The sequence below is a fragment of the Staurois parvus genome, unplaced genomic scaffold (genome assembly GCF_062004578.1).
Source record: "Staurois parvus isolate SC_StPar_1 unplaced genomic scaffold, SC_StPar_1.0 ptg000606l, whole genome shotgun sequence".
NCBI lineage: Eukaryota > Metazoa > Chordata > Amphibia > Anura > Ranidae > Staurois > Staurois parvus.
In genome coordinates this window covers 290377-414765 of record NW_028318402.1, presented here as the reverse complement: position 1 = coordinate 414765, position 124389 = coordinate 290377, and the positions used below count along the sequence as shown (strand labels likewise).

Here is a 124389-nt window from a genome sequence, read left to right as displayed (position 1 = left end):
GATTTGGGAGGGATGAAATCTCCAATCCTGGGCCCATATTTTGGTAGCAGCCAGCGTGCTGATTGCACAGGTGTGTGCAGGCCTTTTTGTGGAGGCCAGGACATGATTCTGGGCTCCACCCCGGCAGAGAGGAGTCAGGAGGATTCCACCCCGGCAGGCAGGAGGTCTCTGCCGTGGAGTCAGGTGGGCTACACCTAGGAGAGGTGGAAGCCAGACTAGCTGTGTGCTAGTGCCATACTTTGGGAAGAGTCTGCAGGAGGCAGACTTAAAACTGCGTACAAGCCAAGAGGCTGAATACTGTTCATTTGAATTCGTGTGATGGTGGATACCCCTGCGTGGGAAACCTTTATGTTATTGAACTGACATTTAAATAAAAGTGGGCAAACAGGCCCTTAAAAAATAAGCGAGTTGCTGTGTGCTTTGAAGAAGCTCTACCACTTGAAGCGAGTTCCCACAGTGTATTCTCACGTTATTGACCAGGCCAGAATATGACTGGGCTAGATGTATTTTACACAACAAAAGGATAGCCAAGAATTTTTGCTATGTTAAGTTTATGCAACATCACCTTGGCACTTGGGGGCCAACATGTTACATTTCAAAGGAGGTAATTTGCAAACTTGCAAGGGTGATAAAATGCAGATTGCTCAGTCAGACCTGAGAGGACTTGGCCAGCATCTACTATCTAATAACATGAAAAGGGGTATTAAGTATGGTAAACAGCATTCTTCAAAGGGTAACTTGTTTATCTAATTAATATTAAAAGAATGTAGTTTAGGAAATATCTGGACAACTTTGATTAGAGCCCAAAAGGCATGCTGGACAGTGTAGTATCTCCATGTTTGATATGAAGTATCTTAAATGGGACTCTGAGGGCTGTTGTTTGTTCGTTGTACAAGTATTCATTTGGATTTCTGTCACCTGTTGCAAATATTTTTATCCAAATAAATGCATCTCTCTGGAAAAGAACTGTTGGACTAGTTGCTGAGGGAAAATACATTTATAAATAAATCCCCCACATTAATATAAGACAACACTAACCATTTCACTGTGCATGCAGGTGTGAGCAGTAAGAAAGTAACAAACAAAACTGAAGAACATGAACAAACTAGGACTCTAATTTCTTAATTTTTAAAAAATTTGTAGTCTATCATTTTTGAAGGATAAAAATCCTAGATTGTGTGGCCATACTCACCTTCAATCAGGAGCTGTCTCCAGCACTACTTTTCCTTTGCGCACTACATGCCACCAGTCTTCCACATCATTCAGTGCACTTCCTGTGAGCCCATTCGGTTATGAGAAGGAGGAGGGCGAAGGAAGTGATTTGCCCCAAGTACAATACAACATATATTGGGGTGGTGGCCTTGTGTGGAGAGACTCCCTTATTCAGACCTCAATCAGAGCTGGACCCAGAGATCCTGACAGCTTCTGGACTTAATAAAACTATCTGTTCCCTGTGTTTTTCCTGTGATCTGAGTACCTGGCAGATGCATTAAGGGCCCTTTCACTCTGATCAGTTTTTTAAGCACTTTTGGGGTTTAAAAAGAGAAAGAAAAATGTATCCCTTTAAATCCTATAGATCTTTTAAAACAAGAGGCGCACTGCCCTTTGAATAGGCCTGCATGCTGCATCTTTGGTGCGGTATTTCTAAAGCACTTTGCATTATAAGTCAATGTGAAGGCATCAAAAGTGATTCAAAAACTGATTATTGTAAAAGGGTTCTAACTTCCTTTTCTGACTCAGATGTTTTGGAGAGAGATGCAAAGTAAGCAGTGATGTTATATATCATTTGTTACAATAAAAGGAAAACTGCATGATAATGACTAATTGTGGTAATGGCAGGGTTGCTAATAAGGGGTACAGCTGGCCCAGCTGTATTGGGCCCAGGACCATCAGTTCAACAGGGTGGTCCGGGTACTTGATGAGCAGGAGGGCTGGCTGTACTGCCTTACTGCTAAAACCAATCCCACTGTGGCTCCCCCTGCAGCACAATCAGCTTCTCCTCTTCTCCCCCCCATCAGCTTTCAGATGGTCCAGGGAGCCACAGGGGATCAGTTCTTGGAGCCAGAGGGGCAGCTACATACCCTAAGCAACCGTCCTTCGTATCCTACCTGATTTCAGAGGTGAGTGAACTGGGGCAGTGATGGCTGAGACAGATTTTACCTGGTGCCACCATCCCCCCCCCTCCTGAATCATTGAGCCTTGTGAGCCTGTACACCTTGCATGCCAGTTCACTGCCCTCTGCCCCGACCTGTTATTCTACCAGCTACCCCCTTCCTGTACTCTGCCACTGTATGCCTGCTACCCTACCAACAACCCTTTCCTTTACCACAGCATTGTGTTCCTGCTATCCTACCAACTACCCTTCCCTGTAACCTGCCACTGTATGCCTGCTGTCCTGCCAACTACCCCCTCTTGTACCCTGCAACTGTGTGCCTGCTATCCTACCACCTACCCCTTACCTGAACTCTTCGCTCTTCAGTAGGCATTTGATAGGCAGTGACCTTTAACCCCTTCATCTCACACTAGTGCACTTAAAACTGAACAATGCATGTCGTTGTGAGATGCTTGCAAAGCAGCACCAATCACTTGAATGGGTCGTGTTTGACCGGGGGTATAATACTTGCCACAGCCATGAAGCAAAGCAATCATGGCATGTGTACATCCCCAGTGAATGCCTCTGCAGCTAAAGGTGTAGTGGTTGTGGAGCAGTAAAAGTGCAGCTCAATTGTAAGGTTTTTCCACCCCACAACCTCACTTGTGAACAAGCCCTAAGCGCTCATTCACACAGGTACTCTGCCTGTTACTCTATGGGCATGCACACAGCCACAGGTCCTACGTTTAATAGGTATACAGGGGTGGGTGAGCGTCACCAAATGCACACTGTTCAAGGCTGTATACCTGCACCCACACGCCTGTCAGATTAGGAGCTGTGGCTGTGTTCATACATGTGCTGTGTCCCCATTGTGTAACATAGGCTGCCTGCACACAGCCCCTGCCCCATAAACTACTGACCCATACTGTACAGGCCACAGCACCTATGTGAATTATCCCCAACACCTCATTTACACTGAGCTTTATTTATTACCTCAATACAATGTTATCCTTTAGATTCAGCAGGATTTTTGTATTAGTTATATTGTATTTGTGTCCGCTAATAATGATTTTAGTGTATTTTTAGTGAAAATATTTGTTTTGATATTTTTGGGGGGATCCAGTCAGACAGGCTGTACAAGGTCCAGCTGCAGCCCTGGGGGATGAGATTGTATTTTATTTTGCATTTTATAAACAAATAGGCGAGTCAATAGAAGTCATCTTGTTTAACACACACTTCATGTAGTGAACTTTTAGCCCCCAAGAATCTGTGTCTGCCATGAAAGGGCCATGAAAGGGCCAATTGTGTTTGTTTGTTTTTCGCCTCCCAGACAAAATCACTTACCAAATGCCTGTTTCATCGATTCAGTTCGGTCGTGCAGATACTCCAATAGAAGTCTGTGAAATCTCTTCCCGGTTGGGTCTGGATCCTCTTCTTTCAGGAGACGGCTAATGTCTGGAAAGGAACACAATACCACAGCAGAAAGTGATGTTTAAAAACAATATTTAGTCACAAAGATGAACATATTATCATCCTAATATTGTTCTAATACTGAAGAAGGCCAATAAAATCTGCTCTGACTCAGCTTCCAATGTATTCTCACAGGGAGGAGGAGATCACTGGTCAATGGCAGCTATTTACTTACAGGAGCATTCACACTTGTAAATGAGCCCTGTCTGCAATCAGCTGCAAGAACCCCAGCGGGGAATAGCAGGGATGTGCAGTTCCTATCGCCTGACCCCCGGGACATGTAGTTCTGGGCGCCGTGCAGGTATCTTTTTTTGTCTTTAGCCGTGCTGCGTGCAAGCAGCAGGGCTCACCTGTCAGGTGGAAGCGCTGCCACCCGATTGCTTCCACACAGCCCACAGTGTCACCCTCCCCCCCCCCGCCAGCTATATGTCCCAGGCTTCGCTTGCCCATCTGCGGGCCCGGGACTGGCTCAATGTGTGCCGGCAGGATGTGGTATTGTAGTGGATTCTGATTGACAGTCCATGTTTTATTAGATGATCAGTAAAATGACAATTTTATAGTCTTGCTACTGTCTGTTTCTTGCTCTTTAAATTCCTTACTCTTAAGTAAACAATCAGATATAGGTTGACAGAACAATGATGATAATTAAGATGGCGCCTTCAGCTGGAGTCTCACCCTTGGTGACTCATTAGTAGAAAAGTATCTTTTAATGTAATCAACCCCCATAAAAGGGAATGAGTCTCTTTGGGGACAATGATTGGAAGATATCAACACGGATGGACGAACACGCAGAAACCCAGTGGACTTTTCACCCAATCAATGTATATGCTTTGCCTGCATCATATGCCCTATAAATGATACTGTTAGTTCCTCAATAAAACAGAATTTTAGGGAAGTTGGCAAACTGCAACAGTGTCAGTGACTTACTTCCACGTGCACGTATTCTCATATTAATTTGGCTCACTGGTAGATCACGGTAAATGGTCTTTAAGTGACCGAGTCCAAGACAGTATAGGGGAGGAAGGAGAGCAGACATATCTGCTCCCCTCCCCTTCTCCTGACCCGAAAGTGATGTGATGTCCCTTCTGGGTCCCTGTTTGACACATTCCTGGTCATTGACGCCCGGAAAGAATGTAATGTGCAATGCCTTACATTCAGTGGAATACAGGGGAGACATTTCAAAAAAGAGAACCTGTCACCAAAAAATCATCACATAGGGGGCTTTTTTTAAAAAAAAGTTAAGTAAAAAAATTGTTGCCATTTCACGAGTGCACGCAGATTTAAGGTTTGACATAGACAGGCTCCAGTGATGGCTACGAGGATATAGGAGGATTTAGAGCACAGCGGCATACCTACTACAGATATGAACTGAGTCACACTTTGTTGGAGGAACCCAGGTTGCCCCTTCTTTAGCTGCTCTCCTCTTTCATGGTGGAACTACACCTTGTGGATCTATACTCTATTATACTTTTTGGGATTTCTGTCATTAGCCGGATTCCATGTCCTGACACACCTACTGTCATCACCACTACCACAGAAGGGTCTTATCAGGGAGTGTGTCCATCTGCATGGGACAGGGGGACGTTAGGGATTTTGAATGGGGTGGAGGGTTAGTCCACGTTGACCTGGCTTCGGGGAGAAGGGGTGACCTGTAGGGTTGCTGGGGTTGCCCTGGAAGGGGGAGGGGAGGGTGGTACTGTGTGGGACATTGTTGGGGGGGGGAGGGGTTGGTTGATGGTAGGGGGCTGGGGGGAGGAGATGGATGGGGTACATGCATTGTTTTGAATATATGATCTGTTTTATTGTTACATCCATAATACATTTATGCTGCTTATTAGCCTTTGAGGTGCTCTATCCTTTTGTGGGGTTTTTTGTTTAGAGTCTGAGGTGGCATACCAGGAAAGGCTGGATAGCTCTCCAAGAAGAAAAAATCCCTCCTGAGCACTTGTACATAGTTCTAGGAAGTTACCATCAGCTCAACAATTTCTTGGGCATCTCAAGTATCCCTCATCCCCATACAAGTTTAAATCCCATATTAAAAACTAAAAAAAAAAAATAAGTTCAAGGTGTGTTTACTGTCTCTGGAGTGCAAGGACAGAAGGAAATGCGTGTTGCCTGGCTGTGCAGGACTATAGGGGGACCCAAATCTTCAGCAACTCCTAAGGGGGCAGTGCTACACTACCAACTACCACCTCCTTGTAACCCTCTACTGTGTGCCTGCTATCCTGCCAACTACACCCCTCTGTACCCTGCCATTGTGTGCCTGTTATCTTACCAACTACTGTTCCCTAAACCTGCCACTTTGTGCCTGCTATCCTCCCAATTACCCATTCCCTTTATCCTTCCACTGTGTGCCTGATATCCTTCCAACTACCCTTTCCTGTAGCCTTCCATTGTGTGCCTGGTGTTCCCCAACTACCCCTTACCATTCCCCTTTGCTCCTCAGAGAGTATTTGACAGGCAGAGAGGAGGCATTGTATTGCACTAGCGCGCTGCAACCATATGCAATGCATGCAGTTGTGGGGCACTTGCAAAGCAGCGCTATTCACTTGAATGGGTCGCATTCAACAAGGAGTATAATTACTGCCAAGGCCACGAAGCAAAGCATCACAGTCGTGTCATGTGACCATCCCCAGTAGATGCCTCTGCAGCTAAAGGGAGTAGTGGCTGGGTGTGGGTAAATGTGCAGCTCAACTGTGAGGTTTTACCACCCCAAACCTCATGTGTGAATAAGCTCTAAGAACTCCTAAGGTGCTCTGTCTGTGTAAATGAGTGGTTTGATTATGCGGCTGCAGTTGCCTGCCTCTATGGGGACACCTGCTATTCACCAACAGCCACAGGTGTGTGTTAGACAGATTTGCAGGTGTGGGTGAGGGGCCCCGAATGTACACTGTCAGTGTTTAGGGCCACACACCTGTACCCACACACCTGTCAGATTAGGACCTGAGGCATACCTCTCAACCTTTTGAGATGGGAAGGGGGAACACCTATTAGCTGAAGTTTGTAGGTATAGGAACCCCCCCCGCACGCCCCCTTAACCCCTTCATGCCTAAGGGTAAAACAAATCTAAATGCCTAAGCAGAATTTTGCAACATTGACATGTGTTAGTAAAACCGTACATATCATCACAACTACTTTGTACATCCAGGTGGATTATACGTTGTTGTTTTTTCAGGGCAAATTGGGCTTTCATTTGGTGGTAAATGGTAATGGATATCTCCCCATTTTTTTTTTTATCAAAGGCCCAAACTGGTCCAAAATAGTAAAAAAAAAAAATCATTTTTTTTAATATAGCTGTGTGTTTCTTGTTACAACCATAACCTACCACCAAAGAACAACCCAAATAAATTCTCCAGCTCTTGACGATCAGAGCGATACCATATAAGTGTATGTTTGTACCCGTAGTACAGCCCAGAAACAATAGTGTGCATTTAGAATAGAATAGCACTAAAAGTGAGCGCTCTTGTAGGTAAGCAGCTGAACACTCAAAGAAACCAAACAAAGCCTTGTGATAAACGTATAAAAATATGTGCAGCGCTAATCAGTAAATTATAATAAAATATATATAAGAAATGTCCCCAATGATAACATAAATTAGTGACAGTCTCTATATGATGAATATAGCGTGATCTTCATCTTTCAATCCAGTGGTGGTGCTCCCGGTGGTAAAGTAAGAATTGCGCACTCACCAGAAGCGTAATTTAATTACGCAGTATGTAAGTCAACACGGGTCCCTTTAAGGGATAGGTGGGTAAAGATGACTTTGCCTCCACCCCTGAAGAAGTGTGTGCACACGAAACGCATTAGAAGCAGCCTAGGACGTTGTGACGTCACGCCGCTGGCGCTACGTGGAGGCCCGGTGGCCATCTTAGATCCTGGATGGTCAGTTGTTTTACATACCTGATGCTGCTTAACTGATACACATGTTTTATGGAATCTTTTTGTTACTGAATAAATTTTTAACAATAATTATTATACTATGGGCACTCTCCTTGGTCTCCCTTGAGGAGTCTTATGATTTATAGAGCCCTGCTGTGAGCCAGTCTCCTGTCCACCATACCCAGAGAGGGAAGCACCTGTAAGCAGGCATCTTTACCCACCTATCCCTTAAAGGGACTTCTGGCCAGCTGGATCTACCTACATCCATTGAGGGCTCATACCCATATCATCTTGAAGGAGAACCTACCCTGAGTTCCAGTCCGAACCTGTATCAGTGAAGTGGATCCGTGGTGACTTACATACTGCGTAATTAAATTACGCTTCTGGTGAGTGCGTAATTCTTACCTTACCACCAGGAGCACCACCACTGGATTGAAAGCTGAAGATCACGCTATATTCATCATATAGAGACTGTCACTAATTTATGTTTTTATCATTGGGGACATTTCTTATATATATTTTATTATAATTTAATGATTAACGCTGCACATATTTTTAATAGTGCGCATTTGTCGTTTTTTTTTTTTTACCTAAAACACATTGACACTAACGTATTTATAATTTTTTTTTTTTTTACAAACATTTTTTCCCCTCTATGCCAGGAGTTAGAGAGATACAATGTATCTCTCTCCTCCATAGAGAGAGAAAACAAAAAGGGGGCCGGGCTGTACAGTGACTGATATCTGTGATAGCCAATCATAGGTTATCAAAGCGATCATGTGACCCAGAATTGGGAGTCCTGGGTCCCGATCGTTAGACAAATTAGGCCGTGGAGCCAGTAGAGAGAGAGAGGGTGGAGAAGGTTGCTGATGGTCTGGCCTACTGCGCTGCAAGCCGAACACCCTGACAGCAGGAAAGAGAGAAAGCGCAGCTTCAGGCCTGAACCGGACGGGCTGAGGACTGTTCCTGTTCTGCGGGTGAGATGGACCGCCGCACCCTGCTAATCCAAAGTAAATCGGGTGAGAGAAACCCAATGTACCTCACTGCCATAGTGAACATTGCTTGGCTGCCACTACAGCTACACCCTCATCCATAATAGTGAACACTGTCCACAAGTGCCGGCGGTGTTGCTGGAGAACATTTACACCACAGATACCATCCATCCCAATCTCAGGATACCGCGCTACACAATTAGTGTGACAAGTGCCCATTGACATAACAAGCAAGTGATTGATTTACTCAGCAGGCTACTTGTCATTATCCGCTTGTGCTTTGCCTAAGAAGAAGGTTCATGTACACTGCAGCTGATAAACTCACGTTCAGGAGCTTTTCTGCGTTTTTTTCAGCAGCCCCTGAACCCTCCCTAATGTTTTCCTATGTGTCCATGTACACTATGTCATTTACAGGCAGTTGAGTTTACAGTCGTTTTTTTGAACGCACCAAACTTGCATTCAGGAGTCGATTTTATCAACGTTTCAAACGCCAAATGCTTGTAAACGCGGCTAACTGCATATATAAGCGTTTGCGTTTAGAAGCGTTTTTAACTGTTCCATAACCAAATGCTGTCCAGAGCCTTTTTTCATCATCAAATGCATGCAAAGCTTTTTCCAGGTACTCAAATGGACCCGGTACACCAGCGCAGTCAGTTCCAGGTTTTGCGTGAAGGAAAAAATGGTAGAACGTGCCGCATTATGCTCATGATGGGATCCATAGTGAATACAACCAGAAAAGACAGGTCATCTCAACACATACTGCTCTCTCTGCTTCTGCTCTCTCTATTTCTCCTAAAATGTCTGAAATAGTTAATTTTTTTACTGTTTTTCAGTGCATTCTGGGCATTTTGGAAGGTCTCCTGATATCTTTAAAAAACGCTTCTAAACGCAAATGCGCATAAACTCGGTATGTAAACGCGGCTAAACAGACGTTTATAACCTACGTTTTCCAGCAGTCAGTTTCCATCGTTCAGAAGTGTTTTCCAAACGTCTCGTGTACATGGAGCCGAACACTATCCTCATCTCCAACATTTATACCACTGTTACTATCTGTCATTACAGGATCATTCTACTACTGAACTACTTTAAGGGAATCTTACACCAATCAGTGAGAGAAGTGCTAAATCTTTATTTTGTCTGTTAGCCCACTGGGAGCGATTACCCTAAGGAGCCTTCATTTACCCCTAGACACAGCCACACTTCTATCAGGCCCAACGAGAACGCTGAAGAGAATACAGAGCTCTTAGGACCCCAGTCACACTGGATGCCAATTGGCATGCAATTTGCATGCCATGCGACTTACGAATCGCATGCCAAATCGCAGCCTATTGTCCGCAATTAGATCGGTGATATCGGAGAGGTTCTGACTTGGTCGGAGGCACATCGATTTCTAAAGTAATACATGCACTACTTTTGGTGCAATTTGCATAGATATCTGTATCAGATGTGTTGCAAATTGTTCTTGAAATCAGCATGTCACCTGACTTTGAAATCCTGCAACTGTAAGTCACACAAATTCAAAGTAGGGTTTGATGTGACCGGGGTGTTAAGGAAACATTGTAAATGATATATCGTATTTTTCGCCGTATAAGACGCACTTTTTCTTCCCCAAAACTGGGGGGGAAATGTCAGTGAGTCTTATGGAGCGAATATGGAGCGGCCGGTCCGGTATTTCCACCGCGGCCGTGTCAGAATACTGGGCCGGCCGCTCAGCTCTGCAGCGGAACCTTACCTGTTCCTCTATCCAGCGGCGCGCTGTCTTCCCGGCTTCTGTAGTGTGGACACTGGGCATGACAGCTGGGTGCCAAGTGTGCATGCGCAAGAAGCGGTGCTTTTTGTGAATGGTAAGGCGGTACCTGAGACACATGACAGATCCCAGAAGCCGCCGGACCAATCACAAAGCGCAAGTGCTTCTCGCTCATGCGCACTGGGCACCCGGCTGTCATGCCGAGCGCCATTACAGAAGCCGGGAAGACAGCGCGCGGCTGGATCGAGGAACAGGTAAGATCAAACAAAAACTCTGCGGAAGTAAGAGCGGGTACCTGTCAAATTCAGGTACCCGCTCCCCACCTCCCCAAAGGTCAGCAGTCATCTGTACTGTCCGCAGTCTCTGGTCATCCCTGTGCTGTCCGCAGTCTCTGGTCATCTCCTGTACTGTGTCTGCCAGTCCATTAGTTCAGAATTTTTTTTTTCCTGTTTTCTGCCTCTAAAACCTAGGTGCGTCTTATGGTCAGCTGTGTCTTATACGGCGAAAAATACGTACTGAAGTGTTTCTCTTTCACACGTAACCCTTGCCATCGGGAATCTGAGGACCCTTTGTGAGCTTATTTGCAGCTTAGTATTAGTTTCTGCTCACTGGGGACCCATCAGACTCCTCGGAAAGGAGGTAGTGGGTTATTCCTGAAAGCAGGCCTGCCTTTAACCACTTGCCCTCCAGAGGACTGACCCCCCTTAATGACCGGGCCTCTTTTTGCTACTTGGCACTGCCAATCCTGTTACTCAATGTATCACTCTCACCAGTTCTGAGATAGAGACACAGGATCAGCAGTGCTCAGTACAGTGTGCTGAATGCATAGAATGGAGCAGGCTGAATCTGCCCCACCCCCATCCTATCCCTGCTGTGTCTGCCCACCCCCCATCCTATCCCTGTTGTGTCTGCCCCGCCCCCCCATCCTATCCCTGTTGTGTCTGCCCACCCCCCATCCTATCCCTGCTGTGTCTGCCCACCCCCCAACCTATCCCTGCTGTGTCTGCCCCACCCCCATCCTATCCCTGCTGTGTCTCCCCGCCCCCCATCCTATCCCTGCTGTGTCTGCCCCACCCCCCATCCTATCCCTGCTGTGTCTGCCCCACCCCCATCCTATCCCTGCTGTGTCTGCCCCTCCCCCATCCTATCCCTGCTGTGTCTGCCCCACCTATACTCAACCCCCCCCACACGCACTGACAGGGCTTGCTGTGTATGTACAGGCTCCAAGTTGGATTACATAAAGAGTGCAGGAAGTACTTTAGATCCCGGCTGCCTGAGGGAGTAGTTGGTAAGTGCAGACATACTGCCCCCCCCCGCCCCCCCCCCCCATGACATTTGCTGCCATTTTCAGATATCCCTCCCTTTGCTTTTCTGATTAAAAAAGACTGTTCCTTCTCTGAAAATCAATCCACTCACAGATTACTCTTCAGAGGGATTTGACATTTGTTTGAACCCCCTAAATGCTGCACCACCCCACCACAGAGCATCACGGCTGCAGCATCTGTCCGCTCCCAGCTGCAGCATCGCATCCATCCACTCCCCAGCTGCAGAATCCGTTCACTCCCAGCTGCAACATCCATCCGCTCCCAGCTGCAGAATCCGTCCCCTCCCAGCTGCAGCATCCATCCCCTCCCAGCTGCAACATCCATCCGCTCCCAGCTGCAGCATCCATCCGCTCCCAGCTGCAGCATCCATCCCCTCCCAGCTGCAGCATCTGTCCCCTCCCAGCTGCAGCGTCCGTCCGCTCCCAGCTGCAGCGTCCATCCCCTCCCAGCTGCAGCGTTCGTCCGCTCCCAGCTGCAGCGTCCGTCCGCTCCCAGCTGCAGCATCTGTCCGCTCCCAGCTGCAGCATCCGGCCACCCCAGGTGCAGAATCCGTCCGCTCCCAGCTGCAGCATCCGTCCGCTCCCAGCTGCTAGCTTGTCAGCCAAGCGTCCATTCACACCAAACACTGCATTACAACACAGCAGCTTTGCACTGCACTGAGCTAAAAAAACGACTGCATACACAACACTGAATTAGACATACCAGAGACAAGGTATTTTGCCTTGTCATGTGGTGGGACTGAGCTAGAATAGCCGCTCAACACAGTCCCACTGCATCTGGTGTGAATATACCCTAAAGGGGAGCAGTAAAACCATGGCTCAAATACATGCTTTTACCGACCCAACCACACATGCGAAAGAGTCCAGAATGGGGAAAAAAGCAAAACTGTGGAGTCCTATGAAAGGAGTAACCACTGCATAGATACCACCGGAAATGATCTCTGTACATCCCTCTGTGCTCATTCTCTCCCCCCCCCCCCACCTTTCTCTTCCCCCCTCTCTTTCATTTTTTCCCCATTGTCAATCCTTCCCCTTGCTCTGCCACCCTCTTTCCCTCCTCCCTCTAACCCCCTCTCTCTCCTTCCCCCTCTCTGCCCCCTCTTTTTTCCCCTCCCTGTCACCCCTTGCCCCATCTCTCTCTTACCTCTCCCCCCCATCTCTCTCTCCCTTCACCCATTTCTCCATATTTCTCCTCTCTCTCCCTCCACCCCCTCTCCCCCCCCCCTTTCTCTTTGCTCCCCTTTCTCGCAGAAGTTGGTCTAAGGATTGACTTTTGTTGAACGAGAATGTTGGAAAACTTTTCTTGATCATCTGCTGCAGCCACTGATCAGTGTATTGTGACAGCAGAGCTCTCAGGATACAATAGCACAGTGAGGAAGATTCCTCCATCCAAGTGAATCCACCCCTCCGGCTAACAGAAAAAAAGAAGACTCTATTGCCATCTTTACTCCTACTCCTGCCCTCTATGTACCATATTTTTTGCTCCATAAAACTCACATTTTCCCCCATAAAATGGAGGAAAATGTCTGTGTGTCTTATGGAGCAAATATGGAGCAGTCGGCCCGGTATTACCCCCGCTTGGCTCTATTGTGCAGAAGAACCTGTTACTCGGTCCAGCGGTGTCCTGCTTTCACCGTCAGTCTTCTCTCCCTGGCTCCGGCATCTTCAGTGTGGGCACCCGGCTGTGACAGCTTGCGGCTTCACAGCCGGGTGCCCACTGCGCATGCACGAATGGTCCGGCAGTCTTCTGGGACCTGTCACGTGTCCCACAAGACTACGGGCAGGGAGAGGGGGGAGGAAAACTCTGCGGAAGTGGGTATCAAATTCGGGTAACCGCCCCCCCCCCCCCTCCCCCCACTCCTCAAAGTTCTTCAGTCTCTGGTCATCTCCTGTGCTATGTCCTCAGTCTCTGGTCATCTCCTGTACTGTGCCCGCAGTCTCTGGTCATCTCCTGTACTGTGTCCGCAGTCTCTGGTCATCTCCTGTACTGTGTCCGCAGTCTCTGGTCATCTCCTGTACTGTGTCAGCAGTCTCTGGTCATCTCCTGTAGTATGTCCGCAGTCTCTGGTCATCTCCTGTAGTATGTCCGCAGTCTCTGATCATCTCCTGTAATATGTCTGCAGTCTCTGATTATCTCCTGTAATATGTCTGCAGTCTCTGATCATCTCCTGTAATTTGTCTGCAGTCTCTGATTTATCTCCTGTACCATGTCTGCAGTCTCTGGTCATCTCCTGTACTGTGTCCGCAGTCTCTGGTCATCTCCTGTAATATGTCTGCAGTCTCTGATTATCTCCTGTAATATGTCTGCAGTCTCTGATCATCTCCTGTAATTTGTCTGCAGTCTCTGATTATCTCCTGTACCATGTCTGCAGTCTCTGGTCATCTCCTGTACTGTGTCCGCAGTCTCTGGTCATCTCCTGTACTGTGTCTGCAGTCTCTGGTCATCTCCTGTACTATGTCCGCAGTCTCTGGTCATCTCCTGCAATATGTCTGCAGTCTCTGGTCATCTCCTGTACTGTGTCCGCAGTCTCTGGTCATCTCCTGTACTGTGTCCGCAGTCTCTGGTCATCTCCTGTACTGTGTCCGCAGTCTCTGGTCATCTCCTGTACTACGTCCGCAGTCTCTGGTCATCTCCTGTAGTATGTCTGCAGTCTCTGATCATCTCCTGTAATATGTCTGCAGTCTCTGGTCATCTCCTGTACTGTGTCTGCAGTCTCTGGTCATCTCCTGTACTATATCTAAAGTCTCTGGTCATCTCCTGTACTGTGTCTGAAGTCTCTGGTCATCTCCTGTACTGTGTCTGCAGTCTCTGGTCATCTCCTGTAGTATGTCCGCAGTCTCTGATCATCTCCTGTAATATGTCTGCAGTCTCTGATTATCTCCTGTAATATGTCTGCAGTCTCTGATTATCTCCTGTAATATGTCTGCAGTCTCTGATTATCTCATGTACCGTGTCTGCGGTCTCTGGTCATCTCCTGTACTGTGTCCGCAGTCTCTGGTCATCTCCTGTACTATATCTGCAGTCTCTGGTCATCTCCTGTACTATATCTGCAGTCTCTGGTCATCTCCTGTACTATGTCCGCAGTCTCTGGTCATCTCCTGTAGTATGTCCGCAGTCTCTGATCATCTCCTGTAATATGTCTGCAGTCTCTGATTATCTCATGTACCATGTCTGCAGTCTCTGGTCATCTCCTGTACTATATCTGCAGTCTCTGTTCAGGTTCAGGCAAAATGCAAACAAGCTAAATTCACTGCAAACTCAACTCAGGGATGAGTCCAAACCTCATTCCTAAATACTGGCCAATATAACTTAATAGAGTTGAGTTATAACTGATATTTTGTTACTGGATGTGCTTTAGACACTGTCACCTGCTCCACTGATGGTGAATCCAGAGCTAAGCAAAGTATTGAAGTGACTGGTAAAAAATATTACATGCATTTCCAATCAATCAAGCTAACGTTCCTCTACAAATGTGCTTGAGCAGTAAGAGAAGAGAGCAGAAACTGTGCTGATAATGTCCGATCAAGCTTACTAATCATTATATCCAGTTTAGAAGAACTGAAAGCACATTTTGGCTGGGTTCTAAGAGGCCACCTTTATAAGGACTAAAAACACGTACACATAAAAAACATAGTGATGGTAATAAGTCTTTGGGGTATGTGGGACGTCTTATGGTACATAGTCAAATAGAAATAAAAAATAATAATTATGTTGTTCTTATTTATAACTTATAAAAGGTTTCCAGTATGAAAACCGATGAATAATAAAATGTATGTATAAAAGCATAAGGACATTACATAAAGATAAATATAGCACAATCAACACAGTTTGAGCTTTCTTCTTTCCTATCCCGTCATTTAAAATCTGACAGACGATTTAAAGAGTGTTTGATTTTTTTACTCACTTATATAAAAAGGCCAATAGGATTTCATGATGACCATCCTAAAATGAAAACAAAAGCAAATTAACTTTCACAAAAAAAAATCATTTTTCTCATATTCTTATGGTAGATGTAAGCCAAATAGCTAGATTCTCACATAAGCGTTAACATGATAATATTGTTTGAAAAGTTATTTCAATATTTTTAAATCTGCAGCTTTAATAATGTTATATTAAGAAGGACCACCTGTGCTGCTATGTACAGCTATAACTAGAAGCCTCCAACATCCAACAACATCCCCTTCAGATGAATCTGATCAATACTAAATGATTTAATGATGCAGCGCTAAAGAATCTACACAAACAAATAAATAAGTGAACAGGATAAAATAAATCACTTAGTGCAATACATGCAAAAAAGAGAGGTTCAATGGAACCTAAATAGAGTGATTTCAGATCAATATTCCCTTCTGGGAATTAACCATTAGGTGTTTCCTTAAATAGGGACAATAATAATCATATATGTGACGTGTGCAAACAGATCTCAATAAATCATGGTTCCAGCAAAATGAATAAATAGTCCATCATTAATAATTTGCTGTAACATCACATCAGTCGTGCAATTTTCAAACGTGATCATGCGTTGGTGACAAGTGTAGTAATATCCAAAAATGGCAGGCATGCGTGCTCACCTTCACACTGCGACCCCAAAGGGGCCACAACACGTTTTGGATCCCCTGGATCCTACTAGTAATCACTAGGTGAGATCAGGCTCTGCAATCCTTGATAGTACCTCCTTCTATCTCCTTTATGCCTCCATCCACAGTAGATAATAGATCCGCTCAGGCCAGTACGTAGTATAAAACCACAAAACAAAATGCCTCCATAGTGTAAAGCCATACGTTTAATAAATAAATAATAAATGCCAAATGCTCACTTACATGGTATCCAAAATATACAGACTTCTCATCATTGAGATATGTGTGCTGCATACACCCTGGAGTTCAAAGACGGCGCCAAACAGGAAATACGTCACCACGCCGCCTCTACGCATTACGCCACGCCCACATGGCTTCCTCAGGATATTTAATAATGTAGCACCCTCCTAGATAGGCGCTATGATTAGTTACATTTAGTGCTGGCTCATTGTGTTCAGTGGAGCTGTGTTTATGTTGTGAGGTAAATTTAGCCTATCTTGCTGTAACCAGTGTAGCTGTAATTGTTTTGTTAGTTAAAACCGGTTGCCGACCAGCCACACTACATTCACTGCGGATGGCACCGTTACGCAAAATCACGTGTATATATATATATATATATATATATACACTGGTATATGTGTGTGTGTGTGTATATATATATATATATATATATACACACACATCTATACGTGATTTTACGTTTCGGGTTGGGGAGCCCGGCGATTACCAGCAAACACTGACAGAGAGGAAGGCTGCAGCTCTCCTCCCTGTCAGTTTTCAGCACACTGTTCAGGAGAGCAGAGTTCAGGCTTCCAGATCAGTTAACCCTTTGTTTGCCTCCAAAAATTAACCCCTTCCTCCCTAGTGCCATTAGTACAATGTCAGTGGTTTTTTTTTTTGCACTTATCACTATATTGGTATCACTGGGAATGTCAGTTACCCCAAGTCAGTTCCCCCCCAGTGTCAGAATATCCGCTACAGTCCTGCCATAAGTCGCTGATCGCCGCCATAAGTCACTGGTTGCCGTTATAAGTCCCTGATCACTGCCATTATTAGTATAAAAAAAAATAAAATTCCAGTATATATACCGCCATTTTTAAATGCTATAACTTTCGTGTATACAAATGAATTTACACGTATTGGCATTTTTTTTAGCAAAGACATGCCGCAGAATACATTTTGGCCGCAATTTATGACGAAATTTGATTTAAAATTTTTTTTACTAGACATGATTCTTAGCAAAAAGTCTAAAATATTGTTTTTTTTTCTCAAAATTGTCAGACTTTTTTTATAGCGTAAAAAATAAAAACGCACAGGTGATCAAATACCACTGAAAGACAGCTTAGTTCGTGTGAAAAATAGGACGTAAATTTCATTTTGGTGCAGTGTTGAATGACTGCGCAATTGTCAGTTAAAGTAACGCAGCTTCGTAACAGAAACCGCTTCCTGACTGCCCTACAGCAGAAATACTGCTACAGAGCAGCATGGGTGCGCAAAATCACATATGTATATGTGATTCGTGCTCCCGTGGTTTTCGTGCCCCTCCCAGATAGCGTCAGATTGCCCGTCAGTACACCAGTAATCACATTTAACCCTTAATTGCCAGGAAGACGAGTCCCTCATTAATTTTTCTGGCCGCCTTGCATTCAAACAATTTCTCCCCAGCAAGTGTGCCAGATATGGAGTCAAAATGTATAAGACCTGTGAGAGGGCAACAGGCTATACTTATAAGTTTCGGATTTATGAGGGAAAAGCTAGTCACGTGGAGCCCCCTGGATGCCCAGACTACATGGGGAGAAGTGGCAAGATAGTTTGGGACTTGGTGTCATCCTTTTTCCATATTTTTATTCAAGCGTGCCACTATTTAGACATTTGTACAATCTTGGAACTGGTGCATGTGGCACCGTGTGACCTAATGTGTGCCCACCATTAGAAGTGGGCGGTATATTCTAATGGTGGGCATACCACATACTTTTTCTGGCAGATATTTCTTCTCTTTTTTTCATTCAGTCCACAAGCTGCATACAAAAAAAAGAACATAGCATATATACCCAACAAGGATCAGCAATGTACTGGTACATCCCAGGACTTTGAATGGTTATACCAGGATGATGCCTACAGCTGCAGGCATCATCCTGGTATAATTGTTTGCAGCCAGCGATCAGCTTTCATGTAAAAGCAATCCTAGTGGCTAATTAGCTGCAGGATTGCTTTTACAATCAGTGGGAGATGATGCCCTCCCCCACTACCCTCCACGGCCTTCTTGGGCAGTCCCGTGCCATTGGGGGAACCTGAGAATGCAGCCGGTGTTTCTGCCAGCTGACCATAGAGCTGATTGGAGACCAGAATGGTGCCAATCATCTCTATAGTCTAAGAAATCGGAAACTATTAGCATTTAATCACTTCAGTTTCACAGGATATAAACAGTGCCATTTGTAAATTGGGAAAGCATCTGATCACACCGATCTTGGTTTGATTAGATATTGTAAGGGCAGAGGAGAGATCTAGAGTCTGATAGACCCCAGATTTCTCAAAAAAGAATATATGACAATGCCCATTGAAGTTATAGAGGATATTTGCATTCCCTGTGATAGCACTAAAAGTGATAAAAAAACATGAAAGGGACAGTGTAAAAATAATTAACAAAATCAAAATAACTTAAAAAAAAAACACCTTGCCCCTCTACGCACGCACACCTATGTGCGCGAGGGTTGACCCTGTGCCGGTATGTAAACAGCGGTTGCACCATGCATATGAGGTATCGCCGTGAACTTCAGATTAAGAGCAGTAATTCTAACACTAGACCTCCTCTGTAAATCTAAAATGGTAGCTTGTAAAGGCTTTTAAAACGTTTCCTATGGATATTAAAAACGTGTGCAGTTTGTCGTCATTGCACGGGGCATGCGCAATTTTAAATCATGTTATGTTTGATATATATTTACTCAGCATAGCATCATCTTTTATATTTTACCAAATAACTGGCCAATATATTGTGTTTTTGTGCATTAAAAGTAATTTTTTTTTATTTGCTTTTGAAAAATCGCTGCGCAAGTACTATGTGACATAAAAAATTGTAGCACCCACCATTTTATTCACTAGGGTGTCTGCTTTAAAAAATATATAATGTTTGGGGGTTTAAATTAATTCCCTAGCACAAAATACTGATTTATTTTTCATGTGAACAAAAATTGTCAGAAAAGGCTTGATCTTCAGGTAGTTAGAAGATAAATGATGTGTGGCATAAACTTCTAATGCTGGGCATGTTGAATCAATATAAGAATTTATTTTTGTAGTACATGTTTTTGGAAAATGACAAAAAAGAGGGTTTTTTTTACTCTTTTGTTACTTTTTTTTAAATTGTCATTTAAATGATTCACTGTTCACACATGCCATGGATATATGTGGAATTAAATTCTGATACTTCTCCTGAGTATGGGGGTACCACATGTGACAGACGTTTTGGCAGTCTAGCCAAGTACAGGACCCCAAAATCCAATAAGCACCTTCAGGCTTTTAAACGGTTATATTTCCTATCACAGTTTCGGAGGCCCTGAAATGCCAGGATAGCACCAAACCCCCAAATTACCTTTTTTTGGAAAGTAGACACCCCAAGGAATTTGATAAAAAGCATGGTGAGTATTTTTCAGATCTTGTTTGTTGCCACAAGTTTTTGGAAAATGAAGAAAAAAAACAAAAACATTTTTATTTTTATTTTTTTATATTTCAAAACCTTGTGACAAAAAAATGAGATCTGCAAAATATTCACCATGCTTCTGTTTAAATTCCTTGAGGTGTCTACTTTCCTAAAAGGGGTCATTTGGGGGGGGGGGGGGGGGGGTATGGTGCTATCTTGGCATTTCAGTGCCTCTGAAACTGTGATAGGTAGTGAGGAAGTGTAATGAGGAAGTTACGGACCTTCAGGCTTTCAAAGTGGTCATTGGATTTCAGGCTCCTGTATGTGGCTAGGCTCCCAAAAAGTCTCACACATGTGGTATCCCCATACTCAGTAGAAGTAGCAGAATGTATTTTGGGGTGTAATTCCACATATACCCATGGCTTGTGTGAGAAATAAATCATTTAAATGACAACTTTGCGTACACAAAAAAAATATGTTTTGCCAGAAACTTGTGGAAAAAAAAAAATCTTCCATGGACTCAATATGCCTCTCAGCAGATAGCGTAGGGTGTCTACTTTCCGAAAAGGAGTAATTTGGGGGTGTTTGTACTATCCTGGTATTTTAGCACCTCAAGAAATGTGATGGGCAGTCAGAACGTAAAAGCTGAGTAAATTTCATTATCTATACCATAGTTTGTAGACGCTATAACTTTCACACAAAGCTATCCATATACACTTATTGGGATTTTTTTAACCAAAAACATGTAGCAGAATACATTTTGGCCTAAATTTACGCCAAAATTTTAGTTTTTTTCGATATTTTTTTATGACTGAAATGAGAAAATATATTTTATTTAAAAAAAATGTTTTTCTTCAAAACGTTTTTGTTTATAGCGCCAAAAATAAAACGCGCACAGGTGATAAATGCCACCAAAAGAAAGCTCTATTTGTGTGAAAAAAGGACATAAATTTAATTTATGTACCATATTGCATGACAGCACAATTGTCCCTTAAACTAGGTCAGCTCTGTATAGCAAAAAAATGTTGTAAATTGCAGTATCTATACCATAGTTTGTAGACGCTATAACTTTCACACGAAGAAATCAATATACACTTATTAGGATTTTTTTTACCAAAAACATGTAGCGGAATACAGTTTGGCCTAAATTTATAACTAACTTTGAGTTTACTATATATTTTTTATAGCCGATGTGACGGGAGTGACTTTGGGTGGGGGCCCATGGAACACAGCTCACTTTGGAGAGGTGGGGAGACCCCCTGTCTCAATTCCCCATATCCCTCTTATGTTTAGGTCACCATGTGCCTGTTAGGGGTGCAGGGTGAGATGTTCTGATATTGTGTAGACATGTATAGGTGGTGTGGGGGGTTGTTGATTGTTTAGTGCCATGTGGCTGTATTCCATTGTTCTATTGTGTGTCTTGCTTGGGAGCAAACTATTATGGGATGTATGTGTTTGTGTATTGGCTTAGTGGGGGGTGTTTCTGGCAGCCCTTCCCCCTGATGGGACTGTCTGCTGATGTGTTTCTTGTTGCTGGATTTGGTTTGGGAGGGGGGAATTGTTCCCTTGAATGTTTATATCTTGTGTCTGTGTTAAAATAAAGCAGTCTATTTCCTGGTTTCGTTCAAGAGTGGTGTCTGTGGATCTGTGTTTGGACAGGGAAGTGGGAGTCTAACGAAAATACTCTAGTGCAGTTGGGGTCCGGTTCCGTTACAGCCGAAAGTAAAAAATATAATTTTTTTTGTTTAAAGCGCGAAAAATAAAAAGCGCACAGGTGGCCAAATACCACTGAAAGAAAGCTCTATTTGTGTGAAAAAAAGGATGTAAATTTCGTATGGGTACAGCATTTCATTTCAATTATCAGTTGAATTAGTACAGCGCCGAGTAGCAACAAGAGGCCTTGTCATTAAGGTGGGGGTAAATTCTCTGGAGGACAAGTGGTTAAATTTAGTTGTGGCCACTGTAATTCGTGCAGCTGCAAGTGATTAGTTAGGTCTGCACAGTGTTTCAGCTGCTGCTGATTTGCCTGCTTTCTCTGCTTCTCTGAATATACAGCTCTTGCCAATCCCAGGGAGGATGGCCTTGAATCCGTTGGCTGTCTGTACTATACATTTACAATGCTACCTACTGTAGTTCTTTTAACCGCTTTCCCTCCTGATGATTTACCCCCCCTTCCTGACCAGGCCATTTTTTGCGTTCCTTTAACTGACAATTGTGTGGTCGTACAATGCTGCACCCAAATTAAATTTCTGTCCTTTTTTCCCATGAATTGAGCTTTCTATTTGATCGCCTGTGCATTTTTATTTTTTTGCGCTATAAAAAAAAAAGACCGTCGATTTATGAGAAAAAAACTATATTTTTGACTTTTTGCTATTAAACAAGTTAAGTGAAAAAATGTAAAAATTCAAATTTCACCATAAATTTACGCCAAAATGTATTCTGATACATGTCTTTTACATGAAAGTTATAGCGTTTACAAATGGCGGTATAGAAACTGGGATTTTTTTTATTTTTTACTAGAAATGGCAGCAATCAGTGACTTATAGCGGGACTGCGGCAGACATTCTGACACTGGGGGGAACTGACTTGGTATCACTGACATCCCCAGTGACACCAATACAGTGATCAGTGCTAAAAAGAAAACACTGACACTGTACTAATGGGCAGAAAGGGGTTAACATGAGGGGCGATCAAATGGTTAACTGTGTGTAGGGAGTGTTTTACTAGGGGGCGGGGTGTGTGTTCTTCACTGTTGGTAAACAAAACAGTCCTGCTCCCCGTCGGTGATTGTCGGAAATCATGGGGCGCTGGCGAGTAATTACTGGCCAGGGCCCAGTGATTGACAACCGCAGGCGCTAATGGTGGTGTGGGTAGGGTGCGTGCACAGCTCATGCGAATGCCACCTACCCGGGAATACAAAATCACGTGTATATATACATGATTTTGCGCACCCGTGCTACCCTGTAGCAGTAATTTAGCTATAGGGCAGTCGGGAAGCAGTTAAATTAATTTAATACATTGTAATGATGATATAATGACACTGGGGGGGTGCTGTTCTATGGCTTAATTTGAAAATAAGGTATTTAAACAAGACGTCCACAATGATTGGTGGATGAAACGCGTCAACGTAATGACGTCATCACACCCAGAAAAAGCACTCCATGAGGTCTTTGCATTGGTCATGTGAGGACAGTCTTATGAAACCAGGGCAGCTCAATCAACCCTGGAAGAGTCTTCATTTAGCTGGGAACACGACTACACACTGTGTTTAGTGGAATGGGCAGTGCATAACTTTTGGAATGGATGAAATGCCGATTACACGACTTATGGAGCCATTGCACAAGGAAGGACCCAAGAGAGGCTGAATTGCTGGCAATCTCTGTCATACGGTAGTAGTAAGTGTGAGAAGCATCTACATACAATCTATATGTCATCTTATCCAAACTCTACCAATTCCTCTCCTATTACTAATATGGTCTCCCTATCTGCTAACATTGGCTCTTGACATCATATCCACTGCATGCGCGAATGGTCGGAGTGGAACTATAGCCTCACTATCATTTTAGGTAATTACCTGGATAATATCCAGTTCTGTCTACAGAACTTTGCCTTCATGCTATACTTTGATGAATTTTCATTATGCTCCATAACCAGCTAAGACTCAAAATCTCTACAGTTGCTACATTTATACTTTGAACCCTTATCTTGGTTCATCTATGATTGATGGATACTGTGCTTTGATTTATATAGATAACACAAACTACTGAGTATACTAATTATTAAATGCTGTTTACCACCTTTTGAGGGGATTATTGTTATTGCCTAAAGGTGTTCCTATTTAGGAACATTCAGCGTCAACCACTATACCACATTTATGTCTTAATAGACACCATTGGCGCTTTACAATCTGGATTGTTTTTGTTTTAATGGTGTTTTTAGGTGATTGTGTTAGGTCATTCACTGTTTGAAGAGATCACCTATTTTTATCAGGATATCAATAAAATTATGATTTTACATGTGAAGCTACTCTGCTTGGGTGTGTTATTACCTACTGTGGTAGTCTGCTATTAGCAGCTACTTTTTGTTTCTTTAGGATGGCCTTGAAGGCTGTTGGGAGTCTGTATAAATACTTGGAGACACAGAGCTTCTGGGTCTTTGCCTGCAGAGGGGAAGTCCAGTCTAGAAGGCGTGCTGCCCTCCAGGGCAGTGCTGTCATATTCTTGCTGTTCATGAGGCCTCAGGTGAGCTATCTGAGGGCCTGGATGCTGAAGCTACAGAGAATTGACTGAGGGACTGTCATCTGAAGATATAGTCTGGTATCACATAAGGTGTTGCATGGATGTTGGAAGGAGGCAACCAACTTTCTATGGACATTTGTGAGAACAGATGGCTGTGAGAAACTTTTGGGCTGCTGCCACCCTACCCCTCTTGTGCTAGAGAGTCAGTTGTGTGTTTAAAGGGAACATCAGCTGGTGTCCTTAAGAGCTCAGTCTAGTTCTTTGTGAAAGGACTCTTGTTGCTCTAAAGAAGTAGGTTTTACAGTTTTAACTGCTTCTACTACAAAGCCAAATCCACTGTTTGCTTGTGCAAGGACTTCTGCTTCAGCTTTACAGAAAGGAGTTCACTGTCCCCAACCTGTACATAGGTGGCTTAGGGAAACAAGTAGGCAGAAGACTGGAAGTTGGCAGCAATATAGAGAGGCCTTGTGGGATGACAGTGGTCGCTGCAGTACCACGCTCACTGCACAGAGAGCAAAGCACCTGCTCATTCTCTCCTTCTTACACTGCTGAATTCTGGAACCACCTATGTGATGATGTAAAAGAGCCCCTTTGCATTGCTGGAACTTTGCGGTTGTTTCGCAATGACTGGTGAGTGGGCAATTTGCCCACCTAATGAATACTGTTAAGCTAAGTCTAAGTTGCTGAGAGCAGCACATTACCCCTTTTTGTGCCCATACTGCAACAATACCACATCTGTACTGTGTCAATACCCTGACAACATCATTCAGATACAATGACCACGTTTCACATAAACTGCACCTGTACTGTATATAGAACCACCAACATTATCAAAGAGCCCCACCTATAGCTATAGAAGAACATCATAAAGGACTGACACATATTAAGCCACTCCACTAGCCCCCTTTATTAATCATCTATCTAAGGGATGCCTCCTCACAATAGGCCTAGTACTGTCACACTTAATGCTCTTTGGCAGTATAGTCACCTGAAAGTGGTAGATCTAACCTCATTACTATCCACTCAAGGTGACCTACTACAGTTTTTGCTGATTCTAGTACATAGTGTTGCCATACATTTGCCTATTATTTACTGATTTTATCAAATATTGATCTGTCCAACTATTATTGACTTGCTTAATTTATGCCATTGCCATTATCATTTATAATGTGTTTCAATATATTTAGATTTACCCCTATCAATCTGGTTGATGCTGTTTCTTGATGTAGTATCCTTATTGTGCTTCTGGTATAGCTTTCAGTGAATACAGCGCCATTTCCAACATTGATTAACCTTGTGTGTCAGAGGTGCTGAGGTATTTGTGAGGTCAAGGGGAAAGATCAAGGAACCCATTTTATCCAACAGCTCCTGTGAGGGTTGCGCTACATGTGGGGGCTTGTCCAGGATATCGCTGTCCTGAGTACCAGTTAATGAGCCAGAAGAAGTTGACATGGATCCCATTGCCACAGTCAAATGGTACCAATAGCAAAACAGCCACCAGAACTGTGTGTAGTAATTGATGTGCTGGGCAATGAATGGACTGAGGAACAGATTTACCAAGTAGGAAAGGCACTAAGCCCTGAACAGAGAGTGTTTGTGTTCGTTTTGAAGGCTGAATCCAGCTGCTGCTTGTACTTAAGTGCTATTAGAATGGAAAAAAAGGCTTCCATGTCCAGTTCCTGGGAAACCGTGTCCACTTGAAGAAAGAGGTTGAAGCTTGCCTAATCCAACTTCACATTTCAGACATCAACCATGATAGCCTCAACCAAATCCAGCAGGGACAGAGACACACACCATCACTCTGCTCAACCTCCTTTACTGATGTAGGGAAGTGGGTTGTTAACTTTGGCAAGAACCATCCCTCTAACCATGGGTATCAAACTACAGTTCTCAGAGAAGACTCCAGTTCTGTCCAAGGAAGAAGACTTTAAATCCTATGTAGCACCCTCCCAGGATATGTTCCTGGAGAGATTCAAATAAAGTTTATTCGCTCCTCTAAAGTATGTGATTACTTTTGGCTGCTCTAGGTCTAGTTGGCTGCAGGCTAAATTACTTTCCTCTGCTTTCTAGTGGATTCTTGAGTGTAGTGGGTTGGAAGAGGCAGACCCTGGTCCTGAATATTCATGTGGTCTCCCTGGGGGAGATAATACACAGAAGGTGGCCAATGAGTGCATAAATAGTCTGGGGCAAGAAACAGCAGGGTTCTTGTCCTGGAAGAGAAGACACAGCCTGAAGAGCTGCTGCCCTTCTGGGCAGATTAGCTGAAGCTTGAAAGAATCATTGTCCTAGCTCAGGGAGAGTTGGAGGGGGCCAATTTTCTGAAAGGAGGAGGTCAATTCAAAGAGGGCTCACTAAGGATCTGGCCTAGTGATGGTATGGTTCCTTATCAGGGTGTAATTCATTATTCTCAACTAGGCAGGTTGAGGTGCTCTAGTAAGCATGTTTAACTAGGAGGAAACTGTCTTTTCAGTCTTCTTGGTTGGTAAAATACAGTCTGGGATTTCAGTGATCTGAGTGGGAGTAAATCTCCAATCCTAGGATCAGGTTTTAGGAATTGCCAGGGAACTGATTGTGCAGGTGCATTCTGGGGTTTTTGCACAGGAGTCAAAAACCCCAGTGGTCTTTGCTCAGGAGTCAGGAGGGCTCCACCACATTGGTGCATGAAGAGAACTATGATTTAATTGGTATTGCTGAATCTTTGCTTTATTCTTCACATGATTGGGCCATTAATATTCCTGGCTATGTTCTCTTTCGGAGAGACAGGGTAAAAAGGAAAGGTGGTGGTGTATGTCTCGATGTGAGAAGTGATCTCAGAGTTAATGAGGAGGTGAAACTCAGCTCCTTGCACAGATCGAAAGGGCTGCAAGGGCTGGGACAGTGATAATAATGGGGGATTTTAACTACCCGGGAACTGACTACCCGGAAAAGTAATGGTACTGCAGGAACAGTTAAAGGGCAAAAAATTTTAAACCTACTACAGGATAATTTGTGGTACAGTTCATAGAAGCCCCTACTAGGAATGATGCTCTGCTGGACCTGGTAATCTCAAACCATGCAGAGCTTATTACGAATGTCCATATAAAAGAACATCTGGGTAGCAGTGACCATAACATGATTTCATTTATTGTTAGCTGTAAACAGCGAGCACATACGGAAATAATAAAAACGCTCAATTTCAAGAGAGCTCGTTTCCAAGGCTGAAAGCTGCTCTCCATGACTTAGACTGGGAGGGAATATTTGCATTGATGAACAAAACACAGAAATGGGAGTTCTTCAAAAAGACTGTATGTGAACACACTGCAAAATATATTTCCATAGGCAACAAGTTTAACAAGTTTAAAAGGCTAAAAATCAAACCTATGTGGCTTACGGCCAAATTAAAAAGGCTATAGGTAATAATAAAAGAGTTTTTATTAAATATAAAATTGAAGGAACATTATCATTCGTTTGAAAACGAATGACAGATTGCAAAAGATAGCAGGACCAACCCCAAAAAATTCTTCAAATATATTAATAGTAAAAGGTCAGGTCCGAGCATGTAGGCCCTTTACAGAATAATCTAGAGTGGGTGACTAGGGACAAAGAGAAGGCAAATTTATTTAATACCTTCTTCAGCTCTGTGTATACAAAGAGCATGGGGGAGCTCTTGTCCATAATGGGCATGGTATTGACACAGCTCCAGATGATCCACATTGGCTCACAATTGATATGATCCAAAAATATTTAGACAGTATAAAGGTGAATAATGCATCTGGACCGGATGGCATACACCCACAGGTCCTTAAAAATTGAGCTCTGTCATTTCAAAGCCATTGTTTCTCATTTTTAGGGACTCTTTAATGACTGGCATAGTACTAAATGGATTGGCGTAAGGCCAATGTGGTGCCAATATTTAAAAAGGGGTCAGAATCTTTTCCAAGTAGTTATAGACCTGTTAGTTTAAATTCTATAGTTGGGAAGATAATGGAGAGTTTAATAAAAGACCACATAGATGAGTTCTTGCTGTAAAAAAATATTTTAAGCAACAGACAGCATGGATTCATGAAAAACAGAAGTTGTCGAACAAATATGATTTCTTTTTATGAGGGGGTGAGCAAAACTTTGGATAGATGTGGTATACTTGGACAGAAGGGTGGCAGTGGAAGTGGTATATTTGAACAGAGGGGTGGCGGTGGACGTGGTATACTTGGATTTTGCAAAAGCATTTGACACAATTCCCCACACACAGTTAATGTGTAAGGTAAAGTCTACAGGCGTGGAAAAATCTGTATGTAACTGGGTAGAAAACTGACTAAAAGATCATATTCAAAGAGTAGTGGTTAATGATTCATACTCTGAATGGTCTGGGGTCATCAGTGGTGTACCCCAAGGTTCAGTGTTGGGACCCTTACTTTTTAATATATTTATAAACAATATATATATATTTCAGTCTTTGCAGATGACACCAAGCTGTGCCATGGAATAACTCCTTACAGGATGTCTTCAACTTACAAGCCGACCTCAATGCTCTGTGTAATTGGGCAACTATGTCGCAAATGAGGTTTAATGTTGATAAATGTAAAGTTATGCACTTAGGGGTTAAGAATATGCATGCATCATACATACAAGGGGGGTACAACTGGGGGAATCAATGGTGGAGAAGGATCTGGGAGTTCTGGTAGATCACAAGCTTAATAATGGCATGCAATGCCAAGCTGCAGTTTCTAAAGTGAGCAAAATCCTCTCTTGTATTAACAGAGGTATAGACTCCAGAGAGAAAAATATAATTTCCCTCGGTACAAATCATTAGTAACACCTCATCTGGAGTATGCAGTTCAGTTTTGGGCACCAATTCACAAAAAGAACATTGGGGAACTGGAGAAAGTACAGAGAAGGGCAACCAAACTGATATGAGACATGGAGGAGCTCAGCTATGAGGAAAGATTAGAGGAATTGAATGTATTCTCTCTTGAGAAGAGGAGATTAGGGGGGATATGATCAACATGTACTGTATAAATACATCAGTGGTTCATATAGTGAACTCGGTGTAGAGCATCGCACAGGACGAGGGGGCACTCTTTACGTCTGAAGGAAAAAAAATGTAATCAAGGAAAGGTTTCTTCACAGTGAGAGCTGTGAAAATGTGGAATAGACTCCCTCAAAAGTTGGTTGTGGCCAGCTCAATGGATTGCTTCAAAAAAGTCCTGGATTGTTTCTTAGATACACAGAATATAACTGGATACTAACATTTATAGGTAAAGTTGATCCAGGGAATATCTGATTGCCTCTCGGGGGATCAGGAAGGATTTTTTTCTCAGTAGGAGCAAATTGGATCATGCTTTGCTGGGTTTTTTTGCCTTCCTATGGATCAACTGAGGGTATAGGATTATACATTTTGTTTTTTGTTTTTTTATGGTTGAACTGGATGGACTCTCAGCCAGACTAACTTTGTAACTATGTAAACCCAGCAGACAGAGGAGGTCTCTTCCTAGGAGTACAAATTGGAGCCAGAATAGCAAGTGGCTGCAAAGTGTGTAGACCAAGCTGTTGAGAGAGGTCCTGAGTGGTATGTTATCACGGTCTGTAGGAGGCAGAGCAGGGCTTTAGGAGTAAAGCCGGAGCTATGGTGATGTACAGTTGAAATTCAAAAAAATTAGAATATTGTACAAACAGTTATTTATTTCAGTAATGCAACTTTCAGTAATCCATACCTCTGAAGATGTGCGTGCGCACGTAACGCGTAAGGAGGAGCCCGGACTTCGAGGCGCTACGCCGCCGGTGCCACGTGGAGGCCCGGAGACCACTATTCTAAGTGTCAGGGTTAGTGACCTCACTGGCACATTTTGATGATATCTGTCTAACTTTGAAACAAATATTGTTTTACCTTTCCAATAAAGCTGTTTTTTCATAACATACTACACTATGGGCATCCTTCCCTGACTCTCTTTGAGGAGCACTCTATTTGCAGAATCCTGGTTTTGGAGTCCAAATATCCAGCCAGAAGGAAGAAGACCTATTCTGCATTCCCAAAGGAGAGATCCACCTACTGATTCCAGACCTGTTCTGTTGCTTCCGGATTGATGACCCATGGGCTTTTGATATATACTGCCTATATATATCTTCTTTCTGGTGAGTGTGCATTTCTGCTAATCTCTCACGGATCACCAACATTGATTTTTACAAACAGTCACCTGGCATATTCCTATGAACTGGACTTACAGAGGACTTACCACTGAATTACTAATATTATTCCTAGCGCTGCACTGTTCTTTGTATTATTCTGGATAAGTACATATCGGTTGCTTAGAGTGCTTAGCGGCTATTAAGGATCAGCGCTCACTGTTTCTTTCTTCTTTTGATTTTGTATTTTACTGATTTTATAGTTAGAAGCTGCTTTCCTACTAAAAAAATGGGTGATATCTTTGATGTTAGAGCCTCAAGAGCCGCCATATCTATAGATTTCTTTACCCAAACGCATGAATCTAATGATCTCAGGGTCATTTTTTTACATCTTAACAACCTAACCACTACGGAAGTTAAGACCCTTTGAGATGTCTCCTTTTTGGAGAGATATGTGGAAGAACAAATGGTCCCAAGGGCACTCAGGTGGAATGTCACCCCTGACTCTGACGATTGGTGCCATTCGGCCACTCCAGCAGTGGCCGAATGGCACCAATTTTTCAATTTGGCTGGATTGGATTTGCTGAAATTCATCATTGCCAGAAAGAAAAAGAAGCTGGTTACTTTAGATAAAGAAATTAATTTGGTTAGGGAAAGATTAATCCCTTATAAAAATAAAGAAGAATATATTTTAGAGTCAAATAAACTGAAGAAACATTTAGAACACGTTGATCATGAACAAAAAATTAAAAAAAGAAAGAAATATCAACGTGATTTGAATGACTATTAATCTAAGCTTATCTTCAAATGGCAAGAGGATTCTGAGGAGGATATGCAGATATCCTCCACAGCACCTACACCTTTGACTTCTAAACCTTCTTCATTTAAACCACCTTTCTCAAAGACTATTAAATCTAAGGGAAAGAATAAGAATAGAAATAATAATAAAACTAAGAATGACCATCAGATTAAGACCCATAATAGGTTTGAACCACTAGCTAACCTACCTGATTCCAATATAGGTTTCAGAGATTCAAGATGGCATCCTAACAATAATTACACACCTAGAAGGCCTAATACACCTTTTTATCATGATAGAAACCCGCAATATAGCCCTGTGAGAACAGGACAACAAGGGGGATATTACAAAAAGGGACCCCACACACAATTTAATAACAGTGGGTATTACCCCTCCCCAAGAAACCAGAAAAATAATTATAAAAAACCATACAAAAAGTTTTTTAATCCCCCGAATAATTCTGCTCCTATTCACTACCCTCCATCAACTCCCAGAGCCCAAAATACTAATGACCACCATTATTACAATAACCATGAACAGCGTTTTTTAGGATCAGGCAGGATAAGAAAAAGGAGTATAGACGAAGAGGGAAGAGAGGAGGAAGAAGAATACACAGATGCATAAAAAAGAAGGAAGGTATAAGAGGTAAAGGCATCTTTAACCTAAGTAGTACCACAGTCTCTGATAATGAACTCAAGCTCCTTGATAAAGGTTTAAAATATGCACCTGCAAGATCCCTAAACAAGTTTGAGACATTCATAGATGTACACAAATTTGCTAGAAAACTGTCTATCAAAAGACATTTTCAGAATAACCCCATCATGAGAGAGCCAATACCGAACATTAATAAAAATTCCTCCAATCTCAGCAATGCACCCACATTCAATCCCCCACCACAAATTAACTTGGCAGTGTGTCTATTTAGAGATCAAACCCTAAAAGACCTACAGAAACTACAGATTAAAAAATTACATACTGATGCAACTTTAAAGAGTGCAACCAAAACGTTGTTAGATAAAAATGACCTTGTTATCCGCCCTGCAGATAAGGGTGGAGGGATAGTAATCATGAATAAACAAGATTACATGAATGAAGTATATACCATATTGGAAGACTCTTCTACATACCTCCCTCTTAGGAATAATCCCACAGGACCATTTAAGAAGGCTCTCAAAGCTATCATAAAGAGGGGCTTCGAGAATGGCATCATTAACAAAAAAAGGGATTTTCTTTGCCCTAAAGTACCCAGAATACCCATTCTCTACATCCTGCCAAAGATCCATAAGAACCCTTTGAAGCCTCCAGGTAGGCCAATAGTTAGCGGCATCAATTCCCTTTGTTCTAAGATTGGGGAATACGTGGATCACTACCTCCAACCGCTGGTGGTCCATACCCCATCATATTTAAAGGACACTAAACAAGTCCTTAATGCCATTAAAGATGTGGTTATTACTCCATCTACTTTACTGGTCACAGCAGATGTTGAATCTCTGTATAGCAACATCAACCACACTGATGGAATGAGTCAACAAAGTCCTCTTACCACAACCCATATCAGTTTCATTATGGAATTACTTGAATTTGCCATGATTAAGAACTACATGTGGTTTGATAGTAAATATTATCTGCAAATTAAGGGCATGGCTATGGGAGCAAAATTCGCCCCTAGCCTCGCCAATTTATTTATGTCCTATTGGGAGGAGGAAATCATATATTCTAGGGACTGGCCAGAACTGTTTTTTTTACAAAAGGTACATAGACGATGTCCTGCTGCTATGGAATGGGAATGCACAATCGCTTGAAAACTTCTTTATCACTTTGAACTATAATGATAACATTAAGCTCACTTACAATTTTAGTTTTGAAGAAGTAAATTTCCTAGATCTGACCTTGATGAAAGCAGACAATAAGATTGTTGCCAAATCATTTTTTAAGTCATCAGATCACAACAGCTACAACCCTCTGGATAGCTGCCACCACCCCAGTTGGCTTGCAAACATTCCTAAAGAGCAGCTACTAAGGATAAGAAGAAACTGTACACATACCTCAGACTTCCATACACAAGCTAATATCTTGAAAGAAAGATTCTTAGAAAAGGGCTATAATGAGGTAACCCTAGATAACACCATCGCAGAGATTACCCATATAAGTCAGAATGAGCTCCTAGATACCAACCCCAAGAAAACAAAGGATATGATCTGTCCTTTTATTACCACATTTTCTGTACAGCATAGGGCGGTCAAGCATATTATCAGAAAAAACTGGAACATACTGAAATCTGATCCAGTTCTGGGAAAAATGCTCCCTGATACACCTGAAGTAATCTTTCAGAGACCTGCCATCCTAAGAGACAAAATATCTCCCAATATTGTTAACCCTCTGACTAAATCACTCACTCTGTTTAATATGAAGGGATTCTACCCTTGTAATAGGTGCATTGCCTGCAAATGCAACGGTAGCAGAAAGAAAAAAATTAATACCTATTCCTCCAATCAAACACATAAAACATATGAAATAAACCAATTTATCTGCTGTGATAGCAAATTTGTAGTGTACTTGCTTGAATGCCCTTGCTCCAAGCAACACATTGGACGGACTACAAGGAGGCTGAGAGATCGCCTCTGAGAGCATATCTCTAACATTAAAAAAGGTTACAAGGACCATTCATTATCCCTACATTATAGGCGTTTTCACCAGAGAGATCCCTCATCGCTGAAGTTTGTGGGTATTGATTTAGTTACTCCGCATTGGAGAGGTACACATAAAGTGAGGGCGGTCTCACAACTGGAGACCAAACACATCTTTGAATTACGGACTTTTCATCCAGCAGGGCTTAATATAGATCTAGACCTTAACTGCTTCATTGCAAATGGCTGATATATGTGGCTTTTGATTTTATATTTTTAAACACCTAATTACATTTGATATTTAAAATTCTTTTAAATAATCTGAGATGTCTCACAAATATTTTTTTAACGAGCTGGACTACATGGTTTGTAAACGCTTGGTTTATAAACGCATGTATCTATTATAAACGCATGTATATAATATTAGTTTTTTGTATTTGAGATACTGTGTATTATTACTTTTACATAGGAAACTATTAGCTAGACAGGTCTCTTATTTTATCAGGATGAACCGAATACTGCATACAGAATAATGACGCATGCACGTGTACATATCCTTTTTTTCCAAAAAGGCCCAACATAAGGACGCAATTGCATTTTTATTTTCTATTTTTTATCCAACTTTTTATAATTTTATAAGCTTAAATTGTTATCCTATGAAGGGGTGCATTTGTACTACTATGAACCTGTGTTCTGATTTTTGCTTGTCTGTCGACACGGCGCACCAATATGCATGAACGTTTATGAACCTCACTAAAATGGCGGACGGAACACCGCACATGCGCCCTATAGATAGCGCAAGAGCGCAGATTTATCCGCGTATGCGTCATTATGCAGCACGGACTGTTTACCTTGTTTTAGTATGTTTTATTTTACCTTATTTTAAGAGATTTTCACGTATAGGGGGTTATTCCCTTATACACCATGTGTATTTTAATATCATTTACAGAGTATTATACTTGCCGTTTTTATTTGGCTTTGCACAAGGAAATATAGCAACTTTGTCACTTTTTTGAACTATGGCGAACTTAGTTTATATATGGGAAATAATGACGCATGCATTGATGCATACTAAAATATACAACATATAATTTGAGTAAGTTCAACGCATTAGCGCAACCACGCTTTTTTATATGCATTAGAACTGTAATATCCTATGGTTGTGTGTTGATCACACTATGTTGAGCTTCCTTCCCCTGACATCTAACTGTCAGTTTCTACGGCGTATCATCGCCTGTGTCATGCGTTTTCCTGAGCTACATCAAAATGGCGGATGGAATATCGCACATGCGCCCTAGGCTTTGCGCAATGGCGCATAGGAATCCGCGCATGCGTCATCATGCCTATATATATTCGCCTAATGCATCATTTCGACACTGGTTCCATACCTCTGAAGATGTGCGTGCGCACGTAACGCGTAAGGAGGAGCCCGGATGTTGAGACGCTACGCCGCCGGTGCCACGTGGAGGCCCGGCGGCCACTATTCTAAGTGTCAGGGTTAGTGACCTCACTGGCACATTTTGATGATATCTGTCTAACTTTGAAACAAATATTGCTTTACCTTTCCAATAAAGCTGTTTTTTCATAACATACTACACTATGGGCGTCCTTCCCTGACTCCCTTTGAGGAGCACTTTATTTGCAGAATCCTGGTTTTGGAGTCCAAATATCCAGCCTGAAGGAAGAAGACCTATTCTGCATTCCCATAGGAGAGATCCACCTACTGAGACCAGACCTGTTCTGTTTCTTCCGGATTGATGACCCATGGGCTTTTGATATATACTGCCTATATATATCTTCTTTCTGGTGAGTGTGCATTTCTGCTAATCTCTCACAGATCACCAACATTGATTTTTACAAACAGTCACCTGGCATATTCCTATGAACTGGACTTACAGAGGACTTACCACTGCATTACTAATATTATTCCTAGCGCTGCACTGTTCTTTGTATTATTCTGGATAAGTACATATCGGTTGCTTAGAGTGCTTAGCGGCTATTAAGGATCAGCGCTCACTGTTTCTTTCTTCTTTTGATAAAAAAACATACTTCTTAGTCCATGGAGTCCAGCGTTGTCTTGCTTGCAGGGAAAATTCTTCCTGTATTCTTCTCCCGCGCTACTATCTTGAATCGTGTTCTGGAGCATGAGACCTGGCATAGCCCCATGGCATGTCTTCACATGCCCATTGGATGAATGTAGATTGACAAGGGCTTAGCAAAGACCTCTTCATGCGCAGAAATGCACGTGGGTCTCTAGGAGAGACTCAGTGGCCTTGATTCACTATTGGGCGTGGGCGCATATTTATGGGCTTAAGCCCAATTTTCATGGGCGTCCGTCCATTTTTTACCCTGCAACCTAATTCACTATTGAGCAGAGCCCATAAGCAGACGCCCAATCTAATTCACAAAAAGACACACGCCCGGAATCAGACTCACAAAAGCAGACTTGCTAAGAAGCAAGTCTAACACCATGAAAAATCACTGTAGAGACATGTTCACTTAGAAATTTGCTTTGCCAAATATCAGGACTTCACTTTAAACAATATCTGCTATTTCCAAAAAAATTAAGAATGTGTTAAAAATGGTTTTTTTCAAGGAAATCGACACAGTAAAAATCTAGATGCCCGTGCAGTGTCTTTGGCAGATAGAACTGAGCATGTGCAGAACACCTTTTAGACCTCTGCCATGGGCGTTTGCTTTTTAGCCACTGACTAATAGTGAATCTGATTGTGGATTCCTCTGACAGCCGGCACTCGCTCGCGACTACTGTGTTTAATAAACAGCACTCGGCATATCTTCATGTTATCTAACTAGATCTCCTTAGTTCTAGTGATTCTATTTTTGTTTCTTATCCTTTATAATTATTTCTGTTATGATTTTACTTATTTTGAAGGTCTAGATAATATTTATTTTGAAAGCTGAATGTAAAAATAAAGGTCCGCAATAAAAAAAAAAAAAAAAACCAGCGTGGGTCCCCCCTCTCATCCATACCAAGCCCTTCAGGTCTGGTATGGATATTAAGGGGGAACTCCACGCTGAAATTTAAAAAAAAAAACAACGTGGGTCCCCCTCAATATCCATACCAGACCTTTATCCGAGCATGCAGCCCGGCAGGTCAGGAAAGGGGGGGGGACGAGCGAGCGCCCCCCCCCTCCTGAACCATACCAGGCCACATGCCCTCAACATGGGGGGGGTGCTTTGGGGCAGGGGGGGCTCCCCCCCCCAAAGCACCTTGTCCCCATGTTGATGAGGACAAGGGCCTCTTCCCCACAACCCTGGCCGGTGGTTGTGGGGGTCTGCGGGCGGGGGGCTTATCAGAATCTGGAAGCCCCCTTTAACAAGGGGGCCCCCAGATCCCGGTCCCCCCCCCCCTACGTGAATGATTCTGCGGTACACGGTCCGCAGACTCATTCACAAACAAAAACTAAGTGTGGTGTAAAAAAAACACAGTACAGGGTCTTTGACAAGTCCTTTATTAAAACAATGTCCCCCGAAGTAGATCCAACGTCAATCGCGGCGGCGGCGACCCGAAAAAAGGCTTTTCTTCACTAGGCTGGAAGCCTCGGACGGGAGTGGAACCTTTTTTTTTTTTTTCCTTTTTTCGGGTCGCCGCCGCCGCGATTGACGTTGGATCTACTTCGGGGGACATTGTTTTAATAAAGGACTTGTCAAAGACCTTGTACTGTGTTTTTTTTACACCACACTTAGTTTTTTTGTGAATGAGTCTGCGGACCGTGTACCGCAGACTCATTCACGTAGGGGGGGGGGGGGGACCGGGATCTGGGGGCCCCCTTGTTAAAGGGGGCTTCCAGATTCTGATAAGCCCCCCGCCCGCAGACCCCCACAACCACCGGCCAGGGTTGTGGGGAAGAGGCCCTTGTCCTCATCAACATGGGGACAAGGTGCTTTGGGGGGGGGAGCCCCCCTGCCCCAAAGCACCCCCCCCCATGTTGAGGGCATGTGGCCTGGTATGGTTCAGGAGGGTGGGGGCGCTCGCTCGTCCCCCCCCTTTCCTGACCTGGGGGCTGCATGCTCGGATAAGGGTCTGGTATGGATATTGAGGGGGACCCACGCTGGTTTTTTTTTTAATTCCAGCGTGGAGTTCCCCCTTAATATCCATACCAGATCCGAAGGGCTTGGTACAGATGGGAGGGGGGACCCCCGAAGGGCTTGGTACAGATGGGAGGGGGGACCCCACGCTTTTTTTTTTATTATTTATGCAATAAAGGGAATTATTTTACATTCAGCTGTCAGTGGGGAACCCCGCTGACAGCTGAAACATTAACTCATGGCTGTCGCTCCTACAATCCCGCATGAGTTATGTTATCAACTCATGCGGCGTTTTAGTAATGAAAACCAATGCAGCGCTCATGTTTCAGCTGTCGGCGGAGTTCCCCACTGACAGTTGAATGTCAAAGTATTGCAGTGATTTATAAACAGTTCTTTAAATAACTGGCGTGGGGTCCCCCCTCCCATCCATACTAAGCCCTTCGGGTCTCGTATGGATGTTAAGGGGTAACTCCACGCTGAAATTAAATAAAAAACAGCATGGGGTACCCCCCTAAATCCATAACACATACTTATCCGAGCATGCAGCCCGGCAGGTCAGGAAAGGGGGGACGACGACGAGCGAGCGCCTCCCCCCCTCCTGCACCATACCAGGCCACATGCCCATACCAAATTATTCAAACATTTGTAAACAGACCAATTAACTGAAATGGTTTGACATTTGTACCCCAAATATGACGTTCCCTGAGGCATTGGTAAACCGAGGTACGCCTGTATTAGTATTGCAATCCTTTGTATTGGGATACATAGAACCAACATACATCTGAATTGGCAACATAGCACAACATTTGTGTCACATTGGAGATATCTGGTAGTTATACTGACCATGCCCAGGGACCTAGGATTGATTCACAGCACAGAAATACAGGCTGGATTAGCAATGTAGCTCCGTGGGTTAGTGGTTAGCACTACTGCCTCATAACTCTAGGGTTGTCGGTTTGAATCCCAACCCCGGCGAGGTAGTAGCATGATCTCCGTGTGTGGCTGTCTTCACATACATATTCTGGCAACATCTTTGCTTTCTGTCTAAATGATCCCTAAAATGTGAATTAGAATGAGGCCTTGTCTGTTGAAACACCTTCAAAGCTGCACCTTATGTGAATGTCATACAATGGGATAAGATAAGGGCCTGAATCACTAATAGATTTGATAATGATGGTTTACACTCCACCCACTTTTGTGAAGGATTTGGCAAGCAAAGAGCTGACAGAGAGAGAGAAGAGTGAGACGAAGAAGAGTGAGCAAGAGATACATACTGAAGAGTGATAAAGAGAGACATTCAGAAGAGTGAGCGAGAGAGAAAAGACTTGGTTGGTGAATCCACACATCAAACTTGTCACAAATCCTGGCGTGCATTTTTCCCCCAAATGCATAGCAGACCCTTATCCCAGCAGGCAGGTACCGCACGCCTTCAAAGATTTATTTCCTTTGTTGATTTTCCTGCTTCGCTCACACTATATGCAATTGAAAATTACTCTTTAAGTTGCCAATTTTACTGTGTTTTCTAGAGAATTACTAACTAGTTGTGTTTTCAATTGTGTGTAGCATTGCGATTTCTATTTGAGTCTAGATGTTAAATTGCTAATAAATGGCCACAATTCTCAAATACCTTTGAACTCTCACTGCAACAAATGGTGTATGTTAATACACTCACATTCATTATATCCAATATCAGGTACGATGTCAATGCACAAATCGCACCTGAAATTGCACACCCTGGATGTGACTTGTCATGTGATTGGCATGGCCAGCAGCTTGCTCTTTGCATGGCAAATTGCACCCAATGTTACTGGGGGCCAACACCACTGTCACATCTAATCCGATGCGGCAATTGTCCAACTTACAGTGAAGTTCCACGAGTTCACAATCCAATTGGATGTGAACAGAGCCTACAGTGGCCAATAGGGTGCGACTTGGTCTACGATTTGCAAGTCGCCTGTCATGCCAATTGCATGGCAATCGCAAACAATGTTACTGGGGGCTACCCGGTCACATTAAAGCAGATTTCTAAGTGGTGTTATTGACACCACAGTCACATCATGTGACTTGCATAGAAGTTGCATGATTTCAAAGTCGGGGTACATGGTGATTTCAAGTGCAATTTGCAAGACATTCGACATCGATCTCTCAGCAAATTGCATGAAAAGTAGTTTATTCATTACTCTATTATCACTTGCGGCTCCTACCAAGTTTGAACCACAACAATATGAACGCTCCAATAGCGTGCACATTGAGTGGGACTTGGCATGTGATTTGCACAACATGCAAGCTGTAAATCATCTGCAAAGTCGCACCCTATTGTCTGCTATTAGAGTGACCACATGGGTGCGTTTCAAACACTGATTTCTATAGTAGTACATGTTCTACTTTAGTGGCAATTTGCATAGAGATCTGTGTCAGATGTCTTGAAAATTGCATTGAAATGGTCAACTTTACTGTAAGTTGCAGGATTTGTAAATCAGCTTTGCCCAGAGTGTAATGTTTGGTGATGTTTGATTTCTGGAGTGTTTTACCAATTGATGGGAAATTCACCATACTAGTCAAATCGATTTGTCATTTTCAGTATTGCATACAAGATGTGGTCATGTGACTGTCTTAACTCATGCGAGAATCTGGAGGGAATTGTGACCATAGTAGCAATAAAGGTTCCAATTGGGGTTCCCTTTCACATCCCTGCTCAATGTTCTGTTGTATGCTGCACACGTACATTTCACTGTATATTTCTTTCTGATTTGTGGGGCCTGTATACCTAGGGTTAATGCAGGTAGGAAGAGGATTGATCAGGTGAAAACACTTTCACTGACCAAACTAAGGTCAGTGGTGGGTGTGGCTTCATTGGGTGTGGGGCCTTGTTTGGCGCTCCAAATACAACCTAGCTTATATAAAGATGTGCAGTAGGGAGTGATTTGGCCTGTTACTAGGCCGGGTGGTTTGTGACTAAGTCCTTGCATGGTGTGGTTTGGGGGAGGAAGAGATTTTGTGCTGAATTGCCCCAGACACCACCCAGGCTGTGTTTGGAAGTGGGCTGGAAATGTTTGCATATTTTTGGCCTTGTAAAGTGTGTTTGTGTGTTATTGCACAATGATTGTGTTTTTTCTCTTTGCATTGAAAGCCTCACACATGTCAATCGTTTTGTTTAAAATCTGCTCTTGTTTTAATTTTGCTTGCTTATTTAGACTCCAATGCATTTTTCTTACAAACCTGCTGACAAATGTATGTGTAGGGGATTTGTAGAGGTGGGAGGGGATTTGTAGAGGTGGGAGGGTTTTTCACATATGTCTTGTTTTCTTGATATTTTGATGTGTAGACTTTTTTTGTGAATGGATCTTCATACTAAGTGATTGTTTAAGTAAACCTTATGTGCACGAAAATGTTACTTGATTCATCTTCCCCTTTGTTTCCTGCTATAACCTGAGCACACACAGTTCATTAGAAGTATCTTTAGATTGTAAGCTCTTATGAGCAGGAGTGTTTTTTTTTCCACATCAATCCTATTTTTGTGACTCACCAAGATATTGACTGTACCTACTTGTTCCTGCTGACCAAATAAATGAAGATATATTTGATCAATAAATGTTTCACCGATGTTTTTGTGTTTATTTTATGTTCAATATATGAACAACCTTAATAGTTACTTTGTATACGCTCAAATGTAGCTTGTAAGAGCGTGAATATGCAAGTGTGTGCAAACTGGCTTTTTCAAAACCAAAAAAAAAAAAATAAAAAACCTGCTTGCACCACAATATTGTTATGTACTAATGAATGTCACATTCGCTGTGCAGCCAGCTACAGGTTTTCTACAATTTGATTTACAGTAATAAAATAGTCCCCACTGTATGTTGATTTTTGGCCTTTGGCAACAAATATATATTAGCCAAGGTTTAAAAAAAAAAAAAATCACTAAGAAACACACATTCGCGAAAGCTATCATAGCCGTGCATAGAAATGAGCGATCGTGCATAGATATGCGCGATCGTGCACAAATAAACGCCAAACAGGTGTCCCCCATGGCGCACAAGCAGCTATCCTCCCGGAAGTCCGTCATCTGGTGCGTGCGCACCCGGAAGTGGTTGTGGGGAGTGTAAGTGGATGAGAAGTGGTTGGAGGTTTTGTGTTGGTTGAAAATTTTGATAACTTTATTGGCATTTGGACATGGCGAGAGCACAGTTCTCAGTTGAGGAGATGATCCTTATATGTATAGTAAGTGTGGCCATTGCAAATATGTTTATAACATGTGAGGGACAGGTAATTGCAATTTTGTGGGTGGGGCCTAGCAGAATCTCACTTGGTGCACATGCTACTTATCTGTACATTAGCTCCTGGGTATTGATGGGTCAATGATATTAACCACTTGCCTACTGGGTACTCCTACCCCCTTCCTGTCCTGGCCAATTTTCATCTTTCTGCACTGTTACACTTTGAATGACAATTGTGCGGTCATGCCACATTGTACCCATCTTAAATTTGTATCAGTTTTTTCAGACAAATAGAGCTTTCTTTGGGTGGTATTGACTTGCTGCTGTGAGTTTTACTTTTTGCTCGATAAACCACAAAATAGCTCATAATGAATAAAAGTCTGTTTATATTATAACATTTGGTAAACTGGTAATTTAGCAACACTGATGTGCGTTGATGAGGCAGCACTGGTGGGTGGCACTGCTGGCCACAGGTGGGCGGAACTGTTGGGTGGCACTGGTGGGCACTGATCATCGGGGCCGACCCCTGCTTTGATAACTGCTGGTTCTCGGCAGTACTTTCCACACATTCTGACAGCGTGATGAAAGTGCAGCCAAGACCCGGCAAATGCATTTCCCGGTGATCAGCGTGTCATTGGACATGGCTGATCACATGGTAAAAAGCCGCTGTGATTGGTCTTTACCACATCACGTGATCAGCTGTGTCCTTAAGACACAGCAATCACGGAGAGCGCGTTCTGCCAGGATGTCATATGGCACCCTCCCAGAGCTGCCTGGATGCAGTGTAGCGTTATTCGGCTATCTGCGGTCGCCAAATAGGTAACCAGCTAGGCCTTCATGGCTAATCTTTGAATATCTGGACATGTATACTGCGTATAATGCATTACATTCTACAATGTGTTGGTGTACATGGTATTACAGTGTGCAATGCGTTGCTGGATTCTGCATGACAGTGGACAGCGTATCACAGTGTGCAATGCGTAGCTCCAGCCTGCATGACAGTGTACAGTGCATTACAGTCTACAATGTGTGGGTGTACACGGTATTACATTGTACAGTGTATTATAGTGTGCAATGCGTTGTACACTGCAGTGTGCACTAAAGCATTTTACACTCATGCACTGTACACACTAACGCATTTGACATTTCTAGTGTGCAATGCGTTAGTGTGCAATGCCTTGGACAGTACAATGCATTTGCAGTATTGGTGTATGTTTATGAAGCACAGATAATTCATCTGATTTTAGTTATCAAGGAGAAGTCTTCTCTGTCCCCCTGTTTATGAGGTGGAGGACAATTGTTTTCCGAAGAAGAGAGGAGACTTTTTTCAAGGAGATCTGTATAGATTTCCAGAGATATGTGTAGATGGTTGAGGGGCTGCATGTGATCTCCGGAGATAATTGTGATTAACGATCACCTGAGTTAAACCAGTGAATGAAAAGTGTAAAAAAACATGGATTGAAAATAATCTGCACTGACCACTGTGCTTTGTCAAGCCACATATTGGCACATTCTGGTTTCACACAGATGCGATGTGAAATTTGCAGTGTTTTCTGTGCAAGCGCTGCACCGCATCACAACCGCAACCCCTTCATGCCACCTGCTGCGGCTTTCTAGGTGAAGTTACCAACACACCAATATTGGTACACAAAGCGTATTGCGATTTGCCAAATTGGATGGCATGCCTATTCACACCCATGTGCAAACCCTGAAAAAGGGTCCTGCACATTTTTGGCCCGGATGCGGTGCAATTTGAGGTGTGCAAAATGTTTGTCTCTAATTGCAACGCACACAAATTGCATGTGATTTGCCCAGGAGTGCGGTGTTAGACCACAATGCATGTATGTGAAGCCAGAATAAAAGGATGTGGATTTTGTCTATTTTTACTTGCGCATGTTAACATTATGGAAGTGCGTTATTCTTCTGTTTAACATGCTATAGAAATGCAACATGCATTTGGATGTAGTGTTTTTGTATGTGCATTTTGGAAGTATTCTAAACACACATTGACCCTAGGGCCACCCCATATCTTATGCAGACCATAGATGGGTCGAAAATCGGCCGATTTTTTACTGCTAAAAAATCTGCACATGAGCAGTGACCTGCAAGAGGAAGACAAAAAGAAGAAAAAGAAGAAGAGGATGATGATGATGAAGAAGAAGATGATGAAGAAGAAGAAGATGATGAAGAGGAAGAAGAGGATGATGATGAAGAAGAAGAAGAAGATGATGAAGAAGAAGATGAGGATGATGAAGAAGAGGATGATGATGATGAAAAAGGGGATGATGATGAAGAAGAAGAAGAGGATGATGATGATGAAGAAGAAGAGGATGATGATGAAGAAGAAGAAGAGGATGATGATGAAGAAGAGGATGATGATGAAGATGATGAAGAAGAAGATGAAGATGATGAAGAAGAAGATGAGGATGATGAAGAAGAGGATGATGATGAAGAAGAAGAAGAAGAAGAGGATGATGATGATGAAGAAGAAGAAGAGGATGATGATGAAGAAGAAGAAGAAGAGGATGATGATGAAGAAGAGGATGATGATGCAGAGGATGATGATGATGAGGAAGAAGAAGATGAAGAAGAGGATGATGATGAAGAGGAAGAAGAGGATGATGATGAAGAAGAAGATGAAGAAGAGGATGATGATGAAGAAGAAGAAGAGGATGATGATGAAGATGATGAAGAAGAAGAGGATGAGGATGATGATGAAGAAGAAGAAGAGGATGATGATGAAGAAGAAGAAGAGGAAGAAGAAGGATGAAAAATGAGAGGAATTCCAGTATGGCAAAAAGTGTCCCTGCAGAGAGCTCTGCTATTTCTTTGACAGTTCCTTGACATTTACAGCGGTTGCAACATTGTATCTATTTGTTTCCGAATAAAAACATCTGTATCCGAAATGGATACAAATACAATGTTGCAACCGCTATAAATGTCAAAGAACTGTCAAAGAAATAGCTGAGCTCTCTGCAGGGACACTTTTTGCCGGCTGTAGACGGGATGAAAATCGGCCGATTTTTTTTTTTACCATTGCTGGTAACGTCGGCCGCTTGAACAACCGATTTTTCATTTTTTAAAAGAAAAATCGGCTGTTTTTCTCCCCGTCTATGGCCTGCATAAGCATTAGTGTGCCTGGGGGAAGGGGGGACCTTTGGCCTTTCCAAACACAGTAGATGCTCCAAGAATGTTTCCTTGAACTCTTGAAATGGTTAAAAAGGAAAGACACTCTAGATAGCCTGCACTGAGAATTGACTGTCATGATGACGTGTCAATGATTATTTGCTCTCATTTTTCAGGAGTGGTACTGCTTGCGGTTGAAGCTGGTAGAAATCCACCTTCACGTCCTCCACTCACCTTCACTTGTGGCCAGTGGATATTTTGTGGCCGCAGGCAAGAACTGGCATCGAGGACCTGCATAATGACCCTGGCATGCCAGAGGTGGTTTGGAAGCAGCACAGCAATTTGACCATCCCTTTCCTCTATGTTGGTTTTAGGGTGCAGAAATGCTTCTCGTTCGTGAACGGACTGTCGCCGGATATCAGAGTCCCCATATTTTCAAGATATGTTTTAGCCATGTTGGCTTATTTTTATGTTATTTTCCAAGTGTGTCGCACCTAACCGCACAGTAGTGTGGTGCCATGCGTATTTGTGGCTGTGAATGGGGCTGTTTTTAATAGACGTGTGTAGGTGCAACAACGTTTTCATCATGGTACCTGCGCACATCTACATAGGGCATTGCATTTCTTTGCTGTGCTGGAAAATGTGTGTTCTTGCATGCGTTTCTGCACCACCAATGGTGTGAACAAGTCCTAAGGGCTGGTTCACACTATAGAAACAGTCTAGATGTGTTCCTGATGGGTTTTTTTCATGCCCTTTTGGCATGCATGTTTAGTGTGTTCCAGTACATTTTGGATGCGTTTTGGACATGTTTACATTGCATTTTTGTATCCCTTCCACTTATTTTTTCTATTTTCTTTGTATTCAATGTAGTTAGGGACATGTGAGTTTTAGTACATTCAAGGACGTTTCAATGTGTTCCAGTACAGTTCTGTGCAGAAACAATGCAGCGTGGTCAACTTTGTTTACAGCACCCGCAATGCATTGAAAATGCAAGCGCTGATGTGAACTATGACATTGACAACCATATAACCTTCTTTCTGTGCGTTTGTGATGTTGAAAAAGCAACTGAAACACATGTAGTGTGAACTGGCCCTAAAGGTTATTAGAGGTCAGGGAACAGGACTGACCAGGAATTGTGAATTCAATCAGACTAGTGGTGAGATACAATCAGCAATTGTATAATAATGTGAGATCTGAGCTGTAGCTGATAGAAAATGAGACACATTCACTTGATCAGTAAATAGATAGTTAAAGAGTGGGGCGGTGATCCATAGATTTGCATATGGGACAGGTGATGATGGGGTGGGGGAGGGGGTCAAGTTGTATAAGGAGACAGATTTAAAAGAGAAAAAAGTTACAATGAAATATATGAAAGGATCTAGATAACTTCCATTTTGTATTATGTTCGCCATTTTAAGTATTAAGTATTAAGTTAGCTTTTTGTAGAGATATTAGAAGTTTAATGAAACTGTTTTTGGTTGTTCAAGGATGTATCAACAGAAGCTAACATGACCCTGACAATATCTTTGTCTGTCTGTTTTCCCTAAAAGTTAGACAAAATAATTTGTACCAAGAAATGTATATGTCATGTTTCATGTAGTTAGCTCATGAAGGAAAGTTACAAGTTACAGTTTTGAAACTCGCTCCCCCCTCCCTTATGATTATCTGTAGTCTATATAATCTTATTAATGTCTAATAAACTTTGAACATCTCTGAACATAAGCTGTCGTGATTTCCGTGTTCAAGGGGTGTTCCCAGAATTCTGCTGATAAACCAGGAATCTCTCCACAGACCGGGGGTCTCTGAGGGGAAAAGAAAATCATTCCTTTCAGCTGGGGGCTCAGCCCGGGATGACCACCCACCTCACTTGGTAAGTAAACCTTTTGTCTTTTTATGACTAAAAGCTCTTTCTTGCCCTGTGTTGAGGGAAGGTCTTGAATCATTCTGTATTGTCTATATAGACCCGTGATAACCTGTAGCTGCTTTTGGTAAAGCAGACTTAACTCTTTGGTAGAGTTACAAAATAGTGCACTATAATATAAAAAAGGTGTTTTGGTAAACACAGTTCTCTGGTAGAACACACTGTTTTTGGTAAAACAGTGAAGAGATAACTTTTGGGAAGTTATCAAGAGGTTAATAAGTCTGTGGAGCAGATTCTGGTTTATCTGTCTTTTGCTTTTTCTTTCTGTTGCGTAGAAGTATAAGATAATTTGTTGTGTGGAACAAAATAAGATTTTAAGCTAAAATTGTCTTATCCACTGTCTAAATATGGGTCAAGGAGGTAGTTACCCACCAGGTCCCCCAGAAAAGGGAGAAAATTGTAAGGATTATGTTGCTAGAGTTTGTGGAACGGACTATTATTTAATAAATCCCTGGGTGGATTGTATGGCAGGCTGGACAGAAGCTATGGGGAGTACAGACCCATTCCAAAGAAAGGGGGAGAAAACTGGTTAAAATGGTCACCGTATTGGGTTGATAATAGCAAGGGAAAGTTCAATTTGATTTTCTCTTTAAAACAAAAGAGGAAGTTGAAATTGGATACATTAAAAATATGTCAGGAAAAGCATCAATCTGAAAAGACATGCAGACCCAAGATTGGACTGAAAACAGTTCAGACACCAACCCCACCCCCTCCGTATAATATATATCCTTCATTAAGTGGTTTTAAAAATGCTGCTGATGATGATTTTTTGATTAGTTTGGGGATGATTACACCCCAGCCCTGCCCCTCCAGCCCCTGCTCCTGTCTCTGCAGCTCCAGCTCCAGTCCCTGCCCCTGTCCCTGCGCCACTTCCCGTCCCGGATCTACAACCAATACAGCCAGGCCCCTCCACTAGACCCAAACAGATTATTAGTATAAAATCACCAGAGGAGGGTAGCCAAGTTCAAGGCATCCTTACAGAGAATAATGACAACGAAGGAGAGTTGGAATACGAAGAACAGGGACAGGTAAATATAATAAAATTACAGAAAAAGGATGGTCAATGGAGAAGAAGTGACACCAGTCATAGAAAGGGCAGAGAGAGGTGGAGGAATTTAGAATGCAGCTTAGATCCATGGATAAGAAACTAGAGGGAAAAAGAGAAGATGAGGGGGCCGTAGGAGGAAAGGAGTTGGCTATAATGACACTACCTTTTCTCACAGCAGGAGAACTAATTCTAAAAAAAACCCATAGAATTAGAAGATATTAAAAAGATTGTTAAACATTGTCCCAAGCCTACAGTATCTCCTGGAGGTACACTTGCTTATTTAAAAAAGGCATGTTTAGGAAGAAATTACACGCAGGAAGATATGAGATTGATCATTGATGGTATTCTGGGAAATAATCCAGCTTGGGATTGGATAAATGTAAAAAGCATTAGTCACATAGAACCAAGTAATACACAGGCTACTGCCTATAACCTGAATACCACAGAAGGGAGAGAAACTATGTGGGAGGAGCTTGACACAGAATTAAAAAGGGTTTTCAAGAATAAGGCTTCCCTCCCTATTGCTACAGCATGTAAACAGAAGGTAGAAGAAACTGTTTCTCCTTACAACACACCTATCAATCCTGTTAAGAAGCCGGATGGCTCTTACAGGTTTGTACAAGATTTGAGGGCCATAAATAATTTGGTGGTTCCATTAGCCCCAATAGTGCCTGATGTGCCATCACTCCTTACCTCCATTCCGTCCGATGCAGAATACTTTACAGTGATTGATTTAACAAATGCATTTTTTTCGGTTCCTGTGGACCACCAGACGAGGGCGCTATTTGTATTTATATTCTGAAAATCACCAGATGAGCTGGTGTAGAATGCCTAGGGCTATGTAGATTTGTTTGCAGTCTACTCACTTGCCCTCCAGACCACACTGAGGTCCTGGACCCCTCCCAATGGTTCGGTCCTCATTATATATGTGGATGACCTATTGATTTGTAGTTCAAGTCAGGAGGCCAGTCAGGAGGATAGTTGATCTCTGTTAGAATGGTTGTCAGGGAATGGTCACAAAGCATCTAAAAAGAAATTGCAATGGTGCCAAAAACAGGTTGAATACCTTGGTTTTATTCTAAGTCATGGTGAGAGGAATGTCAGTCACAAAAGAGCTGCGGCTCTCGTGGGTCTGCCCCACCCACAAACAAAAAAGGACATGCTAACTTTTCTTGTTATGATTGGTTACTACCGCCAATGGATACCTGATTGTTCATTCTATGATCACACTCTGAGGTCTGCCACACTTTCAGAATCACCTGACATTCTCACATGGTCAAATGAAATGGTTGATGCCTTTGTGTACCTGAAGAATGCTATGGTAACGGCCCCTGGTCTTGGACTACCTGATTATAAGAAAATGTTTCATCTGTATGCTAGGGAAAATTGTACAACCATGGGGGGGGGTCCTGGCTCAGGAACATGGAGGCAAGCTCCGCCCTGTAGCTTTTTTTTCCAAAGTAGTGCCAACTCAGGTTCAGGGCATGCCTGCTTGTCTGAGAGCTGTTGCATCGTGCGCAATTCTGGTAGAAATGGTTATTTCTTTCACATTGGGACAAGAAACTACCCTACACACCACACATCAAGTGTCCTTACTACTGAAAAACATACACACTCAACACATGTCAGCACAAAGGTTGAGCGGATATGAAGTGATTCTTCTATCTGATCCCAACTTGATTATTAAATATTCTTCAGCAAATTCAGGCCCTGCTCCAATTTTGAATGCCCTACTGGGGCTAAAGGGGGAACAGGATGAAGTGGCACCAGAACACAATTGTATAACCCACATACAGCAAGACACTTCCCCTAGGTCCGACATGTCAGCTGTGGCTCTTTATGGGGCCCCAGATGTGTTTGTAGATGGCTCATGTTCTAGGCCAAATGATAGTACTTACCATACAGGATACGGCATTGTGCAACTTCTTGACAAAATACTCGAGGCAAAGCCAATTCCATATCAGTCAGCCCAAGCAGCCGAACTGATTGCCCTTACAAGAGCATGTCAATTATTTGCAGGACAGGATGTCAACATTTACACAGACTCCAAGTACGCCCATGGTGCTGTACATGATTTTGGGGTCATTTGGGAGAGAAGAGGATTCATTGCTGCTGATGGCAAAACCATATCTCACTCTTCTTTGATATCTGATCTACTCAAAGCCATACAGTTACCAAAAACATTAGCCATTCTTCATTGCAGGACACATACAAATCGCAGAGATCATATTGCCAAAGGAAATGCATTAGCAGATAAGGTAGCAAAGGAAGCCGCATTACAACAGGTGGCCAGTGAGCAGATGCCTTTGCTCACTTCAGGCGTCACAACCACCCCACATGACCAGATGTATGCAGATTTACAGAAATTTGCTACAAAAATCGATTTAGCAGACTGGGATGGTTCTGGAGCACAACTAGATCCAGCTTCTGGTCTAGTGTGCTTAGAGGGGAAACCATGCATTCCCATGTCAAGTGCCCCATTGTTCATTGCACAGTACCACGGTCTAGGACATAGAGGATGGAAAACAACATGTGAAACATTATTGTAGGATTTTTACATTACAGGTTTATCTAGGTTGGTGAAAGAATATGTTTCTAGGTGCATTACATGTATAAGGAACAATCCACAGAACCCAAAGAAATCACAACACCAGCATCTAGTGTACCCAACTACACCTTTCACCCATTTACAAATAGATTTTACCCACATGCCAAAAACAGGACAGAGGCAAGAGTTTTTGTTGGTAATGGTGGATATGTTCAGCAGATGGGTGGAAGCATTTGTCACTAATAAAGAAGATGCACAGACTGTAGTCAGAATTCTCACACAGGAGATAATACCCAGATGGGGATGTCCACTGCAGATAAATTCTGATAACGGACCAGCTTTGTGGCCAAGGTATGTCAAGATTTGGTAAAAGTACTTAAGATAGATTGGAAGTTTCATATTCCCTATCATCCTCAAAGTTCGGGTATAGTAGAAAGGATGAACAGGACAATTAAGGATAAGTTGAGGAAGGCCACTGGAGGAACCTATACCCACTGGAAGAAGATGTTACCTGCAATTCTAGCAGAGGTAAGAATGACACCTAATAAGACTACAGGGTTATTTATTTATTTATTTATTTATTTATTTATCGAGTTTATATAGCGCCAAAGGGTTTGCTCAGCGCTGTACAATAGAGGGGGGACAATACATGAAACAGTACAGTAACATCAAACAGCACACGAGGGGTAAGAGGGCCCTACTCTTTCGAGCTTACAATCTAGGAGGGAGGGGGTGGAGGTACAGGAGGAAATGGCTGTGGGGGATGGAGTGGTAGGAGGAGGGAAGGGCAGCGGCTGTTAGGTGAGGGTGGGGTAGGCTTCCCTGAAGAGGTGGGTTTTCAGGGAGCGCCTGAAGGTGAGGAGGGAAGGTGACAGTCTGATGGATTGGGGTAGTGAGTTCCAGAGGATGGGGGAGGACCTGGAGAAGTCTTGCAGTCGTGCGTGGGAGGAGGAGACCAGGGAGCAAGATAGAAGGAGGTCCTGTGAAGAGCGAAGGGTACGGGTAGGGTGGTACTTGGGAATCAGGTTGGTTATGTAGTTAGGGGCAGTGTTGTGAACGGCTTTGTAGGTCAGAGTGAGTAGTTTGAATTTAATGCGTTGGGCAATGGGGAGCCAGTGGAGGGAGAGGCAGAGGGGGGTGGCAGAGGTGGAGCGGCTGGTGAGGTGGATGAGTCTGGCAGCTGAGTTCAGGATGGTCTGAAGCGGGGAGAGTTTGCACTGGGGTAGGCCGGTGAGGAGGGAGTTGCAGTAGTCCAGGCGTGAGATAATCAGGGAGTGAACGAGTAGTTTAGTGGTGTCTGGGGTAAGGAAGGAGCGTATCTTGGCGATGTTCCGGAGGTGGAGCCTGCATGTATTTGTGAGTGATTTGACATGAGGTTGAAAGGAAAGGTTTGAGTCCAGAATGACGCCAAGGACCTTGGCTTGCTGGGCGGGATTGATGGTGGTGTTGTTGGTAGTGATGGAAAGGATGGGGGGGGGGGCACGGGAAGGGGGAAAGACGAGAAGCTCGGTTTTGGAGAGGTTGAGTTTGAGGAAATGGAGCGACATCCAGTCAGAGATGTCGTTTAGGAGGTGAGTGATGCGGGCGGAGAATGTGGGGGTGAGGTGAGGGGTGGATAGGTAGATTTGAGTATCATCAGCATAGAGGTGGTAGTTGAAGCCGTGGGAGTGTATGAGTTTGCCAAGGGAGGAGGTGTAGATGGAGAAGAGAAGGGGTCCAAGGACAGAGCCCTGGGGGACCCCAACAGAGAGGGGGAGGGAAGAGGAGGTGGCGCCATTGTAGGAAACGCTGAAGGAGCGTTGGGATAGATAGGAGGAGAACCAAGAGAGAGCGGTGTCTCTGATGCCAAGGGAGAGTAGTTTATTAAGGAGGAGGGGGTGGTCGACTGTGTCAAAGGCCGCGGAGAGGTCTAGGAGAAGGAGGACAGAGTAGTCGCCTTTGGCTTTGGCGGTTAGTAGATCGTTGGTGATTTTGAGGAGGGCAGTTTCGGTGGAGTGTAGGGGACGGAAGCTGGACTGTAGTGGGTCAAGGAAGTTGTTGTCAGTTAGGTGGGCGCTTAGGCGATCGTAGACCAAGCGCTCAAGGAGCTTGGACGTGAGTGGCAGCAGGGAAATTGGTCTGAGGTTGTTGAGGTCAGTGGGGTCCAGGGAGGGCTTTTTGAGTATGGGGGTGATGTGCGCATGTTTTAGGGGGGAGGGGAAGACGCCAGGGAGGGTTATCTCCTTTTGAAATATTAATGGGAAGACCGTTCCCCACTCCTTGGGCTAGACAGCCACTTATGTTAGAAAGAGGGGACCTTGACCTGGTACAACAAGAATATGTGAAAAAATTGATTCGGATTTTAGATAAGGTTGAAAGAAATGTTGCTCGCACTTTTTCTTTATCTTTTCAGGAACCAACACACCTTTTCCAAGTGGGAGATGTCGTAGTGGTCCGCCAACTCGCTAAAGACAAGAAGCAAGGCTACCCCTTTGGACCACCTACTACGGTGATAGCGGTTACCAGAACGGCTGTTCTGGTGGAGAATTCCCAGTCCTGGATCCATGCTAGTCGAGTGAAGAAGGTGAACCAAACACCTGAGAAACACGAGATGGAAAAAGGAGGTGAAGTATGAGAGAAAAATCCTCGAAGAGTGGGTGAAGTAAGTGAAAAAGGCCCTGAAGATGAAATTTTTTACTGCCCCTCATGGTGCTTTGAAACTCTGGGTCCTATTGGGCACACTGACTGTGCTCTTTTTCCTGCCAGTATGGATCCTAACTAACTGTATTTATCACCCTGAGGACTTGGGCCTAATAAAAGGTATCTGTGGTCAAGGACTAGTTTTAAATGAGACCCAGATAACCAAAAGTGAAAGAAAGTCAAAAAGAAAGTTTTGAAGAGAACAATCCTTTTTCAGGAAAAATGTTGATGATGCAGTTTAAATATGCTTGTGCTCAAAAGTCAGGTTATGATAAATGTTGGATCTGTAGTAAGTTACATCCTAGCACATATGAAATTCCTCTTCTGGCCGCTCCAGTCAAAATATTTTTGTTAATAAAAGGGAATGTAAGTATTGGTTTGACCAATATTACTTCTAATGCCACCATATTTTTTCCAACTCTGGGAGTCACTCAACTCCCCAATTGGTGTTTTAGACTGGGGAATACTTCTCACAAGGGAAGGGGAATGTGCTCTCAGTCCATATTAAACATATCTGATCCTGGAAGGAGGGATGGAACTTCTTCTGTGAAACTCTGGCAAGTAAATGGTAAAACCCTGAATGAAAGTTTAGAAGGGATACAAGATAATGTGGGGAAAACTATGTTTGGAAAACTTTTTTTTTATTTTTACACTTGTTGTCACCCCTGAATTTCATTCTGCAATACAAAAATTGCCGATCTCCTTGGGAAACAATACCTATATCTGTTGTGGTAAGATCTGTTACCCTTGGATACCGAGTAATATCCAGGGCTGGTGCTATGTAGCCCAATTAGTGCCAATTATGGCAGCTATAGACCAAAAGGAACACCAGGTAAAAGCCAGTACATACCCAAAACACCAACTAACTCTGAGACAGAGAAGGGAAACCAAACAAGAAAAGGTAGATCTATTCTCTACAGGGGATAAGGTTTGGTCATGGTTTCCTACTTACACTGGATGGGGAATAACACTTATGAACAAAATAAATAATTACACAAACATTATTGATGATATACTGGAGAGGAACTCTAAGGACATAGGGTTGCTAAATACCGAGACCAGAGCTATTAGAGAACAGCTGGAGATGCAAGAATTAGCTATTGAAAGTATGAGTGCTGCTCTGACAGGTTTGTGTGAGATGACAGAGGATTATGAATGTTGTACTTGGATATAATACCACAATGACTGTTCCAGATTATTATGAAATAATAAAGCAACACAGGGAACAGGTAGATGGTTTGATGGAAGAAGCTAGAGCTATAGGAAAAGATGGATGGACTCCTTTTGATTGGTTAGGATCAGGATTTGGTTCCATCTTTTCATGGATGAAAGGTATCGCGGTAAGCATAGTCATGATATTGTTTTTTGTTTTATCTTTATATCTATGTTTTAAATGCTCATTATATTGTATTGCTAGAGCTACCAAGCAGCAAAATACAAATGAAGGTTATCTGGCTATGTAAAGAATTGAGATCATGTTCATGATCTTAGAGGGGATTGAAAGGATCTAGATAACTTCCATTTTGTATTATGTACGCCATTTTAAGTATTAAGTATTAAGTTAGCTTTTTGTAGAGATATTAGAAGTTTAATGAAACTGTTTTTAGTTGTTCAAGGATGTATCAACAGAAGCTAACATGACCCTGACAATATCTTTGTCTGTCTGTTTTCCCTAAAAGTTAGACAAAATAATTTGTACCAAGAAATGTATATGTCATGTTTCATGTAGTTAGCTCATGAAGGAAAGTTACAAGTTACAGTTTTGAAACTCGCTCCCCCCTCCCTTATGATTATCTGTAGTCTATATAATCTTATTAATGTCTAATAAACTTTGAACATCTCTGAACATAAGCTGTCGTGATTTCCGTGTTCAAGGGGTGTTCCCAGAATTCTGCTGATAAACCAGGAATCTCTCCACAGACCGGGGGTCTCTGAGGGGAAAAGAAAATCATTCCTTTCAATATACACGGCATGAAACTTGCACATGACCTAATTGGCAGAAGAACAGTACGCAAGTAACATTCATCCACTTTCTAGTCATTAGGCAAAATCATAATTGATTGATCAATATTCCTGCCACAACCCAGAAAAGTGATCTCCATTTTTTTGGGATGTTGCCAAGACTGGGAATAGAACCCATGACCCAAGTGCTGTAAGTTCTGAGCTCTAACCACTAAACCACTGTGGGAGACACAGTTTGAGTTATAATGTAGAATAGTTACATTGTTTAAAACTGATAAAGCGAGCGCTGGTCAAATGATATAGACTAGTAAAATGGTATTACACAAGATAAATATAACCACGAACAGTAGTGCATGAACTCGTGAAAGGTCATCCACCCCTGTGATAGTGTACTACACTATTGAGCACCTTTCTGGCTCCTGTGGCTGAGCTAATTCCTCCCCAGGACCATTTGGGCACCCACCCTGATGGATGGATGGATGGATGGAGCTGGATGACTAACCCATAGCTGCCAGCATACCGCTGCACCCCCAGATGTGCGATGTGTATAACCCATGCACATTAATACTTTTGTTCTGGTGAGTGTAGACCAGTCCCAAGGGTGGTTTACCTTTCACGAGTTCATGCACTACTGTCCGTCACGGAGAGAACACACGTGCCATTCATAGGCACTCTCTGAGTTGGTACTCTCACACCAAGGACATTCCATTATTCAGGAATAATTATATGAACTTATTTTAGCACGATTTACCAGTTTACATCATTATTGCAATTCTTTACACTTTTTGGTTTTTACATGCGTTCATTATTGATCACATGCATTTATAGCGCTGCACTTGTCTTTAACATAGAATAGTTATGTGATTAAAGAGAATGAAGATATATAACTATATTGGGAAATTAGAAGTATATAAATTATTTGAGATATAAGTGTGAAAATGTTTAACATTTGAAAATAGAATGTATGATATTCATTAGTAAATGCAATACTTTCCTGATCATTTTGGAGAAACAGCAAAAAAAAAAAAAATAGCAAAAGAGAATTTTCAGAATGTAATAGTACAGCTGTATTAGAATTTTCTATCAGAAGGACGCCAATGTTAATAAAGCCCGCGCTTGTGCGCCATCTAGCGAATATATCCGGTATTGCACCTAAAGATGTGCCAGACGGGATACCTCATTCACTAATGGCAAAGTAGTCAGTAGACGTTCGTTAATGAGCTTGCTAGACGCTGGTCAGACGACTGATTGATTGACCGGAGTCTGCCTGAATGGTCAGACTCTGCTGATAGACTCACATCTTAGTGAATCAGGGCCAGTGTGTCTGCACATGCGTGGGATTTGGGCATGCAGTAGCATAACACACATTTTCAGCACCTGGGTAGGGATGAGCTCAGGCATGTTTTGTACAGGTATCTGAACCCACCTGAGATATCCCATCTGAAAATGTTATCATAGATGGTGGAGGCATTCTTCATCCCACAGCCACTCATATGTAAGGTACATGCTGCGGGTTGGGGAATGCCTCTGCTGCCTATGATTGGATGTCTGCTTTGACAGCTTCCTGCTGCTCTAGATTGATGTAGCAGATGCCAGAGCCTGGGCCAAGACAATATTGCACCCTTGAACCTGGGGGTGCAATACTTTTAGAATTTTTCATCCAGGGCAACCATCCTTGTGGTGCCATCCATGCTACTCCACTGTGGATATGTCATGGATTGAGGAATGAAGATAAGAAAAAAAAACAACAGGTATTTAGCTAAAAAGTGTGTAAGAGGGAGGAGAAAGAACCTTAACCCCTACACGTAGAGCATACGCAGATATGCGACACCACTGGACTGGGCTTTTTGCATATCTGTCTTTGTGCTGGGAGCGTGCAGCACATTGCGCTCCCAACATAGAGACCGGGGTTTCACTGTACTAATGATCAATACCTGGAACTCCTGAATCTGGGTAACCAGGTTGCTGTTATAGCCTCTGATTGGCTCAGTGATCAGTCACATGTGAAGCCCGTCCCCATGTTTTCTCTCTGTGAACTGTGAATGAAGAAAAGAGATACATTGTATCTCTCCCTCTCTCCTTGCAGAGAGAAAAAAAATAATCATAATATTAAAAATAATAATAATGAATAAAAAAATAAATAAATTAAACAAACTTTAACAATTAACCAGATCAAGGTTTGATCTAGGTCAGTGCCATGGTTAGTGTTTCGGTCAAGGTCAGGGTTAGTGTATTTTAGGTAGAATTACAAAAAAAAGTACAAAATGGCACTATTGTTTCTGGGCTGCACTACGGGTACAAACAACAACTAACTTATATATATGTGGTATCGCTGTGAAAATTTTTTTTGTGTTGTTCTTTGGCGGTAGGTTATGATATTAGCAAGAAATATACAGCTACTGTACATTAAAAAAAAATATTTGTTTTTACTATTTTACACTAGGTTTTTTCATAATGATAAAAATAAAATTCAGCAGATATCCATTACCAGTCACCACCATATGACAGCTCAATTTGTTCTGAAAAAAACCAAGATGTAATTCACCTGGATTCACAAAGTAGTTGTGATGGTATATATGGTTTTACTAATGTTGCAAAATTGTGCTTAATGTTAAGATTTGTTTTACTGTTAGGTGTATTGGGGTTATGAAAAGGGCATTTTTATTAAATATAATCCTTAACAATATTGCTTGTCACAGGAAACTTTGTGAGCATATACAGCCAAACAATATACAAACTATTTCCTTTACTAAAGCATACAGCTGCTGTCAGTGATTTATAAACTGTATGCAGAATCAGCTATATACAGTATACAGCACTGTTTTCCAGCAGTAGTATGGGACTTCCTGTCTGTTGTTGGAACAAAACTGAGTCTGGCTGAGTGATCCATTCACAGGAAGCCTTGTACTTTACCAATAAATACAAGACTTCTCCGTTTGGCTGAGGTGGAGATGCAGGTGGATGACATCATGATCTTCACCTCATCCAATATGAGGAAGTCTTCTAGTCATCCAATGACATTGACAGCATCAGGAGTGTGTGCACTTGATGTGTGCACAGATATAAACAAAGGAGGATGTCCAGGTATGTCCTCCCAGAACAATAGGACAGTGTGTAGGTGGGAGCCATGACATGAGGCAACCATACCATATGTGCCACTACAACAGCTATGATAAATGTGAGTTTGCCACCCACAGGAAGCGATATGTTGAATCATCCTTTCGGGTCCTACGTTACAAAGATACAATCTCCTCTCCAACCAGTGACATGGGTTTGATCCTAACCATCCTGGCTAGACTACAGAGCATTTTGATGTTAACCATGCAGAACAAATAGTACCATCTACCAGTTCTTTAGCACAATATTCTTGTCGTGCTCCAACCCATAGGTTTAGGAAGGGAACCACCACACACTTGCAAGGCCTTGCTTCTTTCATGTCACAGGCCTGGTCCCTAGAAAAGCTCCGTTCTGCAGCAGCCCAAGTATAGGGACTCACCACTGAGATTTGCATACCCAAACATACATCAAGCCACCCTTCTGGCAGGAGCCCTCTGTCACCAGCCACCACCATCCCTGTTCTAAACTAGCTGCTCTTCTACCTGAATCTCACTGTTACACAAGCACTTGAAAGACTTGTTCAATGACATTCTCTTCCTCTCATTCACACACTACGATGGCACACACAACCTTATCTTCACTAAGTTACCAGACAAGACTTTTGCAGAATAAACAAACTTGTTTACTGCCTGTCCCCCAATGGTCAGACTTGCTGACACCCCCCCTCCCTCTCTCCGCATAGTCATTCATTGGGAAGATTTGTGTACTGAAAGCGCTGCGCAAACTTTTGGCGCTATATAAATCTTGTATAATAATAACATATATACATGTGTAGCACCCTTCTAGTCAGGTGCTAAGATGTGTATAGTTAGAATAGTACAGCTGTGTTTCTCTTTTTACCAGAGAGGTTGTCAGGTAAATTCAGTGTGGTATTCTGCCTAACAGAGTGCTGTGATTGTTTAGTCAGGTCTGCTTATGAGGCTCTGGTGTTGTTTGCATTTGTCTGTGTTCCACCTGTTTTCAGGAAGCTATGAGAGCCTTCCAGAACATAGGTAGGGGCTAGGCCAGGGGTGGGCAAACTTTTTGACTTGAGGGCCGCAATGGGTTCATATATTGGACCCGGGGGCCGGACCAAGAGTAGATGAATGATGTGTATGTGTCATCCATAGTAAGTATAGTAATATTCCCCCATAGTAAGCATAGTAATTAATCCCCCATATAGTAATTCATCCCCCATATAGTAATTCATCCCCCATATAGTAATTCATCCCTCATAGTAATTCATCCCCCATATAGTAATTCATCCCCCCCTATAGTAATTCATCCGCCCCTATAGTAATTCATCCCCCATAGTAATTCATCCCCTATAGTAATTCATCCCCCCTATAGTAATTCATCCCCCATATAGTAATTCATCCCCCATAGTAATTCATCCCCCCTATAGTAATTCATCCCCCCTATAGTAATTCATCCCCCATATAGTAATTCATCCCCCATATAGTAATTCATCCCCCATAGTAATTCATCCCCCATATAGTAATTCATCCCCCATAGTAATTCATCCCCTATAGTAATTCATCCCCCCTATAGTAATTCATCCCCCATATAGTAATTCATCCCCCCCTATAGTAATTCATCCCCCCCTATAGTAATTCATCCCCCATAGTAATTCATCCCCTATAGTAATTCATCCCCCCTATAGTAATTCATCCCCCCTATAGTAATTCATCCCCCATATAGTAATTCATCCCCCATAGTAATTCATCCCCCCTATAGTAATTCATCCCCCATATAGTAATTCATCCCCCATATAGTAATTCATCCCCCATAGTAATTCATCCCCCATATAGTAATTCATCCCCCCTATAGTAATTCATCCCCCATATAGTAATTCATCCCCCATATAGTAATTCATCCCCCATATAGTAATTCATCCCCCATAGTAATTCATCCCCCATGTAGTAATTCATCCCCCCTATAGTAATTCATCCCCCATATTAAGTCCCCAAGTCCCCCCTGTGTCAATTCACTTACCTTTGCTCCGTGCGTTCCTCTCGCTGTGTTCCCGCGCCGTTCCGGTGTAGTATGAAAATCTGTCTCCTATGAGGATCTGTCCCCCTCGACGTATCTGCGCATGTGCCAGTTTCAGGCATTAGCAGCCGATCGGCGATCTCCGGCACATGCACAGATACGTCGAGGGGGACAGATCCTCATAGGAGACAGATTTTCATGCTACACCGGTCTTCAGGGCGGACTGTGAAAGGAGCCTAGCTCCCCACGCTCCGCGGGCCGGATTAAAAGGTCCGCCGGGCCGTATACGGCCCGCGGGCCGTAGTTTGCCCATTGCTGGGCTAGGCAAATGAACAGCATGAATATGGATACAGCCCTGGCCAATTGTAGGGAGGGTGACTTCAATGCATGCTGGGAGTGGTGTTTATGTTCTGTGAGCACATGGGTTAAGCGTCTTTCCCAGGAGTGGATTGCACAAAGGCAGGCTGCCTCATCTGCCACTTGCTGCCATGTGGCCTCAGGTGGGTGACCCGAGGGCCTGAAGTTAGAGAGAGTGACCTTGGTCCTACAGTAAGCTGACTGAGGGGAGCTGTCTGCCAAAAAATCTGTCTGGTATCACTGGAGAGAGTTGCTTGGAAGTTTGGAAGGAAGCAACCATTCTGCCCTTGGGCTTGTGAGTACTGACACAGAGATATTGTGGACTGTGTGCTTTGCTACCCCTCTGGTGCTTGATAGTCAGCGTAGGTCTGAGAAAAGGGAACACTGGCTAGTGTTCTGAAGAACTTGTCTAACTGTTGCTACTGCAAAGGACTTTGCTCAGTTTCTTTTGGACTGCCACAGTCTGCTGTAACAGGCCTGTATCTGAGGAGCTTAACCCTGCTACTTCTACTACTGCTAAAGGGACTTTGCTTACTCCTGAAACTACTTGTTGCTACACTTTAAAGAGAAGTCTGCAATATGCTTTCAGCCAGGACTTAAATAGCGCTCAACTAAGAGATCAGATAGATGTCCTCAGTGTGAATAGTTTTGATTTTGCTGTATCCTACTACAATTCCCCATCCCTATCCCCAATTCTACAATAAAAATCCAAAAACAAATATCCCCTAGACTGGTTATTGAAGACAATGAGCGGAAGTGTGTGTGTGTTTGGCTGAAGAAATACACTGTACCTGGCTGCGAGGCAAAGTATGGGGAAACTGAGGCAAAAATACAAGCAGCCCTTGCGAGTGTAGTGCTACACACACACACCAAAGTTTTGCCCTTCATTTCCATTTTAAACTGAATGGGATGTTTTACAAGGTAAGTGTTCACATATACTTTTATGGTTATGGAATAACTTTGCAGTTCCTTGAATTAGAAGACACAACCGTTGGTTGAACTTGTACCAATATTAACCAGTTCCCACACAGCTTATAGCTAAATGACAGCTGGGCAGGCCATTCAGCATTCCAGATGGACTTCATATGAAGTCCTCCCCAAATGCACCTTGCACATGCCCCACGGGCTGCGCTGTGGCGAGATTTTTCACCCACAGTGACAGATCTGTGTACCGGCCATCTGCCTGTACCATGTGATCGCTGTTACCGATCACAGCAGATCACATAACAGTTGTACACAATAGATAGCATTCATTCATGCCATGCCATTGATTGTGTGCTATTGTGTTGTTCTATGTGATTGGTCACAGTGATCACATGGTACAAGAAGGGCCACTCATAACTCATCTGTACCATGTGATTAGCTGTGGCCAATCACAGTTAACCACAATAGTAAACTCTAAATGAGTCCATTAAATTCAGTGAAAATGATTGGTTATAATGGTGAAATTCACTGGTATACGCAATCATATTGTGTAAAAAAAAAATACTGATCACTTCCCTGAATAGTACAATCTTACTATAGTAACATTATATTGCTCTGGTCACAGTGTGTTAAAAAAAAATCATAAAAAAAAGGAATTGAATAAAAAAAGAAAAAAAAATTCATAATATAATTTTTTTTTCACATATTGTCAGCAGTCCGTGTCCTTGATCACCACCACACCAGTCATATGCTGACACTGTACTGCACTGGTGACAGTATGTAAAAAAAAAATTGTGACAAAAGGTTACAACCACAAAAAACTAGTCAAGCCTCTTACTAAACACCTCAGGCTGTCTACTTTCCAAAAAGGTGTCATATGGGGGATATTTGTCCTGTGTGTATATATGTGTATAAAAGTGTATAAAATCAAGCACCTAGGCATGCAGACTGCTTCTAAAAACATTTGTGAAAGAATGGGTCGCTCTCAGGAGCTCAGTGACTCCAAGCATGGTACTGTGATAGGTTGCCTCCTGTGCAATACGTCCATTCGTGACATTTCCTGGCTACTAAATATTCCACGGTCAACTGTTAGCTGTATTATAACAAAGTGGAGGCAACTGGGAACAACAGCAACTCAGCCACCAAGTGGTAGGCCACGGAAAATGACAGAGTGGGGTCAGCGCATGCTGAAGTGCACAGAAGTCACCAACTGTCTGGAAGTCTTTAGCTATTGACTCTGCAAACTTCACGTGGCCTTCAGGTTAGCACAACAACAGTTCCCAGAGAGCTTCATGGAATGGATTTCCATGACTGCGAAGCTGCATCCAAGCCTTACATCACCAAGTGCAATGCAAAGCCTCGGATGCAGTGGTGTAAAGCACGCCACCACTGGACTCTAGAGCAGTGGAGACTTGTTCTCTGGAGTCACGAATCACACTTCTCTGTCTGCCAATTCGATGGACGTGTCTGGGTTTGACGGTTGCCAGGAGAATGGTACTTGCCTGACTGCTTTATGCCAAGTGTAAAGTTTGGTGGAGGGGGATTATGGTGTGGGATTGTTTTTCAGGGGTTGGGATTGGCCCCTTCGTTTCAGTGAAGGGAACTCTTAAGGCGACATTTTGGACAATTTAATGCTTCCAACTTTGTGGGAAGAGTTTGGGGATGGCCCCTTCCTGTTCCAATATAACTGCACACCAGTCCACAAAGCAAGGTCCATAAAGACATGGATGAGTGAGTTTGGGGTGGAGGAACTTGACTGGCCTGCACAGAGTCCTGACCTCAACCCCATAGAACACCTTTGGGATGAATTAGAGAGGAGACTGTGAGCCAGGCCTCCTCCCCCGACATCAGTGCCTGACCTCACAAAAGCACTTCTGGAAGAATGGTCAAACATTCCCATAGACACCCACCTAAACCTTGTGGACGGCCTTCCCAGAAGAGTTGAAGCTGTTATAGCTGCAATGGGTGGACCAACTCAATATTGAACCCTACGGACTAAGACTGGGATGTCATTAAAGTTCATGTGCGTGTAAAGGCAGGCCGACCAATACTTTTGGAAATATAGTGTGTGTGTGTATACACACTGATTTGGGTTATTTTCACCTAATAAATGTAGCAGAATACAGTTTGGCCTAAATTTATGAAGAAAGATTATTTATTTGCAAAATTTTATGACTGACATGAAGAAAACCAACCTAAACCATCTGAGTATGTGGTAAGATACCGCACAGCTACTAAAAAACCGCATGTGTTATATTATTAAGTTATGCGGTATTTTAGTAGTGAAACATTCTTTAATGTTTTAGGTGTCAGCAGAGTTCCCTGCTGACAGCTGAATGTAAAAAGACATTTTTCTAAAAATGCGTGGGGTCCCCCTCCATCCATATCAAGCCCATAGGGTTTAGTATGGGTTTTGAGGGGAAACCCCACGCCAAAAAAAAGAGTGTGGGGGCCCCCCCAAAAGCCTTACCAGACCCTTATCCGAGCATGCACCTCAGCAGGTCAGGAAAGGGGGGACCATACCAGGCAACATGGCCTGAACATGGGGGGGTGCTTTGGGGCAGGGGGGCTCCCTCCCCCAAAGGCACCTTGTCCCCATGTTGATATGATGATGGGGATGAGGGCCTCTTCCCTACAACCATGGTCGGTGGTTGTAGGGGTCTGCGGGCGGGGGGCTTATTGGAATCTGGAAGCAGATTAACAAGGGTGTCCCTAGATCTCGCCCCCCCCCCCATGTGAATGAGTATTGGGTACATGGTACCGCTATTCATTCACAAAAAGAAAAAAGTGTAGTGTAAGTCTTTGACGAGTCCTTTCTTAAAAACGAAAAAAAAATCTCCCCTGAAGAAGATCTAACGTCAATCACAATGCCTGTTGCCACTGCTGACCCAAAAAAAAGGAAAAAAAAAAAATTCCCTGCTCACGATGCTGGCTCCCACCATCTGAAAGCTGCCCTGGGGTGACAGTTCTTGAATAGGGTAATGAAATCACAAAAGAGAAAAAGAACAAGAAAAAAAATTGCTCTGATCTCAACGCTGCCTCCCACCATCTGATAGCTGCACCGGGATGATAATTCATAAATACCATAATGATGTCACAAGAGGGTGGGGGTCACCCTGCCCCCTTGTGATATCATCATGCGTGGTGATTAGCCAAAGCATTGCACCTGACCTGTGGGCAGGTGCATTGGTTTGGCCAATCACAATGCACTGTCAAGACTTAGTGCATCGTGGGGTGTGGCAGGTGAACATCAAACACACGAACGGCCCATGTTCGAGTTGAACATAAGCCCGACCCTACCTGACCCTACCCACCTCACCCTTTTACTCAGAAGGACTTTAGTTCTGACTGCTCCTTGGCATTCTGGAAACAAGCCAAATATAATTGGGATAGTGATCTGTTCCTGGGCAGTTATAGTAGACTTTCTCTCTGGTCCCACTGTGAATCGCTTCAATCGATCTTTGTCTAGCCATTTAGAACCTGTCTAGAAAAAAATGTCCAGTACAACATTGTTGACTACTTTTGTCATCCTGTTTGGCATGATCTCCTCCAGTCACTTTCAGAAACTTCCTAGCTTCAAACCATTCCTCTGGACCAGCTTCCTAATAGTGATAACAGCAGACCACACGTGTGGTGTATGGTGGCACAGCCACTTATAGTCTTGACCAGGGATCTGTGAGACATTGGGGGAGATTTACTAAAACTGTTGCACTCAGAATCTGGTGCAGCTGTACAGGTTCCATCTTCAGCATGTTCTATTAGAGTGTTACTAAACCCAGGACCCTGCATTCACTATATCTGACCTCCCACAGTACACAGAACATGGAAATGCAATTATTTTAGTCAATACAAACTGCTAAATATCTTTTCTCTTCAGAAGTTAGAGCAGTCTTGTGACTTCTATCAGTGTCCAGCAGAGCACTGGTTACAGCTTGTAGGAATTTTCTTTCTGCTCTAGGAGGATGTAGAACCCCTGACCTCTATCTGGGCAGTGCTGATTGGCCCTGTGATGATAACATGCACTCTCCCAAGAAAAAAAAAAACACCTCTAGCAATACACACCAAACTGAGCATATACATGTGATGAAGGTTCAGTCTGTCTTATCAGGTGGACATTTCAACAAGAGGAGGGGCAGAGAAGACAGGGTCAAACAGCGGTTTTACACAATGCAGAGGATTAACCCCTTAGGTTCCACAGTGAGTATAACAAGCACGCTTTACTGCATATACAGACTGATTATACTGTTGTGGGTTTAGTAACACTTTAAGCTTTGACAATAAAACCTGGAAGTTGATTGGTTTCTATGCAGAGCTGCACCAGATTTTGCACCCTTCAGTTTTAGTAAATAACCCCAGTGTGACAACCCAGAAGCATAATAAGGAGAGTAATCCCAAATGTAATCCAAAGAGCTATTCATTCTGTGAAACTGTGTGTACAGTGGATATAAAAAGTCTACACACCCCTGTTAAAATGTCAGGTTTCTGTGATGTAACAAATATCAAAGATAAATCATTTCCGAACTTTTCGACCTTTAATGTGACCTATAAACTATACAACTCAGTTGAACAACAAACTGAAATTTTTTAGGTGGAGGGAAGTAAAAATAAAAAACTAAAATAATATGGTTGCATAAGTGTGCACACCCATAAACTAATACTTTGTTGAAGCACCTTTTGATTTTATTACAGCACTCAGTCTTTTTGGGTATGAGTCTATCAGCATGGCACATCTGGACTTGGCAATATTTGCCCACTCTTCCTTGCAAAAACACTGCAAATCTGTCGGATTGTGAGGACAGATTTGAGCACAGCCCTCTTCAGATCACCCCACAGATTTTTGATCAGATTCAGGTCTGGGCTCTGGCTGGGCCATTCCAAAACTTTCCTCTTCTTCTGGTGAAACCATTCCTTTGTTGATTTGGATGTATGCTTTGGGTTGTTGTCATGCTGAAAGATGAAGCTCCTCTTCATGTTCAGCTTTCTAGCAGAAGCCTGAAGGTTTTGTGCCAATATTGACTGGTATTTGGAACTGTTCATAATTCCCTCTACCTTGACTAAGGCCCCAGTTCCAGCTGAAGAAAAACCGCCCCAAAGCAGGATGCCAAACATATCTTTTGGAACTATGGCCAAAAAGTTCAACCTTGGTTTCATCAGACCATAAAACATTTTCCCGCATGCTTTTGGGAGACTTCAGATGTGTTTTTACAAACTTTAGCAGGGCTTGGATGTTTTTCTTCATAAGAAAAGGCTTCCATCTTGCCGCTCTACCCCATAGCCCAGACATATGGAAAATATGGGAGATTGTTGTCACATGTACCACACAGCCAGTACTTGCCAGGTATTCCTGCAGCTCCTTTAATGTTGCTTTAGGCCTCTTGGCAGCCTCCCAGACCAGTTTTCTTCTCATCTTTTCATCAATTGTGAAGGGATGTCCAGTCCTTGGTAATGTCACTGTTGCGCCACATTTTCTCCACTTGATGATGACTGTCTTCACTTTGTTCCATGATATATCTAATGCCTTGGAAATTCTTTTGTACCCATTTCCTTACTGATACCTTCTAACAATGAGATCCCTAAGATGCTTTGGAAGCTCTCTGCGGACCATGGCTTTTGCTGTAGGATGTGACTAAGAAAATGTCAAGAAAGGCCTACTTAAACAGCGGAACTTTATTTGGGTGTAATTAGAGGCACTGTAAATGATGGCAGGTTTACTGACTCCTATTTAACATGATTTTTAATGTGATTGCTTCATTCTGAACACAGCTACATCTCCAATTATAAGAGGATGTGCACAGTTATGCAACCACATTATTTTAGTTTTTAATGTTTACTCCCCCCTTAAAAGATTTCAGTTTGTTTTTTAATTGAGTTGTGCAGTTTATAGGTCACATTAAAGGTGGAAAATGAATTGATTTATCTTTGTCTCGTTTTTTTACATCACAGAAACCTGACATTTTAACATGGGTGTGTAGGCTTTTTATATCCACTGTACATTTGTTCTTTTCAAATGGGGCCAAACTGAAGGTTAGACTATTTTTTCTCCAGGACAAATGTTATTCATTCATACAGAAGAGTGAAGCAGAAACATGCTGCATTATGGCCACTAGCTAGAGCTAAGAATATAGTTGCATACTTAGTCTGGCTGAAAAAAAGTACATCCAGGTCAACCATTAAAAAAAAACAAAAAACTTTATATTCCTACACCCACAGTTGATCCAGAGGAAGGCAAAAAACCCAGCAAAGCACGATCCAATATGCTCCTGCAGGGAAAAAAATTCCTTCCTGATCCCCCGAGAGGCAATCGGATATTCCCTGGATCAACTTTACCTATAAATGTTAGTATCCAGTTATATTCTGTGTATCCAAGAAATATATATATATATATATATATATATATATATATATTTTTTTTTTTTTTTTTCTGTTTAAACCCAAGTTTAGTGTCACAAGGTTTATTGACCGAATTGTCAATTCATTTGCAGCAGTTTCAGACAGAATTCTTTTGTCAATATGAATTATGATAGCTTTCCATGTGTGGCCATTTTAAAGCTGAACTCCGTGTGGAGATAAGTGATACAAATGAATGCAACTTTGCATTCACTAATGATTCATTAAAGTGTATCTAAATCCAAAAACAAATCTAAAAAAAACAAATATAAAAAAATATATTTCAGTTTATTAGTCCTTAGATATGGTGACTTTATTAGTTTTCCTTTTTTTCAGACTTTTCACCTAGTGATCCTGCAAACAACACACCTCCTGTCCCTTCAAGCCTACACTTATGTCTCCATTACTTGGTGGACTGATGGGACTAGTAGCTACACAAGAAGGATACTAATGTTTGTGCTTTCTTTTTAGCTCACAGGACCGCACAAGGGTTTCCTCATTTCTGGCATGACCAATAGGTATGTTCTGTATTTGCAGAAAATATTTTTAGCTTGAAAATAAAGACTAATGCAGCCACCACATCTGGTGACTGCTAAGCTGCAGTATAATTGTTTTTAGGTTTAGATACACTTTAAATGGATCCTGTCATTAAATCTAAATTTCCCAAACAGTCATACCTGTAAAAGAGTACTTATATACACACCTTCACTGCTGGCTGCACTGTCAACATTGCTCCGCTCATGAGAAATCATGTGAAGTCAGAAGGCACACTGACACTTCTTAGAGTGTCGATCTTCTGATCCCCCACAGCTCCAATAGATTCTCACTCTGACCTTCATATCATTACATGATCCAGCACTGATGTGGAGGTAGGCAGGAGGAACTAGGTGCTAGTGCCAGGACGAGTTCATCTAGCAGACAGAAGGTGCCAAACTGCATACATCACTGAAGGGGGTGGGGGAAGTGGAGGGGATTTTGGGAATAGTGATTTTTAGATGGAAAGAAGGTGCTGTGACCTGGGGTTGGGGCTGAAAGGTACATGCCACAGAGGCACTGTAATAAAATACGGTGGGGGAGAGGTGGGTAGGAGAGAAGATCTGGTGGGGGTAAAAGCAGGGGCTGGTGCAAGGATTTTTGTTTACACAGGCCAAGGACTGGACTCCAGCAACTAAATAATTTAAGGCACAATGCAATTCAGCAGCATATACAGGGACTGACATCAGAGCAAGCAGCCCACTGCAGGACTGTCATGATACTGGCCAATTTTACACTGCTATATCCTCTATGGTATCTTAATTTTTGCAGTATAGCCACAACCTATGTTCTTTGTCCCTAGTTAATTTGGGCTTAGCCTTGTGCTTTAAAATTGTCCTTCTGCTGGTCTGTTTTACACTGCTGTGTCATCTGTGGACTTCTAACTTTTGTAGTAAACACCTGCCTGAACTGGTTTCCTCTAATGCATTTTGGCCTATTTTCCTTGATTGATACTGTCCTGATGCTGGCCAATTTTACACTGCTACAGTATCTCACTGAAATGAGTCCACCCCTCACATTTTTGTAAATATTTTATTATATCTTTTCATGTGACACTGAAGAAATTACACTTTGCTACAATGTGACGAAGTGAGTGTACAGCTTGTATCTATCTATCTATACGTTCAGTCGTATCCGACCCTTGGCGATTGCATGGACCGTCACTCGTAAGTGACCTTTTCCATGAATTCTCTTAGCAATTACTTTTACAGGGTAGGTTGTCAGGTCTTTCCCCAACCCCTACCATGCAGGAAATCCTGCATAGCCAGAGATGAAACTAGGAAAATTTAGACAGGAGCCAATTAACCTACCAGCATGTCTTTGGAGTGTGGGAGGAAAGCGGAGCACCCGGAGGAAACCCACGCAAGCACAGGGAGAACATGCAAACTCCATGCAGGAGGCACCATGGTCAGGAATCGAACCCATGACCAATTTACTACAAGGCAGACGTGCTAACCACTAAGCCACTGTGTCGCTCACAGCTTGTATAACAGTGTAAATTTGCTGTCCCCTCAAAATAACTCAACACACAGCCATTAATGTCTAAACTGCTGGCAGCAAACGTGAGCACACCTAAGTGAAAGTGTCCAAATTGGGCCCAAAGTGTCAATATTTTGTGTGGCCGCCAGTATTTTCCAGCACTGCCTTAATCCTCTTTGGCATGGAGTTCACCAGAGCTTCACAGGTTGCCACTGGAGTCCTCTCCCACTCCTCCATAATGATATCACGGAGCTGGTGGATGTTAGAGACCTTGCGCTCCTCCACCTTCCGTTTGAAGATGCCCCACAGATGCTCAATAGGGTTTAGGTCTGGAGACATGCTTGACCAGTCCATCACCTTTACCCTCAGCTTCTTTAGCAAGGCAGTGGTCATCTTGCAGGTTTGTTTGGAGTCCTTATGTTGGAATACTGCCCTGCGGCCCAGTCTCCGATAGGAGGGGATCATCCCCTCCTTCAGTATGTCACAGTACATGTTGGCATTCATGGTTCCCTCAATGATCTGTATCTCCCCAGTGCCGGCAGCACTCATGCAGCCCCAGACCATGACACTCCCACCACCATACTTGACTGTAGACAAGACACACTTGTCTTTGTACTCCTCACCTGGTTGCCGCCACACACGCTTGACACCATCTGAACCAAATCAGTTTATCTTGGTCTCATCAGACCACAGGACATGGTTCTAGTAATCCATATCCTTAGTCTGCTTGTCTTCAGCAAACTGTTTGCAGGCTTTCTTGTGCATCATCTTTAGAAGTGGCTTCCTTCTGGGACGACAGCCATGCAGACCAATTTAATGCAGTGTGTGGAGTATGGTCTGAGCACCGACAGGCTGACCCCCCCCCCCCCCCCCCCCCACCCCTTCAACCTCTGTAGCAATGCTGGCAGCACTCGTATGTCTATTTCCCAAAGACAACCTCTGGAAATGACGCCGAGCACGTGTACTCAACTTCTTTTGTCAACCATGGCGAGGTCTGTTCTGGGTGGAACCTGTCCTGTTAAACCGCTGTATGGTCTTGGCCACCGTGCTGCAGATCAGTTTCAGGGTCTTGGCAATCTTCTTATAGCCTAGGCCTTCTTTATGTAGGGCAACAATTCTTTTTTTCAGATCCTCAGAGAGTTCTTTGCTTCCAGTGACCAGTATGAGAGAGTGAGAGCGATAATACCAAATTTAACACACCTGCTCCCCATTCACACCTGAGACCTTGGAACACTAACAAGTCACATGACACCGGAAGGGAAAATGGCTAATCGGGCCCAATTTGGACCTTGTCACTAGGGGTGGACTCACTTTTGTTGCCAGCGGTTTAGACATTAATGGCTGTGTGTTGAGTTATTTTGAGGGGACGGCAAATTTACATGTTATACAAGCTGTACACTCACTACGTCACATTGTAGCAAAGTGTCATTTCTTCAGCGTTGTCACATGAAAAGATAGTATAAATATTTACAAAAATGAGAGGGGTGGACTCACTTCTGTGAGATACTGTATATCCCCTTCAGTGCCTTAATTCTTTTAGTAAAGCCCCAGTCTGTACTCTCTCTAGTCAATTTAGGTCTTTCCTTGCTATTTAAAGTTGGTCTGCTGCTGGACAATTTTATACTGCTGTCTCATCTAAGTCTTAAGTCTTGTAGAAAAACACCTGCCTGCATTGTTTTTTTTTTTTTTCTTTTACATTTTGGCCAAGTCATTAAATATATCCTGTTGCTGGTCAAATTTACACTGTTGTATCATTTGCAAGCTGTTCAAGTAGAAGAATAGTCAAAACCAAACTAAGCTTAAACCTGCTTCCACCCTCATTCTATATCTATTTTAACTACTCTGTAAAAGCTAGGATATCCATAATTACCTATTCTGGAGGCGCTCCAGACATCATGTGATCTCCCCAGTGGTCGACTTCAGTGAAGAGAAGAGAACACCAAAAGCGGCAACAGGGCCTGGGCGATGATGTCACTTATCAGCTTATTATAGGGGATCTGTTGTCATCTGTCGCTCCTCTACACTGAAGCCGGTGCTGGGAACTGATCACCTGCCCAGACTAGAGAAACGTCCGAATAGGCAAGACTTAGAATGGGGGTGGGAGCAGATAAAAGCTTAGTTAGGTTTTGATTGTACATCTACTTTAATTCTTATTGAGAGTGTGACAGAAATTGTTCAGTGACAGGACAGTTTTGCATCAGTGAGAATAGGGTCAGCTACAGGAAACTACTGTACAATTTCTTTCCACTGGTTAGGCCCCATGCACACTAGAATTTTTTTAAGCTCCTAAAAGCTGTTATCCGCATTTTTTTCTGCTCCTAGAAGCTAAATAGTGTTTTCCTATGTGTCCATGCACACTATTTTGAGCTAGCTGCATTTTTCAATCTTCAGTGTTGTTTTTGTAGAGAATGTGGAAGCGTTTTTCCCTGGCAGAAAAAAATGCTAAATGCTCTTAAATGCTTCTAAACACCACTAAATGCTACTGAAACGCTACTAACAGTTTTTTTTATAGCTTTTTTTTTTGCCTACATGTACTTTTAAAAAGCTAAAAGGACACTAATACTCCTGAATGATTATCCAGAAGATAAATAACTCCTGCGCCACTATGTGTGTATGCCTATCAATCAGCCAGCACTTAAAGTACCACAACCACGGCACAGAAAACAATAAAATAAAAATAAAAATAGTGCAGTGCTAAAAAATCACATAGGTAGTAATAGAATACAAAGTAAAACAAGAAAGTAATCATACACATATATTCACATATAACCCCCAAATGACAGGTGGCCTTAATAGAACATAAATAGGTGCTGAGTGATGAATATGTACAAACAGATAAGGGCTCATGCAGTAAGGTGACTAGAAAAAGTAATATAAATAATATAAATAGTGTCCATGCATAGAGGCAAATCTTCATGCAGATGTGAGCGGCAAGTGCCAATCTTCAATAACTGGGGTGCCCCCTCACCTTCCTAGATGTCACCACATCTAGGGCTTGGAGTTATACCCATTCCGCCGTACCACCTACGATTGGACGCTTCACCTATAGAAAGAGGGAGTCCCACCATCATTGCTGAGGGACTCCACCCTATATCTGGAGGAATTATAATTGCATACAGAGGCTCATTGGGCAGGAAGGTGAGGGGGCACCCCAGTTATTGAGGATTGGCACTTGCCGCTCACATCTGCATGAAGATTTGCCTCTATGCATGGACATTATTTATATTACTTTTTCTAGTCACCTTACTGCATGAGCCCTTATCTGTTTGTACATATTCATCACTCAGCACCTATTTATGTTCTATTAAGGCCACCTGTCATTTGGGAGTTATATGTGAATATATGTGTATGATTACTTTCTTGTTTTACTTTGTATTCTAATACTCCTCAATACTTCTATGCACTTCTAAATGCTACTAAACCGTTACTAAAATGCTACTACAAAACACTAATGTGAGTCAATTGCCATTTGATGAAAAAACATATGATGCTTCTAAAGTTACCTGATAAAAAGTTTTTATTTCAAACTGACATAAATCAGATAAGTACTGCTGCTGTACAAATGTCAAGCTAATTCTGAAAGAGAGTGCTAGAGTACACTATTGCCGAGAAAAAGTGAAAATCATAATGTTCCATAACACTGTGCACAGCCCAAAGCCTGTTATTTTAACCCCTTTGCGCCGGCCGCACGCAAATGTGCGGCCTCCCGGCGTCTGGGCCTAGACGCCGAGCGGCCGCACATTTGCGTCCATGGAATTAAATACATATGTGCTGAGAGCGCGCGCCCTGCGCGCTCCCAGCACACATGTGTAGTACTCACAGAAAGGTCCCGCTCCGCTCTTTCGAACGGGACCTTTCCCGATCATGTGACCGCCGTGATGCGTCATCACGACGGTCACATGATTCCTAAACCACGCCCCCACCGCCCCGCCTCCCGGCGTCAGAATCTCTTAAAGGGCCGGGAGGTGGCGGCGTCAAGGGGTTAAAGAATTTGTGCATTTTCAAAGTTGCCCTTGAAGCTACATGAAAAGTCTCCCTCTTTGCTGTACAGTATTTTCTTTTACATTTTTTTTTGCATTGGTCTATGTCTCCTATGCCAGTGCCCAAGCACCTTTTTAGAGCAGTTTGCCTATTAGCTCTAAAAAGGCTCAGAGTTGCTGATTACAGTGATTATCACTGTAATAAGCAATCACAGTGTAAAAAAAAATCCTGATTACCTTACCAGAACAGAAGGGCCATCTCATTAGCATCATGGGCCCCTGTGCAAGTAATGCACAGGGGCCCCTGCGAGCCTGCCCAAATTTACGCACCTATGCACCTCTTAAGAGTGAAAGATTAAATAGTTGATAGTGTAGCACCCTCCTAGGAAAGCTATGGGGAGCTAGTTAATTATTTTTTCAGTAGCAGGCTGAATAGCAGTTAGAAATAGTCAGGGGGGGGTCAAATTTGGGTCATGGCCGAGAGGCACTGCAGATCAGCTCTAATACCTCCAACCTGATCTAGAGACTTGGAGAAGTCTCTAGAACTTATTGGGGGGGGTGAGGAGTGGCTGATCTGTATGCTTAAGGAATCTCAACCAATCCCCAAGCAAGAGGCTTGGCAAGGGGTTGGGACAGCCTTTAAGTATAGCTGAGCCTGCTCAGTAGCGGGGAGAGTTCAGGTGGAAGATGTGAAAGCAGGAGCTGGAGTGTGAAGCCTGGGAGGGGGCCCAGGGAAGTGGCCTGCCTGCAAGAAGTATCAGGAAAGGGGGAAAGCTGAACCTCACTGGCCCCATGAATAAAGACCATCTGTAGAGCTAAGAAAGCCCAGCAGAAGGCCTGAAGGCAGCGACCAACCTGCAGCTTGCAGAAGAGGAACAGTGCGTAATTCTACATCCCCTGGACTGGAGTAGGGTAGAGGGCATTTGTAGGAAGCCTAACTAGGATTTGAGTGAGACATGAAGTGACAGGATTGGAAGAGCAAAAGACAGCACAGTTCACTGTGCACTTGCCTCGATTTTAGCCACAGAGTCACGACTGGGAGCCGGCTGGAGACAGAACCGCCACAAACATTTCTGATTGATTACTGACAAAGCCACTCGGAGTCCATGGAAGCAAAGGACTGATGGTGACAGCCCTGCTGGCGGGCAGAACAGAAGATGCTGCCGCACTCCTGCTGCTCAGCCTCACTCCAGTACCAAGACCTGCTGATAGTGCTTTTATCTGGCCGGCTGGCGGGTGGAACAGTTGATGTTGCCACCCACCAAACTTCCGGTGCAGTGCCCTGCTCAGCCCGACTCTGGAGCTCAGCCCTGATGAGGGCCCATGTGCACCCGATTACTGCCACACCAGTCATATGGTGATATTGTACTGTTCTGGTGACAGCATTTTAAAAAAAAGTGAAAAAAATTACATACTGTCACCAGTTAGTGTGCTTGATTACCACCACGCCAGTGATATTGTCCCGAATTACCGCCATACCATTATAGTTTCCCTGATCAATACTACACCAGTTACATCATCCCTGGTCACCACCAAACCAGTCATATGGTCTCTAATCACTGCCACGCCACTTATAGTGTCCCTGATTATGACCCAGTCATTTGTTCCTCCTTTCTTTAGCCTCCTGTACTTCCTAACCCGTGGACATGCTATTCCTGGAGGCAGCCATGTATCAGTAGGCTAAGCTTGCTTGGCTTACAGGAATGGAGACTCCTATAGGCGACAATACACTAAGCTATATTCTCTAATACTCATATATAGGCGACCATTACAGTACATTGGTTTTATTACAATTGGGTGATATGTGTGATATACAAGATAAAATGTATGTTACTTAATCAGTCCAAAAATTGTAAAAGTCTCACGCATGTGGTATTCCCATACTCAAGAGTAGTGGAATGTGTTTCGGGTTGTAATTTTAAGTATGCCCTGTAACGGAACTGACCCAGACTGAACTTGGGTACCTCTGTTAGAATACCGCTTCCCTGTCCGAACACCAACAACAGACACCACAGCAAACCATACCAGACTAGATGACACCAGTCTGTCTGAACATGGAACTCTTTTGTTTGAAACTCAAACTGACTTTTTATACACTCGGGACAATCCCTCCTCCCTGCATAATGACCCAGGGCGGGGAAATCTACACTTCGCAACAAGAGACACACAGATATACAATTGTCAGACCAGCAGACAGTCCCATCAGGAGGGAGGGCTGCTGGAGATACCCCCCACTAAGCTAATACACATAAACACATACATTCCATAATAGTTTGCTCCCAAGCAAGACACACAATAGAACAATGGGATGCAACCACATGGTATTAAACAATCAACAACCCCCACTTATACATGTCTACACAATATTAGAACAGATCACCCTGTATCCCTAACAGACACAGGGTGACTTACACATAATAGGGATATGGGGAGCTGAGACAGGGGTCTCCCCACCTCTCCAAAGTGAGCTGGGTTCCATGGGTCCCCCTCCCAAAGTGACTCCTGTCACATACCCGTGCTTTGTGTGAGAAATATCTTGTTAAATTGACAACTTTGTGTACAAAAATTAATTTTCATTCTTCATTTTCTAAAAACTTGTGGAAAAAGAAATGAAGTCTTCAAAAGACTCACCTTGGGGTGTAATTATTAGTGTGCCTCTGCTGTGTGCGAGAAATAACTTTTTAAAATTACAACGTTGTTCTCTCACCATGCCTCTTACTAAATACCTTGGACTGTCTACTTTCCAAAAAGGGGTAATTTGGGGGGTAGTTTTACTGTCCTGACATGTTAGGGCCTCAAGACATTTTCAAATATACAGTATATAAACTATATTACTAAAGGTATTTGAATATTCCTCCAAATCATTGGATTCAGGTGTTCCAATCACCTCCATGACCACAAGTGTATAAAATCAAGAATCTAGGCATGCAGACTGCTTCTGCAAACATTCAGGAGCTCAGTGACTTCAAGCATTGTACTGTGATAGGTTGCCCCCTGTGCAATAAGTCCATCCGTGACATTTCCTGGCTGCTAAATATTTCACAGTCAACAGTTATTGGTATTATAACAAAGTGGAAGCAACTGGGAACAACAGCAACTCAGCCACCAAGTGGTAGGCCACGTAAAATGACAGAGCGGGGTGAGCGCATGCTGAAGCGCACAGTGCGCAGAAGTCACCAATTGCCTGCAGAGTCAATAGCTAAAGACCTCCAAACTTCGTGTGGCCTTCAGATTTAGCACAACGGTGTGTAGAGAGCTTCATGGAATGGGTTTCCATGGCTGAGCAGCTGCATCCAAGCCTTACATTACCAAGTGCAATGCAAAGCGTCGGGTGCAGTGGTGTAAAGCACGCCGCAACTGAACTCTAGAGCAGTGGAGACGTGTTCTCTGGAGTTACCAATCACGCTTCTCTGTCTGGCAATTTGATGGACATGTCTGGGTTTGAAAGTTGCCAGAAGAACGATACTTGTTTGACTGCATTGTGCAAATTGTAAAGTTTGGTAGAGGGGGGATTATGGTGTGGGGTTGTTTTTTAAGGGTTGGGCTTGGCCCCCTAGTTCCAGTGAAGGGAACTCTTAAGGCGTCAGCATACCAAGACATTTTCATGCTCCCAACTTCGTGGGAAGAGTTTGAGGATGGCCCCTTCCTGTTCCAACATGACTGCACACCAGTGCACAAAGCAAGGACCATAAAGACATTGATGAGCGAGTTTGGGGTGCAGGAACTTGACTGGCCTGCACAGAGTCCTGACCTCAACCCGATAGAATATTTTAGGGAGGAATTGGAGCGGGGACTGCGAGCCAGGCCTTCTCATCTGACAACAGTGCCTGACCTCATAAATGCGCTTCTGGAAGAATGGTCAAACCTTCCCATAGACACCCTCCTAAACCTTGTGGATGGCCTTCCCAGAAGAGTTGAAGCTGTTATAGCTGCGAAGGGCGGGGCCAACTCAATATTGAACCCTACGGACTAAGACTGGGATGCCAGTAAAGTTCATGTGTGTGTAAAGGCAGGTGTCCTAATACTTTTGGGAATATAGCAGGGGTCTCCAAACTTTCTAAACAAAGGGCCAATTTACTATCCTTCAGATTTTAGAGGGGCTGGACTGTGGTCAATGGGAGTAGAAAATGTCCTGGTGTCGGTAACATTGCCCCATCATTGGTTTCTGTGAGAGGAATAGTGCCCCATCATTGGTGTTAGTGGGAGGAATAGTGCCCCATCATTGGTATCAGTGGGAGGAATAGGGCCCCATCATTGGTGTCAGTAGGAGGAATAGTGCCCCATCATTGGTATCAGTGGGAGGAATAGGGCCCCATCATTGGTGTCAGTGGGAGGAATAGTGCCCCATCATTGGTATCAGTGGGAGGAATAGTGCCCCATCATTGGTATCAGTGGGAGGAATAGGGCCCCATCACTGGTGTCAGTGGGAAGAAAATTGCCCCATCATTGGTGTCAGTGGGAGGAAAAGTGCCCCGTCATTGGTGTCAGTGGGAGAAATAGTGCCCCATCATTGGTATCGGTGGGAGGAATAGTGCCCCATCATTGGTATTGGTAGGAGGAATAGTGCCCCATCATTGGTGTCAGTGGGAGGAATAGTACTCCATCATTGGTATAAGTGGGAGGAATAATGCCCTATCATTGGTGCCAGCATGAGGAATAGTGCCCCATCTCTGGTGTCCGTGGGAGGAATACTGCCCCATCATTGTTGTCAGTGGGAGGAATAGTGCCCCATCATTGGTATCGGTGGGAGGAATAGTGCCCCATCATTGGTATTGGTGGGAGGAATAGTGCCCCATCATTGGTGTCAGTGGGAGGAATAGTACTCCATCATTGGTATAAGTGGGAGGAATAATGCCCTATCATTGGTGTCAGCACGAGGAATAGTGCCCCATCTCTGGTGTCAGTGGAAGGAATAGTGCCCCATCATTGTTGTCAGTGGGAGGAATAGTGCCCCATCATTGGTGTCAGTGGGAGGAATAGTACCCCATAATTTGTGTCAATGGGAGGAATAATACCCCATCATTGGTGTCAGTGGGAGGAGTAGTGCCCCATCATTGGTATCAGTGCGAGGAATAGTGCCCCATAATTGGTGTCAGTGGGAGGAATAGTGCCCCATCACTGGTGTCAGTGGGAGGAATAGTGCCCCATCATTGGTATCAGTGGGAGGAATAGTGCCCCATCATTGATGTCAGTGGGAGGAATAGTACCCCATTATTTGTGTCAATGGGAGGAATCATTGGTGTCAGTGGGAGGAATAGTGCCCCATCATTGGTATCAGTGGGAGGAATAGTACCGCATCATTGGTATCAGTGGGAGGAATAGTGCCCCATTATTGTTGTCAGTGGGAGGAATAGTGCCCCGTCATTGGTGTCAGTGGGAGGAATAGTACCCCATAATTTGTGTCAATGGGAGGAATAATACCCCATCATTGGTATCAGTGGAAGGAGTAGTGCCCCATCATTGGTATCAGTGGGAGGAATAGTGCCCCATAATTGGTGTCAGTAGGAGGAATAGTAGAAATTCTGAAGGACCCTCTGCACACTGGTATATACCCTTTCAAGCAGACTATGCAATAAATAGGGATATTTGGTTCACACATATTGCAATACATGCTTAAGCTGGCCAACTGCGTCAAAGTAATCCCTCTATGGCCAGTCCTACTCTGCCCTGCCTACGCAAATGCTACTGTGGACACAATGCTAGCAGAGGGGAAAAGACACAATGGGGAGAGCTACAAGGTTCAGGTCTGGCTACTGACCCAACAGTATACCAGTGTGCAGAGGGTCCTTCAGAATTTCTAGTGTTAATATGTGGTTACACCCCTTTAGCACCTGATGGATAAATGCATGCACTAGCTGTTGGGATTTGAGCACAGGGATCTCTTGTTAGTAGGAGGAATAGTGCCCCATCACTGGTGTCAGTGGGAGGAATAGTGCCCCATCACTGGTGTCAGTGGGAGGAATAGTGCCCCATCATTGGTATCAGTGGGAGGAATAGTGCCCCATCATTGATATCAGTGGGAGGAATAGTACCCCATTATTTGTGTCAATGGGAGGAATCATTGGTGTCAGTGGGAGGAATAGTGCCCCATCATTGGTATCAGTGGGAGGAATAGTACCGCATCATTGGTGTCAGTGGGAGAAATAGTGCCCCATCATTGGTGTCGGTGGGAGGAATCATTGGTGTCATTGGGAGGAATAGTACCCTATCATTGGTATAAGTGGGAGGAATAGTGCCCTATCATTGGTGTCAGTGGGATGAATGGTGCCCCATCATTGGTATCAGTGGGAGGAATAGTGCCCCATCATTGGTATCAGTGGGAGGAATAGTACCCCATCATTGGTGTCAGTGGGAGAAATAGTAACCTATCATTGGTATAAGTGGGAGGAATAGTGCCCCATCATTGGTGTCAGTAGGAGGAATAGTGCCCTATCATTGGTGTCAGCGGGATGAATAGTGCCCCATCATTGGTATCAGTGGGAGGAATAGTACCCCATCATTGGTGTCAGTGGGAGAAATAGTACCCCATCATTGGTGTCAGTGGGAGAAATAGTACCCCATCATTGGTGTCAGTGGGAGGAGTAGTGCCCCATCATTGGTATCAGTGGGAGGAATAGTGCCCCATCATTGGTATCAGTGGGAGGAATAGTACCCCATTGTTGGTGTCAGTGGGAGGAATAGTACCCCATTGTTGGTGTCAGTGGGTGGATTAGTAGGAATAGTGCCCCAATGCTGGTGTTAGTGGCAGGAAATATGCCCCACTGTTAATGTCTGTGGGAGGTTAAGTGCCCCAAGGGCCAGATAGAGCCAGGCAAAGGGTCACATCCGGCCCCGGGGCCACCGTTTGGAGACCACTGCAATATAGTGTACCACAGTTTGTATACTCTATGCCTTTCATACAGACTAAATAATATACACTGATTTGGGTTATTTTTGCCAAAGAAATCAGCAGAATACATTTTGGCCTAAATTTATGAAGAAAGATGATTTATTTGCAAAATAACAGAAATTAAGAAACTCTTTTTTCAAACTGTTCTTTATTTTTTGTTTATATAGAAAAAAAATTAAAATTCCAGGAGGTGATTAAATACCACAAAAAGAAAGCTCTATCTGTCTAAAAAATGCTAAAAATTTAGTTTGGGTACAATGTTGCATGCTTGAGTAATTGTCATTCAAAATATGAGAGTGTTGAAATTAAATTGGCTTGGACTGGAAGGGGGTGAAGGTGTCCAATATGTAATTGGTTAAAGTGTTGGTTTCACCATGTACTTCACATGAAGATTTCTGACGAACAGACCAGTATTCTGCATGGGCAGGGGAAAAGGTAAGCACTGGCAGACTTCATTTACAGCTGTTTGTGGTGGCTAATATTTTTGATGCAATATTTTTTTTTGTCAACACATACAGAAAATACAAAAGACCAGAAAGAGCGCAAGTAACAGCAACAGAGGTTAGACAGCCGAGTTCACACATGAATAAGCAAAAACAAACTTGGGTTACGGAGTGACCAAATGCTGATTGCAATGGTATGTGACTATGCTGAATATTTTACAATTTATACCAATCCAACCATATTTTCCAGGACATGGTAGGTTTTGATTGACTAGAGTGAGCACTTCAAAGGGGTTTAGAGTCAGTAGGTTATTCCAGTTTCTAAGTATAATAGAGCATGCCGTTAATAAGGTGTAATCCTAGACTCCCATCTGTCCTTTCAGTCCCAAAACCAATCACTGTCCAAATCTTGTAGACTTCACCTCCACAACACCTCCAAGATACGCCCGTTCCTAACCTTGGAAACCACTAAGCAACCTATTCACTCCCTGGTTATATCTCACCTTGACTATTGTAACTCCCTCCTCATTGGCCTACCTCATCGCAGGCTATCCCCTCTTCAGTCTATCATGAATGCTGCTGCCAGACTCATCCACCTTATAAACCGTTCTGTATCTGCCACCCCTCTCTGCCAATCCCTCCACTGGCCTCCACTCTGTGTCCTCCACCCCTCTCTGCCAATCCCTCCACTGGCTTCCCATTGCCCAACGGATAAAATTCAAAACATTAACAATAACGTATAAAGCCACTTATAACTCTGCCCCAAATTACATCACCGATCTTGTCTCTAAATATCACCCAAACCGTACTCTCTGCTCCTCGCAAGACCTCCTACTTTCTAGCTCCCTTGTCTCCTCCTCCCATGTTCATCTCCAGGACTTCTCCAGAGCTTCCCCATCCTCTGGAACTCTCTACCCCAGTTTATCAGACTATTGCCTACTCTGCTCACTTTTAAGCGATCTCTGAAAACCTCTCTCTTCAGGGAAGCCTATCCTGCCCTCAGCTAATAATAGAATCCTCTACTCTTCCAACCAGTCCACCCCCCACAGTTACTACCTTTTGTACCACTAGCCCCTCCTTCATAGATTGTAAGCTCCAAGGAGCAGGACCCTCCTATCCCTCTTGTATTGAACTGTATTGTTGCTGACCTGTTATATTGTAAAGCGCTGAGCAAACTGTTGGCGCTATATAAATCCTGGATAATATAATAATAATATTAAAAGTGGAATGCACGCGGATAGCTATCAATACCTGTGTTGAGAAAAGCTAAATCTGGGTGCAGGGTGTTAAGATCCCTGTAATAGTAGAGATTATTGGAAAAATTTGCCTCCCAAAGCTGGTGAGACTAGGGCACTCCCAGGGGATGTGGTGGCTAATATTTAATGACAGGGTGGCTTAAGATATATTTTTGTAAACATTACTTAGTGTAACTATCTGATTTGACATATCAGCCTTTTGCAATCTCCTGTACAGCAACATTAAGACTGGGAGTGGGAGTGGCAAGACTGGGAGCCAATCAGGTATGCAACATGCAAATGTTGACAAAGAACATTCTGATAGGAGAAAGACTGCCTACGCAGTGGGGGACCGCTACTGTATTCCTTAACTGGAAAAGATAAAACACTGTCATCCACCTTGCTGTGCTGTGTGACACAGCTGTTAAAATCTCACAACTGGATGGACAAATACAAATAATTTGTCAGGTAGTATAGCTCCCTTATATGTATTTTATCTGTGCATTTCATGGATTGCTTAGAGTGCAGGTTTCAATCTCTTAGCGCTGAATTACATCATTGGTATATTTCCTTATTAGAGCAAGGACAATTATGCACTAAAGGTGGGGACTCTTACCTGGGATAACCATCCATGTTTAGCCTTTCCAACCCTGGGGCATCCAACCACAAGATATTTCTGAGTTGGTTTGTTCAGCAGACCTGTGGGGAAAATTGTAAATATCTTCAGTAAAGAAGTGAATTAGCCTGCACTCCTCTGCTGGGTGTAGTGTTGAGGATTCTCAGAGATCACCTTGTTACTACTAACAACAATATAACTGGAAGGCTGAAACAAAAATGTATCAGAACTATATGTACTTACACTGAGAAAGAAACCTTAGATGAAGGTAAGAGATTTTGATTTTACGTCCACAATATAATCACCAGAGATGCAGTAACATATTCCATATGGAACCCACCTCTCTACTAGAATTGCCCCTTTTGCACAGAAATGTATTATTTATTTCAGGTACTTATATAGCGCCATCAATTTACGCAGCGCTTTACATATATATATTGTACAGTCACATCACTCCCTAACCCTCAGGTGGTGAAATGTTCCTGTTACACTGATAATGGTTTGGTAATGGTGGTAATTTATATGTACAGTATATAAACACTAATAAAATGACTGTATTTACTGAAGTGAAAAAAATGAATGTCCATTACTCATAGACCCAGTTTTAATCTGCCAAATACTACATTTGTCCTCGTAGAGATTGATTTAAAGTTTCCTTAGTGACAGGGACTTGCAGGAGCCCCTCCTTACTCATCTAATTAGCAGAAACTGGGGTTTGAGTTAAAAAGAATTAACAAAGCTATTCACCCAGTGACCACTAGATAAAGCTAAGTATTATAATAAAAAAATCTTATGATACTTGGCTCTATCAAGGGACCAAATGCAGCAAAAACAAACACCCGGGGTACAATGAATGAAGTGTAGCTCAATTCCCTAAATTATGAGGACTTTCAATTGCTAAAATTGCCCGTGGGACTACACTTAAAACAACCACAAATCAAAATATATTTTTCTCTAAAGAAAAATGTATTTTTATTATAGAAAATATATTTAAAAACACAATAAAAAGCCAAAAGGCATGTTAATATATGAAAATTAGGTTAAAAACTGATACAGTTGTGTTCAAAATAATAGCAGTGTGTTGAAAAATGTGAATAAAGCTCAAAATCCTTCTAATAGCTTTTATTTCCATACACACAAATGCATTGGGAACACTACATATTCTACAGGTGAAACTCGAAAAATTAGAATATCGTGCAAAAGTTAATTTATTTCAGTAATGCAACTTAAAAGGTGAAACTAATATATGAGATAGACTCATTACATGCAAAGCAAGATAGTTCAAGCCGTGATTTGTCATAATTGTGATGATTATGGCGTACAGCTCATGAAAATCCCCAATCTCAGAAAATGAGAATATTACATGCAATCAATAAAACAAGTATTGTACATAGAACAATATCGGACCTCTGAAAAGTATAAGCATGCATATGTACTCAGTACTTGGTTTGGGCCCCTTTTGCAGCAATTACTGCCTCAATGCGGCGTGGCATGGAAGCTATCAGCCTGTGGCACTGCTGAGGTGTTATGGAAGACCAGGATGCTTCAATAGCGGCCTCCAGCTCTTCTGCATTGTTTGGTCTCATGTCTCTCATCTTTCTCTTGGCAATGCCCCATAGATTCTCTATGGGGTTCAGGTCAGACGAGTTTGCTGGCCAATCAAGCAAAGTAATCCCACGGTCATTGAACCAGGTTTTGGTACTTTTGGCAGTGTGGGCAGGTGCCAAGTCCTGCTGGAAAATGAAGTCAGCATCCCCATAAAGCTCGTCTGTGGAAGGAAGCATGAAGTGCTCCAAAGTCTCCTGGTAGACGGCTGCGTTGACCCTGGACTTAATGAAGCACAGTGGACCAACACCAGCAGATGACATGGCTCCCCAAATCAACACAGACTGTGGAAACTTCACAATGGACTTCAAGCATCTTGCAGTGTGTGCCTCTCCATTCTTCCTCCATACTCGGGGTCCTTGGTTTCCAAATGAGATGCAAAAGTTGCTCTCATCAGAAAAGAGGACTTTAGACCACTGAGCAGCAGACCAGGTCTGTTTTTCTTTAGCCCAGGTAAGACGCTTCTGACATTGTTGTTCAGGAGCGGCTTGACAAGAGGAATACGACTTTTGAAGCCCATGTCCAGGATCTGTCTGTGGTGGTTCGTGATGCACTGACTCCAGCCTCAGTCCACTCCTTGTGAAAGTCCCCAACACTTTTGAATGGCCTTTTCCTGACAATCTTCTCCAGGCTGCGGTCATCCCTGCTGCTTGTGCACCTTTTTCTTCCACACTTTTCCCTTCCACATAACTTTCTATTAATGTGCTTTGATACAGCACTTTGGGATCATCCAACTTCTTTTGCAATTACCTTTTGAGGCTTTCCCTCCTTATGGAGGGTGTCAGTGATGGTTTTCTGCACAACTGTCAGGTCAGCAGTCTTTCCCATGATTGTGATTCCTACTGAACCAGACTGATAGACCATTTAAAGCAGTGGTTCTTAACCTGGGTTCGATCGAACCCCAGGGGTTCGGTGAGTCAGTCTCGCGGGTTCAGCGGAGGTGAAGACCCACACCCGACTCATATGATTCGTGCAGTAAATATTCATTATTATGTTTTTGTTTTTGTGTGAAAATCATGTTTTAATGGTTTTGTTCTTTGTTCTTAACGGTTTTGTTCATTTTGTGCACCTATGTATAAATATATACCTAAATATATACCTATGTTTTGAATTTTAAAAATCATATTTTATTTTTCCAATTAAGAAGGGTTCGGTGAATGCGCATATGAAACTGGTGGGGTTCAGTACCTCCAACAAGGTTAAGAACCACTGATTTAAAGGCTCAGGAGCCCTTTGCAGGTGTTATGGCTTAATTAGCTGATTAGAGTGGGACACTTTGAGCCGAGAATATTGCACCTTTTCACAATATTCTAATTTTCTGAGATTGTGGATTTGGGGTTTTCATGAGCTGTAAGCCATAATCATCACAATGATGACAAATCACGGCTTGAACTATCTTGCTTTGCATGTAATGAGTCTATCTCATATATTAGTTTCACCTTTTAAGTTGCATTACTGAAATAAATGAACTTTTGCACCATATTCTAATTTTTTGAGTTTCACCTGTATTCCAAATCAAATCATGAAGAAAAATATATCAAATTTGTGCTGTTCCTCTAAAAAATGGAAGAAAAGTGAATATTAGACTGTTCAAAAAAATAGCAGTGTTTGTATTCTTCTTTACAAACTCAAACATTCACTATATAAACTAAAAAATGTGAAGATTTTTCTTTCCTTTGAATCACTTAATGAATATTTAGTTGTATAAGCACTGTTTCTGAGAACTGCTGTACATCTGTGTTGCATGGAGTCACCCAACTTCTGGCCCCTGTGAACAGGTATTCCAGCCCAGGATGATTGGACGACATTCCACAGTTCTTCTCTATTTCTTGGTTTTGCCTCAGAAACTGCATTTTTGATGTCACCCCAACCAAGATGTTGCACGTTTACTGGTGTGTTTGGGGTCGTTGTCTTGTTGGAACACCCATTTCAAGGGCATTTCCTCTTCAGCATAAGGCAGCATGACCTCTTCAAGTATTCTGATGTATTCAAACTGATCCATGATCCCTGGTATGCGATAAATAGGCCCAACACCATAGTATGAGAAACATCCCCATATCATGATGCTTGCACCACCATGCTTCACTGTCTTCACAGTGTACTGTGGCTTGAATTCAGTGTTTGGGGGTCGTCTGACAAACTGTCTCCGGCCACTAGACCCAAAAAGAACTATCTTACTTTCATCAATCCACAAAATGTTGCGCCATTTCTCTTTAGGCCAGTCAATGTGCTCTTTGGCAAATTGTAACCTCTTCAGCACACGTCTTTTTTTCAACAGTGGGACTTTGTGGGGGCTTCTTGCAGATAGCTTGGCTTCACATAGGTGTCTTCTAATTGTAACAGTCCTCACAGGGAACTTTACACCTTCTTTGATCTTCCTGGAGCTGATTGTTGGCCGAGTCCTTGCCATTTTGGCTATTCTTCTATCCATTCGAATGGTAGTTTTTTGCTTTCTTCCACGTCTTTCAGGTTTTGGTTGCCATTTTAAAGCATTTGCGATCATTTTAGCTGAGCAGCCTATAATTTTCTGCACTTCTTCTTTATATGTTTCCCCCTCTCCAATCAACTTTTTAATCAAGGTATGCTGTTCTTCTGAACAATGTCTGGAACGACCTATTTTCCTCAGAATTTCAGAGAGAAATGCACTGTAACCAGCATGTACAACATTTGCTGCCTTCCTTCCTTAACCACATGCCACCCAGCCACTGTATAAATGCGGCGGCAGGGCGGCACGGCTGGGCAAAAGCACGTTTTAAAACGTGTTTTGAAAACAGGTAGGGGACGCGCGCGCGAGGCGCTCCGCCGCCCTACCTTTCCCACCGATCACAGCCGCGGATGTCAGTCGCCGGGTCACAGCCGGTCTTTACCGGCTATGTCCCGGCAATCGGCGGCAATCGCTGACAGAGAGCACAGCTGCAGTAGCTGTGCTTTCTGTCAGTTCACTGACAGCTCCAGGACACGCTGATCGGGACAGAAGAGTTTCTCTCTCCCAATCAGCAGTGTTCCCTGCAGTACACACCCCCGCCCCCTAGTAAAACACTCCCCCTCACACAGTTAACCCTTTCCCTGAATAATAAACTTAACCCCTTCCTCCCCATTGACATTAGTACAGTGTCAGTGTTTGTTTTTTTTGCACTGATCACTGTATTGGTGTCACTGGGGATGTCAGTGACCCCAAGTCAGTACCCCCCAATGTCAGAATGTCTGCCGCAGTCCCGCAGTCCCACCATAAGTCGCTGATCGCCACCATAAGTCACTGATCGCTGCCATAAGTCGCTGATTGCCACCATAAGTCGCTGATCGTACCATAAGTCGCTGATCGCTGCCATTATTAGTATAAAAAAAACCCTAAAAATCCCATATCTTTCCTGCCATTTGTAAACGCTATAACTTTCACGTAAACCAATTAATTTACACGTATTGGGTTTTTTTTTTAGCAAAGATGTCGCAGAATGCATTTTGGCAGAAATTTATGACTAAATTTGATTTTTAAATTTTTTTTTACTGGACATGTTCTTTAACAAAAAGTCCAAAATATTGTTTTTTTTCCTCAAAATTGTCAGCCTTTTTTTTATAGCACAAAAAATAAAAACCGCACAGGCGATCAAATACCACTGAAAAAAGCTCAATTTGTGGGAAAAAAAAGGATGTAAATTTCATTTATGTACCGTATTGCATAACCGTGCAATTGTCCGTTAAACTAGCGCAGCGCTGTATAGCAAACAAATGGCGTAAATTGCAGTATCTATACCATAGTTTGTAGACGCTATAACTGTCACACAAAGCAATCAATATACACTTATTGGGATTTTTTTTACCAAAAACATGTAGCAGAATACATTTTGGTGTGGAGTGGTTTCACCAAAAACAAAACCCTCAAAAACAAAATTTACCAAGTACAGTCTGTGTACATCAAAATTACATATCCTTTTCTGGCAAATAACATCGGGATACAATGGGAGAGGTGACACAGGACATGCTCATTCTGGGAGCTTTAGAAAGGGCAGGGAGCCACCACACAGAGGCCACACCAAGAGAAAGGTGGACCAGATTGAGTAAGATCAAATAATTCGCTGTAAACATACAAATAGGGTCTAAGAGTGACTACTGTTTTTCTTTCTATAGATAAGACCTGGAAGAAGATCACACCTATACCATGACGGGGATTGTTTTCGTGTGGAAATGACCAATCAAAGACTAATATAATGCTTATGCTGTTGTCACATGACTCTTGCATCATTTTGCATATATAAGCTCACTTTCTCATTATAATAAACTAGAAGTATTCATAGACTGAACTTGTGTGTCAGCGTGAGTCTCTTCCAGTGTGCGCACATGCCAAAGCTAGCTAGCAAAGATTAATTAGGACAGGAGCAGATAATCAACGGACATTTTTAGTCCTCCTCTAAATCACACCAATCACTACAGTATTTAATAGGAAATCTTTATGTTCTTGTTTGCACTAGCGTAGCTCTCTGAAAAGCGATCCACATCCAGATTGCTCTTCAGAGAGCCTTCTACAGGAAGTGAGGAAGCATTGTTTTGTCTCCTTACCACCTATTTTAACCACTTTGGCCTCTTTCATACAGCTTTTTAGCTGCATCCACCAGATTCCAGTTACAAGATTCAGTGCTGTTAGCAATTCATGCTTCTAGGATGACAGGTGCATGTGAATGTGGCAGCCACTCAGCCTGTACAAACCATGCTGGTACCTGTGGTTAGGGGCGGGGGTCCAAGTCTGGATGCAGTAAGCACACAACACTAACTACAAGTATATGTTTGGTGTGAACAGCAACAGCTGACCTCACTGTGTTTATGTGATCATCATAATCATCATCACACAGTACAGGACCTGTACTATGTGATCTTCATGCTGATAATGATCACAAAATCACAGTGAGATAGATGCTGTTGTAGTAGCAACTTTGAGGATACCAGGAAAACTCTGGACATGAACGTGAGGAAAACAAGTTGTTTATTAACCGGTTGCCAACCAGCCACAGTACATTTACTGCGGTAGGGCAGCTCGCTCTGCAAAATTACGTATACATATCTGATTTTGCATTTCGGGTAGGGGGCACGCATGAGGCACGCGACCGCCCTATCCGGCTGCTGAACGTGGCCGCGGGTGACAATCACCAAGTTCCGGCCAGTGATTACCCGCCGGAGCCCAGAGATTGCCAGCAAACACTGACAGGGAGAAAGGGTGCAGTGTTTACACTGCAGCTCTCCTCCCTGTCAGTTTGAGCACACTGATCCGGATCGCTGAGCACAGCTTTCCAGATCAGTGTGTTACTGTGAAGAACACACCCCTCGCCCCCTAATGAAACACTCCCCTCACACAGTTAACCCTTTGATTGCCTCCAAATGTTAACCCCTCCCTCCCCAGTGCCATTAGTAATGTCAGTGTTTTTTTTTTTTTGCACTGATCACTGTATTGGTGTCATTAGGGATGTCAGTGACACCAAGTCAGTTCCCCCCCAGTGTCTGCCCGCAGTCCCGCCATAAGTCGCTGATTGCTGCCATAAGTCACTGATCGCCGCCATTATTAGGATAAAAAATATTCCAGTATTTATGCCGCCATTTGTAGACGCTATAACTTTCACGTAAACCAATTAATTTACACCTATTGGGATTTTTTTTTTTAGCAAAGACATGTCACAGAATACATTTTGGCTGAAATTTATGACGAAAATATTTTTTTTTCTCAAAATTGCCGTTCTTTTTTTTTTTATAGAGCAACAAATAAAAAATGCACAGGCGATCAAATACCAAGAAAGCTCAATTTGTGGGGGAAAAAAGGTGTAAATTTCATATTGGTGACTCCACAATTGTCAATTAAAGTAACGCAGCGCCATTTTTGCACATTAACTTTATGTTGCATTTATGCTATTTTTTTAGTCACATGTTATTTATTTCTTCATTGTGTTATTGTATTTTACGGTGCACAATAATACATTCATTTGGTTTCACTGTGCGTTTATATCACCATTTTCTGTATTATACTAGTTGCACTCTATACTGTATATGTTTGCCACATTTATTTATGGTATTTATATGGTCACTTATTAGTCATTTTATGTCACATGGCCTTTTGAAGCACATTGTGTTATGACCCTTTAGTCGCATTGTCACATTTTTTGGCCTCACTGTGCGTTATTATTGTCATTCTTCTGTGATAAGTGGTTTGTCCACTTTTGATATTTAAGCACTTCATTTTGTATTTTTCACATTTTGCTCCACTTTCTCATTAGTTGTATTCACGCTATTTAATTTATGTTATGACGGACTCATACGTCCCACTATTACTGTGATCTACAGTCAGGACCATAAATATTGGGACATCGACACAATTCTAACATTTTTGGCTCTATACACCAACACAATGGATTTGAAATGAAACGAACAAGATGTGCTTTAACTGCAGACTGTCAGTTTTAATTTGAGGGTATTTACATCCAAATTAGGTGAACGTGTAGGAATTACAACAGTTTGCATATGTGCCTCCCACTTGTTAAGGGACCAAAAGTAATGGGACAGAATAATAATCATAAATCAAACTTTCACTTTTTAATACTTGGTTGCAAATCCTTTGCAGTCAATTACAGCCTGAAGTCTGGAACGCATAGACATCACCAGACGCTGGGTTTCATCCCTGGTGATGCTCTGCCAGGCCTCTACTGCAACTGTCTTCAGTTCCTGCTTGTTCTTGGGGAATTTTCCCTTCAGTTTTGTCTTCAGCAAGTGAAATGCATGCTCAGTCAGATTCAGGTCAGGTGATTGACTTGGCCATTGCATAACATTCCACTTCTTTCCCTTAAAAAATTCTTTGGTTGCTTTTGCAGTATGCTTTGGGTCATTGTCCATCTGCACTGTGAAGCAGCGTCCAATGAGTTCTGAAGCATTTGGCTGAATATGAGCAGATAATATTGCCCGAAACACTTCAGAATTCATCCGGCTGCTTTTGTCAGCAGTCACATCATCAATAAATACAAGAGAACCAGTTCTATTGGCAGCCATACATGCCCACGCCATGACACTACCACCACCATGCTTCACTGATGAGGTGGTATGCTTAGGATCATGAGCAGTTCCTTTCCTTCTCCATACTCTTCTCTTCCCATCACTCTGGTACAATTTGATCTTGGTCTCATCTGTCCATAGGATGTTGTTCCAGAACTGTGATGGCTTTTTTAGATGTCGTTTGGCAAACTCTAATCTGCCCTTCCTGTTTTTGAGGCTCACCAATGGTTTACATCTTGTGGTGAACCCTCTGTATTCACTCTGGTGAAGTCTTCTCTTGACTGTTGACTTTGACACACATACACCTACCTCCTGGAGAGTGTTCTTGATCTGGCCATCTGTTGTGAAGGGTATTATCTTCACCAGGGAAAGAATTCTTCGGTCATCCACCACAGTTATTTTCCGTGGTCTTCCGGGTCTTTTGGTGTTGCTGAGCTCACTGGTGCGTTCCTTCTTTTTAAGAATGTTCCAAACAGTTGTTTTGGCCACGCCTAATGTTTTTGCTATCTCTCTGATGGGTTTGTGTTGTTTTTTCATCCTAATGATGGCTTGCTTCACTGATAGTGACAGCTCTTTGGATCTCATCTTGAGAGTTGACAGCAACAGATTCCAAATGCAAATAGCACACTTGAAATGAACTCTGGACCTTGTATCTGCTCATTGTAATTGGGATAATGAGGGAATAACACACACCTGGCCATGGAACAGCTGAGAAGCCAATTGCCCCATTACTTTTGGTTCCTTAACAAGTGGGAGGCACATATGCAAACTGTTGTAATTCCTGCACCGTTCACCTGATTGGGATGTAAATACCCTCAAATTAAAGCTGACAGTCTGCAGTTAAAGCACATCTTGTTTGTTTCATTTCAAATCCATTGTTGTGGTGTATAGAGCCAAAAATGTTAGAATTGTGTCGATGTCCCAATTTTTATGGACCTGACTGTAGTTAATATTTTATTTTTCCCTGATCATTTCCGTGCGTTTTGTCCACAGTCACTGTTTATTGTCTGTTACACCTTTTTGGTCCTCATTTTGGACCTTTATTATTTCACATTTCCCTTCACTCCCATATTCCTTCCATTTACTGATTATGTTATGGTGTATTATCTATTTTCTTCTCCTCTCATTATTTGTTTTGGAATTTCTGTGGCATTATTGTGATTAGAGCAACATCAGTTTTATGTTTGTTGTTTTTTTCTAGTGGTATAGCCAGGTGTGTGCTGCTGTCCCAATAGTCCCATCTTTTCTAGTAGTGGCACGAAAAGTTTTTTACATATTTTTTACTAAATAAAAATAAATTGCGATTGTATTGGTCCACAGACCCGATTCATCATATGTCCGTGTTCTCTGCTGCCATGGCCAGGCATAGAAATGAGTGTATAATGTGTTTTATGCATTTCAACAACAATACACTCAGTCCTCCTCGGGGTGACCCTGAATTTGACCGGCTACACAAAATTCAGCCCCTCGCAAATCACCTTAACCAAAAATTTGCAGATGTCTATAATCCCCAGCCAAAAATCTGCATTGATGAGTACCTCATTAATTTTTCTGGCCTCCTTGCATTCAAACAATTTCTCCCCAGCAAGCGTGCCAGATATGGGGTCAAGATGTAGAAGACCTGTGAGAGGGCAACAGGCTATACTTATAAGTTTTGGATTTGCGAGGGAAAAGATATTCATGTGGAGCCCCTCGGATGCCCAAACTACATGGGGAACAGTGGCAAGATAGTTTGGGACTTGGTGTCATCCTTTCTCCATATAGGGTACCTCCTATACGTGGACAATTTGTATTCAAGCTTGCCACTATTTAGGCATTTTTACAATCTTGGAACTGGCGCATGTGGCACCATGCGACCTAATATGTGCCCACCATTAGAAGTGGGTGGATGCGGGGCAGTATAGTCTTATGGTGGGCATACCACACACTTTTTCTGGCAGAGATTTCTTCTCTGTTTCATTCAGTCCACAGGCTGCATACAAGAAAAAAACAGCATATATACTCAACAAGGATCAGAGACGTACTGGTACATCACTGGATTTGAATGGTTATACCAGGATGATGTCTACAGCTGCAGGCATCATCCTGGTATCATTTTTTTCAGCCGGCGATCAGCTTTCATGTAAAAGCAATCCTAGTGGCTAATTAGCTGCAGGATTGCTTTTACAAGCAGCGGGAGATTATGCCCCCTCCCCCACTGTCTTCCATGGCCTTCTCAGGCAGTCCCGTGCCATCGGGGGAACCTGGGAATGCAGCTGGTGTTTCTGCCAGCTGACCATAGAGCTAATTGGAGACCAGAATGGTGTCAATAATCTCTATAGTCTAAGAATTCGGAAGCTACGAGCATTTCATCACTTCAGTTTTGTAGGATATAAACAGCGCCTTTTGTAAATTGAGAAAGCATCTGATCACACCGATCTTGGTTTGATTAGATAATGTAAGGGCAGAGGAGATATCTAGAGTCTGATAGAACCCAGATTTCTCAAAAAAGAATATATGACAATGCCCATTGATATTATAGGGGATATTTGCATTCCCTGTGATAGCATTAAAAGTGAAAAAAAAAATTAAAAGGACAGTGTAAAAATAATAAAAAAATCAAAATAACTTAAAAACAATCACCCTCACCCCCCCCCCCCCCACCACGTGTGCACACCTGTGTGCACGAGCGTTGACCCTGTGCCAGTATGTGCCAGTATATGCACCATGCATATGAGGTATCGCTGTGAACGTCAGATCAAAGGCAGTAATTCTAACACTAGACCTCCTCTGTAAATCTAAACTGGTAGCTTGTAAAGGCTTTTAAAATGTTGCCTATGGATTTTAAAAATGTATGCAGTTTGTCTCCATTGCACAGGATATGCACAGTTTTAAAGCATGTCATGTTTGGTATCTATTTATGCGGTATACCATCATCTTTTATAGTTTACAAAATAATTGGCCAAAATATTGTGTTTTAGTGCAATAAAAGCTGCAAATTGCAAATTTCTGCAAAAGTATTATGTGACATAAAAAATTGTAGCACCCACCAGTTTATTCACTAGGATGTCTGCTTTCAAAAATATAATTTTGGGGGGTTTAAATTCATTTCCTAGCAAAAAATACTGATTTTCATGTGAACAAAAAGTGTCAGTAAAGGCTTGATCTTCAGGTGGTTAGAAGAGTGAGTGATGTGTGGCATAATCTTCTAATGCCCCCACCCCCCAAAACTACCCCTTTTTGGAAAGTAGACACCCCAAACTATTTGCTGAGAGGCATGTTGAATCAATAGAAGAATTTATTTTTTACCACAAGTTTTTGAAAAATGACAGAAAAAAATGTGGGTTTCTTTTTACACAAAATTGTCACTTCATTTATTTACTGCTCACACATACCATGGGTATATGTGGAATTACTCCCCAAAATACATTTTGCTACTTCTCCCGAGTATGGGGGTACCACATGTGAGAGATGTTTTGGCAGTCTAGCCAAGTACAGGACCCCAAAATCCAATAAGCACCTTCAGGCTTTTAAAGGACTTTATTTCCTCATTACATTTCCTGACTACCTATCACAGTTTTAGAGGCCCTGAAATGCCAGGATAGAACCAAACCTCCCCAAATGACCCCTTTTTGGAAAGTAGACACCCCAAGGAACTTGATAAGAAGCATGGTGAGTATTTTGCAGATCTCGTTTGTTGCCACAAGTTTTTGGAAAATGAAGAAAAAAAACAAAAAACATATTTTGTCTTTTCTCTTTTTATATTTCAAAACCTTGTGAGAAGAAATGAGATCTGCAAAATACTCACCATGCCTCTTTTTAAATTCCTTGGGGTGTCTATTTCCAAAAAGGGGTCATTCGGGGGGGGGGGGGGTTTAGTGTTAACTGTGATAGGTAGTGAGGAAGTGAAATGAGGGAGTTACGCACCTTCAGGCTTTGAAAGTGGTCATTGGATTTCAGGCTCGGCTCCTGTATGTGGCTAGGCTCCCAAAAAGTCTCACACATGTGGTACTCAATATGCCCCTCAGCAGATAGCTTAGAGTGTCTACTTTCCTAAAAGGAGTCATTTGGGGGTGTTTGTACTATTCTGGTATTTTAGCACCTCAAGAAATGTGATAGGCAGTCAGAAAGTAAAAAAAAACAAAAAAAGAAAGCGCCAAACAATAATATCAATCCTATTAAGCAGCAAACCTCTGACCCAAATAATGGTGTGAAATAAAAAATCAAAAATCGGAATGCGCTAAATTATATCAAAATTACATATGTTGTGCTAAAACCAAACCACCATAAATTCAATATATAATGCAAAAATCCCCAGTGCAGCAGTCCATCAATTACTTAGTGCAAAAAGTCCAACATCCCAAAGAAATTTCTTCTTAAACGTGTAAATGCACCGTGCTTAATCCACCACCAATCAAAAAGTAAAGATAAAGTGAGCGCTAGATGGAAAAGCTGCTATGCGCCAATAAGTACCAAAAAACTTAAAAAGACATATAAAAGGGAAGGGCGCAGCGCTAAAACACAATATAATAAAACCATATACATATAAAATGGTGACAAAGTGCCAAAAACTGTGCATAAGAATGGTGATAGTCCTTTAAACATCAAAAATGGTGACTGGCAAAGCGAGTGTCTTCCGGTGATCAGAATGACTGAATCATGCACTCACCAGATGCATAATTCAAATATGCATATAGATGGTATCCCGATATCCATACGCAGTTGTCTCATAAACGGATCTGGTCATCATCTAAGCGCAGCAGTCCATCCAAAGGATCCTCTTATAAATCGTGTGTTGCCACACTAGGACACCCCTCAGCTGTCCCCTAAGAGACTCTGCAAGTTTTTGGACTCAGCAGGGTCCCAAGAAAAAAGCCAGGATGGTGTGATACCGTTTTAAAATAAAGATTTATTGATCCAAAAGATAGACAAGGACTGCATAAATAGACTGACCATAAATTTGCATTAATTAGCATAAAAATAACCACCGCTCCATACGGTGGTAAATGTCTGGGATATGCTGCTCTTACCATGACGCGTTTCGTGCCATGTGCACATATTCATAGGGAGTGTGTCAGCTAACCAGACATCTACTCCAAACCCTGTATTTGTAGTATCTGGCGATCGTATAAGCGCGTCCGCCATTTTGCCGGCGTCCCCGCGCATGCGCAAAGCAGGCATCGCTATGATGTCCGCAACTTAGTCCAGCGCCATTTTGTTGTGGTCTGCATTACCATCAACCACGATGCCAGAGACAAACACAGCTGTGCAGTGAATGTATTATCGGCAATGAGCGGCTGTTTGTCAATATATACAGGGCTGGAAACAACACACAAAGAAATATACAATGAGAACACCTAACTGAATGTTATAAACGCATGTGTATAGATGCACATCCACATACCATAGTCTATTAAAACATTAAGTTAATAAATTAATATGTCTCCAGTATAAATATACAATAAATGCAATTACACCAATTACAGAAATAATACAAATAAAAACAAGATTAAAGATACATAAAAATAAATGGTATCCATATAAACATGATTAGGCATATATCCGCAATGACCAAGAACCACAACATGATATACACATAATGTATAATTAGACAATATATATAATTAATAAATGTTAATAAAAATATGTTATTAAAAATCAAAGCAGACACAAGGTTGCATTGTATCTGCAGATTAACAATAAATGGTAAAATACTTAATAAAAATGTAGAGGTATTAAGCGTAATTGTGTGCAATCACACAAATAACAGTATAAAATAACAAGCCCATCAAATAGTAATGTAAAAAGATGTGTAAAAAACTGTCAATTAATAGCACATACAAATAATCAACCAAAGTCAGCTGTTATCGATAAAACTGTTGATATCAAACTCAACATTATGTCCTTTGGGATAAAAAGTGTCCAATTCATAAATCCACTTTGATTCTTTTTGTGAGACTGTTCTCTTTCTATTAGTTCCCCTCCAATGAGTTGTAACAATATCTATACCAGCAAAAGTCAATAAAGTGGGGTCATTATTGTGGAATAAACGAAAATGTTTAGACAAGGAATGTTCCTTATTCCCCTTCTTAACATTGCTGACATGCTCTCTCAAACGATCCTTTAATTTCCTCGTAGTTCTCCCGATATATTGTTTATTACACGGGCACTGTAATAAGTAGACCACAAATCTACTATTGCATGTGATGAAACCATCAATATTATAATGTCTTCCTGTAACTGCTGAATTGAAAGTGCTGGTGCTCCTTTTTCTAATTCCGTTACACCTACAGATGATACACTTGTTACATGGAAAGAATCCTTTAAGCTCCGAGAAGAAGGAAAAACTTGTGGGGGGATTAACCACATTAGGGGCTAACTTGTCTCGCAGTGTTGGTGCCTTTCTAAATGTTATTTCAGGCTTATCAGGCAGAAAATCTGCTAAAACAGGGTCGGCTTTTAATATTTTCCAGTTAGCCTTAATTATTTTGGAGACAGCCTTATGTTGAATGGAAAAGCCAGTTATAAATGGGCATACTTTCTGTTGTTTCTGCTTATTAGTCCCATATGGAATAGAGTCTCTCTCTAAATGAGTAACCTCCTTGATAGTGTTATCCAGTTTATTCCCATCATAACCCTTTTCCAAAAAACGTTCCTTGAGGATAGAAGCTTGATGGAGAAAAGTATTTTGATCAGTGCAATTTCTCCTGATCCTCAGGAACTGACTTTTGGGTATGTTGCTCAACCACATAGGGTGGTGGCAACTGTCGAGGGGGATGTAGCTATTTCTGTCAGTAACCTTGAAAAAGGTTTCAGTGACAATCCTCCCTTCATAATTAACCAAGGTTAAATCTAAAAAATGGATGCTAGTTGTGCTATACTCAAATGTGAGCTTAATATTAAGTGAGTTAAAATTCAAAGTGTTAAAAAAGTTCAATAACGCTTGTTCCTCACCGTTCCAAATTAAAAATATATCGTCGATATATCGTCTATAAAACAAAAGCTCTGGCCAATCTCTTCCATATATCATGTCTTCCTCCCACCTAGACATGAAGAGATTGGCCAGGCTGGGAGCAAACTTCGCTCCCATTGCAACCCCCTTAGTCTGTAAATAAAACTGGTTATTAAACCAAAAGTAGTTCTTGGTCATTGTGAATTGCAACAACTCCAGAATAAAATCTTTCTGTGAACTCGACATCCCATTAAAATCATCAAGATAAAACTTCACTGCTTCCATACCATCTAAATGGTCAATATTAGTGTACAATGATGTAACGTCAGCAGTCACTAAAGAAGTATCACATTTAATGCTGATGTTATTAATATCCTGTAAAACCTGTTTTATGTCGCGTAAATACGAGGGGGTGCCAGTGACTAGAGGTTGTAAAAAATGATCGATGTATTCACCCGCTCTAGAACCCAGTGAACCGATGCCACTGATGATCGGTCTTCCCGGAGGATTGGTCATACTCTTGTGTATTTTAGGTAAAATGTAGAGTATGGGTAACTTCGGTGCAGAGGGGCATAAAAAATCTTTCTCTTTTTTGTTTATGACCTTATTATCATAACCTTTATTTAAAATAGTTTTCAATGATTTTTTATATGAATAAAGTGGGTTTTTAGACAAAAGAGAATAGGTATCATTATCACTTAAAATATTGTTAACCTCATTAATATAATCAATTTTGGATAAGACCACGACACCTCCCCCCTTATCTGCTGGTCTAATCACCAGATCTTTATTTTCCAACAGGGTATCCATGGCTTTCTTACAGGCTACATTGGTTCTCGCTTTCTTTACTTCCAGTGTGCCAAGGTCCTTTAAGACAGTGTCACGGAAAGCATTGATATAAGTCAATGATTGTACAGGAGGATTAAACAACGAAGCATTTCTCAAATGAGAAGGAATGCTAGTGTTTGGAGGGTCATTACGTACAATAGGATTGGTCAAAAAATACTTTTTAAGAGTTAATTTTCTGACATATTTCCTAATATCGATGTAAGTTTGAAATTTACTTAGAGATGCTGTGGGTGCATATTTTAGGCCCTTACCAAGAAGGTTGAGTTCATCTGGTGATAATTCCGTATTGCTGAGATTAAAAATACCCAATTCATTTACATCTTTCTTTTTTTGGGATTTATTGACCCTCTGGCCTCCTCTTTTTCCTCTCCGTGGGCGCTCCTTTTTTGTGCCCGTCCTGGGCCTAAAAAAGGCTGCTGTGTCTGTTTACCCTCATTATGTTGGTTACCGGAATGGGAGGGGCCAGTTTGTGGGGTCCTAGATTGCTCATAATAAGGTCTGTAACCAGGTTTTTTGAAATTACGACCATTTTTTCTTTTATTCCTTGGGATGTAAGGTTTATAATGATGTTGATAATAGTTATCATTATTATCGCCATTATAATAGTATGGTCTTGGATAATAATTATCCCTTTGTTGTTGCCAATTAGGGTGCCAATTATTGCTTCGTGAGCCTATATTATAATCAGCCATAGGGTTCAGAGTATCATACCTATTTGATGTAGGTACATTAAATTCAATGCGCTGTTTTACAGGTGTCTCATAGTAATTATTATTACTTTTATTACTTTTAGGTGGATAACCTCTGTTGTTGCGGGGAAATTTGGAAGGTTTGTTTAAAGGAGTAGCAAGAGGTGTGGGTGGAACAGGTGTATTAACCTCATCCTTTTGCCACCTAAAAACATAATCCTCCTGATAATCTTTTACATCCCTAGCATAACATTCAGTTAGGTGTTCTCATTGTATATTTCTTTGTGTGTTGTTTCCAGCCCTGTATATATTGACAAACAGCCGCTCATTGCCGATAATACATTCACTGCACAGCTGTGTTTGTCTCTGGCATCGTGGTTGATGGTAATGCAGACCACAACAAAATGGCGCTGGACTAAGTTGCGGACATCATAGCGATGCCTGCTTTGCGCATGCGCGGGGACGCCGGCAAAATGGCGGACGCGCTTATACGATCGCCAGATACTACAAATACAGGGTTTGGAGTAGATGTCTGGTTAGCTGACACACTCCCTATGAATATGTGCACATGGCACGAAACGCGTCAGGGTAAGAGCAGCATATCCCAGACATTTACCACCGTATGGAGCGGTGGTTATTTTTATGCTAATTAATGCAAATTTATGGTCAGTCTATTTATGCAGTCCTTGTCTATCTTTTGGATCAATAAATCTTTATTTTAAAACGGTATCACACCATCCTGGCTTTTTTCTTGGGACCCTGCTGAGTCCAAAAACTTGCAGAGTCTCTTAGGGGACAGCTGAGGGGTGTCCTAGTGTGGCAACACACGATTTATAAGAGGATCCTTTGGATGGACTGCTGCGCTTAGATGATGACCAGATCCGTTTATGAGACAACTGCGTATGGATATCGGGATACCATCTATATGCATATTTGAATTATGCATCTGGTGAGTGCATGATTCAGTCATTCTGATCACCGGAAGACACTCGCTTTGCCAGTCACCATTTTTGATGTTTAAAGGACTATCACCATTCTTATGCACAGTTTTTGGCACTTAATCCACCACCAGATGAATGGAATAAACTCACCAGAGCTCAATGCTGATCAAATTATAAATCAGCACAAGCGTATTTGCTCTGGGAGCGATGAGAGGATCCAAATCATGAAGCAACACTCTGTAGCTTGAAATCATCCAGACACCAGGAGCAATACTCTGCAGCCACTCTGAAGTATGGCCAAGACCACTCTATATATCGATCATCCTCCACATATATGGCAATATCACTCAGAAATAAAGGAAAGGCATGATGGTGCAGTAAATCAAAACCATTTATATTTATTAAAATCTCATCTTACTCACAAAACAAGTGTCCCCCTGACACTGGTATAAAAAGCGGCAGAATACAAAGAATGGACGAACTCCGTTCACCGCGGACACCTCGCCGACAGCTACAGGGAACGTCCTGACGTCATCCAATAGGCTCCGCCCTACGCGTTTCGTCACTCCGACGTCCTCACGGAGCGGCATGGTTTAATTGCCATAACAATGTTATGTGCAATTAAACCATGGCAACATCTAATGTTTGTGTAGTATTATGTTCAGCAGACTGTGTTCTTCTATTGTTGTGACTTAGATGATGTTCAGAGCACATTTTATGCCCAATTCATGCAAAACTCCAAGTGATCCCAAGGGGTTCACATACTTTTTCTTGCAACTGTATACCCTAATTTGTAGATGCTATATCTTTCGCACAAAGCAATCAATATACACTTATTGGGATTTTTTTTTACCAAAAACATGTAGCAGAATACATTTTGGTCTAAATTTATATCTAACTTTGAGTTTACTATATATTTTTTATAGCCAAAAGTAAAAAATATCTTATTTCTTCAAAATTTTCGTTATTTGTTTATAGTGTGAAAAATAAAAATAGCACATGTGATCAAATACCACCAAAACAAAGCTCTATTTGTGTGAAAAAAGGACGTAAATTTTGCAATTATCAGTTGAATTAGTGCAGCGCAGAGTAGCAAAAAGAGGCCTGGTCATTAATCAGTGCTGAGTGACCCAGCAAGCAGCTCATGCCACCAAGCGAAGTGACTTGAAAAACATCTCACAGGGTATACATATCAACAATTACATCACAATAGATATATTTCCTCTTTCTGTGCATTCAAAAGACTTTATAAGAAATTCATAATATGGCCTTGCTAGATCATTTATCTTTAGCTACAGATAAGAATACCAGCTACAGGCTGGTACACATTACTTCACAGGAAATGGAGGGGGGAGTGAGCTGAAAACCTTGCTTTTGCAAACACAGCTGTTAGAAATATTATAGTTTAAAGAGGAACTCTGCAATACTTGGTTGCTGCTACATTGTGTCTGCGTATCATCCATGGCTAGCACTTGTACAGCTCTACTCTACATTCTGCAGCCATGTATGATCCTCTTGTGTGCTGTCTTACACTGCACCAAGGTAGGGAAACCCTTACCAATAAAAGTCATTGTGTGGGATCTCTACATACATGTCAGCACTGCCTGCTGCAGCTGCCGTCTGGGTCACAATCCCTAGCTATGCAAAGGGTGCCTGGCCACCACAATCCCACATACACTGCTGGCTGCCGGCTGCCCTCTGCCCTCACAAGTTACTGAATGGGGCCCAGGGAAATGGTTTTTTTACTAGATATTCTAGTAGTATTCATGCCTTGCCTGCACATTATAATGTACCATGAAGCTTTCCGGGCCCCCTTGTTAAACTGATAGGGCCTACAAGAGGACCAGTGATACCCCCATATCGGCAGCCCTGAGCATGGGATCCTCCTTAGATTGCTAAAGTGATTTATTCCATAAAACAAATAGTACACTTACATGTTAAAATCTTGGCAATCAGCATAGATAGAGGATGAGAAAAATGAATTGAGAGTTCCTGTTATTGGTTTAGTTGGTTCATTATGTTTTCACATACTGGCCGCTATTTTATTTCTCATGCTAGGCTCTTTCCTGTAAGTAAATGTTGGTTTGTCTGGTAGTACTGCACCTAATTTTAGATCCTGGATGAGAATCCTCCAATGTTTTTGAAAATCTCTTCCATTTGTGATACCCAGCTACTAGTCCAAAGGAGCAGGTTTTTCACAGCCTTGTGGTGTTATCATCCTCTACCCAGGCAGATTGCCAAGATTTTAAAATGTAGGTTTGCAATTTGTTTTTATGAAACACATCACTTTATCATTCTAATGAGGATCCCTCTTTGTTGTAGAGCCTGGTGGTTGCTCAGTGGACCCAGGTACAATCTTCATGCTCCTACAGTAAAACAGGAGGATAGCACAACTGGTGATGGAATAGGTCATACCAGTATGGACAATGCACATGGAGTTGCTTTTAACCTCAGCTACAGTGAAGAAAATTAAGTATTTGATCCCCTGCTAATTTTTAATGTTTTCCCACTCACAAAGAAATTATCAGTCTAAAAATTGAATGGTAGGTGTATTGTAAGAGACAGAATAGCAACAAAAAATTCAAAAGAAATGCATGTCTAACAAATTATGCACTGATTTGCATGTTCATGAGGGAAATAAGTATTTGATCCCCTTCACAAAACATGACTTAGTACTTGGTGGCAAATCCCTTGATGGCAATCACAGAGGTCAGATGTTTCCTGTAGTTGGCCACCAGGTTTGCACACATCTCAGGAGGGATTTTGGCCCACTCCTCTTAGCAGATTCTCTCCAAGTCATTAAGGATTGGTGGCTGACGTTTGGCAACTCGAACTTTCAGCTCCCTCCACAAATTTGCAATCGGATTAAGGTCTGGAGACTGGCTAGGCCACTCCAGGACCTTTGTTGTCTTGGCCGTGTGTTTTGGGTCATTGTCATGCTGGAACACCCATCCATGACCCATTTCCAATACCCTGGTTGAGGGAAGAAGGTTTTCACCCAAGTCCTGTCCCCTTAGCAGAAAAACACCCCCAAAGCAGAATGTTTCCACCACCATGTTTGACAGTTGGGATGGTGTTCTTGGGGTCATAGGCAGCATTCCTCCTTCTCCAAACAAGGCGAGTTGAGTTGATGCCACAGAGCCTGATTTTGGTCTCATCTGACCACAACACTTTCAACCAGTCCTCCTCTGCATCATTCCGATGTTCAGTGGCAAACTTCAGATGGGCCTGGACATGTGCTTTCTTGAGTAGAGGGACCTTGCGGGCACTGCAGGATTTCAATCCTTGTCGGAGTAGTGTGTTACCAATTGTTTTCTAGGTGACTGTGGTGCCAGCTGCCTGGAGATCATTGACAAGATCCTCACGTGTAGTTCTGGGATGATTCCTCACTGTTCTCATGATCATTGACACTCCATGAGGTGAGATCTTGCATGGTGCACCAGACCTAGGAAGACTGACAGTTGTTTTGTGTGTCTTCCATTTGCGAATGATTGCACCAACTATTGTCACCTTCTCACCAAGCTGCTTGGCGATAGTTTGGTAGCCCAGTCCAGCCTTGTGTATGTCTACAATCTTGTCCCTGACATCCTTGGACAGCTCTTTGGTCTTTGCCATGGTGGAGAGTTTGGAATCTGATTGTTTGATTGCCCCTGTGGACAGGTGTCTTTTATACAGGTAACAAAATGAGATTAGCAGCACTCCCTTTAAGAGACTGCTTCTAATCTCAGCTTGTTACCTGTATGAAAGACAACTGGTAGCCAGAAATCCTACTGAATGATAGGGGATCAAATACGTATTTCCCTCATGAACATGCAAATTAGAGCATCATTTGTTAGACGTGCATTTCTTTTGAATATTTTTGTTGCTATTCTGACTCTGTGTTACAATACACCGAACATTCGCTTTTTAGACTGATCATTTCTCTGTGAGTGGGCAAACATTCAAAATCAGCCGGGGATCAAATACTTATTTCTTTCACTGTATTTGACCTAAGCACCCCTCTGCTGCACTTTAACCCCCCTAACCTCTCCCTTTGAAGCTGCAAAAGCAGCAGCCATGGGTGTGCATGTGCTGTAGCCACAAAGCTTTGCTTTGTGACTGTGGAAAGGACTAAACCCCCTGTCGTATTTGGCGGGCACTGCCACCTTTCAATCATGACTAATTTAAGTGAATGGGGCCTCACTGCAAACACCTCACAGCTGCAAGAAATGCCTTCAGTTGTGGTGCTATTGTGGGGCATTTAGGGGGTTAAAACAAGTGGTGAGGAGGCAATGTATTGCCTGTCAAATGTCTCTGAAAAGCAATTTGATTGGAGATCACTTCTCAGAGGAACTGTAGTCTTTGCGACATGTGTAAACAAGCCAGTCAAAATTATTGTATTGACATGTAAGTGCAGCTTTGTGCTGTAATGGTGAGCCCAGAGGATCTCAGAAGAAGTAAACTGAATGTTGCTGGCTATTCGGGAAACTAAGCACATCTAGAACATCCCCTGATTGAATGTGAATATTGCATAAAAACTGAATTTTTATTTCTTTCTGGGCTGTTAATTTTTTTTCCTAAAAGGTAAAGCAAAATTAGAAAGAAATCAACATCTGAAATAAGCTATTTATACCGATTGTTAGGAGCTACTTAGATAAAAAAATAGCTATGTAATGAAATTTCTGCTTTTTTTTTGCATCCTTTGAAGTGTTTAGTAGTGACCTACAACAACATTGGATTGAGATATTTACTTTATGGAAATTCTTAAAAAATAAAAATGTTATCTGAAACAATATCCTAAAAACTAAAATGAAGTATATATAGGTTAATATTTATTATGCTACTAATTATTATGGCTATTAATATCCTAGCCGCAGGGAAACAACATAGTGCTATACTGTATGTTTCCTAGCATGGGAAAAAATATTGTGGGTTGCAACGCATGGGGTGCCATTACGAATTAAAGAATGAATTGCACTCAGGGGCGGACTGACAACTCATGGGGCCCCCAGGCAATAGGGGATCATTATTATTATACAGTATTTATATAGCACCAGAAAGGTTTTCTCAGCGCTGTACTGTCAGGACTCCAGGTATGACCAGAGGTGTGTGGACTGATACAGGGAAACGCAGGCTTCAGATATGGTATAAACAATATAATTTATTTAAGACTAAACATAAACACAGTGCAAACAAACCAAACCAAAACCCCCAACAGATAACAAAAGAACAATACTAAGCGTAGTCGGGCAGGCCGGGTCAGTAGCAAACGGACAGGCAAGGTACAAGGAGCAGGGAGAGCGTAGTCAGACGGGCCGGGTCAGGAACAAACAGGCAGACAAGGTACAAAAGGAGCAGGCTGGAGAGTGGTCAGGAATAGCAGAGGTCAGGACAGGCAGAGTTCAATCAGAGTCAGGGATTAAGCAGGATCAGACAGGAAGCAGACAGGATGCAGGTACAGGGGCTCTTGGGAAACATACACCAAGGCATTGACTGTGAGTCTGGCCATTCCTTAAATACAACCCCTGCAATCAGCTTCAGGTGTTTGGCTGATTGCAGGGGTGAGTCTCTGATTGCTGAGAGCATCCGCTGGCCAGCCCTGGTACTGCATCCCACAAGGCAGGTGAGTCCCACCATTATTGGCAAGTCCATTCCTGACAGTACCCCCCCCCCCCCTCAAGGAGCGGCCTCAGGACGCTCCAAACAGTCCTAGCTGGGCAAAATGTTCCACCGCCCGGGTCCGGTAACTGGCGGGATATCAAAGACTGGCACATCGGGCAGGGCACCGGATAGAGGCACATTGGGCTGGGCACCGGACAGAGGCACATCGGGCTGGACACCGGACAGAGGCACATCGGGCTGGACACCGGACAGAGGCACATCGGGCTGGACACCGGATCACCAGGCGGAGCAGCAGGCACCGGGCCACCAGGCGGAGCAGCAGGCACCGGGCCACCAGGCGGAGCAGCAGGCGGAGTGGCAGGCACCAGGCCCCCAGGCGGAGCGGCAGGCACCGGGCCCCCAGGTGGAGCGGCAGGCACCGGGCCCCCAGGCAGGGCAGCAGGCAGAGCAGCAGGCACCAGGCCCCCAGGTGGAGCGGCAGGCACTGGGCCCCCAGGCGGAGCGGCAGGCACCGAGTCATCTGGCAAGACAGCGGGTACCAAGTCATCTGGCAAGACAGCGGGCACCGAGTCATCTGGCAAGACAGCAGGCACCGAGTCATCTGGCAAGGCCGTGGGCACCGAGTCATCTGGCAAGGCCGCGGGCCCCGAGTCATCTGGAAAGACCGCGGGCCCCCGAGTCATCTGGCAAGACAGCGGGCTCCGAGTCATCTGGCAAGACAGCGGGCTCCGAGTCACTAGGCACGACAGCGGGCTCTGAGTCAACTGGCACGACAGCGGGCACCGGGTCATCAGGTACCGGATCGTCTGGCTCGACAGCAGGCACCGGGTCATCTGGCTCAACAGCAGGCACCGGGTCACCAGGTACGACAGCGGGCACCGGGTCATTTGGCTCAACAGCAGGCATCGGGTCACCAGGCACGACAGCGGGCACTGGGTCATCAGGCCATCTGGCTCGACAGTGGGCACCGGGTCATCTGGCTCAACTGCAGGCATCGGGTTATCTGGCATCAGGTCATCTGGCTCGACAGCGGGTACCGGGTCATCTGGCTCGACAGCGGGCATCGGGTCATCAGGCACCGGATCGTCTGGCTCGACAGCGGGCACCGGGTCACCAGGCATCGGATCATCTGGCTCGACAGTGGGCACTGGGTCATCAGGCATTGGATCGTCTGGCTTGACAGCGGGCATCGGGTCACCAGGCATCAGGTCATCTGGCTCGACAGCGGGCATCGGGTCACCAGGCATCAGGTCATCTGGCTCGACAGCGGGTACCGAGTCATCTGGCAAGACAGTGGGCACCGAGTCATCAGGCACAACAGCGGGCATCGGGTCACCAGGCATCAGGTCATCTGGCTCGACAGTGGACACCGGGTCATCAGGCACTGGCTCGTCTGGCTCGACAACGGGCATCGGGTCACCAGGCATCAGGTCATCTGGCTCGACAGCGGGCACCGAGTCATCTGGCAAGGCAGTGGGCACCGAGTCATCTGGCAAGACAGCGGGCACTGGGACACCAGGTTGCACTACGGAAGGTAGGTTCTCAGATGGCAGGCTGACCGGTTTGGATACTGGCAGGATGGTACTGGTTGGAAAGAATTTTCGCCTTTTCCTGGTTTTAGTTACCGGAGCACTGTAAGTAAGCGCAGGTTTGTAAACGGATGGAGCAGCTGAAGACAGAGAAGAGCTGGAGGATGGAACAGAGGAGGGAGCAGATGCTTTAGAGGACTTCTTTACAGGGTTAAAGGCAGGATAGGTACAGCAAGTGGGAGCAGAGGACTGATATGTGGTAGTTAGCAGAGTATACTGGGCCATCACTGGGGGTGCTGTCGGGAATGCAGGAATAGAGCTTTGAAGAAATAGATTAGAAGCAGGACTGGGTTCTTGCAAGCTGACTGAGGCTGGGTGCAACAAATCTGTCCATGTCTGCAGTACTGGTTGAACAAAACTCAGCTTACACATAGCTTGTCTCACCAAAGACTGCACTGCGTTTATGCAATCCATAAGCACATGTGATGGACAAGCTGCTTAATGCTCATGGAAGCAATCTGGATCATCCTCCAACAACCATACCAGTGATTCCACTTGATCCACACTAAATGGGGGAAAAAAGTCATTTCTGCTTTCAGGGGTACAGGACCGAGCCAACTCAGCACAAACCTGGATCAATGGCTGCACCTCAGAAAACTCTTTGCCCTGATCTACTAGGCAATGAGCAATCCTTATACACTCTAATAGTTGATCCCTGGGATACTCCTTCGGAGTCTGATAAGCATAGTCTTTGTCATCAAACACTAGCAGAGATAAATACACCACCTCATCAAGATCCATCCTTCCCAGCAACAATAAGCCAAGATGGCTTCCCTGTGCAGCCACTTCTGGTCAGGATGGGCCTTGGTGTAATGTCAGGGCTCCGGGTATGACCAGAGGTGTGTGGACTGATACAGGGAAACGCAGGCTTCAGATATAGTATAAACAATATAATTTATTTAAGACTAAACAATACATAAACACAGTGCAAGACTAAACATAAACACAGTGCAAGCAAACCAAACCAAAACCCCCAACAGATAACAAAAGAACAATACTAAGCGTAGTCGGGCAGGCCGGGTCGGTAGCAAACGGACAGGCAAGGTACAAGGAGCAGGCAGAGCGTAGTCAGACGGGCCGGGTCAGGAACAAACAGGCAGACAAGGTACAAAAGGAGCAGGCTGGAGAGTGGTCAGGAATAGCAGAGGTCAGGACAGGCGGAGTTCAATCAGAGTCAGGGATTAAGCAGGATCAGACAGGATGCAGGTACAGGGGCTCTTGGGAAACATACACCAAGGCATTGACTGTGAGTCTGGCCATTCCTTAAATACAACCCCTGCAATCTGCTTCAGGTGTTTGGCTGATTGCAGGGGTGAGTCTCTGATTGCTGAGAGCACCTGCTGGCCAGCCCTGGTACTGCAGCCTACAAGGCAGGTGAGTCCCACCATTATTGGCAAGTCCATTCCTGACATGTACATTATAGTGGGGGACAGTACATGAGACAATACAGTAACAAAACAATACACGAGGGGTTCAAGGGCCCTGCTCTTTCAAGCTTACAATCTAGGAGGGAGGGGGTAGTGGTACAGGAGGAAGTGGCTGTGGGGGATGGAGTGGTAGGAGGAGTGGAGGAGATCGGCTGTTAGGTGAGGGTGGGGTAGGCTTCCCTGAAGAGATGGGTTTTCAGGGTGCGCCTAAATGTGAGGAGGGTAGATGACAGTCTGATGGATTGGGGTAGCGAGTTCCAGAGGATGGGGGAAGTCCTGCAGTTGGACGTGGGAGGCAGAGACCAGGGAGCTAGAAAGTAGGAGGTCTTGTGAGGAGCAAACAGTACGGGTTGGGGGGTATTTGGGTATCAGGTCGGTGAGGTAGTTTTGGGCAGCATTATGAATGGCTTTGTACGTCAATGTTTGTAGGTTGAATTTAATGCGTTGGGCAATTGGGAGCCAGTGGAGGGAATGACAGAGGGGGGTGGCAGAAGCGGAGCGGTTGGTAAAGTAGATGAGTCTGGCCACTGAGTTCAGGATAGACTGAAGAGGGTATAGTCTGTGATGAAGTAGGCCGGTGAGAAGGGAGTTGCAGTAGTGCACACGTGAGATAATAAGGGTGTCAGGGCTCCCGGGTATGACCAGAGGTATGTGACTGACGCAGGGAAACGCAGACTTCAGATATGTTATAAACAATATAATTTATTAACACTAACAATACAAACATAAACGCAGTGCAATACTAAAACTTAACACAGTGCAAACAAACCAAACCAAACCACCCACAGATAACAGTACATACAATGCAAGCGTCGTCAGGCAGGCCGGGTCAATAACAATCGGGCAGGTAGGTACAGGGGGAGCAAGCGGAGAATGGTCGGGGTCACAAGCCAGGTTCAGCAGGTAGCGGGCAGCGTGGTACAGAGGGTCAGGCAGAGGGATGGTCAGGAACGAGCCGGGGTCAGAGCAGGAGAGGGTCAGCGTAATCAGAACAGGCAGAGTTTGGCAACAAGGAAACGTACTAGCAGGAACACAGGAACAGGAACAAGAATGCAGGATTACAAGATACAGGGCCCAGGAAAAACACACACACCAAGGCCAAGACTGCAGGTCTGGCCATCACTTAAATACACCTGCATAAGCAGTTTCAGGTGTTTGGCTGACTGTAGGGTTGAGTCTCTGATTGCTGGGAGCACCCGCTGGCCAGCCCTGGTACTGCAGCCCACAAGGCAGGTGAGTCCCACCACTACTGGCAAGTCCATTCCTAAAAAAGGAAGTGAACGAGTTGTTTAGTAATGTCTGGGGTTAGGAACATATGTATTTTGGAGAAGTTGCGGAGGTGGAGCCTGAATGAGTTTGCTAACGATTGGACATGGGGTTGGAAGGACAGGTTTGAGTCTATAGTGGCACTAGGACTTTGGTTTGCTGGGTGGGACTGATGGTGGTGTTGTTGATTGTGATGGAGGAGGGGGGGGGGGGAATGGGCTGAGGGGAAAATTAGGAGCTTGGTTTTGGAAAGGTTCAATTTGAGGAAATGGAGCGACATCCAGTCTGATATGTCGTTCATCAGGTGGGCGATACGGGCAGACACTGAAGGGGTGAGGTGAGGGGTGGAGAGGTAAATTTGCGTATCATCAGTAGAGATGAGCGGATCGAACATGACGAAGTGGAATTCGTTTCGAAGATTGGGAAATATTCGATTCGCGACGAATCCGAAGATTAGCAAACTTCGGATGCACGAATCGAATTTTCCCAAAAATGGCGGCGACATGTGTGGCGACGGAGCGGGGATCTCTGGGAAGGCGCGCAGACAAGGCGCGCTGACCCATAATGCATTCATTCATGACATGTGATCGCATTAGCCAATCAGCAGCCAGCCAGCCAGCACTGTGTAATGGTGGAGCTATAAATCGCGGCCATCTTAGAATTCTCCATTAGCCTCCGGTCATTCAAGAGAGACAGACCTGTGTGTATTAGGGACAGAGTTAGGGCCACAGAGACTTTAGGGCCACAGAATCGTTACTCAGGGACACAGAATCGTTACTTAGGGACACAGAATCGTTACTCAGGGACAAAGAATTGTTACTCAGGGACACAGAATTGTTACTCAGGGACACAGAATCGTTACTCAGGGACAGATACAGAATTGTTACTCAGGGACACAGAATTGTTACTCAGGGACACAGAATCGTTACTCAGGGACACAGAATTGTTACTCAGGGACACAGAATCGTTACTCAGGGACACAGAATTGTTACTCAGGGACACAGAATTGTTACTCAGGGACAGACACAGAATTGTTACTCAGGGACACAGAATCGTTACTCAGGGACACAGAATTGTTACTCAGGGACACAGAATTGTTACTCAGGGACACAGAATTGTTACTGAGGGACACAGAATCGTTACTCAGGGACACAGAATTGTTACTCAGGGACACAGAATTGTTACTCAGGGACACAGAATCGTTACTCAGGGACACAGAATCGTTACTGAGGGACACAGAATCGTTACTGAGGGACACAGAATTGTTACTCAGGGACACAGAATTGTTACTCAGGGACACAGAATCGTTACTCAGGGACACAGAATTGTTACTCAGGGACACAGAATCGTTACTCAGGGACAGACACAGAATTGTTACTCAGGGACACAGAATCGTTACTCAGGGACACAGAATCGTTACTCAGGGACACAGAATTGTTACTCAGGGACACAGAATCATTACTCAGGGACACAGAATTGTTCCTCAGGGACACAGAATTGTTACTCAGGGACACAGAATTGTTACTCAGGGACACAGAATCGTTACTGAGGGACACAGAATCGTTACTCAGGGACACAGAATCGTTACTCAGGGACACAGAATTGTTACTCAGGGACACAGAATCGTTACTGAGGGACACAGAATCGTTACTCAGGGACACAGAATTGTTACTCAGGGACACAGAATTGTTACTCAGGGACACAGAATCGTTACGCAGGGACACAGAATTGTTACTCAGGGACACAGAATTGTTACTCAGGGACACAGAATCGTTACTCAGGGACAGACACAGAATTGTTACTCAGGGACACAGAATCGTTACTCAGGGACACAGAATCGTTACTCAGGGACACAGAATTGTTACTCAGGGACACAGAATCGTTACTCAGGGACACAGAATTGTTACTCAGGGACACAGAATTGTTACTCATGGACACAGAATCGTTACTGAGGGACACAGAATCGTTACTCAGGGACACAGAATCGTTACTCAGGGACACAGAATTGTTACTCAGGGACACAGAATCGTTACTGAGGGACACAGAATCGTTACTCAGGGACACAGAATTGTTACTCAGGGACACAGAATTGTTACTCAGGGACACAGAATCGTTACTCAGGGACAGACACAGAATTGTTACTCAGGGACACAGAATTGTTACTCAGGGACACAGAATTGTTACTCAGGGACACAGAATTGTTACTGAGGGACACAGAATCGTTACTGAGGGACACAGAATCGTTACTCAGGGACACAGAATTGTTACTCAGGGACACAGAATTGTTACTCAGGGACACAGAATTGTTACTCAGGGACACAGAATCATTACTGAGGGACACAGAATCGTTACTGAGGGACACAGAATCGTTACTCAGGGACACAGAATTGTTACTCAGGGACACAGAATTGTTACTGAGGGACACAGAATCGTTACTGAGGGACACAGAATCGTTACTCAGGGACACAGAATCGTTACTCAGGGACACAGAATCGTTACTCAGGGACACAGAATTGTTACTCAGGGACACAGAATCGTTACTCAGGGACACAGAATCGTTACTCAGGGACAGACACAGAATTGTTACTCAGGGACACAGAATCGTTACTCAGGGACACAGAATCGTTACTCAGGGACACAGAATTGTTACTGAGGGACACAGAATCGTTACTCAGGGACACAGAATCGTTACTCAGGGACACAGAATCGTTACTGAGGGACACAGAATCGTTACTCAGGGAAACAGAATCGTTACTGAGGGACACAGAATCGTTACTCAGGGACACAGAATCGTTACTCAGGGACACAGAATCGTTACTCAGGGACACAGAATCGTTACTGAGGGACACAGAATCGTTACTCAGGGACACAGAATCGTTACTCAGGGACACAGAATCGTTACTCAGGGACACAGAATCGTTACGTTATTTTTGGGGTGCTTATTGAATTAAAGAGTATGTCAGACAACACGCAGAGGAGTGGCAGAGGAGGCAATGTTTCAGGAGCGAGCAGACGTGGCAGCAGAGGAAGGGGTCGAGGCAGCACTAGTCGCAGCCAGAGGCCAGTGCTCCCGGTGTCATCCAGCAGTCGTGTCTCCACCGACAACCCTGCCGTCATCGATTGGTTGGCTCGGTCGTCTTCCTCTTCCCAGGTCACCTCTGACACCTACAGCCAATGGTCGGTGTGTACGTCAGACACAACTGTTAGTTGGCATGGCCCGGGAGCAAGCCCACTGAAATCACGTGTCCTCTACCTGCCCCTGTCCTTTGGTGTTCCCTCACCAAGCGAAGTATCGCATTCTGTGGGCTCAGCCCCACTGTACAGTGAGGAAGAGCTAACAGAGGGCGGTCAGGAACGGGGGGAGACATCCGCCTCTTCAGCAGCCAGGCGAAGAAGTACTGGCGAGGAGAATGGCTCGGTAGCCGGTCTAGAGACAGGTCTGTCTCCTGACCCACACGCAGCCGAGGGGGCTAGTAGTGACGCGGAGAACCTAATTGATGATGATGAGGCTGATCGCACTTGGCAGCCTCGTCGTCATCAGGCTATTGCTTCCGCATCATCAGGAGAAGAGGGTGCCAGCTTGGCAGTGAGCAAAACAGTCGGTGGGTTGCCCAGGAGGCAGCAGGGTCGCAGCAGTGTCAGTGGAGGCAAACGGCCACGGAGTAGAGCACCAGCTCCACTGCAGCCTACCACCACGGCCAGTAGTGGTGCCGGTGTGCACGGAGGAAGTAGCAGTCAGCCAGTGAGGAGTAGCGGGGGCAAAGTTTCCTACTCGGCGGTGTGGCAATTTTTCGTCAAGCTGCCCGAGGAAGTAAACGTAGCCGTATGTCGACTATGTGGCCAGAAAGTCAAGCGTGGCAAGGGGGCCCATGGTGGGACTACAGCGTTGCGTCAGCATATGCAGCGTCGCCATTCGGTGGCCTGGGAAAACCGTGATAAAGATACGGCGGTTCTGCCTGCCCCAGCCCCCGCTCCATCACCCGCTCCGTTACTTGCTCCGTCACCCGACGTCAATCGCCCTCTATCAGCCAGTCAAGGCTCCAACACCTCTGCTGAGGGGAGTTGTCGCTCGTTGGCATCTTCCGCTCGTTCAGATGCTCCTTCTCCTGCTACTCCTCTTCACGGATTCCGTCAGCAGTCTTTCTTGGAATCCGTTTCCAAGAGACAACAGTTTGCGAGCACGCACCCGACGGTGCAAAAGCTGAACGTCCTCCTGTCCAAGTTGCTGGTGCTGCAGTCCCTCCCTTTCCAAGTGGTGGACTCAGCACCTTTCCGAGAAATGATGGCTTGTGCCGAGCCGCGGTGGAGAGTGCCAAGCCGGCATTTCTTCGCCAAAAAGGCAGTGCCAGCCCTGCATTCACATGTAGAAGAGATGGTGGGCCAGTCTTTGAGCATGTCGGTCTCTGCCAAAGTGCACGGCAGCGCCGACGTGTGGAGCTGTAACTACGGTCAGGGACAGTACATGTCATTTACGGCCCACTGGGTGAAGGTGGTGCCGGCACAGCCGCACCAGCAACTTGGACAGGTCACGTGTGCCACTTTCAGGTCTCCTCACACTGCTGGTGGGTTCCATTTTGTCATAGGGTGCTGTATGGCCTCCCATTGCTGCTGCCAGGCCTGTAATCTGCCATGGGCCCCCGTACCGACTCCTCATGCTGCTGCCAGGCCCGTAATCTGTCATGGGCCCCTGTACCGCCTCCTCATGCTGCTGCCAGGTCCAGAGTGTGTCATGGGTCCCTGTACGGCCTCCCATTGCTGCTGTCTCCATCGCCACACTCTGCCATGTGCCACTTTCAGGTCTCCTCACACTGCTGGTGGGTTCCATTTTGTCATAGGGTGCTGTATGGCCTCCCATTGCTGCTGCCAGGCCCGTAATCTGCCATGGGCCCCCGTACCGACTCCTCATGCTGCTGCCAGGCCCGTAATCTGTCATGGGCCCCTGTACCGCCTCCTCATGCTGCTGCCAGGTCCAGAGTGTGTCATGGGTCCCTGTACGGCCTCCCATTGCTGCTGTCTCCATCGCCACACTCTGCCATGTGCCACTTTCAGGTCTCCTCACACTGCTGGTGGGTTCCATTTTGTCATAGGGTGCTGTATGGCCTCCCATTGCTGCTGCCAGGCCCGTAATCTGCCATGGGCCCCCGTACCGACTCCTCATGCTGCTGCCAGGCCCGTAATCTGTCATGGGCCCCTGTACCGCCTCCTCATGCTGCTGCCAGGTCCAGAGTGTGTCATGGGTCCCTGTACGGTCTCCCATTGCTGCTGTCTCCATCGCCACACTCTGCCATGTGCCACTTTCAGGTCTCCTCACACTGCTGGTGGGTTCCATTTTGTCATAGGGTGCTGTATGGCCTCCCATTGCTGCTGCCAGGCCCGTAATCTGCCATGGGCCCCCGTACCGACTCCTCATGCTGCTGCCAGGCCCGTAATCTGTCATGGGCCCCTGTACCGCCTCCTCATGCTGCTGCCAGGTCCAGAGTGTGTCATGGGTCCCTGTACGGCCTCCCATTGCTGCTGTCTCCATCGCCACACTCTGCCATGTGCCACTTTCAGGTCTCCTCACACTGCTGGTGGGTTCCATTTTGTCATAGGGTGCTGTATGGCCTCCCATTGCTGCTGCCAGGCCCGTAATCTGCCATGGGCCCCCGTACCGACTCCTCATGCTGCTGCCAGGCCCGTAATCTGTCATGGGCCCCTGTACCGCCTCCTCATGCTGCTGCCAGGTCCAGAGTGTGTCATGGGTCCCTGTACGGCCTCCCATTGCTGCTGTCTCCATCGCCACACTCTGCCATGTGCCACTTTCAGGTCTCCTCACACTGCTGGTGGGTTCCATTTTGTCATAGGGTGCTGTATGGCCTCCCATTGCTGCTGCCTCCACCACCACACTGTGGCTCCACACTCTGGTTTTGGCCCCGTGACTGCCCAAATGAGTGAAGTGTGTGGTGATTCTAAGATCGACGGCACTCATCTGCATGTCATACTGACTGACAGTATTATTTCTCTTCCCCAGCAGACTCCAAGGGCATTTAAATTAAAGGTACAGTGTTCTGCACTAATATAAAGGCTCTCTGAAGCCTAGAAACACCCTTTTTATAAGTTAAATTCGCAGCGAATATATTCGCATCGAATCAAATTTATTCCGCGAATTCGGCGAATCAGCCGAATCGAATTTTTGAATAATTCGCTCATCTCTAGTCATCAGCCTAGAGGTAATAGTTGAAGCCGTGGGAGTATATCAGTTTGCCAAGGGAGGATCATGGGGCCCCTGTGTCCTCGCCCACACTCAATCCACACTCAAAAAAGCCTATTAAAGGTACCAGGGACATCTCATGGGGCCCCCTTCTGACCCCGGGCCCTCGGGTAGTGCCCGAGTTCTCCATTGGTCAGTCCTCCCCTGATTACACCCCATGCATGTGCTAACAAAACTAATTTTTGCTGCTGGGGAGGGAAAACAATATCCACACTGTCTCACACCCACAACATTTATCACTTTCAGGTCTACCTGACAAGATTGTCCAACAATTGTCTGTCAATAATAAAAAAAAATGGGAAGTTAAGTTCCCACGTTCTGAAAGACTTTGTTGTACTGGTAATGATTGTATCTCTAATCAAAATATACAGAGGTATTACTGACCTTTAAGCAATTAATGTCCAGCCAAAAACTCGCAACCGAAAGCTTGAAACCGAAAGTACAACCAGTTGTGCAACAAACAAGAAAAAAATGTTTTTTCATCATTTCTCCCTTGCACATGACCAGGCACATACTTCCTTAACCCCTTGCCTACCAGGATCTTCTTTATCATGCTTTCAGCGCTGTCAAACTTTGATTAACAATTGTGCAGTCATGCAAGATTGTACCCATATGAAATTTTTATCATTTTTTTCCAACAAATAGAGCTTTCTTTTGGTGGTATTTAATCGCCGCTGGGCGCTTTACTTTTTGCGCTATAAACAAAAAATTGCAAAAAATTTGAAAATGTAGGGCGCGGGCCACATTAAACCAAGTTTCTGCTGTCTTTAACATGTTATGCTTCATTAGAAGCCATTTCTTCTCTTTACACAGTTTCCTCCACCAGTTCACAAGCAAATGAACTGTTCTCTGGCTTCGTACGTTTCTGTCCCATTTTGTTTTACTTCCCTCCCGGGGACCCTAAGGTGGACCCCAAAGCTGTCACTCCCTCTTGTTCTGAGAGTGCTGTGTCGTGAGTCGGTTTAAGCAGAGCCCACGCAGCACTTCCCCCCCTGCTTCTCCTCCAGTGACTTCCCTATTCTTCAGCTCCACTGAGAGCAATGTACATTAACCCTGTAAACCAATATATCAGGAGCTAAGATACGAGCGTCACTGTACTACTACTTATACTACTTTCACCAATCACCACTCTCCTTCATGTACACCAAACGTTAATCCACATACACAGTGTGACCATGAAAAAATAGAACCGAACAGATTCCTCCATTTACATCGATCAATGTGCAGGAAGAAATTCTGCCAGAAAAAGTATGTGGTATGCCCACAGTGGTTTAAAGGGGTTAACCGCTTGCCTAACAGGCACTTATACCCCCTTATTTACCAGGCCAGTTTTCAGCTTTCAGCGCTGCCGCACTTTGACAATTGCGCGGTCATGCAACATTGTACCCATATGAAATTTTGATCATTTTTTTCTCACAAATAGAGCTTTCTTTTGGTGGTATTTAATCGCCACTGGGCGCTTTACTTTTTGCGCTATAAATAAAAAAATGCAAAAAATTTGAAAAAAAAAAAAGTTTCTTTGTTTCTATTATAAAATTTTTCAAACAGGTAATTTTTCTCCTTCACTGATGTGCGTTGATGAGGCAGCACTGATGGGCACTGATAGGCGGCACTGATGGGCACTGATAGGCAGCACTGATAGGCAGCACTGAAGAGCACTGATAGGCAGCACTAATGAGGTGGCACGGATAGGCGGCACTAATGAGGTATCACGGATAGGCGGCACTGATAGGCGACACTGATGATGGGTACTGATAGACAGCACTGATAGGTGGCACTGACTGGCATCACTGCTGGGCACTGAATGGCGGCACTGCTGGGCACTGACTGGTGCCACTGACTGGCAGCACTGCTGGGCTGCATTGATGGGCACAGGTGGATGGCTCTGGTGGGCACAGGTGGGTGGCACTTCTGGGCATAGGCAGGTGGCACTTCTGGGCACACTTGTGTGACACTGCTGGGTGGCACAGGTGGGTGCACTGCTGGGCACAGGTGGGCGGAGTTAGTGGGCGCACTGCTGGGCACAGGTGGGCGGAACTTGTGGGTGGCACTGCTAGGCACAGATCATCAGGGCACTGATCATCAGTGCCCTGATGATCGGTGCCGATCCTTGCTCTAACAACTGCCGGTTCTCGGCAGTACTTTCCTCACAATCTGACAGCGTGAGGAAAGTGCAGCCGAGAACCGGCAATTGCATTTCCCGGTGATCAGCGTGTCATTGGACACGGCTGATCATGTGGTAAAAGGCCGCTGTGATTGGCCTTTTACCACATCACGTGATCAGCTGTGTCCGTAGGACACAGCAATCACAGAGATCGCCGGGTGCGCGCCAGAGAGCGCGTTCTGGGAGGACGTCATATGACGCCCTCCCAGAACTGGCCGGCCGCAGTGCAGCCATCATTCGGCTATCTGCGGTCGGCAAGTAGTTAAGTTAACAAAAACAGGCAATATTTTTTTTTATATTGTATTCTACACTTATAGAAAATCTAGCAGTTTTTTTATTTATAGCATTGATGGGGCTCTTTTAACTTGCGCAGCACAATGCTTGCTACACTGTAAAATCCAATTAGTAAACCTTACTTAAAAAAAGCATGAAAACCAATTGCCTAAAAAAAAACAAGTAAACTAGAATAGGAATTGCATTTTCTTCTTACAAATGCTTATTGAGTGTGGTGCACTTACACTTTAGTATACACAACTAACAATAAATAGTGAATAGTACTTGGAAATTTTACGTTAGGTGAACTCTTAACTTAGTATGGAGTACTCAGATTTGCCATTTAAAATAACAAAATCATTTTAAGTTAAGTTTACTGTGTAATGTATTCCAAATAACACATTTATTTAGGTTGGGCTAACTAATGTGATAATTTCTGCAACTCTGAATGTTTGACTTGTGGTTACTTGCACAGCAATCCGATTTACTTGTTAAAATCATGCAAACCGATTGCCTTAAAAAGACCAAGTAAGTATTACTTGTGTTATTTTAGTTTTATCCAAACATCCATATTACATTAACCTCTTGCACCAGTCCAATACTGTGGACAAGTAGCGCTGGCAGGCCAGACTATCTAACTGTATGGCATAGGCCTGCTTCTAGGTTTGGGGCACGGGCATCCCTTGCCTACCCGTGCTGTGATTGGATGCAGTACACATCAATCAACAGGTTTTAGCCAATTATTGTGGCTGAAACCTGCTGACCGGCTCTTTCAAATCACATTTACACAGACACAGCCAGATCGCTATGTACAGAGGTCGTGTTTCTTCTTCCTGACAACTAAATCTTTTAACAGCAGCACATATTACACTTCACAGATAACCCCCCCCCCAGCCAGTGTCATTAATACAGTGTACATTATTATTAATTTATTTCAGGTACTTATATAGCACTGTCAATTTACACAGCACTTTACACATATATATATTGTACATTCACATCAGTCCCTAACCCTCAAGGGGCGTACAATCTAAGGTCCCTAATAGAGATGAGCAAACTTCGGATGCACGAATCGAATTTTCCCAAAAATGGCGGCGACATGTGTGGCGACGGAGAAAATGGACAGAGAAGATGGGGCGGGGATCTCTGGGAAGGCGCGCAGACAAGGCGCGCTGACCCATAATGCATTCATGACATGTGATCGCATTAGCCAATCAGCAGCCAGCCAGCACTGTGTAATGGTGGAGCTATAAATCGCGGCCATCTTAGAATTCTCCATTAGCCTCCGGTCATTCAAGAGAGACAGACCTGTGTGTATTAAGGGACAGAGTTAGGGCCACAGAGACTTTAGGGCCACAGAATCGTTACTCAGGGACACAGAATCGTTACTCAGGGACACAGAATCGTTACTCAGGGACACAGAATCGTTACTCAGGGCCACAGAATCGTTACTCAGGGACACAGAATCATTACTCAGGGACACAGAATCGTTACTCAGGGACACAGAATCGTTACTTAGGGCCACAGCTATCAAAGAATCGAAAATTTAAAGTGACATACACCCTTTTTTTTTTTGGTGGCTGTCGTGCACAGTTGGTGCTGCAGTTTGCCGATTGTGCAAAATAAACTGACTTTCTGCTTCACAACCACTATTGTACGTTCAAAGAGTTAAATCCATTTACACGCCGGCTGGCGGTAATATTTTTTGGGTGATTAGTGCATTCCAGTGACATAAACGTACAGTTTCCAGCCAACGGCAAGCTGCAATTGACCGATTGTGCTAAATAAACTGACTTTCTGGTTCACAACCACTATTGTACGTTCAAAGAGTTAAATCCATATACACGCCGGGTGGCGGTAATATTTTTTGGGTGATTAGTGCATTCCAGTGACATAAACGTACAGTTTCCAGCCAACGGCAACCTGCAATTGACCGATTGTGCAAAATAAACTGACTTTCTGCTTCACAACCACTATTGTACATTCAAAGAGTTAAATCCATTTACACGCTGGCTGGCGGTAATATTTTTTGGGTGATTAGTGCATTCCAGTGACATAAACGTACAGTTTCCAGCCAACGGCAAGCTGCAATTGACCGATTGTGCTAAATAAACTGACTTTCTGCTTCACAACCACTATTGTACGTTCAAAGAGTTAGATCCATTTACACGCCGGGTGGCGGTAATATTTTTTGGGTGATTAGTGCATTCCAGTGACATAAACGTACAGTTTCCAGCCAACGGCAAGCTGCAATTGACCGATTGTGCTAAATAAACTGACTTTCTGCTTCACAACCACTATTGTACGTTCAAAGAGTTAAATCCATATACACGCCGGGTGGCGGTAATATTTTTTGGGTGATTAGTGCATTCCAGTGACATAAACGTACAGTTTCCAGCCAACGGCAAGCTGCAATTGACCGATTGTGCTAAATAAACTGACTTTCTGCTTCACAACCACTATTGTACGTTCAAAGAGTTAGATCCATTTACACGCCGGGTGGCAGTAATATTTTTTGGGTGATTAGTGCATTCCAGTGACATAAACGTACAGTTTCCAGCCAACGGCAAGCTGCAATTGACCGTTTGTGCTAAATAAACTGACTTTCTGCTTCACAACCACTATTGTACGTTCAAAGAGTTAAATCCATTTACACGCCGGGTGGCGGTAATATTTTTTGGGTGATTAGTGCATTCCAGTGACAGAAACGTACAGTTTCCAGCCAACGGCAAGCTGCAATTGACCGATTGTGCTAAATAAACTGACTTTCTGCTTCACAACCACTATTGTACGTTCAAAGAGTTAAATCCATTTACACGCCGGCTGGCGGTAATATTTTTTGGGTGATTAGTGCATTCCAGTGACATAAACGTACAGTTTCCAGCCAACGGCAAGCTGCAATTGACCGATTGTGTACAATAAACTGACTTTCTGCTTCACAACCACTATTGTACGTTCAAAGAGTTAGATCCATTTACACGCCGGGTGGCGGTAATATTTTTTGGGTGATTAGTGCATTCCAGTGACATAAACGTACAGTTTCCAGCCAACGGCAAGCTGCAATTGACCGATTGTGCTAAATAAACTGACTTTCTGCTTCACAACCACTATTGTACGTTCAAAGAGTTAAATCCATTTACACGCCGGGTGGCGGTAATATTTTTTGGGTGATTAGTGCATTCCAGTGACATAAACGTACAGTTTCCAGCCAACGGCAAGCTGCAATTGACCGATTGTGCTAAATAAACTGACTTTCTGCTTCACAACCACTATTGTACGTTCAAAGAGTTAGATCCATTTACACGCCGGGTGGCGGTAATATTTTTTGGGTGATTAGTGCATTCCAGTGACATAAACGTACAGTTTCCAGCCAACGGCAAGCTGCAATTGACCGATTGTGCTAAATAAACTGACTTTCTGCTTCACAACCACTATTGTACGTTCAAAGAGTTAGATCCATTTACACGCCGGGTGGCGGTAATATTTTTTGGGTGATTAGTGCATTCCAGTGACATAAACGTACAGTTTCCAGCCAACGGCAAGCTGCAATTGACCGATTGTGAAAAATAAACTGACTTTCTGCTTCACAACCACTATTGTACGCTCAAAGAGTTAGATCCATTTACACGCCGGGTGGCGGTAATATTTTTTGGGTGATTAGTGCATTCCAGTGACATAAACGTACAGTTTCCAGCCAACGGCAAGCTGCAATTGACCGATTGTGCTAAATAAACTGACTTTCTTCTTCACAACCACTATTGTACATTCAAAGAGTTAAATCCGGTTTTATTTTTGGGGTGCTTATTGAATTAAAGAGTATGTCAGACAACACGCAGAGGAGTGGCAGAGGAGGCAATGTTTCAGGAGCGAGCAGACATGGCAGCAGAGGAAGGGGTCGAGGCAGCACTAGTCGCAGCCAGAGGCCAGTGCTCCCGGTGTCATCCAGCGGTCGTGTCTCCACCGACAACCCTGCCGTCATCGATTGGTTGACTCGGTCGTCTTCCTCTTCCCAGGTCACCTCTGACACCTACAGCCAACGGTCGGTGGGTACGTCAGACACAACCATTAGTTGGCATGGCCCGGGAGCAAGCCCACTGAAATCACGTGTCCTCGACCTGCCCCTGTCCTTTGGTGTTCCCTCACCAAGCGAAGTATCGCATGCTGTGGGCTCAGCCCCACTGTACAGTGAGGAAGAGCTAACAGAGGGCGGTCAGGAACGGGGGGAGACATCCGCCTCTTCAGCAGCCAGGCGAAGAAGTACTGGCGAGGAGAGTGGCTCGGTAGCCGGTCTAGAGACAGGTCTGTCTCCTGACCCACACGCAGCCGAGGGGGCTAGTAGTGACGCGGAGACCCTAATTGATGATGATGAGGCTGATCGCACTTGGCAGCCTCGTCGTCATCAGGCTATTGCTTCCGCATCATCAGGAGAAGAGGGTGCCAGCTTGCCAGCGAGCAAAACAGTCGGTGGGTTGCCCAGGAGGCAGCAGGGTCGCAGCAGTGTCAGTGGAGCCAAACGGCCACGGAGTAGAGCACCAGCTCCACTGCAGCCTACCACCACGGCCAGTAGTGGTGCCGGTGTGCACGGAGGAAGTAGCAGTCAGCCAGTGAGGAGTAGCGGGGGCAAAGTTTCCTACTCGGCGGTGTGGCAATTTTTCGTCAAGCTGCCCGAGGAAGTAAACGTAGCCGTATGTCGACTATGTGGCCAGAAAGTCAAGCGTGGCCAGGGGGCCAATGTTGGGACTACAGCGTTGCGTCAGCATATGCAGCGTCGCCATTCAGTGGCCTGGGAAAACCGTGATAAAGATAAGGCGGTTCTGCCTGC

General features: G+C 43.7%; 1 long non-coding RNA gene across 1 annotated transcript; it reads left to right on the top strand.

Moving 5' to 3' along the window:
- Positions 1-35128: 35128 nt before the first annotated feature.
- On the top strand, positions 35129-88862 carry LOC149449726 (uncharacterized). Its single transcript, XR_016315373.1, has 3 exons — positions 35129-35285; positions 81184-81302; positions 88690-88862. It is a non-coding gene; the product is annotated as an uncharacterized LOC149449726 (long non-coding RNA).
- Positions 88863-124389: the final 35527 nt, after the last annotated feature.